Below are 144,179 nucleotides of genomic sequence, written 5' to 3' on the forward strand. Positions count from 1 at the left end.
TCGGTTGACAGACCGCTGTGTTGGGGCCTGAGCACCGACAAGTGTGGAAGAGGAATTTTGCTCTCTTTTTGAAAATGTATGTTTTTTATTTTGTTCGCTATGAGAATGGCGTTTGGCGCGGGCACAACAACAGTGGGCCCAGGGCGCGAAACAAACATTTTGTCCCCAGCACCCGGAACTGAACGGGGTGGTGGGGGGAACTAGACGAGGCAGCTTTGGGGGTGGTCCGGCCGCAGCGGGACTTTGCCCCCTCCTCTTCCTTCCTGTTAAATTTTTGAACCAATGATGGTGCGGCAGAGCTGCATGAGCCTATGGCAAAGCAGCGTGCCGAAGCCCGCCAAAATGGGCGAGGCGACTGTCGAAAATGTAGGGCGGTGCTTGATTCTGTCCATCGGGAATGGATTGGATCATTGTACGGTTGTGGTTTGCTATTGCTGTGATGTCATGTGAGTGACAGGTTGTCCCGCCCTCATGTCAGTAAACACGTCATCAGAGGAGAAGAGAAGAGAAGAGAAGAGAAGAGAAGAGAAGTTGCTGCAAGAGGGAAGGGAAGTTATTTTGATTAAAGATGATGAGGGCACATGAATTAAAATAATAATGATGTGCATGGATAAATAGGCCTACTACTGCAATATTCCATAAAAAACAAGAATTGTCCATTTTGATTTGGTTACATGATTCCCCTCTGCAAACTTGTAAATACATGGTGGTTCGTGAAAGAAAACATTTGTAATTTTGTTTGGCATAATTTTAACAAAGAGATAAATACCTGGAGAAAATCTGCAGTTCTTTATTGGTGTATTAAAAAGAGTCTTAACATTAAAATATACAAACTCATTTACACACTCATACATTTTAATAATAAAATAAAAAGACATGAAATATAAAAAAATAATTTAAGTAAATGTTTTAATGGGTTCTGACATCTGTGTTATGTTATGTTTTATTTATTATGCATTGGGTGGTCCTGTTACTCTTATACATAAAATGTGATAGGATGGTCAGATGAGAAACAAGATCACAGGACATTCTGTGTCCTTGTGTCCTTCAAGGTAGCAAGACAGGTCTTCAGAACACCGTTCTCCATTCTATTTCGCGTTCTTCACTTAGAATAGAGAAACAGCAGTTTACAGTTCCAGTGTCAGAATGACATTTAAAAGAGTAATAAAAAAAGATGCTTAGTAGAGAAACAGAAATCGTACTTGAGACTTACTGTAACATTTACACGACTACGATGATCAAAAAGACAGTCAACACCGCAGAGATGACAAAAGCCACTGCCAGAGCCACAGTTAAATCTACAAGACAGAATTATTGCAAAGGCCTATAATAAACCACCTTATACTGCCAACTAATTATGTCATACAGTATTTAGCACATTTAAATAAGAAATACACAATATCTCAAAACTTACCCCCTCGTTCATAGCAGACAGAGCTTGATAAATTGGCCACAAGTGGTTTGTTTAATGACGAGTGGTTTACCCAGCAGGAGTAGATTGTGTCATTGAAGGTTTGTGGCGGCAGTATAAGGTATGATTTCTGATTAAAGAATCCATTGAATGATTTGTTTGAGTATGAACTGTTGAGGACGTCTCCATCTCTGATCCACAGCTGTTCAAGAGAATCATGGTAAAATCCCACAGAGCACAGAATCATGGGAGGTCCATCAGGCCTCTTCACACAGGATAGAGACAAGACGGGATGTACTGCAAATAATGGAAGGATTGATACATTACAATAGTATTACATCTTTCAGACCTATCAATCAATCTATCTATTAATCTGTCTGTCTACCTATCTATTTTTTTTTTTTTTTTCTCTTTTGATTACAAATAATTATTATTCACCAATAACTTGAACTCTTTCTACTCCCAGTTCCTCTTCAGGTGGTTTTGCAATCCTCTTCACAGTACAGGTGTATGTGCCGGTATCCTGAATTTGCAAATTTAATAGCTCGAATGATATTTCCATAGTCTTATTAATCCATATGAATCTGATGTGATCATTACAGCTAGTTTTTTCCCATGAACGCATGTGCATGTAACACAGTGTACCATTTATTGTTTGAAGATTCACTGTCATGATTTCTGTATCATTTGCTCGTCTGTAGTTGTAGCGAATTTTGGCAGACTGTCCATGATTGACAAATAAAGTTGTAGTGTGATTTACTGCCGCATTGCCAAAAGCTGAAAAAAAGACAAACCATGCCAATCTATAAATTGCACATTTAGTTATAGGATATTTATTGTCATAATTTATCATATATTTAGCATATTTAACATTCTTATTAAAGAAAGCTGAACACAGAAGCATCCACCCACAACAGTTCAAAAATAAACACTGAAAAAGAAAGTCACATGGTCGGAACAATGTGAGGGTGAGTAAACGGTGACAGAATTTACATTGTGAACTACCTTTTGAAGCATTTTTTGCATACAGTGATATGAATAACTGTTGTTTTAATACAACAACTAAAGCTGAAAATTAATTAAAAATTCTTCCAAGTCGCATCACATACATACACATATAAAATAGTTTTCCTCAAAGATTCACACACTCACCATTCCAGAAAGCGTTGCATGTGGCTGCTGTCTCTCTGTTTTGCTGAAGTGTCTCATGCTGTAAAAGTGGGCAAAGGTGGTGATTTCCTCTTTAAGTAATGCAGAAGTTAGCAGCAGCCAGCAGTCAACAGCAGCACATCATCTGAATCCTGTCATATTCTATATAGTGTGTGCATTACACATTTTACAAAGGAAATTACAGTTTTTCCTCAAATGCTTTTTCTCAATTCTCAGATTTTTTTTCTCTCAAATCTCTGATTTCTGAACAATTAGTTTCTTGTTCACATCAGATTTGAGTTTCTTATTGATTTAAGCAAATCGCATGTGTTTTGACATGTGTGCGAAAGAGTAAGTACAATTGTCTAGAATTTGCACAATAACTAAATGCACATGGCTTGTTGAAAAACTGATGAGTTGATTCTCAGTGAAATTGTAAATTCTTCACAACTTCTAAACATTCTTTCATCGTGTGAGCCATCACATGCAAAATGATCCATTCAGTTATCAAAATCTGTCAGTCATGCATGTATATTCCATAAATACCTGTGACATGGAATGTTTGTAATGTCTGTTGAATTGGAAAATGGCCTTCCAGTAATGAAATAGGAATCACAATCTTACTAATCAAGTTTAGAATCATATATGGAGTTTGGCCATAATCACTACCACACTCTTAAAAAAATCTGTAAAAAATATAGCACAATGTTGGCTACTGTATTAATTTGACAGAATTTTCCGTATTTTTTTTTTTTTTTTACAGGTGTTTTACCTGTATTTTGAATTTTGATCTTCATTGTGTTGTGTTTTAGGGTTAACGGAAATGTCTGTAAAATTACTGGATAATGTCCTGGAAATTTTCTGCCAGTACATCATCCGTTTTTTTACTGATTTTTTTTTTTTTTTTTTTTACAGAGCATTTTTGAACATGGAGGAACATATCACAACCCTAAACTGCAGCAGCTACAGCAGTACTGTACAAATAAATGTACTTTATAAATACAAATGTTCATTTTCTTTTGTGTACAACAGTATTGACTAGGTTGTACTCACACTAGGCGCTCTGAACCGTGCCCGAGCGCGTTTGACCCTCAAAGCCCGGTTCGTTTGACAAGTGTGAGTGCGGTTCGTTTAGCCGGCCCTGGCCCGCTTGGAACAGGTGGGCCAGAGCGTGGTTCGGTTGGGCTCGAGCGCGGTTCGCATGCAGTGTGAGCGCTAACCGTGCCAGAGCACGGAACAGTTACTACTTTTGTGTGCGCTACTGTCATCATTACGACGGCAAACATCTTTATTACTACTCTGATATACTTATCAATTCATGTAATTAATTTGAGTGTATTTGGGTTTATAACGGGTCTGATTCTCAGTTTATTAATGAACAGGAATTGTAGTTTGCGAGTAAAGCTGCAAATTCCTCCATTAACGTCAGCCGCTGTAATAATCCTCTGATACGTGCAAGTGAAAATCAATGCGCGGCATAAATGATAAATATATCAGGCAGTATCTGTGCATTTCTTCCATTCAAAAAGTTGCATCGTATATGACGTAAGCGTGCTTCGGCCTGGAACGTTAAGTGCAGTGTGAGTGCAGGCCACCGGGGGAGTGGGGGGACAATCGCGCTCGGGCTCGGTTCAAGGCAACCGTGGCTAGTGTGAGTACCTTGTGTACTCACACTAGGCCCTCTGAACCATGCCCGAGCGCGTTTGACCCCCAAAGCCCGGGTCCTTTGACAAGTGTGATCGCTCCGTTCCGTGCCCGGGCGCGGTTCGTTTAGCAGTCCCCGGCCCTGCTTGCAAGAGGTGCAATCGCACTCGGGCTCCGTTCAAGGCAACTGTGCCTAGTGTGAGTACACACTAATTTTCCTAAATCTATACATAGCTACTATGCATTCAGCTAGACAACACTGACATTCTCGTATAGAAAGCATTCAGTGTCAACAAAAAAAAGCAGAAAAAATATTATATATATATACAGGTGCTGGTCATATAATTAGAATATCATCAAAAAGTTGATTTATTTCACTAATTCCATTCAAAAAGTGAAACTTGTATATTATATTCATTCATTACACACAGACTGATATATTTCAAATGTTTATTTCTTTTAATTTTGATGATTATAACTGACAACTAAGGAAAATCCCAAATTCAGAAAATTAGAATATTGTGAAAAGGTTCAATATTGAAGACACCTGGTGCCACACTCTAATCAGCTAATTAACTCAAAACACCTGCAAAGGCCTTTAAATGGTCTCTCAGTCTAGTTCTGTAGGCTACACAATCATGGGGAAGACTGCTGACTTGACAGTTGTCCAAAAGACGACCATTGACACCTTGCACAAGGAGGGCAAGACACAAAAGGTCATTGCAAAAGAGGCTGGCTGTTCACAGAGCTCTGCGTCCAAGCACATTAATAGAGAGGCGAAGGGAAGGAAAAGATGTGGTAGAAAAAAGTGTACAAGCAATAGGAATAACCGCACCCTGGAGAGGATTGTGAAACAAAACCCATTCAAAAATGTGGGGGAGATTCACAAAGAGTGGACTGCAGCTGGAGTCAGTGCTTCAAGAACCACTACGCACAGACGTATGCAAGACATAGGTTTCAGCTGTCGCATTCCTTGTGTCAAGCCACTCTTGAACAACAGACAGCGTCAGAAGCGTCTCGCCTGGGCTAAAGACAAAAAGGACTGGACTGCTGCTGAGTGGTCCAAAGTTATGTTCTCTGATGAAAGTAAATTTTGCATTTCCTTTGGAAATCAAGGTCCCAGAGTCTGGAGGAAGAGAGGAGAGGCACACAATCCACATTGCTTGAGGTCCAGTGTAAAGTTTCCACGGTCAGTGATGGTTTGGGGTGCCATGTCATCTGCTGGTGTTGGTCCACTGTGTTTTCTGAGGTCCAAGGTCAACGTAGCCGTATACCAGGAAGTGTTAGAGCACTTCATGCTTCCTGCTGCTGACCAACTTTATGGAGATGCAGATTTCATTTTCCAACAGGACTTGGCACCTGCACACAGTGCCAAAGCTACCAGTACCTGGTTTAAGGACCATGGTATCCCTGTTCTTAATTGGCCAGCAAACTCACCTGACCTTAACCCCATAGAAAATCTATGGGGTATTGTGAAGAGGAAGATGCGATATGCCAGACCCAACAATGCAGAAGAGCTGAAGGCCACTATCAGAGCAACCTGGGCTCTAATAACACCTGAGCAGTGCCACAGACTGATCGACTCCATGCCACACCGCATTGCTGCAGTAATTCAGGCAAAAGGAGCCCCAACTAAGTAATGAGTGCTGTACATGCTCATACTTTTCATGTTCATACTTTTCAGTTGGCCAAGATTTCTAAAAATACTTTCTTTGTATTGGTCATTAGTAATATTCTAATTTTCTGAGATACTGAATTTGGGATTTTCCTTAGTTGTCAGTTATAATCATCAAAATTAAAAGAAATAAACATTTGAAACATATCAGTCTGTGTGTAATGAATGAATATAATATACAAGTTTCACTTTTTGAATGGAATTAGTGAAATAAATCAACTTTTTGATGATATTCTAATTATATGACCAGCACCTGTATATATATATATATATATATATATATATATATATATATTTGTATATAACAATTATTTCCATGGTGAAAAAAACCTAAACATTTTGAGCAGTGTGGCTCACACAATGACAAAAAACACTTTTTATTTTGGTAGCATTGGCCAATGTACTGACACAAAAACTACATTTTGACGCATGAATTAAATGTTTTGGGTGAGTTACTACATTTTGCAGACAAGCAATAGAGTTCTGATGTTCCAGTAAGCAGTTGTGAAATTTGCACTTACAGTTTAGAGAATGTTTCGGAAATGTGCCAAAGCGATCAAGAAAAACTATATAAAATCTCTAATGACTATACTATGCAAAAATGAGAGAGTTACTGTAAATAGAGAGGTATATTGGGATAGTTCACCCAAAAATGAAAATTGAAAAAATAATTTACTCACCCTCAAGTTGTTCCAAACTATAAATTTCTTTGTTCTGCTGAATACAAAGGAAGATATTTTGAAGAAAGTTTGTAACCAGGCCGCTTTGGGGCACCATTAACTTCCATATTAGGAAAAAAAATACTATTGAAAGGCGATGGTGCTCCAGAACTGTTCAGTTTCCCACATTCTTCAAAATATATTCCTTTGTGTTCAACAGAACAAAGAAATTTATACAGGTTTGGAACAACTTGAGGGTGAGTAAATGATGACAGAATTTTTATTTTTGGGTGAACTATCCCTTTAAGTTGGCTTGATCTGGTTGGTTGGTTTTTAATTAGTAAAGTTAGGATGCTGTAAGAGTGAGTGTTGCATCTTTGTTCAGTTCAATAGGTTGGCTGGTAACACTTTACAATAAGGTTCATTAGTTAAACATTAGTTAATGTATTAACTAACATGAACTAACCATGAGCAATACATTTGTTACTGTATTTACTAATCTTCGTTAACGTTAAAGAAAATAGTTGTTCATTGTTTGTTCATGTTAGTTCACAGTGCATTAACTAATGTTAACAAACATTGAAATTAACATTATTAAAGATTTATAAATGCTGTATAAGTGCAGTTTATTATTAGTTCATGTTAACTAATGTAGTTAACTAATGTTAACTAATGAACCTTATTTTAAAGTGTTACCAGTTGGCTTGAAAAAAAGATTAGACTTAATTAAATTGCCATTCTATGTACTATTTCTAAGCCATTGAGACTCATTTAAACTCATGAACTCATTTAATCTATCTATCTATCTATCTATCTATCTATTATTTCAAAATTACTTCAAAACTAAAACTATTTCAAACAAAAACCTTCAAACTTCCTTCAAGCTTTTAAAACTACTTTAAACTTTCGGGTGAGGCTTTTTCAAGCCAACTTAAAGTGTTTCTTAACAAACCTTTTTATCTAGTTTTATATATTCTTTTATTTTAACTAGTATTTTCAACCTAGATTGTACCATTCAGAATAGTATCATATTTAATGTTTAATATTAATGTTTTAATGTCTTATTCATGTGCTTGCCACTTCATAAGTACTTGTCAACCACAAACACTCATGGCCATGACTCCCTGTGCTAAAAGAAGCATACATTTTAACTAAATAAACCCCTACCGTTTACTCAGAACTGAAGACACCTTTGCTCAAACTATGACCTTTATTAAGTGATAATTCTTCATTGCAACCCAAAGTTCATCAGAGCATATGAGATGGTGTGTGAGATAATTAATAAGTGTAAGATTATTTTCTGCAAAGTTTGGTTTGACAGTAGAGAGGCTACAAAAAAAAAAAAGGCCGTTTATGGTGTTTTATTTATTCACAAGAAATGAAATACTACAAAATTTAGTCCAAACACCATACCAAAACCAAAAGTGACAAAAAGTGCAAAGTGAGATTGTAATAATGCCCTAGCATTTTATCTAATAAAAACAGATATGAAGTCCTGTTCATAATCATATAATTTAATTTATGACACATAATAGTTTAGTAGGCTACTCCCATACAGTGCTTAAACAGAATGAGAACTTCAAAAAAAAAAAAAAAAAAAAAAACTGATAAAAGTAGGCTAACTACTTACAGTTTTCAAGTCAGTAAGTGGCCATTTTCTTCACATTCAAGGTGCACCATCAAATGTCTTGGAAAAACTACGTAAACACACGTACTGCGTTCGTAACAACTGTTCCCGTCTGGCGTTAAACAAAGCTAATGTAAGCAGCAACAGCAGTTAGTTCTCATAAATACACTCTTCTGTCTGAGGTTTAGCAATGGACTGTGTGTTTTGGCGGGACATGGCGAAACTGAAGTTCTCATATACTTTATTGCTGAACACTACAGATCCGTTTTCGTCTCGCTTTCTACCTGCAAAATCAAACAGACACCCAGTTAGACAGAGAAAAACACACACATACAAATACAATCAACATACACGTATATGTCCTTTCCACAGATAAACAGTCAGGTAAATTTACATATTTAGACCTAAATTATGGTTTGTGGTTTTAAATTAGTGGTTTGTGCAATATAAACTGTTAGGGTCATTATGGTAAAAGTGGATCTACTAAAATTAGTGTCTAAACTGTAAATTAAAAAAAAAAAAAAAAAAATTAAACTTAAAAACAAAAATGTTTAAATACTCTTTTTTTGTGACGATAATGGGGGCTAATGTTTATTTACCGCAGTTGCTTGTCGCCATCTAGTGGAGCTCTCTAAAAATATGTTTACAATATACGGGTCAGGTCAGGACGAATTTAAAGTTTTTAGTGATCCGTGAGAACTATTAATACATCAGTAGACGAATACAACAACCACAGAACATCCTTAGTTACTTTCCTACGTAGGCCTAACTACTACAGATATTGTTTGTTTTGGTCTTGGTCTTACTCATTTACTCAAAATAAGATCTACAACCAGCTAATTTGTTGTTTCTAGCTGAATGGTTAGGGTTTTGTTAGCTGGTCAGGCTGGGAAACCAGCTAGACTAGATTAAACCAGCTAGGACCAGGATTTTACCTTCTATTTTAGCTGTTTTTAGTCCACCATATGCTACAAACAGATATGTTTATTCACTGTTTTTAATTTCAGATGTTGTTCTGAAAATATAAAAATCCTGTCCTTAAGATTTTAACGTCATAGTGACAGAAAGCAGAAATAGTCATTAGGAAGGATACAGATGTTTAGAGATAGAGAGGTGTTTGTACAGAGGGAGGGAGATTTTTTCCCGTCATTATTTCCGTCAGATTCTTGCATTCTTTTTGTAACTGCTGAACTATTTCTTAACTTGCATTATTTTGTAACATATGAATAAAGTAAGATTCTTCATGCAATGTCCTATTTTTATTGAAGTCGCAGTTACTATAATTCGCCGCTCCCCCATGGGAGTAAATGGTTTCTATACATCAAAGTAATCTGAGTCGTATTAGTTGTTAAAGAGATAAACATAATCATATACTCACATTTGCAAAGAACAACAATGATGATGATGCAGAGGATGAGGCCTGCAGCAGCACTGCATATGATGATCAACTGCTTAATGCCAATAGCTGTCATAGTCACAAAGAGGGTATGATCAGATCACACACATCAGACAGATGAAAGTTTAACAAAGACAACAAGAAACAGCAAGAATCTCTCCTCATGTAACCAGTCAGGTTGCTAGAGACCATCACTTGCTATTTGCGATAAAGCAAAAAAAAAAAAAAAAAAACGTGTATAGGCCTATGTACTGGAATTAATGTGTATTAGCATTTTTAAGTAATATAATAAACAAAATTCCTTGATAGAAATGCTTAATAACATCAAACACATCTGTAAATCACTAAGTATTTGGAGGCAGTGGTATTTTAGTAATTTAGTACAATTGAGATACTATGTTTGTTTGTTTTTTAGTCTGGTTAAAGTCAAATCCCGTTATTTAAACAAATGGCTCTATATCTAACATTTAAACAGGTATTTGTGGTTTCAGCATTATTTAGCAGTTAACAATAAGGCTGGTGGGAATTTGCTTACTTGACTCATTTAGTACATTAAACATTGTACTCTATTTTGTCCTGGTTAAAGTGATAGGTAGTTTAAATGACTCACTTTTGTCAGAAGTATGCTGTGAGGGGAGTTGTATACTTTTTTGGGTTTGGCTATTTGAGTAGTTAGCATGGCAGGTGATTGTTTCTCCATCACTCCAGTCAGGTTTACACAGATGCAGCTCACTCTTCATGTCATAAGATGTGGATGGATGAAGTAAACTTTGACCCTCTCGGCTCCAGGTGAAGTTCACCAGCTCAGGGTTCAGACTCTCCAGAGAGCAGAGCAGATGAATACAGGTGTCATTACTGCTGTTCAGGAGCTGCAGGGACAGACCTGGATGTAATACAGTGGAGGGAGATGAGCAACACCAACATGAACTCAAGTATTCATAGCGTGATTTGGTTGACATTACTATATTACCATTGTATATAGGGATATCTAGGTGATGGTCTACAACAAGCAGACATTTCAAATAAACAAATACATAAATCATTTATGAAAGGCACAATCACCTTCAACTTGGAGTATCACATTTGAGATGTTGTCCAATGTCGGTGGTAGAATTAATCTTGTTGTTTTACAGCTGTAATTACCAGAGTCACTGGGCTGAACATTTTCTATACTTAGTGTAAAAGACGTTCTGTTGAATGTAAAATGAGGAATGCAATCACTGGAGGAAGATCCAGTAATTTTATTAAAATTCCATTCACAGATAGTTTTGTTAGTTGCACTATTTTTTGTCCACTTTCCAGTAACTTGTACACTGTCATCAGGTGGAGAGTGGCAGGGCAGATGGACAGTCGCTCCTTCAACTGCTCTGATAGACCCCGCATCTGTGGATTGACACAAATTTCAGTGTAACCAACAACAGCATGTTCCCTTCAAATATACAGTACATATTATCAAAATTATTGTGAAAGATTTCACAGAAAGTCTACCACATATAAGATGCATTGACAATAAACTTTACAATAAAGTTTCATTTGTTAACATTAGTTAACTACATTTGTTAACATGAACTAACAATGAACAATACTTTTACAGAATTTGTTAATCTTAATGTTAATTTCTACATTTAATTTCTACTACATTTAAAAAAAAATCATTAGTTAAAGCATGTGAACTAACATGAACAAACAATGAAACTACTGTACTGTACTGAACAACTAACAGTAATAAGAGTTAATAAATACTGTAAAAATATGTTGCTCATAGTTACTTCATGTTATCTTATGTTAAGAAATGAGACCTTATTATGAAGTGTTACCACATTTATTAAGCCCATCACTGGCATTGTTGTCTTGTGTAACTAACAGCAGGATGGTCCCTTAAAATATGCAGTACATGTGTCATTTATTTGAAAAGATATCACAAAAAAAAAAAAAAAACTGCATCTAAGATGAATTCATTTAGTCTATCACTGAGATCTTTGATTTTAGTAGGTTAATATTTCTTAGACATTATAAGTCACAACTGAGACATTAGGCTATATTATTACTGCTTCTTTGCTTTAAGTAAAAGGCCAAAATAAACAGAACTAAAGTCTCTTACCTGTATGTGGGAGATAAATTATAGTCAAAAATAAAAGACAGTTTGTAACTTGTTTTAAAAACATGTCGATGCGCTCAGCGTGTGAGACACTTCTGCACTCGTACATACACATTCTGAGTGATGAACTTCCTGTCCATGAGCCCACCCACAATCTAGATCACAAGTCCAAAAAGAAAAAAAAAAAGAAAAAAAAGGGGGTCCTTTGGTCATGCACTCAGAGGTTAACTTTAACACAGATTGTACTTAAAACAGATATTACTATCACATCATTGTTTTACACCATTCTGAAATGACTGTGTTTATAAACTTCATCTGTTTCTGTAAATAGAGCTTCTGTTATCTTGAATGAAATCTTTCTGACTCATTGTCTTTGTTGTTGTGTATTCAATGGCATGGAGAAAATAAAGAGGTAACATTTTAAAAATGCATTTTACTTTCTGTTGTCTGATTTGCTCATTCTTTTTTCAGTGCTTCTGCTTTCCACATAAAAACCTACACAAGATGCCACAGAGTACTGGAAAGGGACACCACAACATTTCACAACATGCTCTGACTACTCAGTGTTCACCTCCTACTAGTACAGACAGATGTGACATGCACTTAATGTTTTGAGGGGGCACCAGTGACAGACTTGGCGCAACCTCTTGTGATTGTGGGTCGATTCATAGTCTAGTGGTGTAATTTTAGTTTAGTATATGCAAGGGAACAAGGGTTATTTATGATAAACCAAGCAAAGTCCAACTGAACTTGACAGCCCTTAAAAATGACACCCCCAAACACTTAACCGCAAAATCTGTTGTACAAATAATTTTATCCCTTAACACTCTTTGATCACCAAAGTGACATATTTAAAAAAAAAAATTCCTGTGAAAAAAAATGTCTTCATGCTTTAAAATAGCCTGAATGTAACTTTACACCCTTGCTTCATTTAATATACACGGATCTATGAATATGCGAATTAGCCCCACCTCCACTCACTCGCATGAGATCAGAGATCCACTTGGTCCACTTTCTGAGGTAAACGTTGCACAATGGTATGGAATTTACAACGTCGGACACATGACGGTAATATGATTAACCTTTTGCTTGACTACATTAGCAAGCAGCTGCTAATAATGTGTTGCTAATGTTACAAACCATGTTTCTAGTTCACCATCTGAGTCAGACAGCTACCTTCTAAAAATCAGTATCCTTAGAAACGCTTTGAACAACTCAGAACGTCAGTGAAGAAAGGCATATAGTTCATCAACATATACAAACCTGATTCCAAAAAAGTTGAGACACTGTACAAATTGTGAATAAAAAAGGAATGCAATAATTTACAAATCTCATAAACTTATATTTTATTCACAATAGAAAATAGATAACATATCAAATGTTGAAAGTGAGACATTTTGAAATGTCATGCCAAATATTGGCTCATTTTGAATTTCATGAGAGCTACACATTCCAAAAATGTTGGGACAGGTAGCAATAAGAGGCCGGAAAAGTTAAATGTACATATAAGGAACAGCTGGAGGACCAATTTGCAACTTATTAGGTCAATTGGCAACATGATTGGGTATAAAAAGAGCCTCTCAGAGTGGCAGTGTCTCTCAGAAGTCAAAATGGGCAGAGGATCACCAATTCCCCCAATGCTGTGGCGAAAAATAGTGGAGCAATATCAGAAATGAGTTTCTCAGAGAAAAATTGCAAAGAGTTTGAAGTTATCATCATCTACAGTGCATAATATCATCCAAAGATTCAGAGAATCTGGAACAATCTCTGTGCGTAAGGGTCAAGGCCGGAAAACCATACTGGATGCCCGTGATCTTCGGGCCCTTAGACGGCACTGCATCACATACAGGAATGCTACTGTAATGGAAATCACAACATGGGCTCAGGAATACTTCCAGAAAACATTGTCGGTGAACACAATCCACCGTGCCATTCGCCGTTGCCGGCTAAAACTCTATAGGTCAAAAAAGAAGCCATATCTAAACATGATCCAGAAGCGCAGGCGTTTTCTCTGGGCCAAGGCTCATTTAAAATGGACTGTGGCAAAGTGGAAAACTGTTCTGTGGTCAGACGAATCAAAATTTGAAGTTCTTTTTGGAAAACTGGGACGCCATGTCATCCGGACTAAAGAGGACAAGGACAACCCAAGTTGTTATCAGCGCTCAGTTCAGAAGCCTGCATCTCTGATGGTATGGGGTTGCATGAGTGCGTGTGGCATGGGCAGCTTACACATCTGGAAAGGCACCATCAATGCTGAAAGGTATATCCAAGTTCTAGAACAACATATTCTCCCATCCAGACGTCGTCTCTTTCAGGGAAGACCTTGCGTTTTCCAACATGACAAGGCCAGACCACATACTGCATCAATTACAACATCATGGCTGCGTAGAAGAAGGATCCGGGTACTGAAATGGCCAGCCTGCAGTCCAGATCTTTCACCCCTAGAAAACATTTGGCGCATCATAAAGAGGAAGATGCTACAAAGAACACCTAAGACAGTTGAGCAACTAGAAGCCTGTATTAGACAATAATGGGACAACATTCCTATTCCTAAACTTGAGCAACTTGTCTCCTCAGTCCCCAGACGTTTGCAGATTGTTATAAAAAGAAGAGGGGATGCCACACAGTGGTAAACATGGCCTTGTCCCAACTTTTTTGAGATGTGTTGATGCCATGAAATTTAAAATCAACTTATTTTTCCCTTAAAATGATACATTTTACACATCATTGCATTTCTTTTTTATTCACAATTTGTACAGTGTCCCAACTTTTTTGGAATCGGGTTTGTATATCATACACCCGCTATATTGTTAAATCTACCCGATTTTTCATATCAACCGAAAAATATACCAGGATATATTCTCTTGAGACTCCTGTGCTTTAGAGCAGTCATAGTAATGATATGCTAAAGCCCAGCGGCACGCTGACGTGATTGGTTACAAGGTAGTTTGTGACGTTACAAACACCAGTGATTTTAAACCGTGGTTTTGAAGCTGTCTTTAGATCACTGCGGATTTAAACAGAGAATACTCAGCAATGGTGTTGACTTATGAATTTGCACATGGTTTGTCTTAAAGCATATTAAAAACACCACATAGACACACAAACAACATTAAAAACTTGATTTTCACCACAGTGGGTTTTTAAAGATTACATTTATTGTTGTTTTTCATTTTTGGAATGTACATTAAAAAATGACTTCTCAGAATCTGAGGGGTTTGAATGAGAACAATACGTCTGATGGTCTCCTTATGAGGATGAATTATGAACCTCTCAAAAGGATCCTAAAATAATATCATTTACTCACCCTCATATTGTTCCAAATATGTATGAGATTCTCTCCTCTGCGGAACACACAAGAAGATATTTTGAGCGCTGATGGTAACAAAACTGTTTTGGTGACCACTGACCATAATAATTTCTATATAAATATTTTGTTTCATGTTCCACAGAAGAAAGAACATCATAATGTTTTGCAACGACATCAGGGTCATTGCTTCTTTCATGTTCCACGGAAGAAATGGATTAATAAGGAATGACATGAGGGTGAGTAAATAAAGTAAGAATTTTCATTTTAAGTGCACTATCCCTTTAAGTGAGGCAGGACATCCCTCATGGACACCATATTTAGAGCATCAAGTCATATGACACTTCCAGCATTCATATTATATTTATAACATTTGGTTTTATACATTCAGTGGACAAGAAAATTCTTTGCATATTAGATATTTATTTAAAAGTGATTACATAAAACACAACAGAAGTTGGCCTATAATTTCTATTTGATTTTAACAGCACAGTCAAGGAAAATCAACTTGCATTAATTCTCTGGAAAACACAAAGCAGCCATTTTTAAGAAAGCATAGTTTATAAGAAAAGTATAACTGGTAAACTATCATGTAACTTATTGTTTAATGTGTCTCCACGGCAGCAGGTCAGAGTCTTGTCTGCAGGATGAAACATATTGTCTCTTAATTTAGCTTGTTTTTGTCAAAGTGGTTGCAGTGGTTTCACATTCAAAGCAAAATAAATTAATGCTGGATTAGAGATTCTAAAGGAATCACAATTTTTTTTTCTTTTTTGCTAGATGGAAAAAATATAATTTAAACATGCAGAACAATATCTAGATGAAGACGATGCAGATGAAGATGCTGAAAATGGCCACAAAAACAGCTGGAAAGTTCTGTATGGATTCTGGAAAAGACAGAACTCTGGTTAGCCTGATGGATTGGTTGATATATATTTTTTATATTTAAAAAAATTATTTAACTTAATTTCCTTTTGAGAGATAATGGCAGTGGAACAGCTTTGCTAAAAAGTGATAGATACTTTAAATGACACACCTTTGTCAGAAGTATGCTGTGAGGGGAGTTGTATACTTGTTTGGGTTTGGCTATTTGAGTAGTTAGCATGGCAGGTGATTGTGTCTCCATCACTCCAGTCAGGTTTACACAGATGCAGCTCACTCTTCATGTCATAAGATGTGGATGGATGAAGTGACCTTTGACCCTCTTGACTCCAGGTGAAGTCCACCAGCTCAGGGTTCAGACTCTCCAGAGAGCAGAGCAGATGAATACAGGTGTCATTACTGCTGTTCAGGAGCTGCAGGGACAGACCTGGATGTGCTGTAGGGGAAGAAGAAGAGCAACATGGCAAGCATGTTTTGGTTAACATTGATACATTACCATTGTGTATTAGTGACATCGATATCAAGGTGATTCTCTACAGCAAGTCATTTTAAAGTAACTCGTACAGGTTATCAGGTGGAGAGTGGCAGGGCAGATGGACAGTCGCTCCTTCAACTGCTCTGATAGACCCCGCATCTGTGGATTGACACAAATTTCAGTGTAACCAACAGCAGACCAACATTTGCCTTCCAATATACAGTACATATATCACATTTATTGTTAAAGATACGTATCACAGAAAAATCTACCACATTTATTAGGTCTATCACTGGGATCTTTGTTATTTGTCAGTTGATACTTGTTAAGAGGTATAAGTCACAAATGAGACATTATATAAAACTTCTTTGATTTAAATAAAAGGGCAAAGTAAACAGAACTGAAGTCCTGTATGCAGGAGGTAAATTAAAGTCAAAAATAAAAGACAGTTTCAAGCCCGTTTTAAAAACATGTTGATACGCTCAGCATGTGAGACACTTCTGCACTCGTACACACTATGAGTGATGAACTTCCTGTCAATGAGCCCACTCACAATCTAGATCACCATTAAAGATTAAAAAAACACACACACACACACACACACGCACGTACACGCACAATCTTCCACTGGTCAAACACAAAGACATTCACTTTGACACAAATTGTGCTTATTTACAGTAACTGTAGATTATTATCACTGTTATCTGTTTATGCTGCTCAATACTGTTTGTAGACTTGATTTATTTCTGTGAATAGAACTTTATCTTTTGTCTTGAATGAAATCTTGCGAACATTTATTGCTGTGTATTGGCCTGGCTAAGAGGAAATGGTAGTAAACTAGTTTAATTAGAAAAAGATAACTGTTCTGCTTTCCATGTTAAGGCAAAATATCACTGCATCCTGGAAGGAAAGACCACAAAATTTCAGTATCTGCCCTAAATATACAATCTTCACATTATTTTTCTTTACAGTATCTTCATGAATCAGACTCACACTCATTAAGGGCAAGCTAGCTATTATTTTATTTAAAAAGTTTGGTTTTATACAACTGGGTGACAGGAGAATTATCTGTATATTACAGATGTATATTATATTATGTTTGTTCAGAGATACTTTGATGACATAATCAGAGATAGTCTATATACTGTATATGTGTTTGTGTAATATACATACATACATATATATATATATAATTACAGAAACAGAATTATACAATAAGTTTCTCATGTTGATGGTCCACTGCAGCAGGTCACACTCTTATCTGCGGGATGAGACATGAATACAGTTCTTAAACAGTCAAAGCTAAATGATCTTGTAATGTTTCATGAAATGGTTCACCAATAAAAAGGAATTTCCCATACATATGTTCAATAAAGTCATTTGTCGGCTCTGTCTTTTTTATTTAATAACATAACACACAACGTTTTTTTTTTTTTTTTTTGGAATGGAAATGAATATTTAGTTATTTTTAAAGTGTCAAATTTTGCATATATTGAATGTGCAAAATGCACAGTATGTCTTACATTTGGAAAAGCAGAAGAACATCCAGATGAAGACGATGCAGATGATGAAGGTGCTGAAAAGGACCACACAAATCAGAGATTTCTGGCTGGATTCTGGAAGATGGAAGATTTTATATAGATTTTTATGGATAATTTATTTACTTTACACACTGTTTTGCATTTCAAATATTTAATTTCATTCAATTTAAAAATGTATTTACTTTTGAGAATTTAAAAGATAAGGGAGATTATGTACACCAACCAAAACAAAAAAAAGAAAATGTTCATGACACACAGACATCATGATCACATTACCCACAGTGCCCTTTATGCATTTCATTTTCATTTTAAATGACTCACTTTTGTCAGAAGTATGCTGTGAGGGGAGTTGTATACTTGTTTGGGTTTGGCTATTTGAGTAGTTAGCATGGCAGGTGATTGTCTCTCCATCACTCCAGTCAGGTTTACACAGATGCAGCTCACTCTTCATGTCATAAGATGTGGATGGATGAAGTGACCTTTGATCCTTTCCACTCCAGGTGAAGTCCACCAGCTCAGGGTTCAGACTCTCCAGAGAGCAAAGCAGATGAATACAGGTGTCATTACTGCTGCTCAGGAGCTGCAGGGACAGACCTGGATGTAATGCAGTGGAGGAAGAAGAGCAACACCAACATGAACTCAAGTATTCATAGCGTGACTTAGCTAACAATGATACATTACCATTGTGTATTAGTGACATCTAGATCAAGGTGATTCTCTACAGCAAGACATTTTAAACAAATCATTTATGAAAGGCAAAATCACCTTCAACATGGAGTGTCACATATGAGATGTTGTCCAATGTCGGTGGTGGCATTAATCTTGTTGTTTTACAGCTGTAATTACCAGAGTCACTGGGCTGAACATTTTCTATACTTAGTGTAAAAGACGTTCTGTTGAATGTAAAATGAGGAATGCAATCACCGGAGGAAGATCCAGTAATTTTATTAAAATTCCATTCACAGATAGTTTTGTTAGTTGCACTATTTTTTGTCCACTTTCCAGTAATTTGTTCACTGTTATCAGGTGGTGAGAGGCAGGGCAGATGGACAGTCGTTCCTTCAACTGCTCTGATAGACTCCGCATCTGTGGATTGACACAAATTTCAGTGTAACCAACAACAGAATTGTCCCTTCAAATATACAGTAAATAAATCACATTCACATATTGTGAAAGATACGCATCACAGCACAGAAAAATCTACATTTTAATAGGTCCATCATCTGTGTTATTAGTCAGTTACACAGTATAAGTCACAAATGAGACATTATATCAAACTTCTTTGATTTAAATAAAAGGGCAAAGTAAACAGAACTAAAGTCTCTTACCTGTATGTGGGAGATAAATTAAAGTCAAAAATAAAAGACATTTTGTAGCCTGTTTTAAAAACATGTCGATGCTCTCAGGTTGTGTGACACTTCTGCACTCGTACACACAATTTCTGAGTGATGAACTTCCTGTCCATGAGCCCACCCACAATCTAGATCACCATTAAAGAATACACACACACACACACACACACACACACACACACACGCACACACACACACACACACACACAATCTTACATTGGTCAAACACTATTCAATACTGTTTGTAGACTTGATCTATTTCTGTGAATAGAACTTTATCTTTTGTCTTGAATTAAATATTTCCATCATTTTTGCAAAGAGCAATTGAGAATAAAATAGTTTAAATAGAAAAGATAACTTTTTTTTCTGGTGTTCTGCTTTCTGTGTTAAGATGACATAGCATGGCACCCAGGAAGGAAAGACCACAAAATTTCACAATCTGCCCTAAATCTTCACACTTACTTATTTACGGTATCTTCATGAATCAACTTCACACTTCTTAAGGGCAAGCCAGCTATTATTTTATTAAAAAAGTTAGGTTTTATACAATTGGGTGACAGGAGAATCATTTATATATTACATCATTGTTCATTGATACTTTAATTATATAATCAGAGAAGTAGACCTATATTTGCAGTTTATGATACATCAATTGTATGCAATGTATGCACTAAATTAAGGATAGTGGAAAAACTTGAAGGATCTCAACAAATGCGTGTACAATATATATATCTATATCTATATCTATATATATATATATATATATATATATTACAGTAACACAATGATTTAATAAGTTTCTCATGTTGATGGTTCACTGCAGCAGGTCACACTCTTATCTGCGGGATGAGACATGAATGTTTTACGTACATAAAATAGCCACAGATCTTATACAGTCAAAGCTAAAGAACTTGCAATGTTTCATGAGATGTTTCACCAAGAAAGATTAATTTCCCATACATATGTTCAATAAAGCTTTTGTTTAATAAAATCACACTTTTTTTAGTGGAAATTAATATTTAGTTATTTTTTTTTAAATGTCAGATTTTGCATATATTGAATGTGCGAAATGCACAGTATGTCTTATATTTTGAAAAAGCAGAAGAACATCCAGATGAAGACGATGCAGATGATGAAGGTGCCGAAAAGGACCACACAAAACTCTGGAGATTTCTGGCTGGATTCTGGAAGATGGATCTCAGGTTGGCCTGACAGATTGGTTGATATTTTAGTTATATTTTTTATTTTTATGTTTTTTTTTTTTTTTTGCATTTCAAATGTTTAATTTCATTCAATTTAAAAATGTATTTACTTTTGAGAGTTTAAAAGATAAGGGAGATTATGTACACCACCCACAAAAACAGAAAATGTTCATGACACACAGACATCATGATCACAAATACCCACAGTGCCCTTTATGCATTTTATTTTCTAACCAGTGCAGCTGTGTGGACAGTAATTTTCTTATTTCCTATTTTAAAATCACTTACCTTCATCGCTGAAGTCAAGTGTAATGTTCCAGCTGAGGGGTGTTTGGGCGCTTGAGTAGCTGGCGTGGCAGGTGATTGTGTCTCCATCACTCCAGTCAGGTTTACACAGATGCAGCTCACTGTTCATGTCATAAGATGTGGATGGATGAGGTGACCTTTGACCTTCTCGGCTCCAGGTGAAGTCCACCAGCTCAGGGTTCAGACTCTCCAGAGAGCAGAGCAGATGAATACAGGTGTCATTACTGCTGTTCAGGAGCTGCAGGGACAGACCTGGATGTGCTGTAGGGGAGATGGAAATTGTTTATTACAGACATCTATTAGGTAAGATGGTCTACAACAAGTAAATAAATAAATCATTTAATCACCTGTAACTTGGAGTATCACATTTGAGATGACGTCCAATGTTGGTGGTGGAATTAATCTTGTTGTTTTACAGCTGTAATTACCAGAGTCACTAAACTGAACATTTTTTATACTTAGCGACTTTCTGTTGAATGTAAAATGAGGAATGCATCCTCCAGCAGAAGATTCAGTAATTTTATTAATATTCCATTTACAAATACTTTTGCTAGTTGCACAATTTTTTGTCCACTCTACAGAAAACAGTTCACTGTCATCAGGTGGAGAGTGGCAGGGCAGATGGACAGTCGCTCCTTCAGCTGCTCTGATAGTCTCCGCATCTGTGGATTGACACAAATTGAGACGTAATGTCTTCAAATGTACAGTAAATAAATCACATTCTGTTATTAGTCAGTTAACACTTGTTACACAACTGAGACATTAAATGAAACTTCTTTGATTTACATAAAAGGGCAAAGTAAACAGAGCTATAGTCTCTTACCTGTATGTCGGAGAAAAATTAAAATAAAAAATAAAAAACAGTTTGTAACCCATTTTAAAAACATATGAATAGAACACATTTTTGAGCTGTGCTTAGCGTGACACTTCTGCACTCGTACAGAATCTGAGTGGTGAACTTCCTGTCCATGCGCCCACCCCCCATCTAGATCATCATAAAAGATAAAATGAAAAACCTTTCTTTGACCAGACACTTAGAGATTTACTTTGATATAAATTGTGCTTATTTAAGTGTAGGTTATCATTACCATTATCTGTTTATTATACACAATTCTAAAATGACTGTGTTTGTAGACTCAATCTATTTCTGCGAATATAATGTTAATTTTTTATCTTGAATGATATCTTTCCAACATTTATTGCTGTGTATTTGCTTGGCAAAGAGCAAATGAGAGTGGTCAGGTTGTACAGCGATCACGTGGTGCAAGTCAGAGCTCTCAGAAAATTCCCAGTTTACAAGTTGTAATTACGAGCTCTGCGAGGACTAAATCTTGAGTTGGAATCTTGTAATTACGGTACTTATGACATGCCGTGAATGTACCTATATAGAGCACTGAGTCATATGACACCTTTAGCTTTTATTTTATTAAAAAAGTTTGGTTTTATACATTTGGTTGATGAGAATTATTTGCATATATATTTGTTTAGTGATATTAATTACATAAAAACAGAGAAGTAGACCCATTGTCATGCTGTATCGTAGAAACACTTGCTAGAAGCAGGATTCGGATACACAGAAATTTTATTTCAATCCAAAAACAGAAGACTAGGGAAAATAACACAACTACACAGCTTAAACAAGACAAATACTGACCCGGAGCAAACTGAAACTTTGGGCTTATATACGTACATGGAAAACAAGGGAGCAAATTAACAAGACACACCTGAACAGAATACTCAAATCAATCAGAAACCATGGCGACAAACAAGCAGGGGACAGTGACAGAACTAATTAACAACCTAGAAGATTAACAAAAAAATCTCAGACATGAATAGCACAGAAAAAGTGATCAAAAACAAACTCTAAACATGAACCTATAAACTCAAAATGTGACACCCATATTTTAAATTAATGATACATTATACTACATGTGAGTTATGTATTCAATACATGCCTTCAATAATGAATAATCTAAAGGATTATAACAAAAGTATATAGATATATTTAAAATATATATATATATATTACAGTAACAGAATGACTCCATAACGGCTCCATAATGGCTCTCATGTTGAGGGTCCATGGCAGCATGTCACACTCTCACTCTCTGCCTATCTGTAAAAAAAATGTTTCATTTTAATAAGATCAGCTCATCTTCAATTTAAAGGAATGCTGGTCTAGAGATTCTAACCCGAATCACCCACTCTCTGTTTGCTGGATGGAAAAGCATTCATATACAATTATTTTACATGTTTTATATACAATTTATATATACAATTATTTTTTTTAAAGTGTCATACTTCAGAGCAAATATTAGTGGAGGTCTTACATTTTAACACCCAGAACAATATCCAGATGAAGCCGATGGCGATGATCAACATGCTGAAAAAAGTCACAAAAACTACTGAAAAGTCCTGGCTAGACTCTGAAAAAGACAAATCTCAGGTTAGCCTGATGAATTGGTTGATTTATATTTGTCTATTTCTTAAACATTCAGATTTTATTATTCTAAATAATTTAATTTACTTTTGTGAGTTTAAAAGTAATGTGACGTTAGACGCACCAAACACAAAAATGGAAATGATCGCCCCACACAAACAAGCATTACCCACTCCCTTAATGGAGTCTAATCAATGCAGCCATATGGACTGTGACTTTCTTATTCTTTTATTTTAAAATCACTCACCCTCATCGCTGAAGTCAAGTGTAATGTTCCAGCTGAGGGGTGTTTGGGCGCTTGAGTAGCTGGCGTGGCAGGTGATTGTGTCTCCATCACTCCAGTCAGGTTTACACAGATGCAGCTCACTCTTCATGTCATAAGATGTGGATGGATGAAGTAAACTTTGACCCTCTCGGCTCCAGGTGAAGTCCACCAGCTCAGGGTTCAGACTCTTCAGAGAGCAAAGCAGATGAATACAGGTGTCATTACTGCTGTTCAGGAGCTGCAGGGACAGACCTGGATGTAATACAGTGGAGGGAGACGAGCAACACCAACATGAACTCAAGTATTCATAACGTGACTTGGTTGACATTACTATATTACCATTGTATATAGGTGATGGTCTACAACAAGCAGACATTTCAAATAAACAAATACATAAATCATTTATGAAAGGCACAATCACCTTCAACTTGGAGTATCACATTTGAGATGTTGTCCAATGTCGGTGGTGGAATTAATCTTGCTGTTTTACAGCTGTAATTACCAGAGTCACTGGGCTGAACATTTTCTATACTTAGTGTAAAAGACGTTCTGTTGAATGTAAAGTGAGGAATGCAATCACCGGAGGAAGATCCAGTAATTTTATTAAAATTCCATTCACAGATAGTTTTGTTAGTTGCACTATTTTTTGTCCACTTTCCAGTAACTTGTTCACTGTTATCAGGTGGAGAGTGGCAGGGCAGATGGACAGTCGCTCCTTCAACTGCTCTGAAAACCAAAACACCTGTAAAGTGAAATTAAAAGGTAATTCAGCTCAACTGTAATTTAATAAACAAAGTAAAGAATAAACATCAAAAGCGCTTCAATAGAAATCTGCATTCTACAGCAAACAGACATACTGGTACACATTCTGGAGTTAGGATAACAAATTTTAAATCTCTAAGATAAGGTCATGACAGTTTTTTTTTTTTTAAATTAAACAAATTATACATTGAACTGTATATGCTCAAAACACCAATATACACCAAAATGTATTCAACCATCATATTTGACGAATTAAATGGAAACTTGCACACTATTGGTTCTTCAGAAGCTTATTGGTTCAATAATCCAACAATGAAGTAAAAGTGAAGCTAAAAGTTTAATCTAATAGAATCAGAATGTAAAACTTTTTTAGGTTCTAACCAGAACTTTTGTTTTCAAAAGTTTGGTCACATTAAAGCAACCTAAATTTCCTTTCATAAAGAATTACTAAAAATATTAGTTGCTTACCCTCACGTCCACACATCGTGAAGCTGAAGACAGTAAGAATCAGGTAGTAAAGAGCCAGTAAAGAGACCATTGTATCACTGCATGCAGTGTCTGATTTACTCTGCTGGTTCCTTCACGTCTAACATGTTCATTCATAATGAATGAAGGCGTTACCTGTTTATTATGGTTTGCACTACCAGTAAGTGCTCTAGCCTAAATAAGTGAACCACAGAACCTCTGTTCTGCTCAAAACTTCTGCTTTTTTTGTGTTGTAGGTATTTTCACTTTAGGGCTGTTATAAAAAAAAAAAAAGAGAAAGAAAAAAAGAGAATTGTTTATAATCACAAAGATTATTTTTTATTGATAACGGCAATAATACATATTATTTGTATTATAATTATTATTTACAGCCCACAATTTTAATATAATATTAAAGTATAATAATGTAATTCATATATTTAATAATACAATTGTTTAATAAAAATATTTACATATAAAATATGCATTTTATAACCAAATTTAAGTTAATTTTATTGCCAAGTTTATCAAAAATTAAATTAAAATTAATAGTAATAATAATATTGTACATTTTTATTTACAACCTCCAAATTAAAATACAACCAAGAAAGTATAATAATTTAATTCATATTTTTAATAAAGGGGACCTATTATGCAAAATTCACTTTTGCATGGTGTTTGGACATAAATGTGTGTTGGCAGTGTGTGTACACAACCACTCATTTTTTTTTAATCCCCATAAATCATAAACAGTGTCTCAGAACAAGCCGCTTCCAGATCCCTTGCAGTGTGACGTCACATTAGCCACAGGCCCCGCCCACGAATGTTGACAGACACTGCCGTTTTAACATAGAACCGCCCTGAGCGAGTTCACAGCCAGTTGTACAGTCCGTTATTGCTGCACTGACGAGAACGTCTCCCAAGCGTTTTAGGTGTTCTGTAGCTGGATGGATTAATCCACATAGCTCTCTCCATTTACCCCTGAAATCTGAGCCGCTGAGGACGAGTTGGATTAATTTTGTTTTCAAAGAAAATGCTCCCCCAATTCTACCAAAATTCGTTTATGTCTGCGTGAATTATTTCACACCGGACTGCTTTGTGAACGAATGTCAATACAAAGGGACAATACAAAACAGAGGTTGTGCTAAAAATGTGCTACTCAAGGATATAGAAGTACAAACTGTTCGTGATCCAGCTTACAGTCTTCAGAGTGATACTGGATACGGCAGTAATGAAGGTGAGAGCACTTTATTACAGTTCATCGGTGTTGATTTACGGATATAAAGTTTACCAGTTTATTAAACACCACCCTAAAAAGGCATAAGGTCTTTATGTATTTGTTTACTGTTAGTTGTAACGAGGGTTTCTGTGTACTTCGCTACGTATGTTGATGATAATACAAGGGAAAGAGAGAGTTTAGGGATAATATTGTGATACTGTGAAAACAGACGCTTCATCTTTTGTGTGAAGTACAATAAACATTAAACTCATCTGTAAAGTTTTGGACATCATTCGGACGGTACAACAGGCTTGTAGTAATATAGTGGATAAAAACAAGAAGACAATATAAGTTATAACCGTAATTAAACTAAACTATACCTGTTCTATCTCCATGCAGCATACATTCGCAATTTCTGACATTATAGTGCGTCCTGACTGAATCCTGTCACCGGAGAATCAGCTCGTGTAGCTCCGCCCTCTTAGGCCGAGCACAGCAGCTCATTTGCATTTAAAGGGCACACACTGTAACAGCACGTTTTTGCTCAACCCCAAAAAGTGTAAATTTTAACATGTTATAAAAAATTATCTGTGGGGTATTTTGAGCTAAAACTTAACATACACACTCTGGGGACAACAGAGACTTATTTTACATCTTATAAAATGGGGCATAATAGGTCCCCTTTAAATAATAATAATAATAATAATTTTAATGAATAAAATATCACTTAAAAACAACAGAATTTTGGTTAAAATAATTCTTTTTGTTAAAAATTAAATCAAATGTTTTAGATAAGTAAAAAATAAATAAATAAATAAAATTAATACTCATATTGGAGAACTAATCAAAAATCTATCGTCCAAACCTATCCAAATCCTGTCCAAATCAGTGACTTTCATGAAGTGAAAGCAAGACAGCAAACAGACAAGTTTCATATGTATGTTACTTTAATAGGTGTTTAAAGAATAACATTTGCGTCAGCAGACAGTGTTATGACATAAGACTCAGTGAGAAGGGCAATGGCAAAGGGGTCCCTCTCTCTACGCAGGGGGTCAGTAAGGCAAGGCTGCATCAACAACTGGGCTGTAACAATCAGATCCATACATTGCATCATACAGTACTAGTGACAATAATCAGATCAAGCACACAAGTATAAACTCCTTAGAGGAATAAAGAACAGGATCTCGGGTAAGCGTTTAAAAAGACGGCGCCACAACTGCATCTAAAGCCATGAACGTACATTCTTGTACAGAGCAGAGAAAATCCTCATCATTGACGGGGTGCATATTCAAGGTTATTAAGACTCGAAAACGAGTTGAGAAGGTGAAACGTGGAAGGTTTGGCAACTGATATCCGTGATCGCTGATATTGCACGTTTCAGGGCTAAATGCGTAAGAGTGAAGGTTATTTGATGTCAGATATGACGGTGGCAGTCGCACTGCACACTACGGAGGTCAGGGTGTGTGTCTTGAGGATGACTGGAAGTTTTTACAAATTATTCAGGTACTGTTAGGAAGCAGCCTAGAATTCCTCCATATAAAGCCACCGCATACAGAAAGACTGGATTGGAATTAGAAAAATACAGGTACAAAATCCATTACATTCAAGAGACAATCTAGCACAAAAGGGTAATATTATAATCTTTATAGCTAATATAGGAATTTCTGTTTCATAGAGGCATTTTGCTAAGAGGCATCTTCTAAATAGAAAAAAGTGGGGTGAAATTCATGATGGGGGCATCATGGGATGGGATCAGATTCTAAAGATGCATCATGCGGGGACGTTCAAATAAGCCGTGTTATCATTCAACGCATAATAATTCTCGCTAGCAATGACAAATATTAAAATACACATATTCTCCCTCTGGATATGCAAGAGAAGTTATGATTAAGAATGACAATCATGAGGGGACACTGGCGAGATGGGGAGATCAATCTTTATGGAGGTAGTTCACACAAAAATGTAATTCTGGCACCATTTTCTCACCCTCATATCATTCCAAATATACAAAAAGAGACGTTCACACTGCATTTTTCTGTACAATGAATAAATGGTGACCCAAAATGACAAAAAAGCACCATAAAAGCACCAGTAATGACTTATAATGAATTTTCTCCACACAAAACTATAATATGGCTTCAGAAGACTTGAAATAGTCATATGAACCACTTTTATGGTGTTTTTATGACATTTTTACATTCGCTTCAATTAATAAAGAGTGCAGCCTGAACATTCTGCTAAACATCATCTTTTGTGTTCCTCACAAAATACTGAAACATGATGACAGAATTGTAATTTTTGGGTGAACAATCCCTTTAAAAACATGATGCTGTTTTGGTATGGGTTTAAGGTGCAAATATTGTCTTTCTAAAATAGGCATTAAAAAGGTGCCAACATTTTGCACACCACTCTCACTGCAGGTTAATTCAGAGGAAAAATTATCAGAAAAGATTAGAAGAATTAGTTGTGCTGATAAAATACATTTGAAACCTGAAGACGGATCCACTGGCTAAGCCCAGCGGAATAAAGCCTGGCTCTCTGCATCATGAAATTTCCCTTACAGACTATTTTCGCTTTTCTTTGGCAAATGTCTGAGAGAACGACGCGCGTACAACACGTCTCCTGATCGCCGGGAAGAACTTAAATTGCGTCCTAGGCGCATTTCGCGCGAGGGAAGACGTATTACAGTAACTTCCTGTGAACAACAAACATGGAACTCGGGTGAATTGCGTAAATTATGATATATCGACCTTTGAGGAAACAGATCATTTTCCAATCGGCCTTACGGTGCGGTCACATTAGTGACATTTCAGCTAAATTTTGTGTGTGAAATAGGTCCATTGTCTATTGTCAATAGAAAAGAGATGCATGACGCACAGCTCACACAGAAGCCACTTTCAAACCAAGCAGCTTTCTGTTGGTCAGCACGGTGAATTCACTTGACCAGCTTGAACATGAGCGAAATTTGCATGCAGAACTTTTTCGCCCTCACACGAAACTCCTGAAAGCACGGATTCCAATTGTAATGACTGAATTTCGCACACAAAAATTTTGCAGAGCAACGGTAAATGTAACCGGACCTTTAGTCAGGGTGGATGCATTCGCATAAAATTAAACAAAGCATTCATTGTGACTAAGGTATGGAAGCTTGTTTCTGCCACTGAATAAAAAATAAAGAAGCTAAATTCGACTTTTTATCTCACAATTCTGACTCTTTTTCTCAGAAATGCGTGTTATAAAGTCAGAATTGCGAGATATAAACTTGCAATTCTGGCATTTTTTCGAAGAATTGTTAGTTTATATCTCACAATTCTGACGTAACATGCAATTGTGACTTTATATCATGCAATTGTGACTTTTTCTCGCAATTGCGAGATAGAAAGTCGGAATTGTGAGACAAACTCGCAATTATGAGAAAAAGTCTTTTTTCCTCAGAATTGGACTTTATATTGGACTCGGAATTGTGAGTTTATAACTCAAAATTCTGTGAAAAGAAGTCAGAATTGCAAGATATTAACTCGGAATTGCAAGACAAAAGTCAGAATTGTGAGATAAAAAGTCGCAATTACCTTTTTTATTTTTTATTCAGTGGCAGAAACAAGCTTGGTCCGGTTGGCTAAGGTCCGAAGAGGGGATAATTCACGATCAGATTACTGATTGATACAATTCAAATTGTCCATAATGACAATCAACTGATTCAAAACAGCTGAGCAGGAGGTTTAACATCTTATAATTCTTGATTTATAATATTTTTACCCTACTATACACTTTTAAAGTTTTATAAGTGGGGCCGTACAGGTGATTTATAAAATTAGCTTAATAAAATCACACTTATAAAAGTGATTAGGTCCTGATTGTTCAGGTAAACATCATCAATGTCTCACGGCTGCCTCAGGCACAATTACAGCCTACAAGCTTTCTATTACTTAAAATACACTGAGGTTTAAACCCTTGGCTTGGAGTAAATGCCTCTATTGTATAAATAACAGGAAAGGGGGACATTCAGACACAGATCTCGCGCCCCACCACGCACGCCAGACGTAGGCCATATGCGGCAATGCAGTTGCCTCGCACGTGCACGTCAGTAAGCAGGAACTAAATGTCTAGAGGCGCTGCATTCTTTATCAGTGCTTGTTGGCTTAACAGGTAAGCATAGGTATATATACACAGATATTTGTATATGAGCTTTTGACAACAGTCTCGATCCAGTAGAGCACACCTCAGGAAAGGCTGAGGTTTCTAAACGAAATGTTACGAACAAAGCGAGAAAAAACAGCGCCCTACAGAAGGTGTTCTAGGGAGAACAAATTAAATACAGTATTTCGAAGGAGTACAAAAAAACCTTATTAGTTATAAGTTCATAAATTCACAGACAATATCATTTATAGAAGAAAAATTGGTGACTTTAAAAAGCAAAACAAACAAAAGAACATCAATCGTCTTATTAAAAAGGAAAAAGCTTGACTGTAACAGTGAAAGAGTGTGCGGTTTTTAAACCTGTGATCTGGCTTATAGCATTCCTTCATTTATCTAATCTAAGGCTCCCTGCGACTTCAGGAGGGTTTCAGGAAGAAGAGTCTGAGGTTCGAACCAGCCCAAGAACACAGGGAACTGATGTGCACTGCAAAAATCATCTGGTTTTCCAGTAAAATATCTAAACATCCTGAAAACAAGATTAATTTACTTGAGAAGCAAAACCGTTTAAGATAATTGAATGAATCTGTTTTTGAATGAACCTGTGAAGTAGAGGAATCATGCACACAGAGTTTCATGCACTCAAATTGTAATGAATGATAATAAGGCGGGTTTTGAACATTTAAACTCTGTGGTTTTTAAACGTTTCAGTTCATAACTTGCTCATAACTAAAAATGAAACCCGCATGTCACATTTACTGGCATAATGACCTACAGAAAGAATGAATGTATTTAGTGAACTCATTCAAAATGTTTGATTTACTCAAATCTAAATCAACACCACTAATCTTGAATTAATCTTATTTTTCTTACTTTTCCAGTATACATCTAACAAATTTTTTTTTTTTAAAGAATACAATCAAGTCTTATCTTACACAATTTTGCTTCTCAGATAAATTGATCTTGTTTTAAGAATTTTTCAGACATTTTTACAAGACAAAAAAACTAACAAGAACATGATTTTTTCCAATGTGTCGCTGATACAAAGCACATAATCTGGCTTGAAGACCAGAAGATGACCCTGGAGGGGTCTGACTCACAAGTGCCTGAAACACAGGATGTGCACGTTTCAGAAGAACATGCTATGCTGACTCTCACAATTCAAGGTGTATGTGTGTGTGTGAGAGAGAGAGAAAGAAAAACACCTTTCTCTTCTAAATCAATCCCTGTTTTCTTTTCCTCTCCAACTCTCTCCCACCATGTGCTTGGAGGAATGGACAGAATCAGCAAAACTTCGAGTTGGAATGGCGTCTACAGCCTCAGGTGCAAGAAGAAAACGAGGGCTGAGTATCTCAGTGATGATACAAAAGCTAATCTGAGACTAAAACGAAAACAAAGCAAAAACACAAACAAAATCCGCTGTTATAACGAAAGCCAACGACAACTACAAGCATTGTCTACGGTAGCTAGAAATTAGTGCAGTGTCTATTATTAAACTATATTAGAGAGGAGTAGCACTCTTTTGGATTAGCCAGCAAGATGCTACACACTGCAGTAAGGTCAAGTATTGACATAAAATGCATTTTTTCGTTCAAGTATCGTCATACTGCTCTGATAATGAACTCATCGATAGCTGTGCATGTCAGAGAAGAGCGCAGAGCTAAAAGTGACGGGGCGTCACAATATAAAAAGGTTCGACTGTCTTTCCATCGGGTGATTCAGTCAGAAACACTTGTAGGCAGGGTCTAAAATTAACTTTTGCAACAACTGCCAACAGTTAATGAAAATTGCTGGCCAAAAATATTGATTACTTATAACAAACTTTATTTTACATTATAAAAAAATGTGTGTGGGGGGATGGTACATATATAAATATATATGTACTGTTATTTTTAAGAAAATACACAACCTTTCAAAAGTTTGGGGCCAGGAGGATTTTTTTCTATTCAGCAAAGTTGCATTAAATTGATCAAAAAGATTTCCATCTCAAATAAATGCTGTTAAAAAAAAAAATTGAGTAAAAAAAAAAAAAAAACGGTTTCCACAAAAATATTAAGCAGCACAACTGTTTTAACATTGATAGTAATAAGAAATGTTTCTTGTGCACCAAATCAGCATATTAAAATGATTTCTGAAGGATCATGTGACACTAAAGACTGGCTGCTGAAAATTCAGCTTTGTATCACAGGAATAAATTACATTTTAAAATACATTAAAATAGAAAATAGTTATTGTAATAATATTTCACAATATTACTGTTTTTACTTTTACTTTATTTTTGATCAAATAAATGCAGACTTGCATAGCATTAGATACTCCTTTCATAACCGAACGCACACTTTTGAACGGTAGCGTATTTTCATTCGTGTGTATATATATATATATATATATATATATAATATATATTTGGTGCTACGCAAATGCTAATTTTAAGCCCTGCTCATTGGTATGCCTGCGACCGCAGCGCATCGTGCACAAACATCCGGCTTTCCCTCCGACACGTAGCGCTGCTGTTTGTAAGAAGATAAACAGGTGGTTTTATCTCTGGTTAACTGTCATCTACGGAGGCACCAGACACATTGAGGGTCATTGCTTGAAAGAAAGAGGCATCTAGGCATTGACTGTGCATTATGAAGGTGAAGGTGGTGCTTCTGTGCAGAGAAAAAAATCTGAACAGGGTTGTGAGGTATGAGGCTGAGGTGGAGCAGTCTGAAAACACTCATTCTCTCTCTCTTCATAAGATTTAGAGCAGGAAAGAGGGCAGGAAGCCACAAAACGTTCCTCTGACCAAGAGAAGGTGTACGCTGCTGTGTGAAAAAGACGTTTGTGCAATGAAGCTAACCAGGAACAAAAACCTAAAAGATAGAGAAAGACAAAGAGGGAGCACTTGCTTCAAATGCACTTTTTGTAGGCAAAACTTGACCTTAAATAGTAGCCATTTCTTGCAGATTGTAAAGTCTGATAACTGGTCCGGAGCCACCAGAGGAAACAGGCTTAGGGACCAGAATTGGCTCCCCCAGGGCCCTGAGGGGGGTGAGAGGGAGGGAGGGTGGTGTTGGGTGTAAGGTGAAGGCTTCTGGGATAAAATATCTTCATCCATCTCAGAGCTTCCCTCATCCCTTTCCAGTCTCTCTCGCTCTCGTTTGCTCTAAACCCTCGGCATCAGGGGCTGAGAGTCAAGAATAAGGCCCCAGCATGTCCGTACATAAGCCCAGTCCGGACTAAACCCGGCCCGGGCTAGGCTGAGGCCTCACTGGTCCGCGCAGGAAATCAGCACAGGAGCCATGTCCTTCACTTGACCTTCAGTGGGGATGCTCACAGCACGCTGGGCTCTGGAACAAACACGCAGGCTTTATTATCAACAAACACACACCATTACGCCCATGAGTTTGCAAGGTTTCCCATTTACCTGTGCACATTCTCCATGGCTGCAACCTCAGCGAGAGCAGCTAAGCTGAAGAAGGCCGGGAGGCTTCCGGATGTATCCGGCACGTCCTCTTCCGCTGATCTGGGGTCATTGTAGGAGACCCCCCTATTGCATAATGTCTCTTGAATGAATGGCTTTTCATCCTGATTCTTGGTCTGATCCTTAGATTTGTCTTCTGCTGCAACAGAGAAATATAATTTTATACTTTTAGACAAATATGTTACCCCTCCCCCCCAATCATCTTTTATTGGCAGGACAGCATAAACTAACAATCCAAGTATGTTTCAAGTATTGCACACTCACATGATATGAAGAATCCAGTCATATACAGTAAATAGCCTAAAAAAAGCTATTTTATTCTACATGAGGAAGTTGCACAATGTTAAGATGATGTGGCTAGCTTACTGTGGATCATTTGATCTTCTTTAACCTTCTATTGGTGGACACTTTCGGTTGCAGTTTACATTGGTGACAAATATTGTATATCTTCAAATAGTGCAAGTCTACAGTGGTTTTAGTGGCCAACTTTTTGTTATTGCAAAATGCTTCATCAGTGTCATAAATTTGAAGAAATGAAAATATAACGACAAAGCAGAACTGTTCATCTCCGCACAATGCACAGCAGTGTTTCATTTCTGAATCCGTGTTTTGAACGAACCGAGAAAAGCCAATGATTCAGCTGACCATTCGTAAAAGACTTGTTGGACTCACTACACAGTCCGATCAGTGTATGGCACCAAAGTACAGCCAGAGTGATTCAAAAGCAAACAGAGCCGTCTGCTCTCTAATCGCTCTCTTGATGCTTCAATGTCATACACCGACCGGTCTGTGTAGCACCGCTTCAAGTCCAATACGTCTGAAGAGAACCATATACTTCATTCCTGAATGAATCAGCCGTTTGAATGAATGAAAGAACGACTTAATCAGTAAGACATTTACTGCCACCTACTGGCAGTTTTAGTTTTTTATTTAGAGTCTACTTTTATTTAAAAAATAATTTCATATTTCCATATTAATTAAAAAAATAAAATAAAAGTATAGTTCACCCAAAAATGAAAATTCAGTCATCATTTACTCAAACTCATGGTCCAAAAGTTCATGTGTAATAAATTCTGTTGAATAAAATAAAGTATTACTTTCTGAAGCTACTTTTTGTAATGTCTATTTCAGGGGTAGGCAAGTAAGTTTGGCATCGGACCAAAAGATAGATGGCAGGCCAGAACATAGTCAAAGGATAATTTAAGAAATTAATTGATGAAAAATGCAAATAGAATTGCCTGTGACATACTGTTACAGTGTCTTTTGTAACTGGTAGTGAGCTGTTACTCTGTGTTAAATCCTGTAGTAGGACAGTCGTTAACAAAAAGCCACATTTGTGTGGCGGTGTCCGGGTTTTACACTGGATAAATTAATAAAGCAGAGTAGTGACACGTAACCTGGCAAGTATCTTCATTCACTTGCAACACAGACCGCCTTGCTAAAAGACACATATGTGGGAGATGCAGAATGGATAAAAATAACTCAAAAAATAAAAGAGGACTTGAATAAACCCATTAATGGCATGTTTGAGTCATGCTCTTGACGAACTATGTTTTGTTTCATCTTTCCATATTGTGAATAATAAATGTGTATCATTTTAATTTGCTTGTTACACAATGGAGACTAACTTATTGTAATTATTATTTGACCTACTTTTACACTCAGAATTATTCCTTGTCATCCTCACATACTAAACTGCATTTTTTTTTTTTTTTTTTGCGTGCTGGAGGTGTGCAGAGAAGCTGGTGAGAGAAAATGGCACTATCAAAGAGTCTAAAAAGGAAAGTTGACAGCGAAAATAGGGCATACAAAGAAGAATGGAAAGACAACTAGGTATGCGTTCATCCCACCTAGTTTTGTGAATGCAAAGCCGGTGTGTCTTATCTGCAACTGCAAGTTTTCGCTGTTTGCAAATAATATAACACCGTATCTACACCGGACGCGAGCAGCATGATGCATCAAAAGATAATAGAACCCATTATAATCAGTGATATTGTCTAGACTAGATGTGGCGCAAAAAAAAGTCGCGTCTGGTGTAGACAAGGTGATAATATTAGACGGCACCACGAGACGAAGATCTATTTCAGAACCAGCCGCTATCAAAATAATCTGGCTGTGGGCGCGGGCCAGATATTATTGCTGGCGGGCCAGTTTTGGCCCGCGGGCCGCCGGTTGCCGACCACTGGTCTATTTGATGCTTTACACAATAATGACTTCAAATTATCTTTTGGGGGTAATTTTTCAGCCAAAATTGATGTGCGATTAAATTGCGGTTAATTCGATTAATAAATCGCCACATCATGTAATTAATTAGATTAAAATTTTTCATCGCTTGACAGCCCTAATATATACACATACACACACACCAACATCAACAATAAAAGTGACTAAGACATTTGTTCCAAAAGATTTCTAGTTCAAATAAATGCTGTTCTTTTGATCTTTCTATTCAAAGAATCCTGAAAAATGCAGCACAATATTACAATAATAATAATCATAATAAGAAGAAATGCTTCTTGAGCACCAAATCAGTATATTAAAATGATTAAGGATCATGTGACACTGATGACTGGAGTAATGGATGCTGAAAAATCAGATTTGCCATCACAGGAATAATTTACATTTTAAAATATATTAAATACATGTTATTTTATAATAATATTTTACAATATAACAATATTACTGTATTTTTGATCAAATAAATGCAGCCTCAATGAGCAAAAAAAAAAAACACACCTTTCTGACAAACTTTTGAACAGTAGTATACATAAAGAAACCCAACCAAAACCAAAATGGGTGCAGAGTGTTTCTTAAAGGAGTTATCTGTTTAGAAATCATAAATAAGACAGTAACAGGAAACTGTGTGTTTAGCTCACCCTCTGCAGGTGACACACGGCCATCGGCTGTGCGCACCAAGTGTGTGATTTTACTCTTCCTGGCCTTCCTTTTCTGACTGCCCACAGGCGTGTCCAGAACCTTCTGGGGTTCAGGAGAGGGAGACACACACGGACTACCCGACTTCACCACTGGACTTGATTCTGTACCCATGGGGTCAGGTGTGGCGATGTCTAGAAGAACACATGAAATATGTCAAGACTGAGACCTGGAATTCCTAATGTAGACATCCAGACAATAATTGGTGCTTTAGGATACTATATTGCATTTAGCTTGTGCCAATTGTACTACACCACAACAGGCTGCATCAAAGTATTTACATAACTGGTTCACATGTGCCCCTTTAAGATAACCAGAGTATACAGTGACCTAGATATAACAGCGTTCCCTGCTATGCGGCAGGAAATACTGAGACACACTGGGCAAAACCACGGATAAACAACAACCAACACCACGCAGGCACAGTTTCCAACACTCGTGCACACACTCTTGCTGTCTGAACAGAGAATGAAGCTGATATCAGAACAGTTTCTAATGGCTGTGGGGGTGTCACCTTTGTCTGCGGCACTGGATTTCTCCTTCCTGTGTTTGTACTTGTTCACTATCTTGTGGAATAAGGTCTTTTTCTGAGATGAAGATGAACCTAATTTCAAAAGCAACAAAACAGGAAAAAAAAGAAAAAAAAAAAATACAACACAGCATGCTATGTTAGGTGGAAGTCATGTCATTCTGAACATGAGATGGCTACTTCCTAATAAAGTAAGCAAATGAGGAAATGAGTGTGGGGGCCAGGAGGATGTGATGTCAGTTTCCATACATGCAATGCACTTACCCTTGCAGGTTTTGGGTGGTTCAGGAGGGCAGGATGAACTGTTTTTTTTCTTCTTGATGACCGCCACACTCTTTTTGTCAAATGTCAGGGGGCTGTACTGCGGTAAGCTGTTGAACTTTTTCTCGAACTCCTCCTCAAGCTTTCCTAGTCTGCGAGTTTTATAGACAGTAAAACATTAGCAATCTGTGCGCAATGTCTGCTCACCTGGATTCAAAATCTTCTAGACTAACCGACTTTAATGTTGCAAAATCAAACACAATGGAATGTTCTTAAAAACGTTTACTCTGATAAACTATGATGACACACCATGAATACTATGATTATGGGATGGCAAATATGAGTATGGCACACACGTGAAATGTACAAAATTCCTTTGACTATCTAATCAATTACCCAGCTATAGTAATGCACAGAAAATAACCTAATTAATGACGACCAATTAAACAAAAAAACAAAACAAAAAAACAATAGCAAAACCAAAAGTTAGCCACATCATCAAATATACTAATTAAACCAATATCAATGACATAATCAATCTATAAGCCAGTGGTTCTCAAAGTGTGGGGCACGCACCTTAAGGGGAGAGATCAGCAAAAAAGGAACACAGCCGTCGCAACAGTGTTCAAGTGCATGAATAGCCGTTGGCCCTAGCTGCCACTGAACTTTTATAATTTAGAAATTATTTGGTATGTGGGGGGAGGGGGGAGATTTTTTAAAGGTTTAAGGGGGGCGTGACCAAAAAGGTTTGAGAACCACTGCTAAAGCAATGGTGAATAAGGCTGCAACTAATCAATGAAATTACTATAAAAATTTTTTATTTGTTATTATTTTGTGTCAGATTTACTAATAGCTTGTGCCAGCAAAAACACTTTTTTGGCATTAAAAAAACTACTGCCAGGATTTACTAAAGACATGCAGTGAGAATGGCATGGACACAGTTACTTTTGTGGCTGACCTTATTGCATTTGAATTTGTAAGTGTTTCCCTTTCAGACGCACAATTTATGGGAGGAGAGTATTTAAATCAATCAAGCAACGGGATTCACTAAGGGGGCTTTCACACTGGCAGTTTAGTTCGAAACGGGGTGCGGTTCGCATGAAAAGTACCGAACCTGAGACTACCTGAAGGAGGAGTTCGGAGTTCGGTTGCACTCGAACTGTGCCGCGGTTCGCGTGAATATGAAAGCAACAGGGACTTGGGTGCACACTTGTTCAGGAAGTAAAGTAACCTGCGCATGCGTTTTCGCCGATTGTAATGTATTTCCTTAAATTAAGGGTGGGACGGTTCGCTGTTAAAAAAAACAAACAAACAAAAAAAAAAAAACGAACTGTTCGGTTCTCCACCCACGGTTCGGCATGCGCTTGCACCGCGGTTCATCCCAAATCTGACGACGCATCTATAATATGGTTTGTTGAAAACAATGTGCAAAACAGACAGACAGATTCGGCTAATGTATGTTTCAGTCGATGGATATGCATTCTAGTTTCCCAATACGTTACCACAGCGATGATCAAAAGAACAAAACAGTCACTCATTGTAAACAAATGTTTAATGACGTGCCGAAACCTCAATGACCAGTCATTTACGCCGCCATCATCCGGGTGTTGATAGCGCGCGAGCCCAAGTGAGACATTAACATCTCACGTTGCTATCTGTGTTTAAACTAAACTCATTTAAACCTTGCCAATTTAAACATTCATCTGTACGACGCGAAAGAGAACTCGCGCGTGCTGTGAGGAGATTTGTGTGTGACTCATCCGAAGCGCGTACATGGAGAGCCGCGTCACAGCGCGCAAATACTTTCAAGTCTTGCACCTAAATGGATAAATTCACACAAAAATTATGTCAACATGCCCATGAGTTGGGAAGTAGGTTATGTCTTAGGAGAAACATAGTAGGTTATGTAGGTTATGAGAAAAACGAGACAGACAAGGCATGTGTATCAGTATCAGTGTACTGGATCTTTGAATTATGTCTTAAAGAGAAAGCACTCTTGACTGAATAGCTTTTGTAACTTCAATAATGTCTCAACTTTATTTAACTATTTAAAGAAGTTTATATGCAGTGTTATTTTATATTTGATTATTTTATTCAATTTCTGTACCTGAAAGCTGTTAGATACCTGAAAAACCTGTAAAGCATTGTTTATTTTATTTGTATCTTAGCTCTCATGTATTTATTTGTGCTGTTTCTTGTAGTTAGATTATTTGTTTTTATTTACTTTATCTTTATTTGACAATTGTCCTATTTTTTACTGAACATAGCACATACCAAACGAAACCGTGACACTAAAACCGTGATACAAACCGAACCGTGAGAAATCTGAACCGTCTCACCCCTAACTTAAATAAAACACATGTAAGAGATGATAGTGTTGATGATTTACCTTGGATTCGAGCAGGAGTGAGCCTGCAGTGTATTCGCGCTTTGCAAGTGCTATCAGAGTGGCAGGCTGCTTTTAAAAACAATTTATTGACCCACGTTTTGTTTTCTGTCATGCGCCTTGCACGTCTGTGATGACGTAAGACGAACACAAACGCACCAGGGTTCGGACCGTTTTAAAACGAGCCCAGTGTGAAAGCCCCCTAAGGTTTGCGGTAGTCAATTTACTGGTATTTGCGCCATTATTTAACGGCAAAAAAAGCATGTCAACCCATTTGTGATTAATCTGGAAAAAAATTCCATTATAAAAATAGCTGTTAGTTGCAGCCCCATTCAAAAAACTCCTCTGCAGGAGAATAATCACTGTTTCCCTGCAGATTCAGTGATGTGATGGAGAAATTACAGCTCACCCCGGGGTGGTTTCCTCCTTAGACTTGGACTTCTTGAGCTTTTTTGGGTTGCTGGTAGCAGCTTGAGCAAATCCCCAGCTTTCATCATTCCAGCCGCCCTCATGATCGGACACACTGCCTCGAATGGAACCTCTTTTCCCTAGAAAACAGATCAGCAGCCCAAACAGCACATTTTTCATTCACTGTATCAAATGTTTTTAGTTTAAATATGAATCATGAGATAATGAGATAATGGTCAACTGAATCAAGTATTATTTTAGTTTTATGTTTGTTGCTTTATAGATTGTAATTTTTATTTTTATTTGAGCATCTTGACCTGTACAGCACTTTGGTCAACCTTGGGTTGTTTTTAAATGTGCTTTATAAATAAATAATGAAAATTAAATTAAATAAAGTGAAAATTCTAAATGATATTCAGTTTGAGTTAAAGAAATGTCATTGAAATTGTACTTCAAACTTACAGTGGGTGTAACATTGGAAAGCACTTCCTTAGAAAACGCTAGAAAGCACAATTTAAAGACTTTTTGTAGTGTTGTCATTTCTGCAGAATAACACATGGGCAATAAATGAGGAAGTATGTTTTTTCCAAGATACTATTTGTTCCACATTATCAGCTGGAACTACTGGGAAATGAGTTTCAAATCCAGTCTCACACAAAAATCAACTAACAGGAAAGGAACCTGTGGGAGGTGTGTGTGCGTTACCTCTGTCTACATTTGCTCTCAGTGATGTGAGCATCCCTTCGGACACTAGAGTCTTATAAAGTGCTCCTTTACAGCTTCGCTCAGACTTCCTGGACCCACAGTTCTCTGGCTTAACCTCCAGGTCTTTATCTTCCTGTCTGGTTTGAGGTGGTTTGGTGTCTGTGTCTTTCTCCTCCAGTTCTGTTGGCTGCAGAGGAGAGCAGTGTGGTTCCATGTCCTCCACGCCACTAGGGGGCTCCACTTTCAGGTCTGGTTCACTCTCACACTCAGCTTTAGGGGTCAAAGGAGCTTCCTCAGATTTCATCTCTACATCCTGTGGCTTATTATTAGCTTCTTCGTCCCCTTCTTCCTCTTCTTCCGTGGCGTCGTCTTTTAACTTGAGCTGTTTTTTCGGTTTAGACTTCTTCTTCTTCACAGCTGGAGATTGGTCCGCAGTGGGGCTGCTTTCACTCTCTGAGGGACAAGCTTTCTTCCTGGGCGTCTCTTCTGAGCCCCAAGCACCTTTTGCGACTGCTTCAATGGTGAACATCACGCTGTCCAGGTCTGACTCGGATGACTGGCGCTTCTTCGCCTTTTTGGGCGATGCAGGATTTTCATCAGATTCTTTATTTTCTTTCTTCTTTTTCTTCTTCTTCAGCATCTTACAAGGGCTGATGTCAGATGGGCTGGTGTCGGTAGGGGAGGATGAGGTGGAGCCAGAGGTAGAGGATGACGATGTGGTAAGAGGAAGTTCGGGAGCGTCCCCCTGCTCTTCATGGTCTGGGATGGCTGTGCTAATTGAGCTGTGCTGAGCACAGAGAGAGGAGGAACCGCCAGAGGGCTGGGAGGATCGAGCTTCCATTTTCTCAGCCTCAGAGGCCAAACACATCTATATAAACACACAAGGACATCAGGTTATGGAGCTTCGCAATAAAAATTACCTCTGGCACAGATATTCATGTCTTACTGGCTATTAGATATCATGCAACATATCAGCTGCCTGAAGGCCATTCTCAACCCATTTTATTTCAATAATGTGACATGCTGTTAAGTGAAACAGGATATTAAATTGGGAAAAAATGTAGGGCCTTTAATTTTATCCATTAGTAAATTATGAATGATGTGGTTTCTACAAATTCAATTTCTATTCAGTATCTTTGTATTGTTTTAAGTAAAAATATCTAAACATACTTAAAAATAAAAGATAAATTAATTGCATAAGATATAAAACTTATTTTCAGCAAATACATTTAATTTTTTTTGTTACTTGCTGAAATATTATAGTTTGTATTTGCCTTATAATAATAATAATAATAATAATAATAATAATAAATATAAAATAATGTTAATCATGGTTCTAAAAGATATTAAACTCTTTTTCATCAAATACGTTTTAATTAATATCTTGTGCAAAATTTGTTGTGTAAGATTTTCACCAAAAACTTCTTAAATACAAGTGTTCAATTGGTAGATTGTTAAAAAATCTTGCTTTAAAATAAAAAATACATTTAAAATGTAAGTAAATAAAAAAAATTATATAATATATTTTATATTACAATATAAATAATTAAATAATATGAAAGGACATATTTCTATTTAAAAATAAACATTACATTATATTTATTTATATTATATACAGTAGAAGTATAAATGTTAATAAATAATTTTTTTTTTTTTTTCAAAAGCCAAGTTGTTTCAAGTGTTTTTAGGAAATGTGTACTGATGAATCATTCACAGTAGTAACTTGTATTAAGAAAGTAAATAGGTCATTTTTACCTTTATGTTGACTTAAAAATATAAACAGCCACCAGGTGGCAGCATACGCATCAAAACTGTCCTAGGATTTATTACATAACATTGCCTGCCATTGTCCATGCCAACCGGTCAACACCAGCCACTGCCTCACTGAGCTTTAATTCTGCACTATAACATCAAATACTGTATGTAGCATAAGATTCATCCCCGTCTTGTATCTTTGTGTAACCTGGGGCAGTGATTGTGCCATGTGATTGTGGGTTGGTGATGTACCTCAGCGAGCTGGAATAGAGCTGACTGGCCGCACTGCCTCCCCTCAGACGCTGACTGAGACCTACTGGAGGAGATCTGCTACAAAGACAGAGCAAACACGCATATTAAGACCAATAACAAGCACATTATTCACCCACAGAGTGGAATACACATAGAAATATGAAGCTTGTTTAGGGAAAAATATAGACTGCTCATTTATTAAGGAGGATTCTGGGTAAAATCACAATGCGGTAATGGCATTTAAGTAAAATACATTTTAAATTGAATTTAAGTAAAAGACATTTTAAAACATTTTTTACATGTTCTAAAGAAAATGCGAGTGGTACTCGCATATGCAAAACTCGCTGCCATTGTGGCACAGTGTTAAGGGTGGTTGCCAGGGTGTTGCTAGGTGGTCAAAAGATCCCGATCTCTGATACTCTGGGTCCTATATGACTTGAGAAACTTATTCTATGTATGGGATTTTTTTTAAATTTCAAAAAATTAATTAAAATTAATATTCACTGCCTAATAGCTGTGTTATTTTTACTATGTATATACTATTATAGCTTTATAAATTTTTTGAATTAGCTTTTATTTTCATTTTATTTTCATATTTTTATTTTTTGTTTGGAGTTTAATTTTAAAGTTTTATTAATTTTGTTGCTTTATTTTTTTATTTGTGATATTTTAATAATACTTTAATATTTTTAACATTTCTATATAGCCTTTATTTTTTATTTTATCTTTATTTTTAGCAATTCAACTTATATCAGTTAATTGCCAAGTCAAAGTATTTTATTATATTATTATTATATTGTATTGTATTTTAGTATTTTTTTTAATCCAAAATGTATTATATTTTATTTTATTTTAGCTTTACTTTAATTACTAGTTTTTGTTTTATTTAACAGTAACAACACCACCTAATACAACCATCCTCATGTGTCACAAGCTGTCACGTTTTGTGCCACCGTTTAAGTGCAAACTTCTCAAATTCTTCAAACCAAACAAAATCAGCTGAGTGTCCTTCTAGTTAATGATGATGATAAGAAGTGCTGAAAACAAAAACAACAACTGGAAACGCAAGCGTATCAAAATGGCCGCCTGGATGGAGGAAGTTGGTGTTTTAACAGGTAATACACCAGCAAAAGCAGAAGTGAGACATTTTATTTGGTACTGTATGAGTTACTGAGGGTTCTTGCTGTGGTCATTGACTGCAGAATATTTGTTTAATAACTGAAAGTTGTGGGGTAAAAAGGCAGAAGGTTTTATCTTAGATTTCTGGTATTAGTATAATAAAGTATTTGATAACAAAACTAAATTATTTACAAATATTTTACATATGATTTATAAGTATTTACACAGAGTTTGAAGAAAAAGTTTATTCTTGTTTAGATAATTTTTCACATACCCCAATTAAATGTTCTGTATAAATTCAGCTAATGAATGACATTATTTTTTACAAGTGCTGTCAATCAATTAAAAAAAATAACTAATTAATTGCACATTTTTCTGTAATTAATCCAGATTAATCACACCTAACATTAAAGTTTTTAATGTTTTTATATTGTAATAAAATCAATATATTATAAATACTCAATACTATATGAATATCCAGAAATTGAATCAAGTTATCAAACACTTCACAGTCTTCACTGTTTTACTAGGCTATATATATATATAAATTAAATATAGATTAATTTTTATTAAAGCTACAAAAGTAATTCAATCAAGAGCAGTGAGTGATTTTCTCTTTTTCTTTTGTTCTTTGATTAACATTAATGACGGACTGTAGCAGGTTTATTAGGCTGCTGTCACTTTAAGACCTGCCGCACATGACGCAGATCTGACACACGTCCTATTTTCTCACATCTCTTAATGTTCATTTAAGACTTTAACTCATTTAAGACTGTGCTTACGAGGATACCTGACACAATGGGCATTTTGGCATAATTTTGTACGTTTATGTCTGTGAAAGCATGAAAGAAAGCGACATTCTGTGCGCATGAGTCGTGTGTGTGTCACGCAGACGGGATTCACAGACAGCGTGACTGTACCGCACTGAATTCTCGTTTGTGTCTTGTCGTGCTTGAATGCTTTAAAAAGCATTTGCAAGAATATGAGCAAGATCATATAAGCTATCTAAAAGAATGAGGGAAAAAAAACGGATGCTGCATTAATTGCTTTAAATATTTTTAATGCGTCATTTTTAAACTTAAAAAAATAATTCACATGCTTTAACATGTTAATTTTGACAGCCCTATTTTTACTACTGTTGCCAAATAAATTGCAGTCAATATGAACACCCCAAAATGCATTTAAAGGGGACCTATAATGCCCCTTTTACAAAACCTGGCCCGGTTTCCAAAAGACAGCGGAGCTTTAACAGCTTGCGCTTTGGTTGCTCAACAACAACAAAGCTGGAGAATCTCATGTAACCAAAATGACGATTGTCAGATTATTACATTGTTCAAACTGGAGTCAGACACTGATGGAAAGAAGTAGTTACAACTTTTAGAATGCATCTGGACATTTCTGAATGCTTAGTGGATACATTTATGTAGTTGCTGTTAAAGGGTTAGTTCACCCAAAAATGAAAATCCTGTCATTTATTACTGACCCTCATGTCGTTCCACACCCGTAAGACCTTCGTTGATCTTCGGAACACAAATTAAGATATTTTTGTTTAAATTCGATGGCTCCGTGAGGCCTACATAGGGAGCAATGACATTTCCTCTCTCAAGATCCATAAAGGTACTAAAAACATACTTAAATCAGTTCATGTGAGTACAGTGGTTCAATATTAATATTATAAAGCGATGAAAATATTTTTGGTGCGCCAAAAAAACAAAACAAAATAATGACTTATTTAGTGATGGCCGATTTCAAAACACTGCTTCAGGAAGATTCGGAGCGTAATGAATCAGCGTGTCGAATCATGATTCGGATCGTGTGTCAAACCGCCAAACTGCTGAAATCACGTGACTTTGGCGCTCCGAACTGCGGATTCGACACACTGATTCATTATGCTCCGAAACTTCCTGAAGCAGTGTTTTGAAAACGGCCATCACTAAATAATTCGTTATTTTGGGTTTTTTTGGCGCACCAAAAATACTCTTGTCGCTTTATAATATTAATGAACCACTGTACTCACATGAACTGATTTAAATATGTTTTTAGTACCTTTATGGATCGTGAGAGAGGAAATGTCATTGCTCCCTATGTAGGCCTCACGGAGCCATCGGATTTTAACAAAAATATCTCAATTTGCGTTCCGAAGATTAACGAAGGTCTTACGGGTCTGGAACGGCATGAGCGTGAGTAATAAATGACAGAATTTTCATTTTTGGGTGAACTAACCCTTTAAGTTGATTTAACTCATCGACTAGCATGTGCCGTCATGTTAATCTTTTGTGCAAATCCAGTGTTGAATTGTGAAGCAGTCCGGTGTAAAACAACACTCTACTACAACAACTCTTCCTCTTCTCTAAAGCAGCCCAACATGAGAATCGCCCCCTTTGTTGTGTGTTCTTGGGGGCAGGGTTTATGTAAATTTTAGGGTTTGTGATGTCACCAACCCAGGAAGAAGCTCGTTATAGTCCCTACCAGCAGTTTGTTGTAGTCCTGAAAAAGCGATTTCTTTAAAAGAAAATCTCACTTTGCATTGAACTTTGAGCGTTGTAACTTTGCAGATGTTGTTTATGCTCAAACAGCAACATTACACACTAACTAAAGTTAAAAAAGTGAAATAATAGAATAAGATTGATGGAGCAGGCTTGGCTCCAGCTCTAAATTGTAAGGTAGGCCATTGGACATTCACAGTGGATGTACAGCGGGGGGATTGCAAGGGTGGAAAATGGAGTTTTTAGGAGAGTTTATTACAACTGTACCTCAGCCAGCTGAAACAGGGGTGATTTAACACAACTTTTGGGCAGGTCTGGTGAGCTTGGCTGGGATGGTCCAGAGGCCTAAGAAGGACATTAAAGCAAACCGAATGAGTGCTCAGATATCATTTTAAATGAAAAAGATATCCAAACCTCCACATTAATATAGCACCTATTACACTTAAAGTGTCCAAAACAATGTTTGACTGTCCCTCACCTCTACATGTGTGAGAGAGCTTGTGTCCTCAGCGTTCTTACTTCCTCCAGCAGGCTGCGCTGGACTGGAAGAAATCTGAGGAGAAAAAGTAAAAGAGTGTCAACAAAATGCATTCAGATCATTAAGCAATTCATTTAGACCCACACAGCCAACCATCCATATCCAAGACGTCTCACTGCTAAGGAGGTTTTTAAGGGTGTGTTGTTAAGAACTGACAAGTCTTCAGGTGGTCTCACCTCAGCCAGCTGGAAAAGGGCTGATTTCCCAGTGTGCTTAGCAACATCTGTGCATCCTGTCTGGGAAGAGCTGGAGGAAATCTAAAATGAAAGCATGAAAAAAGAAGAAGAAGAAGAAAAAAGAAATCAGTAAAGCAGAACAAAGCCATAAAACGAAACAATCTTAAATCAACATCCTGTTTGAAATGACCACTGACATTTACAACTCAACACCTCCCTCTGTTGACAGCTTGATGGAAAAGCCACAGGTAGATTCAATAAAATAAAAAATACCCATCAATTACATTGTCTAAACAGGAAGTGACAACGTGACAGCTTGAGGTGTCTACACTGGAAACTTGCTGCATGTCACCTCAGTACCTAGTGCTGTAGACATCAGCACAGTAAAACAGGTGAATAATTATACATACTTTGTATTCAATGAAATCCACAGATATGTGGTATATTAAAAATAAGTATTTTAAATAAAAAATGATTATAATTATACTGTTTTTCAATTACATGTATTACATTTTTTCATAATGCTACATATGGTTACATAATGTAGAAATTTAGAAACCAAAAATTTAATTTAAATACTGTATTGAATGAATAAAAGTCATAGAAATTAATTCACATTTGATGTTTATAAATAAAATATATTTTTGTTAAAAAGTGGCTGGAGTACACTAACATTTAAAAGTTCGGGGTTGGAAAGATTTTTTTCTCTTATGCTCACCAAGGCTGTAGAAATACGGTAAAAACAGTAATGTGAAATATTACAATTCAAAATAACAGTTTTTAATTGTAACATATTTCTAATATGTAATTAACATATGTAATTTTTTAATGTAATTTATTCCTGAATTTTTAGCAATCATTACCCCAGAAAGAAACAAAACAAAAAAAACAGCATTTATTTGAAATGGAAATCTTTTGTAATACTATAAATGTTTTTACTTTCAACAAACAAAGCATATATCTCTATATATTTTACAGACCACAAACATTTTAAGGTTAGTGTTGATGTACAGTGAAAGAAAACAGACACAGATCACAGGCTGCCCATAAACACAAAGGACTGCCCCGCATTGGGCACTAGAAATATCACACTGTTTTTTATGTAACAGACAAAAAATATTTTAATATATACTGAATTTAAATTATTAGAAATCAATTCCCACTAGGGTTGGTTATCATTTGAATTTTAGCAATTTCCATTCCAATTCCGATTCTGCTTATCGATTCCGATTGTTAACAATTCCCAGTTTCGATTTCAATATGGTAAAAAAAAAAAAAAAAGTCAAAATTTTAGATATCAAACATACTTATTCTGTCATTTTGCAAAAAACATTCTTTTGCAGCTGAATACCATGAACAAAAATTAGCAGCCTAAAGAACAAATAACTAATATAAATTTCAAACGTTATTAAAGACAAGTATACAGTCAGTAATACAATAAGAACAAATAAGCAAATTAGCAAATAAAAATACAACTAAAAGTTCAGAAATTGAAATCAAATGTAAAATGACACTGCGTATTTTTTTTTTTTTTAATAAAATATAGATTAATCCTTATTAAAGATACAAAAGTTATTCAGTGTTACAAAAGATCATTGAACGATTTTCTTTGTCTTTTGTTGTTTGATTAACATTAATGACACAGACGGCAGCAGGTTTATTAGGCTGCTGTCACTTTAAGACCTAATGCATGGATCCAATATACTGTTACACATGCGTTTTCTTTCTCAACTGTTTACGTTCACTTAAGACATAACCGACTGTGTTTACGGGGCTATTTTGACATAATTTTGTGTGTATTTGTCCGCTCAAGTGCAAGAAGATGCAAAAGAGGAATCAATTCAGTGTTTGTGCACTATATGAGAGGCAGCTTTCTGTGCGCGTGCTCTGGATGTACCCAGCCCAGAAAACAGTGCATGCCGAATTGAGTTCTCTTCCGTGTATTCTTGCGCTTGAATGGTTTAAAACCACATTTTAAAAAAATCACACACAACAATCGAGAAACGGAATGTAAATTTAATTTTATGACAAGCATCCTATTTCTGACCTTGAGTATCCGATTCCAGAATTGGAATCGATTTTCAATTCCCAACCCTAAGACACACACATGGTATTACTTTATTATTTTAGGCAAACTGTGAAAATAAAGTCGCTGGTGTAACTATGCAGCCAAAAAAAATGAGACGTCCGTCAACACAAAGCAATGTCGACATTTTGTTACTCTTAATTTAGCAGTGACTTTTCATTTGCAGTGCACTAATGCCAGGCACAGTCGCTTTGGATCAACCTGTGTGTGTGAGATTGTGTTTGACAACAGAGAGACTTAGAAGACAATTCCTGTTCAAACATTACAGACAGTCAACAGGTAGAGGATTCAGCCCTGTCCCTTGAAGAGGACTAAACATATGATGTATTTGTCTGCAAAACATGGAGGTGCTGCCTTTTGTTTTGTATTAACCTCCCGTGGCCCTGTTCAGTGACAAATGCACTGCGCCGAAGGCAATTAGGATCACTTAGTGGCAGCAAAATGGAATTTACAGAGGATTAACTGGGGTGAGAGTCTGAGGAACCCACAGGAACACACACAAACAGCTCACATCCCTGAATCACACACACACATTTGCCTGATGTCTCAGACTTCATAAATTGTATAGCTTTATGAGGCGTTTATGCACCTACTAATGGTACACAAACCCAGTTTGGGGCCCAAAACAGTCATCCCAGTCTGTTTAGTCACAGGCCGCTGCGGCTGCTGTATCCGTGGAGATGGGCTTGTCACAGTCTATTTACGTGAGCACTGATCATGTGCTCATTATATCAGAGGTCTGCCGTGAGTACAGAATGATGCAGATTTGTCTCAATCACATCAAGATATGAGGACATGGATCTAGACTAATAACTGTTATTCTCATCTAGAGCCCTCTTTGTGCTCCTGGTTTTAAAACCTCATTTAACTCGACAGTGGTTACACTGTGCTCCTACTACTAATCTGCATATTAACATGTGCAATTACACTGTAATCTTTTCTAAATGTTATTATTGTGGAGTATTTGTGTTTTCGGTTGCTGTTCTGATCTTCATATAAACTACAGGAAAATTGATATTAATAATGGATGCACTGATATTAAAAATCTGGCCAATATCTTCAAAACAATAATTGTTTTCATATCATGGCTGATAATAAAATCTACACTAAAAACTTAAATCAACCACTTTAAAAATGGATATTATACATAGAGCATTTCTTAACAAATACATTTAGGGATTTGTTAAAGATTACATTTAACAGTGTTTTTGAAGGGTTAGTTCACCCAAAAATGAAAAGTGGCCCATGATTTACTCACACTCAAGCCATCCTAGGTGTATACGTCTATCTTCTTTCAGACAATCACAATTACAGATATATTTAAAAATATCCTGGCTCTTCCAAGCTTTATAATGGTAGTGAAAGGGGCTGGATTTTAAAGCCCCAAAAAATGCATCCATCCATCATAAAAAAAATAATCCATACAGCTCCAGGGGGTAATAAAATCCTTCTGAAGCAAAGCGATAGGTTTTTGTAAGAAAAATATCCATATTTAAAACTTTATTAACTATAATAACTAGCTTCTGGCAGATGGCCGTACGCATCGATTTGCGGTGGAAGAGTAACCGCTGACCCGATGCATGACGTAATGACGAACGCGGGAGCGCAGAGGATAGAGCAAAACAAAACACCGGTCACGAATTAGAAGTGTAAAACGAGACATTTTAAAGAGAAATGTCAGAGGATTTTGACATAAGAAAAGAGTAGCCTGAGTTTGTTTCCCAGCCTTATTTGTTTGAACCGTGAGAGGCGTCTGAGCTTACGCTACTCCAAGTGGTTCCCAAGCTTTTTAGAGTGGAGTACCCCCTGAGGCATTCACCATCCTTCTGCGTAGCCCCGGCCCTCTCTTCCACTTAGACTGCACCTTTTCCATTAAGGTACAATCTTTGCCCCCTAAATTGACTTTCCAGTGCATTTTTTAATCTTTATAAATACCTTTACAACATTAATGATGTTTTAAATAAATAAAAAATGTTCAATAGAGAAATATGCAACGATGATAACGTGAAAAGTGATTCTTTTATATACTAAAACCGCCAGTAGGTGGAGGTAAGTCACTGTCTTCATGCGCGAGTCATCGTGTCATTCATTCAGTAACGAAACAAGTGGCTGAATTTATGAATGAATCATTGAATCAATAACTTTCACGAACGATTCGTTCAAAGCCGCAGATTCGTTTACGAAACAGAACTGTGTGTTGTGGTTCTGCTGTGGCTTTCGTTGGAACTATTATTTCGTTGCAAAATAGAGCAAATACTAAAAATACTGTGAAGAATATCACTTTTTGTTTGTTAAACTGTTGTAAAATGTCACATTTGCAATCGTGTGGATATTTGGAATTGCATTCTTGCTCGTATAATATTTTCAACAAGAACTCACAAAAGGTATGTTTTGTATCATGAGTTTAAATCTTAAATTGATCTCTATGCACTTTCTGTGCCAGACTATTTTTGTTCTTCATGCTAGTAAGTGCTAAATCTACAGGTACACTGTTGAGAACGGCAGTAATAGCGCAATTTGCTAAGGCAGCAGACTATGCACGCAACCTAAAGGGCACCCATATGCACGCTGCTTATGTGGAAATGGATGCAGTCAGTTTTGAGATGTGGTATTTTGATTGGATGTCATGTATTTACGGCATTGTGCTTGTTAGAAATACATGCTCGGTTTTAATGATATTTTAAGGTGGGGAAGAATTAAAAGAATGGCAAAATTTGGCATTTTGTTCGCGTACCCCCTCAGTGACCTCACGTACCCCCAGGGGTATGCGTACCCCAGTTTGAGAACCACTGCACTACTCCTGCATCCTGCATCATACATCGCTTCAGGGGTTAATTTTGTGGCGCAAGTTGGTTTGCGAAGTATGCGTATGGTCATCTGACGGAAGCTAGTTTTTTTTAGCTTATTAAAGTTTTAAATATGGATATTTTTCTTACAAAAACCCACAGCTTCATTTCAGAAGGCCTTAACTTTTAGTAAGAGTTAGATGACGACAAAGGTATTCTAAATATAAAAATAGCATGCATGAGCATGCACAATTAAATATTCATAATCATCCAATAATGGTATGGTAATAAGCATCTCTAATTTTAATCAAAATATGGCATTACGTCATGCAGTCCTTAAGTTTGCATTCACAGAACAGTTTTGAGTGTTTTGATTTGAACAAAGGTGGTACTTGGGCTGAAAGGTTATTTTCATATGTATTAAAATGATGTTACTGTACCTCTCTGGCGGTCAGTGCATGCTCCCCAGCTAACAGCAGCATGCTTAGGCCCCCCATCTTATTGGGATCTATAAACACAGCGGAGGGAAAAGATGTTAAGAAATGCTCGACAATACAGTTAAACAACCAGTGATCCAGTGTCATGGAATGCATGGAAGGAATATGTACACCACTGTTAAAAAGTTTGGGGTTGTATAAGATTTTTTTTGTAAGAAATTAACACTTTTATTCAGCAAAGATGCATTAAACTGATCAAAAAAAAAATGTTACAAAAGATTTCTATTTCAAATAAATGCTGTTCTTTTGAACTTTTTATTCATCAAAGAATCCTGAAATATTTTATCAGTTTCCACAAAAATATTAAGTAGCTCAGCTGTTTTAAACATTGATAATAATAAGAAATGTTTCTTAAGCACCATATTAGAATGATTTCTGCAGGATCATGTGACACTGAAGACTGGAGTAATGATGCTGAAAATTCAGCTTTGCCATCACATACTTTTTAAAATACATTCAAATATAAAATTGTTACTTTAAATTGTAATAATAAAGAATACTTTCAAAAACAGCAGTGTATGTATGTACACAATCAGGTGCTTGTTTTGTTCCTACCTGCCATGGCGAAGTTGAGCTGAGGTGTGCTGTCAGTTTTGGCCTGTTTTTTGGCAACTGAAGGATCCTTACTAGGGTTGGAGGGAAGAGACCAGACCTTCTTGCGGGCGTTACTCACAGAGTGGGAGGGACTTTTTACCGGCTTATTGGTAGCAGGACACCATTTGTAACCAGGGTTAGCTTTCATGAACGCATCCTTGTACTGTGTCAGACAAAACATACCATCAAATAATAATTTAAACATGTTAAGATTCACATCAGCCTTTGACATTTTTCTCATCCTTTCCAACAACTGATAAGCCTATTTATTTGTTTTATATGTTTTTTTCCTGCTGTCTTTTCAAGCAGCTAAAGTCAATTTTATGTTAGATAAGAGTTTAACACTTTCAATTGTTATCACTACAAAAAAAACAAGGGACTTATAGTGTGTGGTCTGCCTCCTTTTTACCTCCTTAGCCATGTCTGTGTATTTCTGTTTTTCTTTGGGGTCCAGTACGGCCCACCAGTCTGCCAGGATCTTAGTGGCCCCCCGGTTGTCTTGTCGCGGATGCTCCTGTCGGACCAGCGAGCGGTGGCGTTTGCAGAACAGCAGAAAGGCGTTCATGGGCCGGCGAGCCCGCTGCTCAGAGGAGTATTCTTCACTGTCATCTTCCATCCCGCCACACTCTCCCTCCTGAGCTCTGCTCTCTGCACATAACACTGGCTCCTGGGGTGAAAAGTGGGGGAAAAAATTGGAAAGAGTCATACAGGGACCTGGTTAATTTCAACAGCAACAGTGGACAAAGCTACACTAAGATAAAATCAAGGTCTATTCACACATTTTTGCTGCAATATTTCACCACAGTAAGATATTAAAATGAAACAATCCATATGGATCGCTTCACATTAACCAAAGGATTCCCAAACTTTTTTGTCAGTCGTGTTTTTATTTTAAAATCATTTTAATTTTACATTTTAATGATTTGCTTAATTATTAGCTTTTCATAAACTCACAAACCCACTGCAGTTCTCTCCTGCATTTGAACTGCAAGAAAACTACCCAAGGTAGTTTGATTTTTGTACTTTCTCCGTAAAATAATTAATAATTGATATATAAGCTTTGGCACATGATTCTATACCTGTACTGATGCATTTCTGAAACTGAAAGAGACTGGGTGGAAATGGCACATCTATTTTTAATAACCTTAGTTTAGCCCAGCTAAAGTTAATCTAATGAATCATGATTTGCTACATGCTATTGCTATTTGATATTGATTATTCTCTTTCTAAAAAATATTTTATTGGGCAAATTTCTGTCTATATATCTCTCAATATACATTCAAAGGTTTAGGATCAGTAAGATAAATACTTTTATTCTTCAAAGAAGCATTAAATTGATAGTAAAGACATTAGTAATGTTACATTTTGCAACTAAAGATTTTTAATTTGAAATAAATGCTGTTCTTTTAAACTTTCTATTCATCAAAGAATCCTGAAAAAAAGTGTCATAGTTTCCACAAAAATATTAAGCAGCACAACTGTTTTCAACACTGATAATAATCAGAAATGTTTCTTGAGCACCAAATCAGCATATTAGAATGATTTCTGAAGGATCATGTGACACTGAAAATTCAACTTTGCATCACATGGATAAATTTAATTTTAAAACATATTCAAATAGAAAACTTATTTTAAATTGTAGTAATATTTTGCAATATTACAGTTTTTACTGTATTTTTGATCAAATAAAATGCTGTCTTGGTGAGCATAAGATAAGTCTTTCAAAAACAGAAAAGAAACTTACCAGTCCCAACCATTTGAACGGTAATGTAAAATAACTTTAAACGTTTAAATTGCAGATTTTGTCAATGTTTAGAAGTACACCAGCATACAGATGACCTCAAAACACATGAGCCAAAAGCCACAAAACTCTCATTTTACAGACTTCTGGTCTTTAAAGAGCAACTGCCGTGATGAACAAAACCCTAATGGCAGAGTTAATGCGTTGTAGTTTGAGTAATCATTCACCTTCTCCAGCTCTTCTTCATCTTCCTCCTCCTCTTCCTCAGAGAAGTCTGGGGCTTTCTTGGCCAGCAGTGGGTGCCACTGCAGACACTTGCGTTTGGGCCGCTTTCCGCTGACCTCTCCCTCCACCGGAGGTTCTTTCCCTCCACCTCCACCCTTCATACTGCTGCTGACCCTGATGAGGGCAAAGGTCAGAGGTCAAAAACGGCCCTTAATGCTCTTCAACATCATTTAATACACTATAGGACAGGAAGAGGCCATGACACACTGATAATTACATTGCCTGGTAGTTAATTTAAAGGTGAAATGTGTAATTGGTTACAACAAGGAAAAAAATATTGAGGAGACAGAAAGGCAGCCATAGTCTGTAAATATAATTTGATGGCCATCATAAGATTATAAAAAAGCCAAGACTATAATAATGTATTTTTAATATGGCCATAAATCAAGTGGGGTGAATCTAAGCATTATTAGTTGTGGATAAGGAGACTTAAAACACTGTTGATTCAGCGCAGATTCAATGTACAGTGTGTTCCTGTGTGCTTTGTTAGTTCAAGAAAAAAACAGGCATGCTGTCGAGTGCAGTGCGGCGCAGTGTTCGCTGATGGAGAGCGGACACAGGGTTCCCTGTCTATCTCAGCACTGTTCTTCTGCATCTGCAGCACCGGTGCAGCTCTACTGTACATGTGACCTTCACATACACTAACTCTCTCCTCTCCAATAGGACCAAAGCACACATATCGCACACGTTCGCCGCATGCACGCAAACAGGAAGGGGAACACACACACACACACACCCAGTCACATCACCATGAAACTTTACATACCAGCTCACTTCTAGCTAGACTGTTTCCTAACTCATGTGCCTCAATTATCATGTGTTACATTAACTGCACACAGGATCCAGAATGGATCTGAAATTGGGAGTACAATGTTTCTAGACACTGCATTAGCAGCAGAAATCTTCTGGAAGGTTGTCCATAGCTTGTGTCTGCTGCCCTCTTGCTGTTAATTCAGTTACAGGACTGAACAAATGCTGATGCTAGACGAGGTCTTGCACGTTCATTCAACAATGTTAATGTGAGAACTCAAAAAATAGCAGGTTATTAGTGGATGTAAATGTCATTTAGCCCAGATGTTTTCATGCTTTTTCATGCCAAGGACAAGAAGTATTTTAAAGGCAGCTATATATTTCCATGTAAAAAGACCCATTTATGCTGTTTGTGGAAAAATAGTATCACTGATCCTAACTATATGTTAGAATATATGTTGGTAAATTAAATCCAAAAATTGGATTCTGTATTGTACTAAAAACAATGTGATTAATCTGAAAAACTCCACAGAAAGATCTCTCCCAAATAATGCTGCAAACTATACAGGGAACCCTCTCATTTGGCACAATATAATATTAGAGGTTACAATTAACAACAGAGGTGTTATATTCAGCTGCTATTTATTTGCAGATATAATAATTACACTCAAATAAAAACTGAAATGTTTGTATAAAACTTGCACATAATGTAGTTTTCGTAAACACTTGTCTGTCATCATGGCAAATTCAAACATATCATTAACAGTAAATAAGCTCCTCTCTAGTGTTTTTTTATTTATTTATTTTTTTTTATAGCCAACTAATGAACTGTGAACATAGGAAAACATTCCTGACGTTATGTGACATTGTTCACAAGCTGTTTTATTGACGTCTTTCTGCGAAACACAGATCAAGTGATTACATGAGACATGATACATTCCAGTAAGTTGTACTGTATCTTTCAACATGATGTTCATGCATGTTTTTCGAGATACAACTTGTATTAATGTGGAAGAAAAGACTCATGCTGCCGCTTGAACTGAGGTGCAACAGCGACCTGTCACGTCACATTTAAACGGTCAAAATGCCATTTATTATTTGAAATTTAAGATAAAATGGACAGAACTTGAAAACTGACACTTTATTTCTTATCAGAAGTAACAAAGAACAAAGCTCTTTGTGATTATTGGATGGGAGGCGCTACAAATAATGTTAGATTTAAAACAATAAATAAAACGCAGACCTGGCAACCCTGGCTTGAACTACAGGTGATTCATAGGGGCAAATAGAGCCTGCTTTAATGTCGCTATTTTTTAACTGTTAATGCGTTATTGTCGTGTTAACTAAATTCAACACAAGAGAGATTTTCTTCAAAAACAGTATGAGGAAAGATACGTTCGACGCGTGCGCACAATCTAGTGGATTTTTTTTCCCCAAGCACTCAAGTCACTCGCACATGTGCTGTTGTATGCGGACCGTCTGTGCGTTCTCAAAAATAGGGCTGGGTGTGCGGACGTCCGCGGACCCTCCTGATGACGAAAATTATGTCATGCGGACGGCCGAAGTGTACTTTGGGCTTAAAGCATTTATAAATCTCAGTTAATGTCAGGGACGTAAATCACGGGGGGCTCGGAGGGATCGGGACCCCCCCATCTGAGTGCTGTCCCCCCCAAAAAATATAATTAAAAACCAATTTAAGTATTGTAAATAAATGATATATACTTAAAATAATTGTGTAAGTAGTAAAACAATACAAACACAATTGGGCGTTTTAAGTTTAGAAACATTTTGAGTCACCCCTCCCTTGCCCAACAGTGGTTTGGTCCACCGTGCACGTCACCTTCACGCACACAAGACCGGTCGCGGGAGAGAACAGTTCTTCAGACAGTAGTTGAGGAACTCCAGTAAGTAGGGTGTCAAGGCTATTTTATTCAAAAACATCAGATGAAGTGATTATTTTCTCTTTAATACAGAAGATGCTGAGTAACTAGTCTTAACAAAAAAAATGATGATAACTGATGTATTTTTTCCGTGAGTCCGCTATGTTAGCGATTATAATGTTACCTAGCTTGTTTGGTAGGTTGTTAACGATAGCTTGTTGGATACTAAGTCACCCACACCAACTACAACTAACATTGTGATAAGAATATGTGTGAACTGTAATAAGGCTAATAGATTTACTGTTGTGTGTTGGGTTTTGCTCAATATGTATTCATCGTATTTTGGTGACTTGGCTGTAAACAACTTCAAAAATATTGCAATAAATAAATGGTTGTGAAGAAGAATATTTTGGTCAATTTAGTCAGTTTTTTCATTGAACCAAAGAGAAACATTGAGCATAATGGCACAGTCTCTATGCTACAATAATAATAGTAGTAAGGTTTTCTTCTGTGTAACGTTACATACATCCTTATAAGTAAAATTTTGGCTTTATTATTTGTGTACCCTTCAAAAATTGCTCTTGAGAAATTAAAGAGCAGTTTTTGGTTAATGTTAATTTCAACATGTATTAACTAATGTTAATAAAAATTAAATACTGTAACAAATGCATTGCTCATTGAGTCATTGTTAGTTAATGGTTTAACTAATGTTAACTAATGGGACCTTATTTTAAAAAATGTTACCAAAATATTTCACAAAACTATGCAGATTTGTCACTTTGTTGCTATGACTATAACTATGACTGTCACCAGAGTAAAATAACTGCAATTAATCTAATGATTTGTTATGCAGAAAGCAAAACGAAATGAAACGAAAGAAAATAGAAAAATCTGTAAACGTTAGCATATTTAATTGTTTGCTAATAAATTTAGAGTAAATGAATAGTTGACTTAATCATGTACATTTTTTCCACTTCAAAACCATCATTTGCGCAATTTCAAATCCATTTTTTCCTGTGGGCACACAAAAGGAAACATTTTGAGGATGTTAATGTTGTACTTTTCCATACAACGAAAGCATACAGTACTAAGTCGTTCATATGACATTCATCTCTTTTTATGGTCCACAGAAAAGCTTTTGCGGGTTTGGAACAACATGAAGGTGAGTAAATGATGACAGAAGTTTAATTTATGGGAATGCCAATTCTTTTCCTAAAAGGAAAAATTAAGCACTGTAAAGCTTCATAAATCAGATAAAAATTGTACATCGGCCATTTGAATGACACCAATCAAGTCTTGCAGGACAGCAGTTCTCCCGTTATGACCGGTTACTATATGCACTAATGGGTGTTCAGCCTGAGTGGCAATAGCCCCTATTACTGAGTGACGGCTTGATAAAGTGCAATAAAATAGACATAACAGGAGCTTAAAGGCCCACTGAAGAGTGTTGGAACACGCAGCATTATTCAATGTGCTGATGTAATTTCAACTGAAACAGGAAGACAGGGTGATATATCGAACAGCCCCGCCCCTTTTTTTAAATAGCCAATAGCGTTTAGTTTATGTTACAGCTCGGCCAGAGCCAATAGACTCTGTAAAACCTCAGTTTCCTTGTAATCTCTAACCGTTTCTCCTCATAATGTCCTTTATATCGCTTATATACAGCATTCTGTGCAGAATTCAAATAGGTCCGATACCTTTTGTGGTCTGTGCCGACTCATGCATATGATCCGCTCTGTGCTCTTGTGTCTCTGGGGCAGAGCAGACTGTGCTGCTCGCGATAATGTGAAACTAACGCGAAAACGGACTTCATTCACGTCAATGGAAAGCATATTTACACTGTCTGAATAGTTCCCTATTCTCTATATAGTGCACTATGTGCCATTCACCATGTAGAAACTAGTAAATGTGTGAATAAATGACCGATTTCAGCCGAGGCTTCAGCGTCTGTAAGAGTGTAGGAGGAGGTGGGACTTCAGATTCTAGAGAGCATTTGATTGGACCGAAGATTTGACGAGAAACTGAAGTGTGATGTGATGTCATGAAAATCCATGATCCATTTTAGCGGAAATGAGAGACTGTAAGTTTTGAATGCTTCTATCTCCTAAATGAGAATTTTGTCATTGTTTTGGAACACACCAGCTTATTCATAACCTTAAGGCTAACATATTCATACTAAAAGCTAAAAAACTTAAATTGTGATTTCAGGGGGACTTTAAATTATCAAATGAGAATAAAAAGCATGTTGAAAAAAAAAAAAAAAAAAATGAATTCACATGGGACGACTGTCATCACAAACATCTTCTAAAATATATGGATAATACTGTGATTCATGGTTATGTGAATGTAAATATACATTAAAATTAATATTAAAAGAATGTTCTAGTAGCAAGCTGTTGATTAGAGTAAACCAATTCTATGATTAACTGTGTTTCTGCCTCTATGGTGTAAATAACATTACTGTCAAAAGAAATATGAGTGAAAAGTGAATGCTTTGTTTACAGTTCAGGCAACATGATGAAATAAAATTGGAAATCTTGAAAGAGACATTACAATATAAGTTTTTACCCTTCCTGCTAGGGCTGCACGATATATCGTTTTAGCATCGAAATCGCTATGTACACATCCGTGATAGTCACATCGCAGGATGTGCGATATCTAGTATAGGGTTTGTTAATCCATATGGACCAGACACCACGGTTCACATGATTCTCTTATTAATTGCAAAGTTTAACCATCATTCAATGAAAGTTTATCATTTGAACATGTTTTAGTTCCTGTCAGTTTAAACATTCAAGAAATTTTAAAGCATTTGAGCGCACAAAGACGCGAAAGAGAACTCAATTCTGAACTTGCTGCTGTTTTCTGTGCGCATACACAGAGCCTGCAGATGCACGTAAACACAGAATGCCGTTCTCTTCCACATCTATTTGTGCCTGAAAGGACACATATATGACAAAAAATTGTCAAAATGCACGTAAAAGATCGACTATCCTCATAAACACAATTGATTATGGCTTAGGTGATTGAAACAATTGAGAAAGAAAACCGGATGTGTAACAGTATTTTAGAGCTGCGCCGCGCATTCAGTCTTAAAGTTACAGATGCCCCTGCTGCTTTCTGTGTCGTTAATGTTAATCAATCAACAAAAGACAAAAAGAAAAATCACTTAACACAGATTAATTATGTTTAATTTATACAGTGAGAATATGCAGTGTTATTTTACATTTGTTTATTCAATTTCTGTAACAGAATACTGTTAGACTTACCTGAAAAATATAAAGCACTATTTATTTCATTTGTATCTTTGTTCTATTATATCTGTGCTTGTAATTTGTTCATTATTTTCTATGTGTACCCACTCACCTAAAAAAACACCCCAATCATCCTATTTTTTTTATATCGCAATATATTGCAGAAAAACAAAATATCACAATGTCAGTTTTTTCCAATATCGTGCAGCCCTACTTCCCGCATGTGTTTTATGTTTGCATGGATTCTCTGACATTCCTGTCTTATATGCTCTCATGTACTTGCCATGCAAGGACTTCTTACAAAAACTAATTTTATCTAAATTTCTCAAATTTGAATGAAACAAGAGTTTGATTCATTTTGAACCTTCACTGAATCAAGAAAGGGATACAGGACTTGCAACAACAGGTTTGCAGTTAAAAAAGTTATTCTTCCAAGAAACCTGTATATATTTAAAGCTATCGATTCTATTCTATATCTTTTAGCCATCAAAGATTAAACAAATGGGTATATTTATCTGATTGTATCCCTGGTGCATGACATTAATCATAACTTTAATATGAATGTAGTCTAAACTGCTCTATTTGAACAGCAAACATAACGCTTAATAGGGTAGATACTGACAAACAGGTACGTGTTGTATCACCTTGATACCTTAAAGGATTAGTTCACGTCTGAATTAAAATTTCCTGTTAATTTACTCACCCCCATGTCATCCAAGGTGTTCATGTCTTTCTTTCTTGGGTTGAAAAGAAATTTAAAGGTTTTTGAGGAAAACATTCCAGGATTTTTCTCCATATAGTGGCCTTCAGTGGGATTCACCGGGTTGAAGGTCCAAATTGCAGTTTCAGTGCAGCTTCAAAGGGCTCTACACGATCCCAGCCGAGGAATAGGGGCCTTATCTAGTGAAACGATTGGTCATTTTCTAAAAAAATAAATAAAAATGTGTATACTTTTTAACCACAATTGCTCGTCTTGCACTAGCTCTGCTATCCGCCACACATGACGTAATCACATTTAAAAAGTCACGTGTGACAGCTGAAAGTACAGATCCAGTGTCTACAAAGTGAACGTACAAAGACTAAGCCAAACTCCCTTTTCAAAAAAAGGTAAAACAACAATGTCGGATGATTTTAAAGTTGGAGGAGAAAATGTTCGCCCTACTGCAGTACTTCCACCTACTTCACACGTCACCTTTCAAACATGATTACGTCATGGATCGCAGAGCAGTGCAAGACAAGCATTTGTGGTTAAAAAGTATATCCATTTTTTTTTATTTTTTTTTTAGAAAATGACCGATCGTTTCGCTAGACAAGACCCTTATTCCTCAGCTGGGATCGTATAGAGCCCTTTGAAGCTGCACTGAAACTGCAATTTGGAACTTCCACCCGTTGTACCCCACTGAAGTCCACTATATGGAGAAAAATCCTGGAATGTTTTCCTCAAAAACCTTAATTTCTTTTCGACTGAAGAAAGAAAGACATAAACATCTTGGATGACATGGTGGTAAGTAAATTATCAGGAAAGTGAAGTGAACTAATCCTTTAATACCTTAACGAAGTTGTGGCACCTTGATACCTTAATGTTGTCTAAAAGACTGTAATGTAAAATCATTTTAACTTCTAAAGATATACCTTGACGATCAATAAAAAGGTCAAAATGTAAAGATTTTCAGACAGGATAGTGGGACTTTTAAACTGCAGAGGTGTGGCAAAGTTCCTGATCTGTCAAAATGCAGTTATATAGACCAAAAATGTGGCTTTAAGTCTCAAGTATATTCAAGGATGCTTTACATAAAACAATATTCTAATATTTTGGGGCTCGTACCATAATGGTAGTTGAACAAACTCAGGGTTTAAGGATTAGTTTCAGGTTGACAAAACCAAACCAATCCAATCATGCTTTGTTGGTACCATGACGCTGATCATCAACTTTCTCTGTCAACTCAGGCTTTGATCCTGAGTTTATGAATAACTATGGAGCATGTGCACATGAAAGTGTGACATCAGTAGCGAACAGCCAATCACATTCACTTCTCTCTTCCACAGAATATTACGAGATTGAAAAATATTAAGAATTTAAACGAATTTACATAGCAAGAAGAAAAGAGATGTCTATGAAAGAGGACAATTAAAAGAAAACATCTTGCTATATCAGTGTTGTGAAGTTTATCCAGTTGATGATATATTCACATGTACTCATTTTTAAAGTTAAGTGATTCTAAAGCTTATTTATATTACATACTATCTTTATATATTTATATACATTTAAACTAAGTACTTAATAATTTACCAACTAAAATTGTACATGTGTAATGGATTAAGGGTATAATATTATTACCTAAATAATATCTAAATCATACAAAATTATTTTAAAAAATGACCATGATACTTACCAGCAGAAATAATGAAATCAAACTTTAATGATGCACTTTTGATGAATAGAATGCAAAGCTACAGTTTGATGATACTGTGTAAGTGGAAAGGTTAAAAAAACAACAGCAGTTTTGGTATTCATATGTAAATATCAACAGTGAACTTGGATTTGCATTATCAAACTATTAACTAGAAGAAAACAAAACCTTGAATAGCACAATCATACAAACTTCAATTGCTCTTTAACCCTCCTTGTGTCGTGTCCTAAGAAACTGCGTTCACCTGTTATCCTTAGGTTAAATTTGACCAACATCGAAAACCATTAAAAATTCATTAATTCTTAATTAGGGTTCAACGGATCTGAAGAAACATTAATTAAAGGAAATCGCTTTTGCTGGTCTTAAAGTACATGATGATGAATATTGTTATATACTTGTTAAATCTTAGAAAATTGATGAGTATCACAATTTGATCAATAACTTTTCCTTAAATTCATTCACTTTTGGCATTTCATAATATCTCACATTTGAAAACAATTTCTGTATTACCTTTTAAAATAAAAAAAATGAATGACTTGCTATGGATTTTATAATATGCCGTTATATGATTATCAAAAGTACAATTTGTTATTAATGCAGTCAATCAGGAAAGTAGACCATGTTTGAACAGACTGGCTCTTTGCATGATAAAAGGTTGAAGAATGAATATGTGTTTTATCTCGGATTGAGCACAACCCAATAAGCAGGTGATTATGTACAGACACGAGCTTAAAATCTGTGATGTAATGAGTGTTTGATCCGTGATGTTAAGGCATCAGATCCCAATTAGACTGAGAATTTAAGAGATATAACAACTGATGAAAGGGAAAAACACATGGCATGAAGTGAAGGTGTACTTACAGAGCCACAGAATATGGAAATACGGTATTTGAAAGATGAGGATGGATCTGTCAGTCAGGCTGTATCATGCGATGAAGATGACCTACAAAGTAAAACAAAAAAAAAACACACTGTGCCCTCAGTACAGGAATAAAACGTTGAAAGCAAAGCCAAATGCACCAAATAACGCTGTCCCAAGTCCGACCTCATCGGTCAACGACATTTTAACTGTGTTGCGGATTTGATTAGTTAGAGGCATACGTGCACCGCTTCAGCTTCAAACTACGGTGGCATCTTTGGTGTTATTGATGGAAGTATAAAGTTATGACACTGCTCACAGTATACATTGAATTAATTAAATCCACTTCAATTATGGCAAGCTGCAGTAACATTTACTCCCTAACTAGTATATATTTACTAATACTTATTTTTTTTTTTTTTATGTTACTAATACAAAAGTGTCATTCACAATGACAGTGATTTTCAGCAAGTGAACAGGCATTGATTTTCAGATTACTACTAAATAGTCCAATAGTGACTAGTATCTCTTTCAATTTAATCTTTTATATTATTAATTTGATACTAGTACTCATTCATTAGACATTTGTTCTTATTCCAACAGTGACTAGTCTCTATAATTTAGTCACTTGTACGTATTCAACAGATGCTAGTACTATCCAGTAGTGACAAGCAAATGTAAGTAATAAACAACATAATGAATCATTCAAACTCGAATAAGTACAATTACTGAAAAATATACTAGTCGGAAATGAATATCTGATATCTGAACCACAGATTTCCATAAAATTCTATTCAATTGCAACTGAAAAGACACTAGACACTAGTACTTATTGGAATTAGCGAGGCAGCAATGTATCGGCCAATAATCGGTATCAGCCAATATGGATGAATTGAATTACCCGTAGTTGAAGACAGGGTTGCCAGGTCCATGGTTTTTCTCTACACCAAACATTTTTTGTAGCTCGCCTTCCACCCAATAATCGCAAAGAGCTTTCAAATTCTGTCCATTTTATCAGAAAATTCAAACAATAAATAGCATTTTGACACTCATAATGTGACATGACAGATCGTTGTGGCATCTTAGTTCAAGCGGCAGCATGAGACTTTTTTCCCACTTTAATATAGCTCGAAAAAGCATGCACGAACATCAAAAGGTATGTTGAAAGGTACAGTACAACTTACCGACTTAAATGTATCATGTCTCATGTAATCGCTCAATCAGTGTTTAAACTGCGGAAAGACTTAGCTTGTGAATATGCCACTTAACGTTGCATTTACCTCAGGAAAGTTATCCAATATTCACGGTTTGTTCAAAACACTAGAGAGTGTAACTTATTTACTGTTAATTATACAAGTATGTTTGAATAAATCTGTCATGAAGACAGACAAGTGTTTGTGAAAACTCACTTTTTGTTCTTAAGAAAATCTAACTATCAGTATTGGTAGACATCATTTTGAATAATCAGCTATCGGTATCAATTGAGAAATTTACTATCGGTGCATCTCTAATTGGAATTAGTACTAGTATCTAATGAATAAACCACGTTAATACTAGCAACTTTGTTGTTGCATTTCATGAGTCGCTGCACTTGTTGGTTGCTAGTAGCCGTTCTTAGTTCAGGTTGACCTAGTCTCGCGTAGCCAGACCTTCAGACTGACGGCAGAAGGTCTGGACTCTATCGCAGCTTTCATTGGCCAAGGACCACCCAAGAAAACGTTTGACTGACATGTAACACAACCAATCACAGTTCGTTTTGTTCCGCATCATGTTTAAAGGCGTAAAAATGTAAAGTCGATGTCCCTACAATAACAGACTGGCATACATCTAATAAATTATTCATTCAAGAACTTTGTGTAAGTTTACTGCAACAATGGAGCCGCGAAGTTGACATACTTTCGAAAATCCAGCATTTAGTTGATCCTGGTAAGCACTCATTTTCACAGTTGTAAACACGACAGCGTTCTTCTTCCACAAGGGAGTTTGGCGTCACAGCATTTGTTTCCAGGCGGACCATTAAAGAACGCGACACACACGTCTCCTCGACATCCTGTAGAATTCAACCAACCAGATGACGACTTTGAAAATCCTGAAGTGTTTCCAGTTAAGTGTGCCATATGCATCAGACGTTCAGCAAAAGGTCCATGGGCGGGCTGTCTGAGGCTGAGACTACGGTTGACCTAACATGATAATGAAAGTCACTACCGCTAAAATGTTCAATGTCATTTTGTGCATCAACATGTGCAAGTGTGGCCATCTATCTGTGCCAAGACCACAAACGCAAGGCTATTTGGATCCACACACAATTAATTGTCATGCATTGTTTACATTACATTTTACATAGTCACTGCATGAAGTCAAATTACATTTACATTAAGTTAAAGTCGGCATGAAATGAAAATTCACCCTATTTTTTGAATGCATGTCACTGATCTTATAGTGAACAATTTATCGGATGCATACGTTTCATTTTCAAAAAGTCTGACCTCGTAATGTTTAATCAAAACACCATAACTGGATTTTCTGGTGAAAATGACAGACTTCTCTCTGGTGACATATGCCAGACTGCTCCAATCATTTAGCCCGCTTAAACTCTTGCAAGCTCACGTTGATCTGCCTCCACTTTTAAGTTTAACATTCACATCTCAAAATCCAATCAACAACTGATGGATTGAACCAAGTTCCCATCTAACATTTTATCTTTTTCAATGATTCGTTACACTTGGAAATCCTTAACTCCCTTTCATTGCTAAGCATCCTCACAAATAGTTGTGAATGGTCATTCATACTTAGAGCAATTAAATTGCTGGACATTACTGACTTGCTGCAGCCTACTGCTGATGTCGCGTCGCTGCACGTTTGCTTTTCAACTTTTTGCATTGCCAACAGTCATAATCACTCATGTCGAATGAACAACTTCCTGCTGCTTTTCCACTGCATATAACTGTCAGTGTGAACACCTTTATCGCCATATGCATTTACATCTAATGAACAGTTACTAGTGAATGTAAACAATAGGGCTTTTCACAATGTGCTTAACCCCGGGTTTTCGTCATTCTAAACCTTGCTTTTAACCCGGAGTAATGGTACGTTTCACACTTGTAATTTAGAAGCAGGATTAGCACCGCTTTTTACCCAGGGACAGGGTTATAAAACTCTGCTCTGAGCAGGGTTAGCATGGCTTTTGCAGTGTTAACCCCATTATGGTGCCAAACTTGCTCAGTGTGAAACAATGCGCTGTTAGAATGTTATGGCTAGATGCTTAGCATAAGACAACCAAATGCGTGCCTCATATTCACGTGCTTTGGAAAGTCACGGAAACACTGTATGATACAGTATAGCGTTTGAAGGGAAAAATGTCAAATGGTGACAGAAAATGCGACAATTGGAGTGAAGAATAGAACACTTCATTCTTACCTTTATAGTCCAAAAAGTCCATTCAGGATAACTTTAATAATACAGGGCAATATACAACATGAGGATACGGAATGCTAGAGCATTTATGTAAACATTTTGCATACAGCATTCATCCAAAGAGTGACAGTGACACCAAAAATGTGGAATTAAGGATGTTAACCTGTTAAGCTAAGGGTTTAAGAATGTACAGTGTGGAACCCCGGGTAAATTATGAACAATATGAAACATGAATTAAGATAACCCAGGATTTCGTTTACCCTGGGGTTTAGACTGACCCAGGGTTAACTATTTCAAGTGTGAAAAGCCCCAATAAGACCTAGTAACGTTTCAAAAGATACAAGTTGTAACAAACCAATGTTTAAAAGGCTTGCCATACTACGGCTCGTTCACGTAGGTCTTATTAAAGCAAATCCGACACAGTTTTGTCGAGTGGATGGACGATATATACAGTATTGCAGCGTTTCGTTTTCAGGTACAGCCGGAGAGCGGTGCTCTCTGTGTGTGTCTCCTTGCACAACTATCGAACACCGAATCAAGAACTCCACAAAGCACCATGTCGACGATATCCTCTGATTATTTAAGCCATCGTGCTCATTTCATAACTCATTTGACCCCTTATTTGAACTGTGCTCGGTTTGCATCTCGGTGCAAAATGTCGATCTGGGCTCTGACAAGACAGACAGCCGAGAGTCCATCTTGCTTTGGGGAAGATGAAGTATAAATCTCACTCCTGTCAAACTCCGCCAGGGCATTTTCAGAGAGAGATACCCCTCCACAAGCTTTCATTACTTAAACTAGGGGTTTTCAGGGCAGACTTTTCAGATGAGACGGTTTTGTGCTCGGGTTTCTCGCTCCGTTCAGTCAGATAGAATAAAAGTAGCTGGCTAGCCTGCTAGCCCCTGTGATGCGAGATTGCTCTAGCTCGCCTGAACGTGTCATTAGCAGACCCATATGCAATAATCGCACAGTCGGTCGTACATGTTAAAATCGTCGTGAATTTCACAGAAACCCTGATGTTCGGTGAGAGCAGGTGTCAAACACGCCTAACACCAAAGTTGTTTATGCCGAAGCACAACAAACTGGCACGTATTTCGCACTGTCTAAGCGAGAGCTCCCGATCAATCGGAACTCGGGGCTTTTCGCAAACAAAATATGTCCAAGTTTTCAGTCATCGCGGCATATGTGAAAGCAAACTTACCCCTGAAATCCAGTCGAAACGCCAGGGCCTTCTCATTCCAGCCTCAAACTTATTGACACATCAGAACAGTTATGCACTGGCCGTCCGTACAGTAGCCCCACAGACACTTATATTATTTTTACCGGATGCTTGGAATGGAGCGACACCTCAGCGTGAAGTCGACAAAACTACATCACAATCGCGCCGATCACTCCGAAAACGAGTAACGGTGGGGACCGAATGCCACTTGGTATCGGTACTTTCGTTTCAGGCGAACAATTTTCTCAGTTTGTTTTCTCTCGCAGCCCTCCTCCCCCTCCGTGCGTTCAAGTGTTCCCACTGACTGCTCTGTTATGAAGCCCGTGTGCACAGTGTGTGGATGTTCACAGCGCTGGACTCACTGGCCTACCGTGTCACATCATCATCATCATTTAGTCAGTCGGTGTCCTGTTAGAAAATACAGTCTAATTTGATACCTGTGTTTTATATCTGGGTTCTAGCTGGTTGACCAAATATCAGCTTTACTACCTTATGAGGAGCTGGTAGGTGGTTTGCTGCTGGTCCAAAATAGTTTTCAAGCTTTGACTAGCTGGTCAAAGCTTACAAACTATCTTGACCAGCCAAAAACAAACTAACATACCAAAACACATCTAGTTAGTTTGTGAACAGTGTGTAGCTGTTCTGAACTAGCTGGACTATATCATCATCATAATTAGCTGGTTGACCAGTCTCAAGGTTCCATAAAGCAGCTTGACCACCTCACATGACTAGTCAGTAACGTTAGCTGGTTTGTTGCTGGTCTCCCAGCTTTTTTAGTATCTTAGACCAGCTACCAACCAGCTACCACGCTCCAAAACACATCTAGTTTGTTTGTGTAGTGTGTGGCTGTTCTGGACTTACTTGAATAATATCATCATTATAATAATTACTTGGTTGACCAGTTACCATGTTCTGAAAACTAGCTTCACCGCCTCATATGACCAGCTGGTAGCTGGTTTGTTGCTGGTCTACTAGCTTAATGACCATCTTAGACCAGCTAGAAATGAGCAACCATGTTGCAAAAACATGGCTGACCAGCCTAAGCTGGTATTAATGACTTATAACTTGTTTGTTGATGGTCTAAGATGGACCACCATCTAGAAACCAGTACCATGCTTCAAACACATTCTAGTTCATTTGTGCACTTGACTACCTATATCATATCATATTTTTTGGCCAGTAATGGTTGACAAAAACCAGCTTGACCAGCAGGTAGCGGTTTATTTATTTTTGCTGGTTCAAGCGCTTAATGACAATCTTCAAACACATTCTAGTTCATTTGTGCACTTGGCTACCCATATCATATATCATTTTTATTTTATTTTTTTTGGCCGAGAAGTGTTGATCAGTCACTGTGTTCCAAAAACCAGCTTGACCAGCAGGTAGCTGTTTATTTAATTTTGCTGGTTCAAGCACTTAATGACAATCTTAGACCAGCTATAATGTTGCAAAAACCTACTTGGAAAAACCATAAGCTGGCATGACCTACTGATCACTGGTTTGTTGCTGGTCTAAGATGGTCCACCGGTTTAATGACCCTCTTAGACCAGTTATAATGTTTCAAAAACATGCTTGACCACCTTAAGCTGGTATGACTGGTATGATAGCTGGTTTGTTGCTGGTGGACCATTTTAGACCAGCTTGTTACAAAACACACTTATCATTTTAAACTGGATTTCCCAGCAGGTTTTAGAGTCAAACCATTCTGCCTAAACTTCCGTGCTGCATTTAAGTTGACTCGCTGCACCTACTTCTAGAGGATGACACGACCATACTGGGAATGCTTTTCTGATTCAGATCCACTATCTCTAGAGCTTCCTGGATGTTGTATATTAGTGTCAGATCGGCGTTGCGCTGGTAAAATAAAGTCTAATAGTGTCTGTGCGTCGCCACTTACCTGCAACAGGCCACCAAAGTGACTTAACAGCTCCGTTGTCCACCTCTCGCACCCCTTCGATGGTGTCTTTCTCTGTTCACTTTTTTTTTTTTTTTTTTTTTTGCAACATACAGTCTACTGTACATGCACTGAGTGAAAATATAGTTTTCATGTAAGGACAGTTATGATTGGCCGCACGCTTGAGTGACAGCCCGAGACAGCCACTCAGAGTGCACGAAACATTTCGGCACGGTTCCGAGATAGAGAGATTAAAACCACATCTTCATAATGTCCTAGACATTCACATAACCCACAAAACACACAACAGTTACAGAAGAAGTGTGCACTATCATTCATTAGATCAACAGGAGGTGTGAATTTATCGATATAGAGACGCCATCGAGAAAAGAGAGCGAGTGACATACGCTTCAGAGCAATCCCAACACACACGAAACAGTCCCCGAGTGCAAACACACATTAGTGAACAACACTGATGTGTTTGCCCCGTATTTACTCATTGCATACGACTATTGAAAGCTCATTGTGGTTAAAAGACGATAAGCCATGCGTGTGTTCCTTCGTGTCACAGCCTCGTTCTCTCACATACTGGTCCACCGTTTTCCTGTCTCGTTGCCCTCTTTATTAGAGTTTTTCATGAGATGGCTCTACGTGCTAACACGAGAGTGGACATCGCATTAGCACCTTTACATATCACTTTGGTCACATACGAGCTGTAACAAAACAAGCTATTTATGTTCATGACTATTTATGACGTTGATATTGATGAATGATGAGGAGGAGGAAGAGGAAGAGGGGGGTCAACAGAATCGTACCTGAGCGACGCGATTTTTTTTTTTTTTATAACTGTTAAGTTCATACTTTTCTGTCAGTCTTTCGTGAAATACGAAATTCGACTCTATCTCTCCTGAAAACCAAAACAAAACAAAAACAAAAAACAGCATAGGCTATACCAGCCTAAACTGGTTTGCTGGTCTTAGCTTTTCTCCTTGGCTGGTGAAGTTAGTCAGCTTGCTGGCTTTAAATGGGGTTTGAGCACTTTCATACTGGTCTAGCTGGTGTAAATCAGCTTAACCACCTGAGCACCAACTTGGTCAGGCTACCATCTTAGACCAGCAAATCACCTTAGTAACCTTTTTTGTCAGTATATACATGTGTGCACTCCTGCACAATGTCTTTTGTAGATTACCTTTTGTACCTTTAAATTTCCTATAAGATGCATCACTGTTATTTGACAAATTTATTATGTTATTTAGGCTCTTTTAAACTACTGTTTTCATATTATTGCCATTTTCTCTGATGGACTATGACAAGCTATAATGTAATGCTTAGGTGTAGGAGGGTGAGTGATGAATGTGATGATTAATTGACTACTTAAATTTAATGTACCTGAATCACTCTAGTAGTTTGTCACTTATGTGTTTATCATATTTTTATGAGTTATGAAACACAACCACATGAATGTGAAATGTGATATTCCATAAGCAACCATATGCTTATTAATTACCGCTTTTCTTAATGAAAGTGGACTGACTGTAACAAAACTACCACTCAAGCCAAAGGAATCAGCCTCAGTGAGTTAATCTAATGGGCCAATCATTAACCTCCTGGTCAGATAAGTTTGATGAGACATTCTGTTCCCACAAAAGTGAAATCAAATCAGTTGTATTTTGATGTTTAGTGTTAATCACATTAAAACAGTATGTGTTAAAAGTCATTTTGTAAAACTGAGCCGTTGAGAGACTGAAAGAGAGAGAGTGAGTTGAAGAAAATCACATTAATGACTGATCAGATTATTGCTTTCAATAGAAGTGGCTCAGAAATAAATCAAGTTGTTTGCTTTGGTGGTCTTTATTAACCCTTCAGAAGCCCTTTCACAGCCCTGAGAGTGATAATAAGGGCTTGAGTAATTAAAAATGTAATATTATTATTATCATTATTGAATTACTACTGCATCGCTATTGCAAAATGAATTTGTGTATTTCTTTCGTTTAGTCTTGGAAAACCTGGAAATTGTGTGTATTGAATATATACATGTAAAACAGTAAAACATACCCTTGCCTAAATATTACTCATGTAGAGTAAAACTTGTTTTACAAATCAAACTGAATCAGCTATATGAGTTGGTTCTTTCCAATGAATCAGTCAAAGCTCAAAAATCTGAATGATTCATTAATCACTCTGAATCAAAATGTTTTTAAAAATCCTAATGGAAAGGTCATGGAAAACTCGCTTGTCAAAAAGAGTGCAAGTAGCAAGACAGGCTTTCTGTAACATGTATGTTGCATTAATTTTTCATCTATGGGGCCATAAATCATTCATTTTAAACATCATATAAAGCTGCAAGCCTTTGATTGTGTAGTTCAACAGACAAACCTTCTGCACTTTCTCTACAAAATAAACTATATTATAAATAAATAATATAATATATAGAGATCATTAACAGCAATAAACATCATAGAACAAAAATAGCTACTGCCCTTATCTATTGGGGTGGTTCCATCAAATACCTACAATTGAAGTTCATGGCAGGGATCCACACAATCTGTTCACTTTCTGAAACAATAATTTCACGTAGGAATTAATTTTATAAAACCACACCTAAGTTGCTGTTTCTGTATAAAGACAAATCTTCCCGCTGGAAATTGCATAGAGCAGCAAAATGTACTGTAATCACTGAGGCTGGCAGGTGTGATGCCCCTATACATTCAGTTTCTAACATCTCACGTTTTACTCTTTTATCGAGGATTTATAGTATACACTACAGCAATACATATTAAGGATTATTATAGGGGGGATCAAATGTAACCATTTAAAGGCTTTGTTCACCCAAAAATGACAATTCTGCCATTAATTACTCACCCTCATGTTGTTCCAAACCTGTAAGGCTTTTGTTCATCTTTGGAACACAAATGAAGATCTTTTTGATGAAATCTGAGAGCTTTCTGTCCCTCCATAGACATACGTGACAACCACTTTGACACTTCAAAAAGTTCATAAAGAGATCGTAAAACTAATCCATATGAATTGAGGGTTTTAGTCCAAATTTTTAGTTCAAATTTTCTGAAGATACTCGATCGCTTTATATGATGAACATATTTAATTTAGGCTTTTATTCACATATAAACATTGATCAGCGAACATAAAAAAAAGCTCAACCGAACCTGCTACACGTGCGAGAACAAACCTCTTCCTGAAGATCAAACGTGATGCGTAACACACGAGAATGAACCTCATTGGTTCTTGCACACGTCAATCAAACATGCTTGAGCTTCCGTTTACCACAACTGATGTGTGCGTTGATGAATGTTTATATGTGAATAACAGCTTAAATTCAAACTGTTCATCATAAAGTGATCGTGTCTCTTCAGAAAATTTGGACTAAACTGCTCAATTCTTATGGATTCGTTTTTCGATCTCTTTATGAGCTTTTTGAAGCATCAAAGTGGTAGTTGCGTAGCTGTCTATGGAGGGACAGAAAGCTCTCAGATTTCAGCAAAAAGATCTTCATTTGCGTTCTGAAGATGAATGAAAGTCTTACGGGTTTGGAACGACTTGAGGGTGAGTAATTAATGACAGAGTTTTCATTTTTGGGTGAACTATCCCTTTAAAAACTTGCAATTGAAAAACCCACTAATCTGTAGATTATATCAAGTGTGAGGCCAATTTCTTTAAATCAAGTTCTTAATACATATTACATTGATTGTCTGGTGAGCAAATAGTGCTCGATTTGACTTTCCTCAAATTACAACAGTACATTGATTATGAACAATAAAAGTGCATAATAATAATAATAATTCTCATTATGTATTGATCCTGCCATGTCTATCTATTAATTAATTGAATTATTATTCATAATAATACAAAATTAAGTGAAAAAAATTATACAATAAAATAATAATAAAAATAATAATAATGATTCTTATTGTCTATTGATCCTGCAGTGTCTCTCTATTAGGCCTAATTTAATTCCCAGTTTAGGTTAATAAAGGTCAATAAATAGGCCTGTATTTAAAGTTATAAAGTGAGTTGTCAGATTTCAGTTGTCAGATCTCAGACTTTATATTCATACACAAGACAGTATGCTGTGATTTAATAGAAAAAATAGTACCGTCCTACTTTAAAGTAAATTGTCCGGCACAGCACAGGTGGACATCATTGGAGGTTAAATTGACATTTATGTTTATCGTCTTATTAATTTGTATTATTGTTTATTTTAATAATCATATTTTTATTTGCATATCTATTTTGTACTGATAACTTAATAAAAAACCCTTTGATTGTTTCTTGAGAGTTTCAGTTTACCCTAACTTTTCTCTTGACAGGCCTTTTTTTTTTGAATGCTCACACTGTGGCACCGTTCCTCAAGCAGGTTTTAAGGATTCCTTCTTGTGATATTTGACCCAGATAAGGAAATTCAGATAATCCGGTGAATTCTGGAACATCTGTAGATCAATGGCAAAAGGCACAAGAGTTGTCCTGCCCTTTGGCCTCAGAAGATAAGGAGAAGAGAATCCATTCATCTCACGGTAAGGCATGCCTGATGGCCTCAGTATATTTACTTGCTGATGTCTGGTCTCATTACCGAGTCTGATGTATTGTGTACGTTGATATTTGCCACTGGTGTCGTTTCCGCGGTACATTAGCACTCTCTAGTGAGGGTTAAAATAACAGCTTCTGTTTGTTCCGCGGCACCTGCTGCCCTCTGCCGGTCACCTGCTACAGAACAGCATCCTTACAGGTATGTGAAATGATCAAGTGTGTTTTTAAATATGAATTTAATTGTCATAAGCGAAATTGAGATATCATAAGCCAAAAATAATGAAGATAATAAATCATGATAAGAAATGTAAAAAAAAAAATGATAAAGAAAATAATTTATCTAGATTCAGAACAGAAGGTCATATGAGAAAAAGATACATCAAATGAAGGAGTATAAGAACATTTGGTTCATTTAAGAAGCATCAGTGTTACAGGATTCGATTGGAGCTATAGTCAGTCCATGCTTGATTGTGATTGGCTGGCTGGGGATTTCTAGGTTAGTGCTGTAGGGTAGAGCTGTCTCACTGTTGAGAGAGAGACAGGCAGAAAATAGTCAGCATCAGTCCAGTGGAGCTTGAGATGTGCAGTTTGCTTTATTAAACTTCTAGAACTCTTTTTATGCCTCTTATAAGATGCTAGAATGAAAGATTAAGGCGTTTTGGATGATTTTGGAGGAATTATTTTTTTTCGTACTATGAGCTCTGTGGGGCCTCCCTACCATGCGTCCCTCTCATTTAGACTAATCTCTCTCTGGATGGGTCAAGCAGCGGATGGAAAGACACACAGGGGGTTGCGCTGCTTATTAGCATAAAAAGAGGGATTACACGATAATTGTCCCAGCTGTGAAGGCCGTCTAATTTAGCGCTTGGGATGGGAGCTCTGGTCCTCCAGTGTGCGATTGGGTTTATGATGCCATAGTTCTAGTTAATGACTGTAGTGGGTCTTGTATAGATAAACACCATTGCTTACAGCAGGGGGCAGCTGGCATTTATGGCAGGGGAGAAGAGAGGGGAAAGCTAGTGGGCAGAGAGATTTGAAATGGAGATTCTCTGTGTGTGCGTCTCTCTTTCTGCTCCCCTGGCGTCCCGTTTATCTGACACTAACGAGCTTCAGAGCCATTGAAGTAGACACAGTCCCTCTTTACTTACTGGTAGGCCTCCGTCCCTCCAACTAGTGTGAAGATCTGTCAGTTATGAAGCAAGAACATGGTCAGGTATTAGCATGTTGTTGCTTTTCAGTGTTGCCTACAGAAATAATACATAAATATTTCAGCAATAACATGAAATAATGTTTGCAAAATGTTTGCCTGTACACTGCTAGTTTTTTTTTTTTTTTTTTTTTTTTACATTTTGCATACTCTTCCAAAATGAATGAATTAAAGCTATAAAATTCAACAGTTAAATTCAACAGTTAGTTCTAGAATTTAATTGGTTTGAGAGGCATTTTGTCATAGGTAGTGAAAAGTGACTGTGTCAAACTATTGGTTCAGAAACCATAAATGAACCATTCATTCATTCATTCAGGATCAAGACATTTAGCCTACATTTTATGCAGCTGGCAGATGCATTTATACAAAGAAACTTACATTGCATTCAAGGTACACATTTTATATTGAAAGCAAAACAACAGATTGTCTTCATGAGTGAAGGTCTGTTCACACCAAGACAAATACAGAGTGCAACAGCAAATGTGTATTTCAGACCAAATTAACATTTTTTTTTTTTACAGAGAGGGGTTCTAATGTCTTTTCCATCGCACTGCGTCGAAAACTAATCCGCCAATTAGATTCAGTCTTTTGGTCATATTACCAGAGGTGCTGCTTTTACATGAAGCCACGATGCTCACAAACAGACTATTTTGTTAAGCAGACTATTTTGTTGTCGTCAAAGTGTGAATTTGCATGTTCATTCAGCCTGTCTGCCATTTTTTTAATACATTTGTATTAAATCACATGTGACAAATCACATGTGAAAATTCGACCAAATTTTCATGCCGGACATTTGGGTGTGAACATGCCGTGAGTCATTGAATCATTTACTCAAACGATTTGTTAAAAAAAACAGATAAACAAACAAACAAACATAAAGGCATACCGTAGGTACTACATTAGGTAGGTACTACACTAGTAAAGTGTCCATCGAACGCGTGCTTCAGAATCTCACTGGAAGTAGTAGGTCATCGCCTACTTTTTTGTCAATACTAATCGGACATACTTCTCGGCTCACATACTGTTTTTCACCTGCCATATAGTACGGAACTACGCATTTTCAGATGCAGCGTGATTCATCCAGGAATTAAATCATTGAATCAATTAATTTAAATGATTTGTTTAAAACACTGATTCATAGAGTAATGAAACACCACGTGTGTTACTTGAAAGACACTCTCGAACTTTTGTTTATGGCACTAATGTGTTTAAACTTGCTGTTACTACTGTTTATATGAATAAAAGTGAAAAGGGAAAGTGACATGTGGCCCATACTTGGAATTTGTGCTCTGCATTTCACCCACACACACTGGGGAGCTATTGGGGGTTAGGTGCCTTGCTCAAGGGCACCTTAGTTGTGAGGTAATGAGAGTGGAAGAAAGTGCGCTCTTCTCGTTCATTCATTCCCCCACCTACAATTACTGCTGGTACTGAGACTTGAATCTGTGACCTTCGGGTTACAAATCAGATTCTCTAACCATTCGGCCACAACTGCCCTAACAAGATATTATAATTCAAATATAGCTGCAAGCCGCAATTAAGCTGCAAGCATCAGGCCAACTGTAACAATAAGCAATTATAGACATATTAAGGTAATTTTAGGCAAAATGGCTGAAAAATCATATAAACAGTCACTAATAATATGATTTAATGGTTTATGACTTTTTACCAATAGGTGGCGCTGTGACCAAATTGATGTGCTGTGGTCAGTAAGGTGACAATGACAGATACAAAGTTTGGTGTCAATATGACAAAACATTGCAGACATACAGCCTCATTGCAGACAAACACCCTCAGAGTCATTTTGTTATCATATCAACATGCGGTATGCGCAAATGGTTTCGTCTATCGACACGAAATCCAGCATTGCCAGCATGGTCTAAAAAAATGATTCAATTTTGGTGAAAATCTGAGCAATGTCTAGGAGGAGTTAGAAAAAGTAGCTTTTTAAAGAAAATCAAAATGGACAAAATGAATCAAAAGTTATTAGCATTTTTGGAAATGTCATTATAACTTTTGTCCACAAGGTGGCATGGTGTCGAAGACACATACTGAGTTTCGTAATGATACGTCAATGTGTTCATAAATTTTAGCTTTTTACGGCAAAATTCTAAATGGCTGTCTCCCAAAATGGCAGATATGGGAACATTGGGTATCATTTGTGATTTTTAGACAAACCGTTCAGAAGTCATAAGCAAAAAGAGCAATTTTTCATTTCTCCTGACCACATGGTGGCACTGGGCCAAAACAGTGCATTTACCCTCATGTCATGGTTGTCATAATAACACACACCAACACTGCGTCCGAAATCGAATACTTCTCTACTATAGTATGCGAAAAACAGTATGCGAACAGACTAGTATGTTTGAATTCATAGTATTCGAAAAACAGAAGGCGAAAAGTACCCAGATGACTTACTACTTTCGGTGAGATTCTGAAGTATGCATACAATGGACACTTTGCTATCCCATGAGGCCACGGGAGAGGATTTGTGAATGGAGTTGAAGGGAAGTAACTGACGCTGGTAGGTCATGAAAAAAGTAACATGGCGGATGTAGTACGTCCGGACGCATTCGTACTATATACAACATACTTTTTCAACGGTCGTGAAGTAAATTTAAATTCAAATTTAGTACCTACTCAGACATTACGCGATTTCGGATGCAGCTCAAGTTTGTTCAGAAAATGCTAAAGTGTTGCGGAGATATAAGCTGTGTCCGAAATCACGTACTGTCTGAGTAGGTACTACATTTGAATTTAAGTGTATTTTTACTATTGAAAAAGTATGTTGTATATAGTACGAATGTGTGTAGTATGAATGAAATCTGGACATACTACATTCGCCATGTTGTAACTGTCACATGACCTACCAGTCAGTCACGTCCCTTCAACTCCATTCACAAATCCTCTCCCGTGGCCTCATGGGATAGTAAAGTGTCCATCGTATGCGCACTTCAGAATCTTGCCGTAAGTAGTAAGTCATCCTGGTACTTTTCGCCTACTGTTTTTCGAATACTATGAATTCGGACATACTACTCTGTTCGCATACTGATTTTTGCGTACTATATAGTAGAGTATTCGATTTCGGATGCAGCGATAGCCTCAAATTCATTTTGGTGTGCTCTTCTTCAAATTCTTTCGCGCGTAATTCAAGAACGGTTTGACGATCAACTTGAATTCCTTTTTTTTCCGGCATGGTCTGACTCTGAAGATGATCTTGGTTCAATTTTCGTGAAAATCTGAGCAATGGCCTAGGAGGAGTTCAAAAAAGTAGGTTTTTCAGAAAATTCAAAATGGCGGAAAAATATTCAAAATGAGGTCATGCAATCGAATCGTCTTGAGCCAATGGATCAGAGTAAAAAACTTTTTTTTTTTTGTTTCTGGCCCTTACAGTTCAAAAGTTATTAACATAAATGTGAGTGCAACTTTGGACATTCTAGTAAAGAGGGGTTTGCAGTAAAGTTTTTTGTCCAGCAGGTGGCAGTATACTCTATCTTTTACCCTATGCTTGAGGCATTTAAGGAGACGACCAATGTATATGTAAAAGCTGAAATGCTAACTGTAGAGTTTACGCATACATTCAAATGATATAAAACACATTTTCACGTTATATGAACCAGCTCAGACCGTATCTGAACAAAAATAACTCTTGGCTTGAATCTTTAAACAATCCCATTCTAGAACTCACACTCTGTTGCATATGTGGTACATCAGTAACAGATCCTGGTGGCATCAAGGACAGAAGATCAACCCTGTGACATTTAGATCAGATGGACTGACATGACCAGATTTCTCAAATCTCTCTATCTCTCTCTCTGCTTTCCTATAGAGACGGATCGTCTGGCAGACAGTGTGCGGCAGGGAGAGCCTCAGGCCTGATGGAAATGGGGAGATAATGTGTTTAGCATCAGATCTCCTGCAAAGGAAGCACTGCATCACAGCGATTTGATTAGGCCTTTTCCAAACAATCTCATTGATCAGAGTCATTATCTTTACTCAGGTTTATGTTAACCAACAGGAAGCCATTATGTTGGGTCAACAAAATACGTTGAAGAGGACTCAGCACAGTATCATATCCCATTTCTAATGATGATGAATAGTAAGAGAGTAAATGAAAGACGCTGAGGGGGACGACAATTGTGTTGACCTAATGTATGTGTGTGTTCATTGATCAAAAGGTCCTGCTGTACTTAAAGGAACACACTAAGATAATAGATCCTGCTTTAACTCAAAACTGGTGTTTACATGCACAGTCATGTGAGTATGCAGGCATAATACTGCCTTTTTAGCACAGTTATACTTTTGACCAGTAGTGTATGTGATACTTTAACTCATTGAAAGGCTCCTTGAGCAATCCAGACATTCTGATCTTGAGCTGATTTGATTTTGACGTGACAAGAAATAAAGTGCCTCTAGCTGCCCATTTGAGTGATTTGTTTAACGTGACATCTCTTAGTGTTACATTACATCTCATTTTCGCATCCTGATGAAGTCATTGACTATGCAAAACACTAGCGTTGCGTCAAGATATGAGACATTTTTGGATACTATGCCAGGAAGTGGCTTTGCTGAAAACGCCAGTTTTGTTGAGTTGTTTGAGGTAACGTTAAAAGACAGAAATGCAAAACTGGGCACATCTTACTGCTGAATAAATGCTTTTGGCATTTGGCCTCCACTGGCAAACTGATCTCTTTCCTTTCCTCTCACATCAGAGATATGGCATGCTAGTCAGCATAATTTGATTTAGGCTGGGAGCCATTTCCTGTGGAAGTGGACACTGAAAGAGAGAGAGTCTGCACCCAAGTCTTAGTTGACAGAATTGAGCCTGACATTGTCATAGAGCCTCTTCTAGCGCTTGTAAAATGCTTCTCAGGTGTTTTGCCACCCATGCAGAAGTCTACAGCACGTTTAAGCAGCTGAAACATGGTGTAAAATCAATAGAATCGTGCAGTCGCAGTATAGTTTATGACCTTATATATACTATATGTATATATTATACATATATACGAGCTGAGGTGACATGACGGCAGCAGACAAATGGCTAGTCAAGTGGCCGCGCCCTTAATTATGCAGAACTTCAAGGCTTAATGTAATTTAAATGGGTGAGTTATAATAACCTAGATTTAAAAAGAACAAAAACGCCGAACAGAGGAGAGCCTGCTGGTAAAAGAGAGAACGCGACAGAGCTCATAATAAACATGAATCAACATTTGCTTGGCTTCAGGAGTTGAAATGTTGTTAAAGCAACGTGGAGATGGCGTTTTTATCACTCAACAGGTGAGTAAGGTGTTTTATTGAACAGAAATTGCCATATGTAGCCCTCTAACAGAATTCATTGTAAAGCATTCTCTATTGTATACAGGGTCATTTCATTATGGTTGTAGCACTGTGCTGGAATTTATTTTCAAGGAAGTGCCGTATCTATTAACAGATAACGTCTTCAGCTAGTCAGCTAGAGATCCTTTCCTTCTAAAATACTTATATCTCTTAAGCCTAGTGATTGTTTTATGAGCAGTAGGATAATCTCTATCTCTTTTTTTGTTATGAGAAAGAACCATATTCATCCGCCCAGTCACGCAGAGCCAAAGTACAACCAAAACAATGCATGCAGTTTTGAATTTTCAGTCTTTTTTCACACATGCCATGTCTTTTTAGAGTTAAATATGCACACTGAATATGTATTTTAAGGTACATAATGTACAGTCCAAATGTTTTAGATTACATTTAATATCTGGCATTCAAATTTAGAAATAAAAAGGATTAGAAACATTTAAAACAAACATCACAAAAAATAAATATCGTTATTACAAAAGTAATATTAATAAAATAAATTCAAAGTAAAATACATTTTAAAATTATTTTTTATTAATTTCACTCAAATTCTTTATTTTTTTCTTTAGTGTTCTCAGGCTTTTGGTTCCCACTGTACTGTATATAAACCAACAATAGTCTTGTATGACTGGCAGTGAAAAGAAAGGAAATCTGTTATTGTAGACCGGTGTGAAAAGTCCAAGTCTGTGGTCAATGGATCTGTGAAGTTCCGGGTTTAAAAGAGGGTCTGCGTGTGTTTGAGTCACTTGCTCATTGCGGTCAACTTTGATGGCTGACAGGAGTTGTGTGAGCTACACAGGAAATGCACCAAAGAGGATCCTTTGTTGTGCTATACACCAATAGGGCAGGCTGAGTCATGCTGAAGCGCTAAGAAGTCCCCCAGGACACGCACACTCAGACGTTAGTGATGGTTTTGTGTGTCCAATGTCAGGCTGTAATCTGTGTGGGAATTAACCCAGCTGCATGGACAATGCAGATGGAGTTGGCAGATGGGGGGGAAAAGCCCACCTTACATTCTCTCAAACAGTTTCTCACACCTTACAACTGGACCTCACGATTTTAAACAATGACCAATACTATTTTTATACATTATCTCAATAAATCAATTTTACTTCCAGAAAATGTTGTGCTTAGTTTCGTGAGACCTTTACAGTTAACACAGGTCTTTCCTTGTGAGGCTTACATATTAGGCCTACTCTATTAATTGATTTTTGTGTATATGGGATATGTGTGTCCCGTGCTGGCAAAACAAGTAAAAAATGTCAATTTTGGTTGAAAATGAGGTTTTCACATTAAGGCCTTGTCTAGTTAAAGGGTTAGTTCACCCAAAAATGAAAATTCTGTCATTTATTACTCACGCTCATGCTGTTCCACACCCGTAAGACCTTCGTTATTCTTTGGAACGCAAATTGAGATATTTTTGTTTAAATCCGATGGCTCCGTGAGGCCTACATAGGGAGCAATGACATTTCCTCTCTCAAGATCCATAAAGGTACTAAAAACATATTTAAATCAGTTCATGTGAGTATAGTGGTTCAATATTAATATTATAAAGCGACGAGAATATTTTTGGTGCGCCAAAAAAACAACAACAACCAAATAACGAATTATTTAGTGATGGCCGATTTCAAAACACTGCTTCAGGAAGCTTCGGAGCATAATGAATCAGCGTGTCGAATCCGCAAATCGGAGCGCCAACGTCACATGATTTCAGCAGTTTGGCGGTTTGAGACGCGATCCGAATCATGATTCGACATGCTGATTCATAACGCTCCGAATCTTCCTGAAGCAGTGTTTTGAAATCGGCCATGACTAAATAAGTCGTTATTTTGTTTTGTTTTTTTGGCGCACCAAAAATATTCTCATCGCTTTATAATATTAATATTGAACCACTGTACTCACATGAACTGATTTAAATATGTTTTTAGTACCTTTATGGATCTTGAGAGAGGAAATGTCATTGCTCCCTATGTAGGCCTCACGGAGCCATCGGATTTAAACAAAAATATCTTAATTTGTGTTCCGAAGATCAACGAAGGTCTTACGGGTGTAAAACGGCATGAGGGTGAGTAATAAATGACAGAATTTCCATTTTTGGGTGAACTAACCCTTTAAGTGAATGTTTGATTAACTGTTGTGGAAAAACATTCGATGTGTAACATTATATTAGATCCATTTACAGTAGGTCTTATATTAGGCTATCTGTTTCATTATTGTTAATCAAACAATTGTGGAATCATGGGAAAAAAGTTGAATATTTTTCCTATAGAAATGGGTTTTGACATGGTTTGTGCCAAATTTGGTGCAGGGATTTTAAGGAATTGTTGCTAAGTGATTTTGTTTTGGAACCTTCAGAAAACTTTTTACTTGATTTTTCTCAAAACTGACTTTGCTAACTCTATCTACTTCAAACAGATGTAGCTCAGTCATTTTTTGTCAGATTCCAACAAATATCATACATCATTTTGAAGGTTTTTTTAATAGAGAATGTGAGAATAACAATAACTAATTTTTGAAAAAGCACGGGTCACATATATTTAAATGAACAAAAAGTAAAAATGACTCATGGTTTACTGAGAAAGTCAGTTAACGGCTGTGAAAGACTCACTGATTGTGTTTGATTTGACCTACTTGCGAACAGGCAGCCTGTAAAATGTAAGTCATGCACCTCAATGAAGATATAGAAGAAAACTTAAGTCGCTTACACCCAGCATAGCCCTTTGAAGTGCAGCAGAGGGGGCAGCCCAGCCCCTTGGTCTCCTGCCCAGCTGGGGAGAGTTAGTGTGTCCTGGGACGTTCAGATGCACAGTGACACATGGGGGTGTTTGAGGCTGAAAGGGGCCCCGACCGAAGCTAAAACCACTACGCATTTGATCTAATAAGCATGTCTGTTTCCTATCAAGACATTTTGTGCAGTGATTGACAGAAGTAGGCCTATTGATAAAAATTTACATGGAAGAGAGTAAATACATGTCAAAAACAAGTGTAACTGTCAGTATAAGACTATACAAGTTGCCTTCATAATGCTAGGATGCTCTAGGTGGCTGCTAGGGCATTGTTTTATGTTTGCTTTGTATTTTTAGCATGTTGCCTAGTGGATGTTGTAGGTTGCTGCTAGGTGGTTACTTGGCCCAAGTCAAAAGATCTCATTCCCAAGTCTTTTTATCTTTCTGGTCCCTAGATACTTCATGTCTCTCTTATTTTTGTCTTTTAATTGTCCATCAAGAGATATTGATCACTTAGAAAACCATTTCTCCTCAATGTAGCACAAAGGTATGAGCAATAGCAAAAAGTGTTAATGTTGCACTAATTATGATTGCCTATAGATGGCACTGTTGTAAAAGTGTAAAAATACTTCAAATTACATATTTACACATATGAACATCTAATGGCACATTGAAATCACACTACAAAAGTGTGCTAAGCATACCTTTCACAATATTCCCGATGTGCTGTTTTCTTTAAGACGTTGTGCAGCGCTCCATTGGTATGGTCCTCATTTCTAGCAGCAAGAAGTGTGAGAAAAGAAGAAGAAAGAGACAGAAATGAAAGGCAGAAGGGGCCAGAGTGAAACTGTCCTTTGTGATCAGATATCAGAGGGCTCTGTTATTAGCCCTCCTCTCTTCAAGCCCGCAGGCTGCTTTCATCTTTACTGAGTGTCAGTAGTAAAAGCTGGAGGTCATCTGGAGCGCTATACCTGCGTTTGTGCGTGTGCTTCTGTGCTTTCAGCTTTACCGAGGTCAGCTCACAGCCATGTCAACACTGCCATTTAACAAAAGACCACTGACAGGAGATCAGACACTCATCCCAGAAAAGATCATTTACATGGTCCGGCGTGACATTTACACTGATGAAAAACACAGGGTGCTTCGAGTCACTTTTGATTACATGATACCCAGATGGTCTTTTAGGACTCTTGTTTAGTGAACTTAGACGCTCTGTAATAATAAATCCAAACGGGATGTTCTCGCAGGTAGCCTGAGCAAACATCATCTTTCACTTGGCTCTTTTCTTTGCTGTAAGTCTCACTGCTGTTTTTCGGTACTTGTGCATGACAGAATCTGAACTGAAGGCCACTGTCAAGTATGTACTCAATGGTGGAGACTTTCTGCCAGTCAGCGGAAAAGTTTGATTAAAACATGTCACCTTGCAGAAAATCTGCAGAAAGTCACTTTGAATCACTCGGTGTCCTACAGTTCTGCCGGGGACTTATAAATGTCATAAGGTCACTGAGTGGTCTTAAAGTGTGAGTTGTGTTAGCTTATGAGATGAGTTTACTGTGTTAGTAAGTGGAAGTGTTAGTTCTCTTATGGTTGGTTGCATACTGAGTCAGCACAGTATACCCGTGCAAGAAGATCCAGATTTGTTAGGAAGATTGAGTTAGCTTTACTTTGCATTGCGCTGTTAAAACCCTACGTATTAAACTTTGGCATGTAACTTGTTTGTGCTGTGGACATGAATGATGATATTGTTGAGGGGAGTTACTTTAAAGTGATAATGCAGTATTAAAGGTATAGTTCACCCAGAAATGAAAATCCTGTCATTAATTACTCACCCTCATGTAGTTTCAAACCCGTAAGACTTTCGTTAATCTTTGGAACACAAATGAAGATCTTTTTGATGAAATCTGAGAGCTTTCTGTCCCTCCATAGACAGCTATGCAACTGACACTTTGAGTGGTTTAGTCCAAATTTTCTGAAGAGACTCGATCGCTTTGATGAACAGATTTAATTTAGGCTTTTAATCACATATAAACCAAACCTGCTTCACACGCAAGAACAAACCTCAAGCGTGCTGCATAACACACGAGAATGAACCTCATTGGTTCTCACACGCGTCAAGCAAACATGATTGAGCTTTCGTTTACCACAACTGGTGTGTGCGTTGATGAATGTTTATATGTGAATAAAAGCCTACATTAGATTTGTTCATCAAATCTCTTCAGAAAATGTGGACCAAACCTGCTCAATACATATGGATTAGTTTTACAATCTCTATGAACTTCTTGAAGTGTTAAAAATGTGAGTTAACTCAACTTGAAGATAACCTTTGTTTCAACTAAAAAAAAAGTTAAAAATTAAACTTAAAGTAATGCATTGTCTTGACTATTTGTGAGTTGAAGCAAAGGTTATCTTCAAGATGAGTTAACTAATGTTATTGTTTAGAGGCGAATTCACACCGCACAGAAAAAATGCCAACAAAAACCAACAAACAAGTTGGCAGTTGGATTTAGAATTTTATGAAAAATAAATGTCATGTTTACACTGCCCCAGCAGACACCAACAAACACTGATTGAACATGGTCAGTCAGGTGAAAACTAAACTGTGTTTTGTACTACAGAGTTATTTCAGTCAGATCTTACTTGGCGCAGCAAGGTCATAGAGAATTGCTGATATTCTGAATGAACCTTGGAGTTGCTAATGATCTCATTAATGTAAAGTGTCTTCTCTCACAGGCCATAATTCTACTGCTTCATTTCCTTGTCACTTCTACTTCCAGTTGAGAAGTATAGAGCATCACATGTGCAAAAGAGAAGCGGGTTACATTGTTTGTGAAGCGCTGTGGCAAGTGTTCACACCCCATCAGGTTAAAGGGAAGCTCAGTAGATCCAGTAAACGACAGTCTGTGGTTTAGAGCTTTCGATTTTACAACACATTGTTGGAGCGAAATGGCATTTCATTTGCCAAGTGGGAATCACTTGCATATGGTATTGGAATACTCCTCTGTTAGGAAGCACCTTTGAACAAAATGCTTGTAAAACATTAAAGGATTGTGTAGGACATTCTTGAAAGGTCTGGATTTAACTTGCACAGTTTAGGCCATAATTGTGTTGCATTACTCCTGTGTAAATATTTCTTTCTTTTGTGTCATGGATTATTAGGCTTGTGTAAGGACAGACTGTTTAACAAAAACAGGGGCCATCTATCTATCTATCTATCTATCTATCTATCTATCTATCTATCTATCTAAAGTTCAACGCGGTCATTAAGTTCACAGAATTCAGGCTACGTAACATTTGACATTTGATTTGTAATCATCTGTCTGCTTCAATTTTCATTGCTCTGTCCCTCAAGTTGAACAAAAGTGACATTATCTCCAAGCTTGACTTTCATTTGAATCAAAGAAGTCATTTCCGTGGCCAGAAGCTATGGGTATTTTACAGAGGAACAACATCACACACATGAATCAAAGCTAATGAATGTGTAGGTTTTGTTTTGAGAGTCCCTTGGGTACTTTACAGTCAAGAGTTTGTCATCGCCCAGAATTCCAAAAAACTCTCTGCACTCCACATTTAATCCAAACAAAGCCCACATACTCTCAGCATGCCAAGATTGCTTTCGGCTGGAAAGGTGCTTATTCTCTCTAGTTATTCACGTTCTACATTAATCACCTCGTCCCACTAGACTGTCACTGCTGTTGCCAAGAGACTCTGGGAATTGTTGTTCAGTTTGTGCAAAAGGTTGTGTACCTTTTGGGTTCAATGTGTAGACTAGAGGGAGTTCTTTCTGTGGATACAGTAGCTGTTGAGAACGGAAGAATGAGTGGTTTTGGTAGCGCTTGGATATTGAAGAGTAAATCAACATGTGTGGATCAGGGACGGATTATGATGTTGGCATGCCCTGGGCACGGATGGGGCCCATCACAGGACGTGTTCTTGCTTTCAAAACAGACGGACTGCAACAGAACTGAACAGAAGGTGTATTTATAGCTGCATTAAATTTCATGCTGTTGCAAATGTAACACTCAAGATATTTGTCCAGTGCGATGTGCTGTGACGGGCAAAGATGTCCATTTAGCTACACTACCGTTCAAAAGTGTGGGGTTGGTACATTTTTTTCAAAAGTTTTTGAAAGATGTCTCTTTTGCTCACGAAGGCAAGGCAAAAATACAGTAAAAACAGAAATATTGTAAAAATATAACTACAATTTAATATAACTGTTGTCTATTTTAATATATTTTAAAGTGTAATTTATTCCTGTGATGGTAAAACTGAATTTTCAGCATCATTACTCCAGTCTTTGGTGTCACATGATCTTAGAAATCATCAGAATTTACTGATTTGCTGCTTAATAAACATTTCTTATTATTTTCAATGTTGAAAACAGTTGTGCTGCTTAGTATTTTTGTGGAAACCGTGATATATTGCTTTTCAGGATTCTTTGATGAATAGAAAGTTCAAAAGAACCGCATTTATTTGAAATAGAAATCTTTTGTAACGATGTAAAAGTCTTTACTGTCATTTTTGATCAATTTAATGCATCCTTGCTGAATAAAAGTATATTTTTTTTTCAAAACAAACAAAGAAAAAAGTACAGTAGAGTATATAGACCAATATATATCACAGAATAAAAATATCACAGACTGACTTAAGAATATGAGAAGCTAGCATGTTGATGCAATATTATATTATACCCAATATTATATTATACCCATGATTATACCCATTATCATAAATACAAATGCACAGATATTAAAAAAATATTGTCTGTTTGATACAATAAGCCAGTAATTATTTTCATGTTATGGTTGATATCCGAAAAATGTCTTTTTGATATTTACTACAAAATTACATTTAACAGGGTTATTAAATTATTATTGTTTTTAAAGATTAACTTTAAAGGGTTAGTTCACCCAAAAATGAAAATTCTGTCATTAATTGCATTAATTTTTGTGCACCAAAAAAACAAAATAACTACTTTTCAACAATATCTAGTGATGAGCGATTTCAAAACACTGCTTCGAATCTTTTGTTTTGAATCAGTGATTCGGAGCGTCAGAGTCACGTGATTTCAGCAGTTTATCCGAATCGCTGAATCGAAACAGAAGATTTTAAGTGAGATTTTAAGCGTTAAAGGATGGCAAAAATAAACAAATGTAAAAATAGGGGAAATGAGCACATCAACCAATACTGACAAATAAAATGTTAAAATCTCTATTTTGTCTGGCCAATATTGTCGTGCATCGCTAATAACTAAGAAATCCAATGTCAAAGCATTCAACATTGTTATTAGCATAAAACAACATGTATTTTTTTTAATGCTGCATGCCTGGTAAATATGAATGTACTAACGCTCATCAGGGCCCCCTGCTGGTCTGGTGCCCTGTACAAGTGCCCGGCAGGTCTGTGGGTTAATCCATCTGTGATTTTGATCTGTGTAGGTGGATACAGAATATTTGAGATCTGACAGGCATGGAGAAGGAGCTGTCCTCAGATGGAGCAGTCATCCTACACTTATCCTCTGCCGTTCCCACAAACGTGGAAGTGTGGCAGACGAGATAACATGGCTAATGCGCACACATGTGCCCCACATCATTCTGGTGTAATCCAGTACGGTAATCACTCTTTAAATATACTTGAATAAACTATAATTTCCTCAATGACAGGCTGGATAGAACGCTTGGCCTCCACAACAGCCTTATTATCTTTGACAGTTTCAATCTATATTATTAATATTCCATCTCCGGCAGCTAGCTGTGGGTTTGCTGAATTTCCCATGCTGAGGTTTGAACTTTATCCTTGATGTTCAAACAGTCTTCTGTAACTCTGTAGCTGACAAGAATCTTTCAGGCGCTGCAGGCGTTATGTGCAGCATGAAGGCTAAAAGCTAAAGCCAGCATGGCTGTGAACGGTATTGCTGTGGTTATGAAGAGGAGTAGAAAATTACATGGGGTTACTATGTAATTTGAACACAAGGAGACATTTGTCCATTCTCTTTCCTGTGGGTTGAACGTCACTGCTTTGTACACACCTGTGGCTCTGTGGGGAGGCCTGTTGAGTGGGCTCTGTTTTGGAAGAAGTAGGTCCAATATGCTTGTCGTTCAACCTAGCCTGTGCATTTACCTCAGCTTGACCAAAAGAATGTCAACTGAAGTGCCTATTTATATAACTAGAACAATCAAACCCTGTCACATCATGGTACAACACACACTGCCTCAGTTTGCATGCTTCCGTTTCAGCCGTTCGCATTGTGCTGTGTGTGAATGAACATCTACTGGCAAATTCAACTATTTAACAGAGAAATAAAGATTTCAAGGTCCACATCCTTCTTCCTTTTTCTTTGAAAAGCCACAGAGAAAGAGCGGTTTGTGCAAATACTCCATGCCTTCAAGCTCTCCCCTCCTTCACAGATTTAGTTAAAGTATCTCTTTGTATAAAGGGAGATGTGGTTATTTCAATGGGTTTCATCAGTTGTTTGAGGGAATTGTTAGTATGTTCAAATAATTTGGGTTCACTCAACCAAATTTAGTCATCTGATGTTAAAATTTGAGCCCCTCTTGGCTTGCTGATTTTTGCTAAAGAAAAAAAGGCAGTTCCCATGATTTCTGCCATTGAGTTTTCCAATTGATAATTTGACTTTGCTTTAAGTTTGCGTGTTCCTGATGTTATTAAATAAAATATATATTCACAAAACACGATTCCTGCTCGTGAGTGAAAAGAATGGACCAGTGTTGTTATTGTTAACAAATCGTTTTCGTTATTTGATATAAAGTTGAAATAAAATGATATATAAATATATGGAAAAATGTTTGTAATTTAAACAAAAGTTTATTTTGAAGACTAGAGGTTATTATTTTGAAGTCAAAAATAATGCATTCATCCATAAAAAAAAGTAATCCATACGACTCCAGGGGGTTAATGAAGGCCTTCTGAAGTGAAGCGATGCATTTTTGTAAGAAAAATATCCATATTTAAAACTTTCTAAATTCAAATAACTAGCTTGCGCAAGTCGCAAGTCAACTTGTGGCGGAACACAACGTAATGACGAACGTGGAGACGCAGAGGATAGAGCAAAACAAATCACTGGTCACGAATTATAAGTCTATAATCTATCTAGATTTTGATATCAGAGAAGAGGAGATTTAGTTTGTTGCCCAGCCCTATTTGTTTGAACCGCGAGAGGCGTCTAAGCTTACGATACTCCTACATCCTGCGTCATACATCTCGTCAGAGGATTACTCATTTGGTGCAAGTCAACTTGCGCAGTATGTGTACGGTCATCCACCGGAAGCTAGTTATTTGAATAACTAGCCGCCCCCCCCCATTCACAACCATTATAAACCTTGGAGGACTAAGGATATTTTTTAAATATATCTCCGATTGTGTTCGTCTGAATGAAGATAATCAAATTCACCTAGCATGGACTTGAGGGTGAGTAAATCATGGGATAATTTAAATTTTTGGGTGAACTATGCTTATTAATATTCAGGAGCTTAGACTCAGTGGCATCACGACTTTCCTATCTTTGGCTTCTATAGTCTAAAAGTCATTCCAGCACTACTGGTTTAAATTTACATCTACATTAATTCATTTAGCAGGCGTTTTTATTTAAAGACAACTTACAAATGATGATCCAATGATATACTGACCCTCCAGTCTGGCAGTTTAAAAGGTTTGTAAATAGTTTGAATAACTTCAACCACATCATTTCTTCTGCACACAGCTTTTCTGAATCAAGCCACCATCTTGAGGCTGAGTTGGGGGTTTTGTGCTGATGCTAGTCTGATTTTAATCTTTTAAAATCCTGTTCTTTTTTTGGCCATTGCCCCCTTTGATTCTGTGATTTATATTGTCTAAATGAAGAAATGCTTCCCATCAGGCGCTCCCTATGTGGCCATATATTGTGTCACACATATAGGCATGTCGACAGTTGTGGTGAATCTGATTAGACTCTGTCATGGTGGTCTGGGTAAGATGGTAAAATGTCACACGTCTACACTTAATTTTAACAAAAAGCAGCACTAAAGGAACCTTTCTGTTATATACGGCTGTGCGTGTTGAGACAACACAGTGACTGAAACAAAACACAATGCACCTTTATCTGTCCGTCACAGGCAGCACAAATCGAGTCTGCACACGCAGTGACCTCAAACTCATATATTGTTCATAGTATACACATTTAGATCTGTAAACCTAAAAATAATATGTAATTTGTTATTTACTGAGTTAAAATATCTCTCAAAATGTGTTTTTGTATTAGTAGTGTTAGTATTTTAGTATTATTTGTATACCATTATATTATTTATTTATATGTGCTTTTGTCATTTTAAAAGTTTTTATATTTCTATTTAGGTGTAATTTATTTTTATTTAAGTTTTTGTTTTAGTCATTTTAATTCTTCAACTTTTATTATTTGAGTTAGTTGCCAGGGCAACATCTAATATTTATATTTTATTTCAGCTTTATTTCAATTAACAGTTTTTAATTTTAGTTTTAGTTTTATAGCAATAACAACACTGCTAGTTAGAGCAAGCATTAGGCCTACTGCTATTGTTCATACTTGGCTTTAGAGGTTGTTTAGAAATAATCTTTCTTACACAAAAACACATAAAAACTGATATTTTGTCAATTATGAATAGTAATTGCCTATTTTACCCAATATTTGTTTGTGCTATGTGCTATTTTATGCTCATTAGAGTATTGTGTTGTTAGCTTAGCAACATGCTAACATCAAACTCTATTGGATTTAATTGAAATCAAGTCATAGCCACATCTACTTTCTTAAAAAAGTACAAAACAATACTTTTTACTACCATACATGCAACTTCATTTATACTTTATGTAGTTTGAACTTTGTCTCTTAACAAGGCTTTTAACTAGTGTCAATTTCTTGAACACATTCCAGATTTATCACAGAGTCCAATCTGGAATTGGTAAAGTAAAGTGGAGTTGTGTCCCGTGGAGTGCAGACTGCGAGGGTGTCACATTTCACAACAGAGGATCCAGAGCTCTGTGTTTGGGAATGGAGTGCTGCTTCCTTTTAAGGACGATGGAGCAACAGCAGGCCCTCCTCCTCCTCGCAGATGCCATTTCCTGAGTGTTCGCATTCTTCTGGCTCTCTGCGTCTCTGTGATTTCAGGAGAAGAGTGGGATAAATATTACGCGGGTGATGTAAGAGCTTGCGGCCCACGCATCCTAACAACGTCATTGCCACTTCCTGTCATGGTCAAAGGCTCAGCTTGGATACTTCAGGAGAAAAATATCTGGAGGTCAGATTGCAGAGAAGAAGTTTTGGTTAGTGTGTCACCATGTCTGATACTGTCATTTTTTTTAAAAATAAAGATTTTACAGGCTAAAGCCATAGAAGAACATTTCAAGGTGATTTTTAAATGAAATTGCAAAAATAATGATTGCCATTAGCCCCATCCCAAACTCAATCAATGTTGCTACTGTATGCTGGGTTGTTCAAACAATAGCTATAATGTTTACACTTAAGTTAGTTTTTTTAAAAAAATTTAAAAAATGTCTTCTTTTATGGTCATTTTCTTCTTTCAGGTCAACTACTGTCATGACGAAGCAACGTTTTGATGAGAAGCAGGTTTGTTAAAGCCAAACCCTGTGTCTGAATATGCATACTTCCCTATAGGCGAAAAACAGCATATGTGAAAATAGTATGCCCGAAATCAAACTATTCATAAAACAGTAGGTGAAGTGCGCACCCAATTGACACTTTATTATCCCATGAGGCCATAGGAGAGGAGATGTGAATAGGTGTGTTCGACTTGGGTGCTGTGCAGACAGATCGGTGTATGACGTCAAAGTACCGCGAAAGTAATTAGTGAGCAGAGGGCTCCGATACTTTGATGTCATACACCGATCGGTCTGCGCATGGCCGCTCAAAGCAAACACACCTAATGGCAGTGAATGCAATTTTGGATGCACCTAATATGTTTATAGCAACTTATCTGAAAAATAACACAGGCATTTGAATGTAACTCTATCTCCCCCTTGCGTATGGAGGCTGGATTGTTAATTAGTATTTTAAAGGGGACCTATTATGCCCCTTTTAGAAGATATAATATGTGTCTGGTGTCCCCAGAATTTGTCTATGAAGTTTCAGCTCAAAATACCCCACAGATCATTTTTATAGCTTGTCAAATTTGCCCCTATTTGTGTGTGAGCAAAAACACGCCGTTTTAGTGTGTGTCCCGGCCGCTTTCCAGAAGAGGGCGGAGCTTTAACAGCTTGCGCTTCGGTTGCTCAACAACAACAAAGCTGGAGAATATCACGCAGCAAAAATGACAATTGTCAGTAACGTGTTCAGCCTTACATTGTTCAAACCGGAGTCGGACACTGATGGAGAGACTCAGGAAGAAGTTACAACTTATAGAATGTGCTGACATGTTAATCTTTTGTGCAAATCCAGCGTTAAATTGACCCTTGTTTGTGAAGCAGTCCGCTTAAAACGACGGCATGGCAACAACACTCTACTACAATAACTCTTCCTCTTCTCTAAAGCAGCCCAACAGGGCCTCCCCCCCTTTGTTGTGTGTTCTAGGGGGCAGGGTGTATGTAAATTTTAGGGTTAGTGATGCTACTAACCTGGAAAGAAGCTCACTGTAGTCCCTACAAGCCATTTGTTGTAGTCCTTAAACAGAGAATTCTTTAAAAGAAAATATCTACCTTTGCAATGAACTTTGAGCGTTGTAACTTTGCAGATGTTGTTTATGCTCTAACAGCAACATTACACACTAACTAAAGTTAAAAAAGTGAAATCATAATCAACTACCCCTTTAAATCTGACTGTTTTTGGTTCTTTTTTTAGTCTGAATTTCAGTTTAGTCCTCACACAAAGTTTTCTTTTGGATGTAGAAGGTACAAGACGTATGGACCATTTTAATTATATTTTTATGGAGTTTTGTGTCCCTTTTGAAACTTAAAAGTCTCATTCATCCCTTATTTATTATAATTGGATTGAGACAAGCGACCAGGCCAATTCTTGAAAATTCTCCTTTTATGTTCCACAGATGAAAAAAAGTCATATGGGTTTGGAATGACAAGAAAGTGGGTAAATGACTTCAGGTAAACTGTTTCTTTAAAAATGAATCAGGGCTTGAAAATGTAGACAGGACATGATGATGAAGATGACTATATGACGACGGCAATGATGGTGCAATTATGTGACCTCATTGGGAGGCCACAGAGCAAGTCTGTGTGTACATGTGCATATCTGTTTATGTGTGTGTGTGGGTGAATAAGTTTGGTACAAAGTAGCCCAAAGACCAGCTGCAGCACAGATTAGAGGTTGTGTGGTTTTCTGGTTGACTGGATTGTTTCTCATCTTTAGCTGTTTCCTCTCTGACAGAACTCCTATGTCTTATCTAAACGCCACAGCCTTTCATGAATCTTTATATAGCTCTGTTGCCATGGGCATCGCTGTGGATACACAGCCTGACACCAACCAAGAAGAACGACAGAAAGATATTACAGAGAAATGACACAGTTCAGACCAAACTACTGAAAGGTTAGATGAATATTGATGCTTATTTTATGTTTTAAATATTAAATCTGTGTGTCTAACATTGATAGAAAAAAAGTTAATTTTAGCAAAGCTATTGGTTGCGGCCTCAGGAAACTCTATTGTCAGAGAAAAATAGTGGGTAACAATCTCCTGTCCTGGCAGGGCTTGGACTGTCTGGGCCGGATATTTGTGTTTGTGTGCCGAAGTCTTTGTTTACTATGCCATTACCAGAACAAATTGGTAAACTTTATGTCCAAATAATCAGAAGGGAGTTTTTGAAGACAGTTTCCAGACTGTTCAAATCAAGACACGACTGCCCTGCTGGAAAAATCCAGATTTAGTGTTTTAGAACATGGTAGCTGGCCCAAGCTGGTCTGACATAGTTTTGATTTCAAATACCAGCTGGTAGGGACCTGGCTGGGCTGGTAGACCAGAAAGAAGCCAGCTAACAAGTTCCAAAAACCAGCTGGACCTTAATCTGGTATGTTTTTGCAGCAGAAGCCTTGACCAAATGGCCAGGGCCAGCTGATAGTTACTCTAGTCAATCATCAAAACCAGTCTGAATTGGCTTGGGCCCACTAGAAATGAGCTACATTGGAAGTTAAAGGAATAGTTCACCCAAAAATGAAAATTCTGCCATTAATTACTCACCCTCATGTCGTTCCAAACTATTAAGACTTTCCTTCATCTTCAGAGCACAAATGAAGATCTTTTTGATGAAATCTGAGAGCTTTCTAATCCCTCCATAGTCATACGTGACTACCACTTTGACGCTTCAAAAAGTTCATAAAGAGATCGTAAAACTAATCCATATGAAGTGAGAGGTTTAGTCAAAATTTTCTGAAGTAACTTGATCGCTTTATATGATGAACAGATTTAATTTAGGCTTTTATTTACATATAAACATTGATCAGCAAACACAAGCAGAAGCTCAACCGAACCTGCTTGATGCGTGAGAACAAACCTCTTCCTGAAGATCAAACGTGCTGTGTAACACACGAGAATGAACCTCATTGGTTCTCGCACATGTCAAGCAAACATGACTGAGCTTCCGTTTACCACAACTGATGTGAGTTGAAGAATGTTTATATGAGATTAAAAGTCTAAATTCAGTCTGTTCATCATATAAAGCAATCAAGTCTCTTCAGAAAATTTGGACTAAACTGCTCAATTCTTATGGATTAGTTTTACGATCTCTTTATGAACTTCTTGAAGTGTCAAAGTGTCAGTTGTGTAGCTGTCTATGGAGGGATTAGAAAGCTCTCAGATTTCATCAAAAAGATCTTCATTTGTGCTCTGAAGATGAAGGAAAGTCTTAATAGTTTGGAACGACATGAGGGTGAGTAATTAATGGCAGAATTTTCATTTTTGGGTGAACTATTCCTTTAACTTCCAATGTAGCTCATTTCTAGTGGGCCCAAGCCAATTCAGACTGGTTTTGATGATTGACTAGAGTAACTATCAGCTGGCCCTGGCCATTTGGTCAAGGCTTCTGCTGCAAAAACATACCAGATTAAGGTCCAGCTGGTTTTTGGAACTTGTTAGCTGGCTCTCAGATTTCATCAAAAAGGTCTTCATTTGTGTTCCAAAGATGAACGAAAGTCTGGAACGACATGAGGGTGAGTAATTAATGACAGAATTTTCATTTTTGGATGAACTAACCCTTTAAGTAGGCACAGATAAGTCGAGCACAGGCATAATAATCTCTTTACTATCAGGCGGCTCTGAAGTGAATTGCCTCTCGGTCAATCCTGTGGGCACAATAAGGCCTTTTACATTTCCTGAACTGAACACACACTGGCACGCATGATAACCCCCTAACTGAATTAACTCCATGCTATACAACTTCCTGTACAGAAAGCTGCTGAATCCGAACTTCAGAAGTCTTATACAGCAACAGAGTTTCATAATTTTACATCTCAGCAAATTTCCAAGGAATTCTTTTGCAACGCTCAATGACATCACTGCACCCTGTTGCCAAAAACAATATTGTTATCGAAACAATGAGACATACCAATCCTGATAATCTTGACATTTCAGTGTGAACCTCCACATCTCTGTTGTGAAGCCTGTTGTATAATACAGTCTGTCACTGTCACGTTTCACACAATTAACAGGCCACAGACATCCTGAAAGACAACTAGCTCTGAAATACAGAAGTGTGCTTACTCATAACAGGGAAATAATGACTCATTAAAAACAACTCGGAAACATGCTGATGATATTTTTCATCACTTCATTCAGTGTATTGTGCCAAAGCCATGCTGCCATATGTTGCAATGTATGTTATTCTTTTGGTTGAGACGGATACAATTTGCGAAGTGATACGGTATTGATCGTTACTTTTTGTTTGTATGTTTTTATTAATGGTTTAACTAACTTTTGGGGGTTATTGACTGACCAGAAACACTCACTCTGGGCTCTTTTGCCTCCTTCCCTCTAAACTATTATCACATACTTGACCTCCACAGGTCAGAAAAAGGGAAATCGAAAGCAGGGTCACATTTTAACAGAGAAGCAAGATATTATGCTGACCGTCTGTTACTTTTGAGGGGAAATCAGTTATGCTGACCTTTCAAGCATAACTTAACAATCGTTTTATATCCTGTAATGTCATACTGAGAAGATGGTGAGTTTTTAATATTTATTGAATATATATGACTTCATTGTCATATACACACACACACACACACACACTTACTGACACATATATTCACACCATATATGTATTTCCATATATATCATTTGTTTATTAAACATCTAAAACATGTTTAGATTCATTCTGAAATATTTGAGGCATAAAGAATGAGTCATAATGTGCATTAGGTAGTAGACAGAACCATCATCAGCCCCTGTAATGATATGATTGTTCATCTTGTGCAACTCCATTGCTCCTTTTTCTCTATCTGCCTTACTTTCTTTGCTGAAAGATATGCCCGGGAGACATTGGATCACATTTCCTGTGTGTGTGGTGTATGTGTGTGTGTAGTGTCATGGAAGTGGAACTGAGAGCGTTGTGCTTTAATAAGCACTGCGCTGTATCGTGTGACCTCCTGGTCATGGCCCCAGGGACCCCGTTCTCATTACAAACATCATCCATGGTGCTTTGCTGCAGATGGGGGCAAGTTTAAAATTTCAAATTTGTCATCAGACGGTAAGTACAATCCAGGATGATATGAAATTTTCTTTCATTCATTGAAACTAACTGTTTTTTTTGTTTGTTTTTTTTGATTCTCTGAAAAAAAAAAGCAGAAGGAATATATACTAACCACATAAAAAGCTAAATTTAATCCAAACATGTCTAAGCATTTTCTGGATACATCAGTTCCCGCACCTTGGTTCTCAGTTAGATGAGTCATGTCTTACATTTCTGATTTCCGCTACTGATTGACAGGTTGCACCATTAACAGATTGTGTTAAATCACCTCTATTTAAACCATTCTATTCTGTTGTGTGTGCATATTCTGTAGTGTCTTCAGGTGCAACTTTGTTTCATTGTTTTTGCTATACTTCCTGTTTCCTTGTTGAGTGCTTATACCATGTTTTTGTAGTGGTTTGACCTCACAGTTTCACATTTTGACACGTGTTCTGTGGAGAATCACTCATACTTGTAACTGTATTAGGTTTCACAGTGAGTTTTCTGTATAGCCAGAATAGGAAATCCATATGTAGCTAGTCTCGAAGGATGAGTGGAATGCTAATCTAAAAGATTGCTGTCTTTGCTGGAAAGTTCTTGTATTGTATTCAGTTTTGCAAACATAAACAATATAACTGTAAATATGATTACATTGTGATTCAATGCTATTAAAGGGTTAGTTCACCCAAAAATGAAAATAATGTCTTTTATTACTCACGCTCATGCCGTTCCACACCCGTAAAACCTTCGTTAATCTTCGGAACACAAATTAAGATATTATGTGTTGAAATCCAATGGCTCAGTGAGGCCTCCATAGCCAGCAATGACACTTCCTCTCTCAAGATCCATTAATGTACTAAAAATATATTTAAATCAGAGGTTCGGAGCGCCAAAGTCATGTGATTTCAGCAGTTTGGCGGTTTGACACGCGATCCAAATCATGATTCGATACGCTGATTCATAACACTCCGAAGCTTCCTGAAGCAGTATTTTGAAATCGGCCATCACTATATAAGTCGTTATTTTGTTTTTTTGGCGCACCAAAAATATTCTCGTCGCTTTATAATATTAATATAGAGCCACTATACTCGCATGAAGTGATTTAAATATGTTTTTAGTACATTAATGGATCCTGAGAGAGGAAAAGTCATTGCTGGCTATGGAGGCCTCACTGAGCCATTGGATTTCAACAAAAATATCTTAATTTTTGTTCCGAAGATTAACAAACAGAGATGAAAGGGCCCTCACACCCGGGCTCACCGCCACCCGGTGGCCTTAGGAAAACAGTGAAAAGTGGGTAACATGCATGTAAGCAAGTAAATACAGGAGAAATATGGTAAAGTCATTTTGACGTACCACACTTCCTGCTGCCAACAGGTGGTGCTTTGACTGTTAATGAATATTGCCATGTAGATGTCTTCAGGCCAGGACTATTATCAAACGTGAAGTTTGGAGCAGATCAAACATTGTATGCCTGAGTTACAACAACTTCCTGTTTTGTGGCGTTAATTGCATATTTTAGCACTTAGCCAAGTGTTGCATGATTTAGCGTGTTTCTAGTATGTTTGGTACTTCATAGCATATTTAAATGTGTTTCTGTGAGTGAATTACAGTGTAAAGCATGCCATTTCCTGTTGCCAGCAGGTGGTGCTATGACTAACTAAATATTGTCATGTAGATGTCTTTAGGCCAGGACTCTTATCAAACATGTAAAGTTTGGGGCAGATCGGACATAGTATGCCTGAGTTACAACAGCTTCCTCTTTCATGGCGAAACATCGAACTTTGTCAGGCCGCCATGGACACGCTCTTCATCGAAAAGTCAAGATCTTCGCAATTTAACGTCGCAAAGGCCTTTAGATTAGACTGACCAAATATGATGTTGATCTGATTAAAGCTCTAGGAGGAGTTTGTTAAATACAATGTCTGGGAATGGCAAAAACTGCAAAACTTTTGCAGACAAAATTCAAAAGATCCTGTTGGGTTTTCAGATTTTGCACCCAGGGACTTTTTTGTAGGTATTGGGCTGTTACATACAGAGCCCCACACATGACATGCAAGAAAAAAAAATTAAATCGAATTTACTAATTCGTTCTCTCGATTTACTAAATCGTGTGCACGATTTACTATTTTGTTCCCGAACGTTTTAGTAAATTGAGGGAACGAATTAGTAAATCGTGCGCACGATTTAGTAAATTGAGGGAACAAATTAGTAAATTGTGCGCACGATTTAGCCTACTATTTTTTTCCTGCATGTCATGTCCGGGGCTCCGTAGTTAGACGTGTCTACCGAATTTCATTCCTGTACGTGAAACGTAGTGTGAAGGGCGCTTAATTGAAATTTTGTAGATGGCGCTATCGAGCCGTTTTGCCACACCTAATTCTGAAACCCATATCAGATGTAAATTTTCACCACTTCTGATGCATGTGCAGTTTCATGAGTTTTCGAGCATGTTTAGGCCCTCAAAAATGTGATTCATTTTAGAGAAGAAGAATAATTGACTGAGCAATTACAATAGGACAATAGGGTCCTCACACCATCGGTGCTCAGGCCCTAACAAGATGGAATGAAGCTGAATGAGAGGAAGACAGAATATGTAGAAGAGGAAGATCAAGACATTTCTTATTAAAGGAGCAAAACAAAATGTTCCGCCAATGGCCCACGTGGTTTTAGGGCACCTAAACAACTGGACTTGTGTGGAAAGCCATTTTAACATTTATTCTTTTAAACTAATTTGTATGTTTACATTTGTAGTAACTTGCTTATTTTTATTCTTTTATTCATTATATGCTAGTACACTGTAAAAATGATTTTTCAAAGTTGTAAATGAAAGTTGTAAAAGAAAATGCTATTTTTTTCTACTTCAGAATTTCATATTTAATTCAATGTTACTCGCTGTTTGTAATTGTTTGTTAAATTTACTAGCAACTTCTGAGTGAAAGTTGTTTCTATTTTTAGTGCACTTACGTCACCAATACAACAATTCTGTTACTAACACGTTTTTGCAATTGAATTTAATGGGGATCTGAGGATCAAATATCAACTATTCACTACTGACTAGTATTCCAGTTATTGCTGGTACATATTCTAGTTTAATTGTCATACTAGTGTCTATTTCAGCTTTAGTAGTATGTATTTAGGCAATTAGATAGTACCAATATGAGTAATTACTAGAATTTCTATTCCAATTGTTACTAGTAACATTACGAGTAATAAAGGAGTCGTTAAAATTAAAAGATACTAGTCACTATTGGATTAGGTAGGCTACTAGTAATAAAAAAAAAAAACACAAAGATTTAAGTTACCTATTCTAGACGTTATAAATGCCAACACGGCTTGCCATAACACTTGTTTCCATCGGAGAAAGTGAAGATGACTGAATATACAATTTGCAAAATAGGAACGACCTACAACACGCTTTGCACGATTTCATTGCCTCTTCATTTACGGAAATATTAAGTATGCACTTAAAGTCTCAACTCCAATTGGCGATTGGAGAACTCCGTCACCTTTGAGAACGTTCGCGCCTTCTGATTGGCCACTTGAGAGCGATTTCTTCATCAGCTCCGCCCATTCAGCTCCTCCCTTTTGCTTTCGCTGCTTCTTGTTCCAGTACTGATTTTTTAACCGAGCAGTGTCACGACCATATCAGACAGCGAGAAAAGCGGGATTGTACTGCGTTTAAGCGGTTTCTGTTTGAGGATACGGACGAGCCGCTTCTAGATTTTGAACATCTGGGCAGAGATGTAACAGTTTCCTGGGATTGGCGTTGTGTTTTTGTTGCTTTTGTTGTAATTTGTTGTGGGGACCTCCCTAAAGCTTCAACTCAGGAATTCTGACATTCCCTGTATTGGCAGCTACACTGTTTTCCTTTTGCCGCAGTAAGTCTGGAGTTTTTAGATTATACAAAAGAGCAATTTACAGTGAATTTAACATCCCTGCTCTAGCTAATTAGTTGTCATAGTCTTTGGAGATCAAGTTGTGTTTCTTACTACAACGCATTTTGCTACATGCTCTTTAAAAAGTGCAACACAGTAGCTAATCTTGTATTTCTGCAGGGTGGATTTTAAACTGTTTCATCCCAAATTATTCCCAGCTAAATGGGCACAGCTCACCGAAACAAACTGCACGCTTAAAAAAGTTAACTTTTATAATGTGATTAAATAATTTACTTATTTCAAATAGAGTTCTGTTTACATGTGCGGTGATCATGATTTGTGTGAGACAGACAAATCTCGTTCATAATTTACCAACAGTTAGTTGTATTTGTATATAGTACGTTATACAATATACAAAGTATTGTTGACAAATGTATATCAGTGGTATTAAATGATTACAAAGTGCAAGCGTCTTACTTTCTCTTGACTAGTCTTTTGTACTAATCGCTGGTCTGATAGGCTATGAAAGATCTAAAGTAAAGGTTTTCAGTCCTGGTACAGTTCTTTTATACTGTCACACATCTACCCACATGTGTTTTGTTGCCTTCAACATTTCTGTATATTACAGTGTGCAGAAAATGGCAACTGCTCTCAGTGGACGCCCACCTAACAATAGGAAAGGCCGTATTTTAGGCATTATTGATGCCATCCAGGACGCTGTTGGACCCCCCAAACAGGCGGCTGCGGACCGCCGGACCGTAGAGAAGACATGGAAACTCATGGACAAAGTAGTAAGTGTCTTGACTGTGTTTACAGTCTTCCTGCCGATGACGCAACAGTGCTTCCTCTGCTCTCGCGCTGAGAGACTTTTCCATGAAGTCGCTTGTTTGGAAGCATTTGTTTGATACATTGTAGCAAAATGTTTACCGAGTGGCGGCAAGCGCGAGAAGTGTGTTCGTAGCTGAAATACACATCTATCCATCCATCTATCTATCTATCTATGAACATATTCATTTTTTTTTGTATTTATAGCTACTTTATATGCAGTACTTTGTGATGTTATATAATTTATACAAGCATTACCTTATTTCCCATCCATCTTTCATTACTAATGAGATGTATCAGAAATAGAGTTCTGTATACAATGTGACGATCATGATTTGTGTTACGAAGTGCAGGAATCTTCATTTCTCTTGACTAATCTGATACCTGAAGGTTTTCAGTCCTGGTACCACTTACCTTTTGAAATTTTCTTTATTCAAACTGAATTGTTTAGTAAAAAATGCTGTGTGTGTAGTCATTTTTCTAAGCCGACTGTGTGTGTGTGTTTTTTTTTTTTTTTTTTTTTTTTTAAGGTGAGGTTATGTCAGAACCCCAGACTACAGCTGAAGAACAGTCCTCCGTACATCCTGGATATTTTACCTGACACTTATCAGCACCTGAGGCTGATTCTGTGCAAATACGAGGAGAACCAGAGACTTACTCAGTTAAGCGAGAATGACTATTTCAAAGTGTACATCGACAGCCTGATGAAGAAGTCCAAAAGAGCAATCCGCCTCTTTAAGGAAGCCAAGGAGAGAATGTATGAAGAACAGTCACAGGACAGGTAGGATGCTTTTTACTTCGCTTGTGGTCTGGTCACACGTAATCTGGTCAGTGTTTTGTATATAAGGATTGTTTTTGTCCATTGTGAAGTGAAATGAAAGGGATTGAGCAGAGATTTCACTTTTGTTCTGTGTGCATTGTGTATCGAGATGTCTGTTTTAACGTCAGCAGATGGTTTTTAAGGTCATCTTCAAGCGTTATCACGGTTGTCAGTCTCATAACTCGTATGGTCTTTCTCTTTGACACTGATCTGTTGCCCTTTGAACGTCCTGCCGGATGGACATAGACATAGGAGAGGTCAGGTCACATGACTGGTCTGTTCATTGAGTTTCCTCTGGTGTTTCATGTCAACTTGAGTCAAGGCTAATTATCGTGGAAATCCAGCTCTGATCAAGAGCAGCAGCCCTAATGAAAGAGACTGACCCCCTCTGGATCTAAACCCTTGGTGGGCCGAGCAGACTCTGCGCAGGGCGAGAACAAAGTGAGAGAGATTATTAACAGAGCAAGTGTGTCTCGGGCATAAGCTGACACATGCAGAATACTCTCCCCGGGGGCCATTAGAGCTCTGGGTCAGCCTGTGCGTTTCAGACATGAAACACGGGCCTTGACTAAAGAGGAAAATCTTAGCATTCTGTTTTACTGACAGCCAAGCGTAACATTCCCAGCATCTGGTTCAGAGCGTAGCCTCACATCAATTAAACTGCATTTAGGCCACTGACTATTTGGGTAAATACTGCACAGTTTGAAAACGTATCATAAGGCGTTTGATAATGCCAGCAAATAATAGTGTTTCAGCTGTTGGTTTATATCCCAGTGCTTTTGATTGGCAACTCTGGCTTGGGTTTTGGCAGAAGAGTTTAATTTTAGTAATGCTTTCGATCCCAGTCTCACCAGATTCTGCAGGGGTGAGATGATTGAAATGAAATTTTTAGGGTTGATGGAGAGGTAAAGCAGCGTTTTTTAGCCTGCGGACGCCAACTGACAGGCTGTCCTGACACGTTGTTGTATCCAGAAGCTGTGACACTCACTCCGGACAGGAGCAGGGATATCGGCTGTCAGCCCCTCCACGTCTGCTGTGTCACTCTGTCTTAAATCTCAAGGGACAGATCCTCTACTCTGCCTTCCAGCATTTGGCTCCCTGTCCCACACAAAGGGGGGATAGTAATGTGTCCTTTTTGGAGATTGCAGAGAGGAAGGAAAAGAAATTGAGATGAGTGCAGGGCTCAACAATGAGAATGGTTTTATGGCGCAGTGCTAGTTGATGGATGTGTCAGTAGTCCTATCAGGCCAGTTCTGCGTTGTCACTGTATCTTGTGCTTGATGATCATGTATATGTGTTTTTGTGGCTTGCAAACTGAAACATTTGGTTTTCTGTGAACATAAAAAATTCTGTTAATTTAAATATGTCGCCACAGGAACGTTTTGTAGCTGACTCACATAGATGAGGTTTTGTCGCTAGAATCGGTCTTGAAAATTTTAGTTATAACGGAATATTTATTTTTATATTAATATTGTTTTGCACTAAATATAAATGTATATGTATATAATATTTATTTAAATGTAAATACACACACACACACACACACACACACACACACATATATATACACATATATACACATATACATATATACACATATACACATATACATACATACATATAAAATTTACTAGTATACATCTAAATGATATAATATATACTGACTTTGTTTAATGTTGTTATTATTGCTATCACAGTCAGTTATTGTAACGTGATATATATATATATAATTTTTGGGTATAATATGCCACAGTTTACTTTATTTTGCTATCCTCACTTACATAAATGAAATATAGTGTCCTGCACCCACTAGTAAAAATATCTGAATAATTTTTGGTTTGACATATATATATATATATATATATATATATATAATTTACTGATATACTTACTAATATACTTGTAAATTATATATATGATAATATATAGTGACTTTGTTTAATGTTGTTATTATTAATGCAATGCAATATAGAATTTAGTGCAAAACAATATATTAAAATACAGTCAGTTATTGTAACATGATATATATGATGATATGATGTAGAGTTTTTTTTTATTGAATATAAATATATAAATAAATAATTAAATATAAATATAAATATAAATATAAATGTGTGTGTTTCAGGTATACCCTATGTTATCGGGACAAAATGTCACCACAACGATGGCAATATCTGAAATCCTTGTCCTTGTGGGGACATTTTTTTGGGGAAAATGAGGAAAATGGCTTATAAATCATACTAAGTGATTTTTCTTTTTTTTTTTTTTCTTTTTTTTTCTTTTTTAAATGAAAAAATGCATAAAGTTTTGATGAGTAGGTTTAGGGGTAGGGTTACTGTTTGGGGACAGAATATACAGTTTGTGTATATATATATATATATATATATATATATATAAAAAAATGTTTTTGGAAAGTCTCCATAATCATGGAAACCCAACATATTGTGTGTGTGTGTGTGTGTGTGTGTGTGTGTGTGTGTGTGTGTGTGTGTGTGTGTGTTTTATCATGTTAATTAATTTATCTTTGTAGTAGGACCAGTGAAAATGTTGGCAGGGCAAGTGAAAGTCTCACTTAGGCCAGCAGAAACATTCCTTATTATTAAGCCCCCCTGAATGAGATGTGCAGAAAGGATAGAAGAGACAGTAAGAGAGGAGGGAACAGGAGAAAGAGGCATGTGGAAAAGCGAGTTCATTCATAGTGCAGTGGGGCTGCGGGGAGACATCAGTACAGAGAGCTGGTCCCCGGCCTGCAGCCAGGCATCTTCGTGGAGGCCCCGCATGTGCTACAGTAATTATACTGGAGCTCCTGAGACCAACAATGGGACTCTCTTTTTCTGTCTTTCTCCCCCAGCACCCTCCTGCCATAAATATCATCTCTGCCATGCAACGTTAGACAGTCTGTGAAAGACTGAATGGTCCCTAAACAACTTAAAATGCCTGTTTGTGATTTTTACACCAGTTTTAGAAGTCTACAAATGCACTAAAAACTTTTTTTAACTTCTTACACACTTTTAAAAACTTTTTTTTAGTTTTAAAGCATTTGATGTCTTTTAATTCCTACCAAAATAATGTCTGTTTTGTTTATATGCCTTGCTTTTTTTAAAGCTATCTTTTTTTTTTTTTTTTTTTAATCTCATTGTTGACCACGTCTGTGTTACTATTTTTTTGTGTTTACATTGTTGCGACAGCTGTGGGCAAGCAACAGCAACAGCAACAGCAACAAAAAAAAAAAAAAAAAAAATAACAGCCATAAAGCCACTGATGGAACAATGGGAAAAAGGAACCAGGTCTTTCTTTGTTTCATTAACTGCACAATTTTCTAGCTATTATAAAATATAGGCAGGGTGACGAAACAGACACCCTTCTTCAGATTGTGTGCTGTACTCTAGCAATGTCAACCCTGCTTGATAATTATCAGAAGATTGCTGAGGTTCTGAGTTTCTCCTCTTACTGGAAAGATCTAAATGCATTACTATCTATTAGTATTGACATTAAGAGGGCGGACAAAACGGTGGTCTGGAACAGAGATGAATGGGCCGGATGTATTGAATCTAGAGGACATTGGCAAGCTTCACTGTATGTGGGGCTGAGGTGGCAGTCTTAAACCTTGCAGTGTTGGATCTCTCATGCTTTTATCTCCTCAGTGTCTTTTCGGTGACAGAGATGGATGGCATTGTGGAGAGAAGCGTAGAGCCATGCAGTAGACGTGGAACTTCGCTGAATCCTCAGACTTGCCTCATTGACGTGCTTGCTTTTCAGCCATTGTGCATCATGAGAAGATCGGCAGATGTTTTAATGTTCCTGTGGCTTTGAGGTGTGAGAGACTGCTGTCAACAGAGATAGAGACTTCAGATGTAGCGTTCTCAAACTTGCAAAAGAAAATATCTGAGGTTTGGCCTTTAAGCAGGCCACAGAGAGTGGGGACCGTCCAGGGAGCTGTTTTGCATTTGCACTGACTGTGAAATCGCATTGTGTGTTTTAGGGCTTGGTTTAAAAAGTATAGATTTCTCAATTTTAATCGATTTTCATTTTGATGAACCGATATCGATTCTTAAATCCCAAGAATCGATCTTTTAGTCTATGAAACATTCTCAGCTTTAAAATTCTGTAAACTATATTATGAAGTTCAAACAGCAAATACCATTTTGAACACTCTGACACATTTATATGTGAGCTCTCAACCAGTGATGCACTGGAGCAACGCAAGGACCACCTCCCTCATTTCCATGTTGCACACAGAAAAGTATAAATAAATAAATGTATAAATAAATATGTAAAATAGAGACGGTGCTTAAATTTCTTAAACCACCACCCATTGTAAGGTTTGTGCCACAGCTGCCCTAAACTATTTTTTTACCAAAATCATTTTTTATGTTTCTGTAATGGTTAATCCACACAAGTATGTGTAAGCTCTTTAGTCACAGTAGTGTTTCTAATGCTAAAATATAATTGTTGGGATTTATTGGATTCAAAGATAGATCGCACAAATGTTTTTGGGAACAACTAGAAACTATTTGGAAGTCAATAACAACAGAGACTGTGGAAAAGTACATAAAAACAATGCCAGCAAGCTGTTATCAAGGCCAAAGGAGGCCATACAAAATATTAAAAAAAAAAAAAAAAAAAAAAAAAATATATATATATATATATATATATATATATATATATATATAATTATTATTTTTTTTTTTTTGGTCATTATGTGTGAATAAAGACTATTTAGTTGTTTCAGTTTGTTGTTTACCTAATAAATGACAATAAAACTTCGTTTTAAAGGTGCCATAGAATGATAAACTGTATTTACCTTGGCATAGTTGAATATTAAGAGTTCTATACATGGAAATGACATGCTGTGAGCCTCAAACACCATTGTTTCCTCCTTTATATGTAAATCTCGTGCGTGAAAAACACCACGGGAAAAAGGGCGAATCCCAACATAACACCGACTGTTACGTAACAGTCGGGATCATTATTATTTACACCCCCAAAATTTGCATATACCAGCCCATGTTCAAGGCAAGGCAGTATTAACGTCTTGGAGCTGCACAGGCAAATCATCAGAAGTTCAGCAGGTATTGTAAAGCAAGCAAGCACGGGCAATAGTGAAAATGGCAGATGGATCGATAATGACGGTTCATGATCCATGGTATATTTAGTGATATTTGTAAATTGTCTTTCTAAATGTTTCGTTAGTATGTTGCTAATGTACTGTTAAATGTGGTTAAAGTTACCAATTGTTTTTTACTGTATTCACGGAGACCAGAGCTATGTCGTTATTTTCATTTTTAACCCAAAAATGCTTGCAGTCTGTATAATTCATAAACGCATCTTCATTCTTATTGAGTTTCTCCAACAGTGTGTAGCTTTAGCCCCGTTAGCCATGCAGCACGCTATCAAACTCATTCAGAATCTAATTTTAGCAAACATCCACAAAATACATGCCATACTTTCGTGATCTGATATGCTGCTTCACTAACAGTTTGTAAAGATCCATTTTAAGAGTTATATTTGCTGTGTTAACTTCTGTATTATTTATGCAATGTTTAATGGCGTTGCGAGCTTGGGGGCGGGGAGCACAAGCGTTTAAAGGTGTATACACACCAAATGAGCGCATTTTTCCTCCCACCCCAAAATAGGCAGTTAAAACATGGTATAATAAAAAATCTATGGGGTATTTTGAGCTGAAACTTCAGACACATTCTGGGGACACCTTAGACTTATATTACATCTCGTGAAATGGCCATTCTATGGCACCTTTAAACAAGTTTTTGACAGATTCTTAAAATATTTGTGTTTATAAAACTAACCCTCAACTTTAGACAAAAGGTGGTGTTATAGAGACCTTCCTGCACACCCATTTCTAAGGTTTTGCACAGTCTTCTGGCTGGCAACTCTGATTTGTGTTTTGAGTTTCATGAAATTTGAAGCATGCCAAGTGCCTTAAAACTCCCCATAAAGAATATTAAAGTTTAATGTGTTGCCATGACAACAGTGTTCAAGATATCAAGAATCCTTTCACAGGTCTGCATCTGCAGTGTCTTGACATTATTCTGATTGATTATGATCTGATTGATTAAGACTGATTATGATCTCTTTATTATGACAGGTGGTCTAATAAATTTAAGCAATGTACATGTCTGAATAAATCTAAAAATAAATGAATGCATAAATAAAAGTTAAAAAGAATGAAAAATACATTTAATAAATAATGAATGAAGAAAAAAAGTCGTAGAAAAATAAATTCAGGATTAAATTTAATAAAACATGAGTTATGTTTTCTGAAGTTATTTATTACTTGATTTATTTTCCTATTATTACATTTAATTATTTATCTATATATTTTATTTATTTATTTAGTTCTAATTTCTGCAGGTTTAGGCCTTGATAGTACTGTACCTGATACAAATCAATCAATATCGAATCGAAATGTAATCGAATTGTGAAATTTGTGTCAGTAGTACCCAGCCCTAGCATATTTACCCTCATCCTTAATTGTGTGCTACTCTTCCTCTTCCAGCCCCATCATGTCAAAAAACGAAACAGCACAGAGAGTTTTTTTAAGCTCTGAGAGCTCTTCGAGAGAGCTAATTCCCTTCTGAGAAAGGTAATATACTGCACTAGCTCATGAGTGGCAGTCATCTGTTTAAATCTCCTTACTCAACTTGTTCGGTTTAAAACCGCTTAACAGCTATGGAACATTCGGTGAGGTTTTTGTTTTCCGCAAATGTGCAAAAAGTGATCTTTCTTCCCAGCTTACACCTCTCTCTCGCACCTGTAAACTTGTGTAGGCGTTAGCACCATTATGAGCTGTTTGGAATGTTTTTATTTCCTTAAAGCACAGGATGTTTACCGCCCAACCATCCTTAATTCGTGTCTGACCACAACCACTCTAGCTACTGTGTTCTCCATGCAGATGTTCCAGAATGCTCGCCATGGACAAACACAATGATCTGGTTGTTGAAACTGCCTTCTTTTAGAGCCCATTACCATCTGCTGTGAGTAAACAGAAATGGATCAACATGTTTCACTACAGGAGGCAGCAGGAACGTCACGGGATGATACTTGGACTGAACGCTATACTGAAATAGACTGAACGTTATTGCTAATGCAGCAGCAGATTTGACAGAAAAGGTCACTGATGTAGCTTTATTTCAAGACGTCGTCTGATGAAAAGCTGAAGTGAAAGTGCAGACCTTGATGGAAACGGAGCTGTGGATTTGAAACTGCTAGTTAGGGGAACTTAGAGATGGCCTGTCTTGCTTCCTTTGACCTTGAGTAAGCACACTGCAAAGAGCATCTCTTAAAATGTTAACTCGGTTATTTTTACTACGCAAGCTGGAGTTAATGTTCAGTGTTTTCTTCCCGAGGAGGAACTAATTATAGATTAGCTTGATTGGTAGATGAGGACAATTGCCCATTCTCCAATAGATTCTGCTCCAAAAGACATTTCAGCATGCAGCAGATTATTTCTTTCATTCAAATGATAATAATAATTGCATTATGTTTCAGGCGCTCGCTGTGAGTTGTATTTTGGTTTTATGGAGTTGTTGGTCATTGTAAAACAGACAGTTCCATTCCTGGAAGCTGATTGGACAATACTATTTTGTTGTTTACCAATTTGAATGAATTTGATTAATGAAGAAACGTTTTAATTATGGATGCACAATATTTTGGCACTATATTGGTTGATATTACTTTTTTTATTTTTTTATTTACACTAACATTGAAAAGTTTGGGCTCAGTAAGATTTTTTTTTTTTTTTTTTATGTTTTTGAAAGAGGAAATGCTCACCAAGGCTGCATTTAATTGATCACAGTAAAACAGTAAAAATAAAGTAAAAACAGTAATATTATGAAACTATTACAATTAAAAATTCAGAATTTTTTTCCTGTAATGGCAAAGCTGATCTTTCAGCAGTTGCTACTCCAGTCTTCATTGTCACATGGTCCTTCAGAAAACAGATTTGGTGCTCAAGAAACATTTGTAAATATAAAAAATGTAAATATTTTGTATATTTGGGAATATCTTTATGTTCAGTTTTGATTATTTTACTGTGTCCTTGCTAAACAAAAAAAAGTATTAATTTCTTTAAAAACAAATCTTACTGACCCAGACTTTTGAATAGTAGTGTATCATTATTCCATATTTCATTTTTCATGCTCATTTACCCTGTTTTTATATGTAGATTACCTTTACTGTTATCTAACGCTCACTTAATCTTTAAAATGACTAAAATTGTAATAACATTGTTAAATTTATTCTCAAAATGAATATGTATTGTTCGTACTGTATATTTCAATGTTGTGATGGCTAAATTCACTTGTAGCATTTAAAATTATTGATTTAAAAAAAAAAAAAAAAAAAAATGTTTTATTTGTAATATATTTAGACAAAAACATATAGAATTTTAATACTGGCCATTTATTGGTTATCGACCGTAACGTAAAAAAAATTCCCAGAATTTTAATATCTGTGCCCCCTAGTTTTAACAGCACAGCTTCATACCTTACTGCTTAAATAAACAAGTAATCACTGACTGCAGTGATGTCCAATACCTGCCAGACCTGGGCACATGGTACATGATGGACTGCAGCAGGGCATGTCACCCCTTGACTGGAGTTAATTGGAGTTATTTACAGAGTAAGTTAATGCCCTCCCACAGAGAATGAAAGGAAAATATATCTTCCCCTCATGTCAGAGTCTGCAGACCAAATGGGCCCCTCGCCCCTCTACATCCCCCAATCTCAGTCTTCTCCAGCTGCATCCATCACACACAGGCACAATGAAGTTCAAACAGCCAAATAACAGTGGAACAGAGCCAGATGTTCTACTCAATTAGGGGTCTCCCCGCTCTCCGGTCACTCTTTCATGTTTTCCCGCTCTTTTTCCTTCATCATCCCATTGTTTAACATGTTTGTCCTGCATCAGAGGGTCAATTAAGTCCTCCTGTGGTGTTATTGTGATCATGTTTGTGTTTATTTCTCTTAAACTGCCTTGTCAAATGTAGGCCCGGTGCTTTGATTAATGAGCGGAGGTCTGCATTTGGGTAAAAGCGCAATTAGCAGTCCTCAGTTTACCACCAATCAGATGGCAAGCCACATATCTGAACTCCCCCACCCCACCACGCCTCGGTTACTGCGCCGTCTGCTCTGCAGTGTGATGATGAGGTTCATCTGGTGCCCGGCTAATGATGGAAAAAGCTTCATTAATGAGGAAGTCACGGACCGATTCCGAGCCTCAGATCTAGGAGATACCACTGTATGCTGCTTTGAATTGGCCTTAATTGGCAAAAACTTTACTTCCGAGAAGTGCTGAATAAATTCTGTCTCTGTTCTCTACATTTTAACTGGATGGGAATTCTCAAGATCCCAAGACTTGTCCGGATCTTAAAGGAAGAAAGACGCTGGTATATATGACCTCTAAAGGAAGGGCAGACACACAAATACACACTCTCTTACAAGGCCAGACACCCTGTGCAACCCAATCTTTATGCTGCATATCAGCAGCATTGAGAGCAGATTTCTGTTATGATATTTGCTCACTCGGATTCTGATGCACTGCACAATTTATTCCTCTCTTCAGTCATCTGGTGGAAAACTCAAGGAGGAAGTGCCCCACAACATCCTGTTCTTCTGTTTCCCTTCCACAATTATCCAACACAAACACATTTAGATCAGAATGCATATGATACGCAAGTACGCAAATGCAAGCAATGTTGTTGCATTTCAAGATGTTAGAATTCAATTCATAATTCAAGCGTCAAAACTATTAATATTTTTTCAATTTATTTAGAAAAAAACTATAATATCGGCCATTTTATGGTTACTGGCCATTTCTGTTCTCTGTTAGTTTTAAATTATGATTACCTTTGCCGTCATCAACACTCACTTAAAGGGTTAGTTCACCCAAAAATGAAAATTCTGTCATTAATTACTCACCCTCATGTCGTTCCACAAACTTAAGATCTTCGTTCATCTGTGGAACACAAATTAAGATATTTTTGATGACCTCCGAGAGGTTTCTGATTCCCAAGAGAAAGCGATGTAATTAATTACCACATTCAATGTCCAGAAAAGTAGTAAAGACATCGTTAAGAGTCCACGTGATTACAGTGGTTCAACCTCAATGTTATGAAGCGTCGAGAATACTTTTTGTGCGCAAAATCAATGAGTCGGCATTCTGACGTAGAACCTGGAAGCACTGCACTGTCTATACAACGTAGGAAACGGACAGAGAAGAGAAGAAATTGTTGAATGAAGTCGTTATTTTTGTTTTGTTTTTGCCCACAAAGAGTATTCTCCGTCGCTTCATAACATTAAGGTTCAATCACTTTAGTCACATGGACTATTTTAACGATGTCTTTATTACTTTTCCAGACCTTGAATGTGGTAAATATGTTGCTTTCTCTTGGGGATCAGAAACCTTTCAGATTTCATCAAAAATATCTTAATTTGTGTTCCGAAGATGAACGAAGGTCTTACTGGTGTGGAACAACATGTGGGTGAGTAATTGACAGAAATTTCAATTTCATTTAACCCTTTAAAGTTAGTTGTTTTTTCTTTTAAAAAACAATTTAATAACATTGTTAAATGTTAATATGTGATGCCTGAATTTCCTTGTAGCATTTACAACTATTATTATTATTTTTTTTATTTATTTATTTTTTTAAGAGTTTTATTTTTAATTTATTTAGAAAAAAGTAAAGAATTTGAATGTCAGCCATTTATCATTATCAGTTTATCTGTATCTGTCATAATGTAATATCATTGCATCCCTAAATGTCATATTTGAAATTAGTCATTCTCTTTATTAACAGGGTTAACTGAGGTTACCACCACGTAAAGTGTGCACGTTAAAACATAAATGTGCAGTTGCAATGCGCTGTCTGTGTATTTCTGGCCTCATTATAATGCAATTAGCTGATTTCAGATATAGCGTCTCCCTGAACTTAAAACACACGTCACCCTTTTGTCTACGTTAATGTCCCCTTGTACCCCAGCCCCCAAAAATAATAAAAAAATAACAAAATTAAAGGTTCAACCTTTGCTGATCTCATCTGGAAAAGCTTACAGACGGGACGCCTCTTCAAATGAACATCTAATGAATTATCAGCTTTTGTGGTTTCATTTGTATCTCTGCTGGTGGTTTTAAATGTCAGAACATCTGCTCGCCTCTTCTCACTCTCTAATATCTCCATTGTTTTCTCCATCTTTACCTCTCCGTCTTTAAGTTATGTCTCAGGTGTCACGGGTGCTGTCGTGCTCGTGAACTGAGTGGGAGAGTGTCACACTTTCCACAGCAGTGAAAATGTGTTTCTCTGAAACCAGAGACCCATTTGTGACAGCTTCTTGTCTACTAAATGACTGCAAGTGCGTGTTAGCACAGTTTTTTTTTTTTTCTGTAGCGGATGGTGCGGGCAGCAGGTGGAACTTCAGGATGAATTCAAATCAACCCAACAGCAAATCAATACTAGTCTCGACAGCTGTGTCTCGTGTGGTTAGGTGTCTTGTAGAGCAAGAGAGGAGCGGAAGATGAGAGAACAGGCCTTTTGTTTCCATGTTTGCTCTACATCTAGTAATGTCCCGTTTGAGCTCTGGGTTAGGTCCATCACGGCAGATGTGTGCTTTCAAGAACAGAAACCTGCCTTGTTTCCCGCAAAGTGCTTGGGGATTCGGGCATGTGTGTCCAGTCTGGAGAGGGAATGAGTATTTGTCTAGTGAGGTTTCACGGGTGTCCATTTGGGACTGTGTTGTGTCTTTGTGTCTATGTGGTGCTGGTCTTCTGGGAGTCTGGCTGACGTGCTTGATTTATTGTGATGTGTTTGACTCCTCCTCTTTTTCCTCCTCATGTACTCTGACACACACACACACACACACACACACACACACACACACACACACACACACACACACACACACACACACACACACACACACACACACACACACACACACACACACACGGCAGCAGGCCATCTGAGCCCAGTCACCATCCACTGCTGTTGTGAATGAAATCTCTGGAGGCAAACTGTGAACAAACAGCTCAGAGCCAGAGTACTTAAACATGCTAAATACATATGGAATATATCCTTATACCAACAACATGTTTTCCTCAAAGAAATCCTTGAGTTTTTGAAAGAAATCAATAGCAAGACATAATGTTAAGTGACATAATGTTACAAAAGATTTCTATTTCAAATAAGTGCTGTCTTTTAAACTTTCTGTTCATTAAAGAATCCTGATAAATTTTATTGTTATTGGCCATTTATCTGTTATCTGTTAGTTTTACTCTTCGATTGCCTTTGCCATCACCTATAACACTCTCTTAAAGTTAATATTTAAAAACATAAATAATTTTTTATCTCCTTTTCCTTGAGCTTTTGATATATAAGAGGTCATCGTACTATAAGAATATCCTGTAAGTTTCAGAACTGAAAATTTCCTTGTTAGTCCAATAAAAGCTTTTATTGACACCAGGCCCAGCGAACGACTGATCCTGGAATGTGCCTATCTATGACATAGATAGGTGAAACCCTGCCTCCACACAAGAAATCAACGCCTGCTTCATCATTGCAACGTTAGCCCTGCCCACTGGCGTGTTAGTGAGATGAGGAGAGAATAGCGATACAGGACTACAAATAACATTACCTTTCAAAGGATCCTAATGCTAGGAATATGGTTATTTATTTTCAACAAAATGAGTGTCTCAGTTGAGCTTTATTTATTTGTATTCAGTACATTTCACTGTGGATTCTTTGGTAAATCAACTGCATTTCGGCACAGGCTTTGCAAACAGACTTTTATGATATGGACTCGACAGTAATGCAACAACATGTAAGTAACTGTGTTTATTCTAATGCTTGATCTGATATGGAATGATTCATATACAGTCAGATGTTCTTTGTCTATGTGCCAGTAAATCAAACCAGTGACTAAACAGCGAACTTCACGTTGTTTCTCTTACTAGGATGAAAATAATCTGTTATTTAAACGGTGATTAAATTATATATAGAAAGCGATCAAAGAACGCTCCCTTTACAATCCCTGGAGCTGTCAATCAAACAGCGTGTGCTGAATCTGTCAATCAAACAGTACATGTTTATTAGTGACTGAGTTCTGTACTCGCGCCAAAACTCCTGTTTTATTCAACGAATCTCTTAGTTACATCACGTTTGCACTGTTAGTTGTGATGACAGCATTCGTTAGTGTGCAGAAATTGAGTTGCAATGCCGAGATCACTGCTTTCAAGAGCTCAACAACATGTCTGTGATCGGCTACTGTGCACTGCAACCTTTCATGCCACGATCTAAACAAAATGCCATAGATGTAAGTGTAATGCTATAATCCACACTTTTCACGATTAGTTAACCTTGAGAGCTGTAATAGTAAAAACGTACTAAAAGTTTTTGAGAGAGTAATACTTAGCTATTTCGTATTGCAAAGATGTTAGCCAATCACAGCAGTGGGTGTTTACACTGAAGTCTCACAGCAGACACGCCCCTTAAAACAGAGTGTTCAAATAAGAGGGCTAAAATCAGGGTAGGAAAAATGCCTTTTATTTCTAAATTATGACAATTTTTTAAGTAAAAAGCATACTAACATTATAAGTGCACCTTAGGAAACATTATAAAACAATGAAACAATGCAGTTCATGACCCCTTTAAAATTATTATTTTTTTGTTTTGTTTTGTTTTTAGTATTTTTTTATTTATTTATTGAAAATGGTATTAAAAAACAATGTATCACGGTTTCCACAAAAATATGAAGTGTTTTCAACATTGATAATAATAATAATAAGAATACCACATTCAATGTCCAGAAATTTGAATAATTTCTAAATAATCATGTGACACCGAAGACTGGAGTAATGATGCTGAAAATTCAGCTTTACCATCAAAGGAATAAATTACATTTTAAAATGTTCAAATAGAAAACAGTTACTTTAAATTGTAATAATATTTCACAATATTACTTTTCTAAACAAAAAAAAAAAAAGCAGCCTTGGGACGCATGAGACTTCTTCCAAAAACATAAAAAAATGTCTCCCTGTATATGACCTTTGATATCTGTCACCATACATCCAGTTGATGTCAATGAAACTCTGTATGTGCAACGAAAAAACCACAGGCTTGTATTTTTAAAGCAGCCACAGAAGAACACCTGCCAGAGATCTGAATAGCTTTTGTCTTTTCCCGCCGTAAATGTGGTGACCTCATCAGAGAGACCACATAAACGTTTCAGTCAGGCTGTGCATTGTGCTGTTAAGGTGCATGGATGGAAACTCTGAGTTGACGACGGCTTCTTCTTTTTCTTTCTCTGATCAGAATCCTCCGGTATACTTAACACAGCTTAACGTGGCCTGAAACTGCCCACAGCACTGTGACTGACTCGCTACCTCAGTGTGAAAGCCTGTTTAAACTGTCAGACTGGATTAGTCCCTCTGGGATTGGTTGCTTCCTGTCTGTCACTCAAACCAAGAGATGTGTCAATCATTGCTGGGTGTGAGAGACAATTCTGAAGTGTGCGGCCTTGTCAGTTATCAATCCATTGCTCTTAAACATGATTTCATGATGTCCAGTTAAATCCTTTGCAATTCAGAATTCTGTAAACCAGTAAGCATCCACCTAGCAAACGTGCATATATATTTTCTTTAGAAGTTTTATTTATTAACTGTTTTTTTTAGTGATATGTCTTAAGTGACATGTCTTAAGATAACAACAGAAAGGCTACCTCATTAGTTCATTAACAACATTTAAGCATCTCTTTTTTAATTAGATTAATGAAACTCTTGGATATCTCTGACTTTTCTTTATTTAAAACATCACGGCTAAGTGCTTGGACATGCCCGTTCTGTGAGTGTGTGTGTGTGTGTGTGTGTGTGTGTGTGTTTTCTCTAAAGGTTCAGACCTGCACTTACACTGATAAGTCAGGATATATCCTCCTACAACCTTCCTCAACTGAAACCAGTATTGATTTGCTCCGTCCCGGAAGCAGCATCCTCTTTGAGCCCATGAACAGATTTGTGAAACGAGAGATGTGGAGAAAGAAACTCATCACTCTTTCATATGCACAGGTTCTCTAAGTTCTAAGAACCAGACCAGACCTAACAACCTGCACCACCCAACCGTGTCTATATTGCATTCTTATCCTATTTGAGGCAGGTTTTCACTAGTTAAAACAAACTTTTGGCATTATTTTATGTTATTTTGTTATTTTTATTTTTATTTTAATATTTATATTTATTTATTTTTTTATTTATTTAAATTTATTTTAGATCTTTTTAAATTTTTTATTTTATATATTTTGTTTATTTTATAACTTCTTGCATTTTATTTTATGTCACAATGCAGCAAAATCCTGATTTGGTACAGTTATGGCAGGTTACATCGTGGGAGGAACATTCTCATTCTAAGAGTATTTGATAAGACAAAAATCTATGCAGTGCAGGATGAGTCATTAATATTTTTGTTCTGTTTTTCCAGAAAAGAGAGACCGAAAATATATATCTGCTAAAGGTTTATTTTGTAGAAGTTTAAGAGTATGTAAAAGCTAACACGGCACGCATGGACTTTTGATTTCATGCATTCTTGAATTATATATTGTGCTGCTCAAACATAAAAATCAGTTTAAGAATGGGTTAAAATTAGATATGTACCAAGAAACATGGAGACTTTTCGATAAGCTCCATCTGGTGTGGAGTGTATGATGTCTCATGCTTCTCAGAGCAGTTGATATCTACGCACAAGAGCATGGGAAATCTGTCCAGCTGTTGCGATAAGTTTCTGCTTCTCATGGCCGATCTGACAGCCGTACCCGCTGTAGCTTCCTAAAGTAATCACCACTCAATCTGCTCCACTCTTAGTGTTGCACCAGGAAACAGGATGTTGCCGGGCCATAGATATTGTTCTCTTTGTTTACCACATTTGTTTGGACTCTACAATATAAATCTACCCACTAGTCAAAGGTTGAGAATGAGAACTGAGGATCAGTGAACTAGTTAATAAATGGTTGTGAAGCTGAAAAATGTGAATTGATTATTTCACAACTTACCTCAGCACCAATCAGTTTCCTGCCAGTAAGTGTGGTCAATATCTAGATTGTGTGTGTGTGTGCGCACGCGCGTGTGTGTGCGCGTGCGTGCGCGCGCGTGTGTGTCAGTCTTATCACTATAGGCTACTCAAACAGGAAGTGACCGTGAAGCAGTGTCCTTCACGTGGCTATGATGTCATTTTGCTTCCTGATGGTGGTTAGCTTGACTTTGTTGTTAGGTTTTTAGCTAGGTTTCAGAAAGCTGATCATCATATACCTAATCTCAGATCTCTTTTTCCTGTTTGTCACTGAACTAACTGTAACTTGTTCTGCTGATTCAGAAATGGCATTTCAAGTCACTTGCAAAAAAAAAAAAACACTGTCAGTTTGGGTAGATATTTGATGAGACCGCCAAAGCTCAGAGCCAGTGGTGAATTGAAGAAATGTTTCTGTTTTGTTGAAGAGATACAGCTTTTATAATACCCCAATATTACAGGAACTGAAACAATGTGGCTTTGTGGTGTTCTGGAAGTGATGGTCGAAATACCTTCTTCAGGATATTCTCATAATACCCACATGGGACAGCGAAGCAATGTGTTATCGCAAAAGTCTGTATCGTCACATATGGTTTTAAGGTCATACTTGTAGTTTCATTACAATGTAGACCAGATGCTTGTTCCAACACACATTAGATTAAGACAACAAGACAAGGTTATGAAATAACAACCTGACATTGTTTGACTGCTGGGATACTAAAAGCAGCATAAACAGTAATTTAATGGAATATTCCGGGTTATTTACAACTTAATGTTTATGGACCCCATCTGTAGCATGCTTTCGATTAGCACAGGGAATCTTTGGCTTGATATACCAGGAAGGGACCTGATGCAGTGTTCTGGGTTTTTACAAACTGAGGTAATTGACAGCATGCTACAGACGCAGATGGTCTAAAGTTGTAAATAATCTGGAATATTCTTTATTAGGAAATTTTGCAAACCATCTGCCTCTCAAAGAGTGTTTGAAAACATAGACGGTACACACAGAGGTACGAGAGTAGCCTTTGGCAGCAGTAGAAGGTTTAATGTATTTCTTGGCTTTGGGGACTATAATGCAGATTAAAGCTATAAATTTGCAAGTATACATTATTAAAAATGGAAGAATTGGTTTTCTGAGAAGAGCGCAGATGCTTTTGCCACAAAGAGCCCACAAACTAGAGCTTGCAAACTTGCAGATGAACCCTTTTGTTGCAAGTTTGCTAATTTAAATATTTAAATTGCGATTTAAATATGCCACCAAGGCTATGCTATCTAACTGGCTAGTATAGAAGAGGTTTGTCGAAATTGTGAGAATGATTTAGGAATGGATGATTCAATTAAAAAAAAAATTGTTTTCCGACAATTCTGAAAAAAAGATTGAGATAAACCATTACTGTGACACATTCTGTTTTGCAATGATGCTCATTTTGTCTTTTGTATAATACCAGCATTAAATGGGTCATGAATTGAGAAATTAACTTTTCCTTGAGCTTTTGATATATAATAGGTCATCAGACTATAAGAACAAACTTACTTGTTAGTCCAATAAAAGCTTTTATTGACACCAGGCCCAGCGAACGACTAATTCTGGAATGTGCCTATCATAGATAGGTGAAACGCCACCTCTGCAGAAGAAATCAACACCTACTTCATCATTGCAATGTTAGCCCCGTCCACTGGCGTGTTAGTGAGATGACTTGGAGACTCAAGAGAGAAGAGCAATACAGGACTAAAAATAACATTACCTTTCAAAGGATCCTAATGCTAGGAATATGGTTATTTATTTTCAACAATGTGAATGTCTCAGTTGAGCTTTATTTATTTGTATTCGGTACATTTCACTGTGGATTTTTTGGTAAATCAATTGCGTTTCGGGGCAGGCTTTGCAAACAGACTTTTACGATGCGGACTCGACAGTAATGCAACAACATGTTAGTAACTGTGTTCATTCTAATGCCTGATCTGATATGGAATGATTCATATACAGTTGATTCATGATTCAATGATTCATATATCAGATGCTCTTTGTCTATGTGTCGGTAAATCAAACTAGTGACTAAACAAGCAACTTCACGTTGTTTCTCTTAGTAGGATGAAAATAATCTGTTATTTAAACGGTGATTAAATTATAGAAAGCAATCAAAGAATGCTCCCTTCACAATCAGTGGAGCTGTCAATCAAACAGCACGCGCTGGAGCTGTCAATCAAACAGCGCAAGTTTATCAGTGACTGAGTTCTGGACTCGCACCAAAACTCCTGTTTTATTCAACAAATCTCCTAGTTACATCGTGTTTGCACTGTTAGTTATGATGACAGCATTCGTTAGTGTGCAGAAATTGAGTTGCAATGATGAGATCACTGCTTTCAAGAGCTCAACAACATGTCTGTGATCGGCTACATCACTGCAACCTTCCATGAGAGAGAGTAATACTTAGCTATTTCATAGTTCATATTTTCATGTGTGTGTGTGTGTGTGTGTGTGTGTGTGTATATGTATGTATGTATGTATGTATATATGTGTGTATATATATATATATATATATAATATTATTCCATTTATCATATATTATTCCATTTTACGTTTATTTGACATTAATAAATTAAATACTAATTTGTTATAATTTTGATTTGTTCATTTAAATCAATGAGTAATCATGTTACATAATTATGATCTTAATACTGACCAGAATAATTGTGATTTATGATTTTTTTTTTTTTTTTTTTTACCATGATCAAGCAGTCCTAGAATGATTTGTGATACATCAGAATGTGTGTAGGAATGGGTTACAATGGTTACCTACTCATCCAGCAAGTTGATTAAGATTGACTTATCTAGATTTGTCCTTTTAAATTTTTTCCTTTTTTTTAACTGGGGATGAATTTATTAGCATGCTGTTGTGTTGTGCGGTGCTAGTTTTTTTTTTAACCATCCTGTTGTGAGCAAGTTAAAAAGACTTTTTAGTTTTTGTTTTGTTTTTTTTAATGAAACCTACAATCACATTTGAATCAATTTGGAAAAGATGTGGTTTAGCACATCTCTATTGAATATGATAAGCAAATCACCATATTCCATAGTTTTCCAGCAAAATGATTTTATGTCTGTTAATGTACAGCTATTATTGCAAATTACAAATATTAATCAACTTTTTTGACCAGGCCAACAGGACAAATCCTTTTTGTAGAGCGCCGCTGTGTATTGTGTATATAGTGTTGGTTGTTTGTTCAGAATTATTGCTGCTCTAGCACAGAAAGTTCCTTCAGGAATTAATAAAGTACATCTTTTATCAATATTATTAACTTACACCATGTGTAGAGGAAATGGGCCTCGAAAGAGAATGAGAAATAAAAGCGCGGGGTTGAGTGATCGTGTTGGGGGCTTGAGCTAGAGAGAAAAAGGGGTGTTTTACTCACGTCTGTGAGTAAGTCATGGAGCGAGTGACACAGGAGGAAGGTATGACGGAGTCTCCCTTCAGCATGAGAGTTTTACTCAAAGCTGAGCCATTCCCACACTATGATCAAACTCGGGGATCACCCAGAATGCAGTTGCATTGACACGTTCTCTCCTGCATACTCACAGAGCCGTGCTTTCAGTGTGACAAATTCAGGGAGTCCCCCCTTCTTCATCCAGGCTCTGATACGTAATGCCCTTAAGTTTCTTTCTGAGTTTCCTCCCAGATGTTACACACAGAAAGAATTTATAGTGCTTGTGTATGTTAAGCTATTCCTTGTTATGGTTTACACACCACAACTTCCAGGTGTATCATTGCGCAGTAAGGGAAAATGCTCCCATTAGAATGATACCATTTCCCTTTTGATCTACTTTTTCCTAGTTTTTTTTGTTGGAAATTGGGGATGAGTGTAAGTACTAGAACTAGAAATTGACAGCAATAATTGATCATGAAAACACATTTATTTTTTGCGTTTTTTGTATGCCGTTTTTTTTTTTTGTTTGTTTGTTTTGCTGTTTTTTGCATAGCTTTTTTTTGTTTTTATTACATTTTATCTTTTTATTTTAAATTGTTTTGCAATTTTTATTATTTTCTATTTTATTTTATTTTTTAACTTAAAAAAAATTTCATTTGTGTGCATTTGTGATGGAGAGACCTTGAATTTGTCTTCCATCATTGTTTTTACTGTGTTCTTACTGATTTTATACTATTTACTTGGGGTTTGCTGCTTTATATTTCCTGTTTTAGCTGAGTGGGCGTGGCCTTAAAGAAAGCGCGAACTGTAAGAAAGCACTCATTTTAGCTGTTTTTGGAAATGCTTGTGCAAATGTATGTGTTGGTTTTATCCGTTGGTTTTATGTGTTGGTTTCACTTATTGTATTTATTGATTTGTTTTAACTCTTGTTCTTAATCATCTCGTTTATCTATTTAGCAATTTTATCTATTTAGGCAAAAGGTACTTTAAAAAAAAAATGGTACGCTCCATTACTCATTTGGCACAAGTTGACTTGCGTAGTATGCGTACGGTCGTCCGCCGGAAGCTAGTTATTTGAATTTATAAAGTTTTAAATATGGATATTTTTCTTACAAAAACACATCGCTTCGCTTCAAAAGGCCTTTATTAACCCACTGGAGCCGTATGGATTACTTTTAATATGGATGGTTGCATATTATTTTTGCTTCAAAATGTGGCCCTCCATTCACAATCATTATAAAGCTTGGAGGAGCAAGGATATTTTTTCCGATTGTGTTCATCTGAAAGAAGACATATATACATATACACCTAGGATGGCTTGAGGGTCAGTAAATCGTGGGATAATTTTCATTTTTTTGGTGAATTGTCCCTTTAATAGTTGATGAGGGGAGTTTGTACTGTTTTTGTACATAGCAGTTATAGTTTTTAGACTGTTTTATTGATAACCTGTTTTATTTTCTCTTGACCATATTTATTTGCACATTTTTGCACATCTGCTGTTAATAAACATCTTTTTGGATGTCAGCATCGCCCCATTTTTTTCTTCTTTGTGTGATTCTCCTGGTGACTGTCTCTATCACAGCATTTAAAAAAATGCAACAGCTAACAATATCTATATTGCGGCGTACGTAGAACAGTTTGACAGAATCCAACTCCCTGTACTTGAATCCTCCGTTTAATTATCTGTTGAGTACCTGAGAAAGATTACCAAAATATCCATCCATCCTGCAAATATGACCGCAAATGGCCTGAGAGCTCGGTGTGGCCCAGAAACAACCCAATCTGAGCCTGAAGTCTGGGGCCCATCTGCTAGGATGTGGTGAGACGGACATGAGTGGGGTTGAGCCATCTAGTAATTATAAGTCTATGGCTCAGGCCATGCCAGAGTGAGGTGCAGCATGTGGGTGGAGAGGAGGAGGAGGACAATGTCTTTCTTTAGAAATGCTGACTGTAAAGACTCAATGACACGCGCTTAGTCACCTCGTGGGCGCGGATGCCGTTTTATTCATCCGTTTATTCCTTGCGTTAATGAAGAAAGCTTTTTAACCACACAAACCATGCCTGCTGTTGATTAAAGGGTCAGAAATGCGAACGCTAGAGGAAATGGAAGTGTAACCTTGATGCAGGAAGTGAACTGGAGCTGACAGAGTGTGTGAATATTATTTCCAGTGAATTTCCTGCAGCACATCCTGTGTCTGTGGGAGGACAAAACCTCTCGTTCTTTGTCGTTCTTGTTCTGTTAGCAACAGGTTATCACACCATTGATTTTCATTTTTGTTTTTTTGGAGACTCATAAACTCATCAGAAGAAGCCAGAAGTTTGTCCACAAGAGTTTAGAAAGTATTCTAGAAGGCAGAACTAGCATCTGGGCTCCAGAGGAGATGAGATGCGTGGGTTTGTTTGCTGACTTTTGTGCGAGATTGTTTGCTTGTGTCTGTGTGGTATGCATGTGTTTGTATGTGCGAGCGTGCGTGGAGGCGCCAGGCTGGGGCTCCGGCAAAGAGTGACATTTATTAGTTATCTAGAATGATTGATGGTGGGATTCGGTCGAGGAGCTTGCATGTTTGTCCTAGGCCTCTCTGCCCTGTATGGCGATTGGCTTCCGCTCCGTGTCAATGCAGCTCGGCGAGGTGTAGTAATAACTGCAGTTATCGGTTGAGTTTGGGGCTGAGTTTGTGACTCACTGATCAGTGTAGGCTGACACCCACACTCACCAAACTGTGCTCCGAGATCTTGGCGTGACTCTAGTCTCAATGGTTCAGGTCCAGCTAGAATGAGATTCAAATCGCAAAGTTAGAAAATTTAACTTGATATTCAAATGCAATATTTCTCATCAAATTCCATATTCAGCAGTTAACTATAACATTACATAATTTCGAAAGAAGTTGAGTAGTACAAATGATAATCGGATCCTTGTTGAGTGATGTGTGCAATTTATATCGATCGATGAAAAGACTTCATGTCTCGTATGTCCCCCTCAAAGGGAACATATTATGCCCCTTTTTACAAGATGTAATAGAAGTCTCAGGTGTCCCGAGAATGTATCTCTGAAGTTTACCCCACAGATCATTTATGATACCATGTTGTTAATCCCCATTTTTGAGTGGAAGGAAAAACTGTTTTCATGCATGTATCTTTAAATGCAAATGAGCTGCTGCTTCTCACCCTGCTTCCCAGAAGAGTGCGGAGCCTGTACAGCTTGGGCCTCGGATACTCTTCAAATTTCAAAGTATGAAGAAAAAAATATATATATATTAGGGGTGACCCTGAATAGTCGACGATTCGAAGCTTCGATAGGAGGAGCCTGATTCAACTACCAATCTCACAGTTGAATCTTCGCAGAGGTGTTATGAGAGGAGATATGGGGGTGTTCAATATCTGATTTTACATAGACCTACCGGTTTTCTCCCAATAAGTTAATATGCAGCCTATTATGATAATGCTATAAATAAAAAATGTGAAAAGAAAGAATCTGTTAATAAATATTTTTAATGTGCGTGAATAAATCCAACCACCCCTGTGACAGAGTTAAGTTTCACTTTCCATGATCCGTGACCGACAGAGGAGCATCTTGGCGGCAGGGATTAAATCTTTAACAATGCCTGGGATAAGAAAATCTAAAGTGTAGAACTGGATGCACCTTGAAATGGTAAAACATGATCCAAAAAAGTGCGGCGAGCTGACTGATGTTAGCTGACTAGCGCACTATTTGAAAAGACTCAAATAGATACAGGCAGATTGGATTTTTTTTTTTGATCAGGTAGGGGAAAAGTGATTTCAAAACATTTTAGCCGGTTCTAATTTGATGCTGTGAATGTTTAGCTAAAAAGACTGCCACTCCAGTTTAGCGTTTCTAAAAATATATATTGTCTCTGCAGTTAAAAGGACAAAGTTGAAAAAACTTTTATTATTTTAATAATTTAATAATTTAAATTTATTTATTGATCACTCTGGGTTATCTAATTTAACTATTTGTGGCTTGTGTTTTGAATAGGTCTGTATGTTCCCCTGCACTTTAGGCATTTTGCACTTGTGACTTGATTATGACTATTTCATTTTTTTAATATTTTTTTTATTTATTAGAACGGTATATTCTGTTCTAATTCAATTCTGTAAATTAATTTTTGATTTTTTTTTTTCAGTGTATCGATGTTGCGCTAAAGTTCGCACAAGCAATTTTGCTGATTTAATTTGATTTGCCGACATGTGAAATGCATATCTATCTGCAGTGTGGCCTTAAATGTCTGCAGTTATTTATATAGGCCTATATATTTTATAATCCAAAATGTTTTTATTCATTTTCTATGTTTGTGTGGTGTTCTGTAGTGGCTGTGAATGTTTATCCACATTGCCTTTCATTTCAGTTTAAAAAAGATAAAAAGTCTTTGTCAGTTTCGTCTAGCTATCACTTGACAGGCAGTTTGGTCGCTTTATTAGAAAGTTGTTTCTTCACTGTGTGTGAGAGAAAATAAAAAGTTGTCTTAAGGCCCGGTTATAGGCCTTACTTCATTTTCCACATCCCACTCCATCTCGTGCACAGCTGAGCGCGCAAGCCTTTCAAAGTAGCCTATACTCCTTTTGCCTTGAGCGCGGAAAGAGTTTGTGCGCACTATCTAGTGGACCCCGCGCACACATATATATGATTCGACTATAGGCAATCTGATTCAAATCTGATTAGACTATGTAAATCCATAGTCGGGGACACCCCTAATATATACATTGCAAATGGTGTTTTAGGTTGGTGGTGAAATGGCACATTTAGTACTGATGTGATGATATGAAATTAAAAATGTCAAATAAGGTTGTTGACCCCAGCTCTAAGCAAAAAATATTTCCTCTGAGTAAATAAAACAAGATGTTTTCACACCTTGTGTCTAAGGACGTTTATGCACAACCCACACACAATTTAATTCAGTCACATGACCTTTCATGACTTTCCCCCATACACACACAGCACAATAAGAACGTAGTGGTACTAGTAGTCCTGTAGTGGCAAAATCTGACATGCAGGCACAGTGCTGTTTTGTTTGAGTTTGAGCGCAGCACAAGACAAACAGTCTAAGCTGTTCTACACACCATAATCTTCTGCTGTCATCACACGGGCCATGCGGGACGTGTAGCTCAGTGTGTGTATACAGTGTGCTGTGTTAAATTCCTTTTCCTGTTTTTGCATGAACTCTTGACTATGTTTTGTGTACGTGTTAATGTATTTGTCTTATCAGTTCTTAGTACTTCAAGTGCAGTGTGAAAGAGCTCATTTGAATTTAGCTGTATCCTCTTACTCTCTGAAATAAGTGTCTTTACCACAAACTCTCATGACTACCATGCGCTGATCTACATTTTACTCATCTTGAGTTTCCATTCCAAAACTGTTTTTTGATAATTAATATTTGTGTTTACCGATACAAAAGAAAATACACATGCACACACACATGCCCACCAAGGCTGCATTTATTTAAATCAAAAATACAGTAAAAACAGTAATATTAGGAAATATTATTAAAAAATTTTTTTTATTTGAATATATTTTAAAATGTAATTCCTGTGATGCTTCAGTGTCACATGATCCTTCTAAAATGCTGATTAGAATGGTGCTCAGGTCACATTTCTTCTTTTTATTATTATTATTATTATCAATGCTGAAAACAGTTGTTCAAACATTTTTTGAAATGGTAATACTTTTTCAGGATTCTTTGATGAATAAAAAGTTCCATTTATTAAATTGAAATCTTTTGTAACATTATAAATATCTTTATTCTCACTTTTGATCACTTTAATGCATCCTTGATGAATAAAAGTATTAATTTCTCTGTTTTTTTTTTGTTTGTTTTTTGTTTTTTTTATATAAATCTTGCCACAAATGTTTGTATGGTATAGTTTCCACAAGCTGCAAAAAATGGTTTTAACGTTGATAATAATAATGTTTCTTGAGCAACAAATCAAAAAATAAATGTCTTTTACAGATGTAAGAGTAGATAAAACATACTCATGTAAACATCTAACCACCATCTGACAGACCGAGAGAAAGAGAGAATTATCTTTGAACCAATCAGAGGTTATAGAATCCCTCTAAAATCTATCAATATATTAGCACAGAGAGAACTGACAGTGAGGAGCCAATCAGAGACCTCCCTTTGTGATGGCTGCCCGATGCACGTATGCATGCACACATACACATGCACACACATACACCCTTCAAGCTGATGCCAGCAGAGAGTGAAGTTTGTTAGATAAACTAATCAATGAAAAACCCTGTTCTGCTGCTAATTGGCATCAAATTTGCTTTGCACAGTCCATCGCTATATATAATAAATGTTTTTGGACAAATATTAATTTGGTATGTTAAGTAAATAGCATGCTAAGTTGATTATGGTTTGTTAGATAATATTCTGCTTAAAGTGGATTTGAATCAATGTGTCAATGTGGTGGGAATGTTGAAATCGATTTCTGTGCTCTGTGCTGCACTTCTTTCCCTTTCACACTCACTCTCTTTTTTCCTCTTGTGCTTCCATGCTTTCTCTCTTTAATGAATCAGTGTGTCATTATAAATACAAAGGGTCAAAAACAGTGGTACTTTGACACCAAAATGATAAAAAAAAACAAAAAAACGATACAAGCCTTTCTGCTTGTTTTGAAGGAATATTTACAAAGCAATTCAGAAACACTTGAAGGCTACATTGTTTTTTTTTTTAGTACAATAGATATAATTTTATAACTAAATATAGTGAGCAATATATATGTGTGTGTCTGTGTGATAATTTATAATATTATAAATACATAAATATTTGATATTTTGATATTAAGTGTACATTGTAGCAGTCAGGGCAGTGTGCCTATCCCAGGGCAGGCCGTTGAAATGAAGTGCACGTGGGCTGCTTGCCCAGCTCCCAACAAATGTATAATTTGTAACACTGAAGGCTGAAAGCGAGGGAGTAGATGGGGGAACAAAACAAAGAGATGGGGGGTGTGCAGGATGTGGTATGAGTATATCAAGAAGGTTTGATTGGTGGGGTTAGGGGGATTTCTGCAGGGGACAAGCCCCGTCTGCGCACACTGCCCCCTTTTTCATTTCCTCAGGCACATGTGTCCTCCCTTTCCCCTGGGACAGACTTTAACCAGGCAGTGGTCTGATGAGACAGAAGTGTCCCCAGTCTTTGTTTTGATTGGCATGAGGCAGTGTTCTCCAGACATTTGCACACACATAGAGTCCCACCAGCTTAGCCCTCTGAAACGGAGACAGAAAAGCCTGGAATTAATATTCTTATATCCCCAACTTCAAAGAGAATTTTGTCTCTTAGATTCCATCTTTGAGTCTGTGTTTATTTGCAGGTTGAAGATGAGAGCAAGAGAGAGAGAGAGAGAGAGTCTTCTGCATATAGAGAGGGCTAATGGTTGACAGTTTTATTGCTTTTTTTCATTTTGCAGTTTTTTTTTTTTTTTTTTCAGTTTTTTTTTTTCATATGCACTAATAGCATTTTTAGAAGAAGTAAACGGAACCTCTTTGGTATGTTTAGGCAAGTCAGAATTTGTAACTTGCATTGTGAAACGCTATATATAATATTAAATATCACATAACAGTAACTTAAAGTAGCTACCGTGAAAGTGCAACCTCATTGCAGTATTATTTTGGGACTTTTATTTCTTCTTCTATTAGGAGCTCAGGTTTCACAACAACCGTTTGTTGTATTTTAAGTTGATGAAGCTTATGTGTTGTTGATACATGTTTCCATTATTAAATGTTGTGCATTTTTTTTTTTTTAACTTTATTAGTTTTTCAAAAAATATGACAGTTTGATACGTTTTTATTATTTTGAGCTTTATCGTTACCTAAAATGTTATTTTCATCAACAATTTAAAAGTAAAATTAAAAATATAAGACTACAGAAAACTGTAGAATTCAACACTGACTGACTGTGGATTCTTCATTCCTGTGTTCGGGAGTTCCCTAAGGCTTCGTACTCGGCCCATCTAAACTCTTCACTTGCCCATCTAAACTCTTCACTCACAGGCATTGAACTTGACCTTTTAATTACACACATCACGCCCAGAATTCCTGCACGGTTGATCAGGCTGATGTGTACCGCTCTCCTTTAGTCTCTTTTCTCGTAATCGAACTGATTGTCATGTAATTCGAGCTTGCACTTTGCATCTCAGCTGCTGTGAGCGGCAGGGAACGCCTGCTGTCTCTGAGGACTCATTATAGAAGGATAATGAGATTGAAATTGCTCTTTTATAGAAATTGTTTTGCCCCACAATTTTGTGTTTATAAGATTGTGGGTAATATCCTGCGTGCAGGCACCATTATCTCTGCCATGTAGTCTTTTTTTCAAAGACCATTTGTGGCGGTGTACGTGGAATTAGTGATTTTAGCATAAAGAGAGGGAGGATTTGCTAATGAGCGCATGAAATATTCCGGCCACATGAATTTGTGTTTGGCAGCATTTGCATGTTAATGATTTAGCCCTGAGCAGAGACACACATTACCATTTAATTATTTGAATATTTTTCATTAGATTGCATAAGCCGTGAATATGTTTACATTGGACTTCTTTAATAAAACATGCATCGCCTCATATGAAATGAATAAAGCTCTGTTGCCTTTTGTAAAAGCTCTGTGTATTTCAACTCACAAAGCTCTTACTGTATCAGAGAAACTACAGCGCTTCAGATAGGATATACTCAGGCGGTAGAAACGGAGATAAAATGATGAGAATAAAACTTTAAGATGAGATTAAGTGCGTCTCATAACTTCTAACGGATCGTCTCTGTCTTAAGCCCTCAGCGGGTCTTAGAAGTTTCTTCTTGTCTGTTCTTTTCTGACAGCATTTGCCTTTTTTGCGAGTCGTGGTGGTTTCTTTTTAAGGTTGAGAGACGGTTGTTTACTGTGTTTTCTTCACACCACAGCCAGACTGTAAAAACTCATCTCGACCCCAAATTTTAGCTTTTTCTACCGGGTTTCTACATGGTTATAGAAGTGAAAATGGAGCAAGAGATAAGGGCGAAAGATATATATGAGGTATTTGTCAGTAAGTGCTCCTCAAAAGACCACCGCTGTGTGAAAACTGCATTCTGCTCGTCATCCACACTATCAGTTTCATTAAAGCTGAAAAAGCCCCCTGTTGTTGATGTGAGTGCATAGAGGTGGTCAAAACACTTTTATAGGCAGGGATGAATAAATGTCCATGTTTTGATTACACAAACAAAAAAAATAATTTTGACAATTTCCCAAAGAAAATGTGAATGATGTCAATGCTGTTCAGTAGGGCTGTGTATTGGCAAGAATCTAGCGATACGATATGTATTGCGATACAAGGGTTATGATAAGATACTTTAAGCAAGGCAATATAATTTTTAGGAAGATGATCTAATTTTAGAAAAACTGTCATAAAGAACACACCACCAAATGCATAAAACCTGAGAAAAAAAGTTTATTTTATTTAATCAGAACAGTAGGATCTACATTTGTGTTTCAGTCTCTGTAGCATCCAAAATCATAGTACCATTTTTTTTTTTTTTTTTTTTTTTTTTTTTTAAGGAAAAATATTAAAGTGCTTGGGAGGATTCTTTGGCTAAACAAATGTTATAATATAAACAGTTAAATACAGACTGTATTGTTAGGTCCTGCTTTAAATGTTTACAGTATATCAGTTTTTCATTTCTCAAGTAGTTAACAACAGAAAGTGCTGATTCCACTCCATGACTGTAACATTCAACATCATAACACCATTTAGTTCAAGTGAAATCGAAGATCAAACGAGACAGGAGTGCGGAATTGCAAAGCTTGTGCAGACCTATCCACATCGCTATGATCAGATGCTTTCTTAACTGCTGTTTTCTCACCATTGTCATTTTTATTGTGTTTTTGTTTTTAAGAGGAGAGCGCACAGCACATATTTACATATTCATCTAAATGGATCACCATTTGCTTGGGCGTTCTGGGTGGTTGCTATGCAGTTACAAGAAAGTTTAGAGTGGTTGCCACTGGGTTGCTAGAGTTGTTCTGATTGGTTGGTTACTCTGATATTTCCTAGATAGGGCTCTACTTCTCACTTTCTCTCTATTTTTTTTCTTTCCCTGCTTTATTGTCTACCAAGCAAAAATTGTAAATCTGCCAAGTGGAAATTGTAGAACAATTGCTTAGAAAATAGACTTGCTGCGTTAGTCTGTGTTGACTCCCATAGGAATTGATTGAAAATGCTCGCTCTGCTCTGTACCTTTATGAATGCCTGTGTGGCCGTGCATATTTTACTTTCACTTTTGAATTAGTGATTTAAAAGCGAGGTGCAAAAAAGGGGAACCCCTCCCCCCCACCTCCCCCGGTGATACCAGTATTACCGGTGTTGTCACACATCAATTAACCTGTGGGAAAATTTCCTCACCGTCACAACACTGTTATAAAAATAATAACACACCTTTCCTCAAAACAACAACAACAACAACAAAAAAAACACATTTTGAGGCATCATTCATGTCTGTAGCACAAACTTTTAGTTAAGTGTTGCAGTTCTTGTTTTTTTCTTCTATCCCTTTTGTCTTCTTAATGCCCAAACCGATCATTAAAAAAGTTGAACAATACAGTTACTGGAATCCCATCAGTTTTCCATGAATGTGTTCAAAGCAGTGGAGTTGGAGTGGATTACTGTGTATATGTGTGTGTGCGGGAGTGAGAGTGAGAAAAGCGTGAGGGGGTTGTGGCAGCATTGATTTAGTCATAAAACAGGCAATGTCTCACCCCCCCATATGCTAGTCTCTCCTTCCTGTATCCTCCACCCCATCCCTCATTACAGACACTAGAAGACCACTTCAAGGTTCAGCTGTTTAGAGGAAGAACAGACAGCCGTATTTGGCTAATGGATGACTTGTTTGTCAGTTCCTCTGCAAAATGATTGTCGACGGTTTTAATAATTCATAGTGATTTGTGTATGGGTGTTGCCAGTAATGTGTTTGCATGTGTGTAAGTGTGTGGCAGATTGGCCTGCAGCAGGAGGTCCTGATAGATATCTTATATGTTCTCCAGCTCTGAGGGGTCCTGCCGCTATAACCATACTCTGTCTCACGCTTGGGATGGTCCTGCTGTGGAGCAGTCTGCCAGGTGTTTTATTGATGATCATGTCACTGGCCTGGTGAGCCTCGCTTTTGCAAGGAACTTTCAGATAAAAGCAGAACAGAGAGGAAGAAAATGGGTGAATTTAACACTAATTACCATTCATCTCTCTTCAGCTAAAACGCACCATTTTTGGCGCTCCGCATTTGAAATTGCTCTGTTGTAAGTAAACGAGCGACATACAGTAGAAACAGGAAATGACTGACAATAAGATCGCCAGATTCAAAATGACACCACCTGTAGAAGTCAGCAGAAAGGTACTCTATAATTAGCCATGTAGCATTTTATTGTATGCTACATGGCTACTTATATAGTATATAGAGCTACTTATATAGATTTTTTTTTTTTTGTTATATTGTATTGTGCACACAGCTTGAAGTTTGAGTAAACTAAGGCAATAATTTAATATGCTATCCTTTTTTCTCTCTCTTCTGTATTGGAAATCCAATTCGATTGGAAAGTCCGATTCAATTGGGTGAAGCAGTTTTTGTTTTGTTTTGTTTGTTTACAGATTCAAAATTCAGCATAGAGCATTTAAGATTCAGCATTCTACCATACTTCATAAACTAGATATTACAAAAAAAAATATGGCAGAAATAGTAAGAGTAATATGCTAAGTAATTAATCAGTAATAAGTAGTAATAAGTAATTCATAATTTTATTGTATTGTTTTTGTACTTTTCTTATTGCAAAAAGAAGTACACAAGTAAAACTTAAATGAATGCTGTTAACCACTACGCCATGGCTCCAAAAAGAAATAAGTGCAAGTGCTCCTTTTTTAATGCAGTGAAGTTGAAAAGCTCTTCCGCATATTGATTACATTTCATCTACTGCATTCTGTGCCCTGACAGACAGCTGACGTAATGACCGTGTTTATGGAGGTGGGTGTGTGCTGCTCAATGTAGGTCAACAAAAAGTGAAAGACAATAGCAAGCAGTGCTGAATCCTACAGGTGTCAGGAAGCCTAAGAGAATGTCACACCGGCCGTTAGACATAACAGGTGCTTCCATGTGCCTATGAACCACACACGCCTTGTATGGTATCAACTGCACCTTTGCTTGAGGTGTTTGCAGAGTTGTGTGTTTTGCAGATTGAGGTTGAGCTATAGTTCTCTAGTTTGTACATAGTGGGCATGACTCGCAGATTCGCCCTGCTCTTCATGTAGGGATCTTTATTTTATATATTAACATTACCATTCAAAATTTTGATGTTAGTAAGATTTTTTTTTAAAGAAATTAAAGGGTTAGTTCACCCAAAAATGAAAAAAAAAAAAAAAAAAAATTCATTAATTACTCACCCTCATGTCGTTCTACACCCGTAAGACCTTCGTTCATCTTCGGAACTCAAATTAAGATATTTTTGATGAAATTTGATGGCTCAGTGAGGCCTCTATTGCCAGCAATGTCACCGAACCTTTCAAGATCCAGAAAGGTACTCAAAACATATTTAAAACAGTCCATGTGACTACAGTGGTTCTACCTTAATATTATAAAGCGACGAGAATACTTTTTGTGTGCCAAAAAAGCAAAATAACGACTTTTCAACAATATCTAGTAATGGGCGATTTCAAAACACTGCTTTGAAGCTTTAAGAATCTTTTGTTTTGAATCAGTTGTTTGGAACAGTTGTGTTTTTTTGTTTTTTTGGCACACAAAAAAGTATTCTCGTTGCTTTATAATATAAGGTAGAACCACTGTAGTCACATGAACTGTTTTAAATATGTTTTGAGTACCTTTCTGGATCTTGAAAAGTTCGGTGACATTGCTGGCTATGTAGGCCTCACTGAGCCATCGGATTTCATCAAAAATATCTTAATTTGTGTTCCGAAGATGAACGAAGGTCTTACGGGTGTAGAACGACATGAGGGTGAGTAATAAATGACATAATTTTCATTTTTGGGTGAACTAACCCTTTAATACTTTTATTTAGCAAAGATGCATTAAATTGATCCAAAGTGCCTGTAAAGACATTTATGGTGTTACAGAAGTTTTTTTCTTTGAATTGTTCTTTCTAGTAATCAAAGAATCCTGAAAAACATATTATGTTTCCACAAAAACATTAAGCAGTACAGCTGTTTTCAACATTGAAAATAATAAGAAATGAGCACCAAATCAGCATATTAGAATGATTTCTAAAGGATCATGTGACACTGAAGACTGGAGTAAATTAAATATTTTATTAAGTATTTTAGTAAATAATATTTTATAATATTACTTTATTTTTTATAAGGGTGTTTTCTCCTTTTTCTTTCTTTCTTTTTTTTTTTTTAATTCAATAACACATGTAAACGCCTTCTGAAAGTGACTCAGTCTCTCGAGTTTCCAGAGAGCATGATGGGTGCTTGACTCGGCTGGTTGGAGGTCTCTCTCTCTCTCTCTCTCTCTCTCTCTCTCTCTCTCTCTCTCTCTCTCTCTCTCTCTGTTGCTTTCTCTTTTCCATAATGGTCAGGCTGTTAATCAAATCAATGCCTGGTCTCTGCTTGGCCATCACATGTGCAAGTGATAGTTCAGTACTGAAACTACCTTTATGGCCCTGCACTTGACACTCCCTGATGAGGACCTTTAAACCCAACTGCAATGAAATACTTTACGCAATCACACTTCATTAACACTAACAACACTGGCATGTTTTTTTCACTTTTTTTTTTTTTTTTTTTTACGAGGTGACAATGATTGTGTTTTGATGTGGCTTTTTAGTCAAAGATGTTGAAGAAAAATATTTTTTGGGTTATTTTTCTTGTATTCCAGTGGAATAAGAGCATAATAACAGGAGTTGAGACACATGGTTCATTTTGCAAACTGCCAGTAATGTGTGAGTATTGACTGACTTTCCTCACAGAGGTCAATTACTGCTAGGCTATGGTGACCTTTTAACATGGCATTGGAGTACGAGTTCTGAGCTGGTTAGATTAGATGTGACTCTTAAAGACCTGCAAAAACACTTCACGCTTCACATTATGTAACATGAAGCAGCCAAAATGCAGCAAATGGAAACTTGCAACCCTCATCGGACCAGTCAACAGCTTCCACGTGGCACCATCATAAACTGAAACACTATGTGTGTGTGAGTGCGTGTTTCAGTGTGTGTATGGGGGGTGGTTATTAGAGGTTTTGACTGAAAATCCAGACAGATTGCTTGAACGTAATTGAAGGCTGAAAATATAGGCTCTCCAGAGTCATTTCACAGTTTTTCCTCTTCTCTCCAGATGAGCTTGGATGATCCCCAACACTGGTACTCTACCATTATCTGCAATTACCATAAAATCATCTATGTTCAAATACAGCACTGTCATCCTCTGTCTTCCAATAATATATGATGTTTTATGGGGTTTCATTCAGAAAGGCAGGAGTCATCCGGTCCGCAGAACACACACAGGAAGCACTGAGGGTTTGGAGAGTTCACAGAGATGATGGTAGGAAGTCTGACTCTCTGGTTTGGCCACTTAGGCAGCAGTGTCTTGAAACAGCAGGAATAGTAGTAGAGCAGCATGCCTTATGCAGTAACTAAGCTGAATGCATTTTTATGTTGTGTGTGGTTGTTTTTTTTTGTTTTGTTTCCTGTCACTGCTGCTATAATTCTTACTTTAAGTTCAACAGGTTCACTCTGTCTCACATGATTTGAGCAAGGCTGAAATGATTAGGCTTTCTGCTACCAGTCACATGGCACTTATGAGAGACGAGAGTCACCATTTCTATTTCTTTCCTTTCAACAGACTCAAATGTGCAGTCCATTTTATTAGTGGCTAAAGCGAGCATTACTATTATTATTCAGTATTATTCAGTAATTCTGCACTACGGACATAACTGATACCTCATATCATGTGGCTTGTTGAGGGATAATGTATGTTATTACTTTTCTAAGCAATCAGAGTTATTATTTTCACCTGGCAGAGGATAAAACCCATAGATTTGCATTGAAGGTGGGTGCCGAATCATGTCTAGATACCAAATTATCATAGACTTGATAGACTCTTTTGAATTGGACCCATTAGAAAACACCCTAGAAAACATACAGAACACAAAGATCTATCAACCTCCTAGCAACCATCTAGAACACCTTAGCAACCACCCAGAACACTCAAGACCTGGAAACCACACAGAACAACCATCAACTATCCAGGCCACCTAGAAACCACCCAGAACACCCAAGACCTGGAAACCACACAGAACATCTATCAACCCACTGGCCAGAACATGCTAGCAACCACCTAGCAACCATCTAGAACACCCTAGCTACCATCATGAACACCCTAGGCCTGGCAACCACCCAGAACACACCATCTAGAACACCCTGGCAGCTACTTAGCAATGCACTGACAACCATTCCTATCACCCTATACCTTCTTGGTGGTGTCTAGTTGCATCTGACACTAGAACTAAGGATAAATCACAAATATAAAGAGAAACAGCCTCAAAAAATATCCTATTCTTTCAGTCATTTCCAACATATATTTTGCCCTTGTAGTTGTTTTGTAAATGAATTGCAAAGTAGTTTTGCATATCCCAGATTAAGCTCTAGCCATAGCCTGCTGAGCTGTGGTGTTGCGTGAGGTAGTGATGTGTGGTATGGAGTACTGGCTGTGTTCAAGCACACCCCCGCTTCTCTTGATAAGAGGTGAGGCACATAAAAAACCCTCATCCACCCCAGCAGCGCAGAGGGAATTAGCATACGTTAGCTGCCTGTGGGCCAAGATTATTGTTCTGTCTTAAATTCAATTTCTTCTACCTCAGGACAAGCCTCTGTACTAGGATTAGCTCTCTGTGCATCCATCACTCAGTGTCCTCAAAGGTGTGTGCCGTCTTCTCCCTGGCTTTGTGGTTTGCGTGTGGCATGTTATCAGTCTCTACCGCATGGATTGGGTTTAAATGATTCACGGACATGGCTGGGAACTGGTGTGTGTCAGAGGTGTTGAAGCTTAAATGATCGCTGTGAACTCAACAGTCAGCACATGGGCATCTCTAGGATTCATCCGTGTAATGGTGTCACTCTCTGAGTGTTAAATATTGTTGAAATATTATGATGTAGTTCCTGTGTGAACCTGTCTCCAATTTCCTGTGATAGTTATGAAGACAGCAGGTGTGACCATGTTTGATGTGGAATGGATGTTGTTTGCTGGTAATGGATATGTTGGATGTTAGAAATAAAGATATGTGTAAACGTTCTACAGACATTTGAGCAGATGAGTTTCACCCTGCAAATAAAGAATCTGTTGAGTCTGATCAAGTGACTCTTATGAGCCAGTTCATTGTGAATCAACATCTGACTCTTTTTCTTAACTATTGGTGAAACATAACTGTGTATCATTACTAACTTGCTCTTTATTTCTTTATTTGACAATGTTAGAAAAATACATTTGTAACAGTAAATAAATAAGCCAATAAATATTATTATATTATATTATATTATATTATATTATATTATATTTATTATATTATATTATATTATATTATATTATATTATATTATTGTTGTAAACTGCACATTGCCATATAAACAAGTCAGCAATGATACTCAGTTTTGTTTTACTAACTTGCAGTTCAGAAATATATTCTGATATTATGATTTTCATATGTGCTCACAATACCGTTCAAAGGTTTGGGGTCATAAGATTTTGGTAACACAATTTTTTTTTTTATGTGTCTTTATTACACACGTTACATGCATTTACTATAGTAATAACCATAAATTAGGCATAATTACATGCAACTAACCCTAAACCAAACCCTAATCCTAAAGTACGTACATGTACTTAATTAATATTACTTGGTACTTATATGTATAATTACACAGTAATAGGGATACATTAAAATAAAGTGTAACCAAGATTTTTAAAAGAAGTCTTTGTATGCATGTATTTGATTAAAAAAAACAGTAAAAACTTTAAAATGACGGTTTTATATTTTAATATATTTTTTATCGTTTTTTTTTTTTATATATATATTTTCATGTTTTTCAGGATACTTTGATGAACAGAAAGTTCAAAAGAGCAGCATTTATTTGAAATGAAACAATTTTGTAACATTATAAAGGTATTTACTGTTACTTTTGATAAATTTAGTATGCCCTTGCCGAAGAAAAGTATGAATTTCTTTCAAAAGAAAACAAGAAAAAAAATCTTACTAACCCCAAACATTTGAATGGTAGTGTGTGCATATTTTTATTATTAAAAAAGCTAGCCTAGAGTCATCCCAGTCAGTCTGTGTCAGTTGAGCTTGCCTTTCTCCAGACTGACATTGAATATATCCCTCTGCAGTTTCAGTATTACTGCATTAAATGGGGTGATAAAATGAGCGGTGACTCACCATATTGAAAACTTGACAACTTGGAGGTATTAACTGAACTGAAGTTTATGGAGAGAAATGTTCTCCGGTGGGTTCATCAGAGACTTATAAAGAAATAAAAGGATTCCCTTGGCTAAGTTAGGCTGAAAAGAGTTTTATTGCTATATCTAAAGCAAATACCACTGAGAACTAAGGAAGTCTTCACACTGGTTAATCATTAACAGTTTTAACCCATTTAAATGCATGCTTGATTATGACCAGAGCTTTATAACAACTCTGAATAATCAAGATTCTGATGTAAAATACACCTCCAGATTTGACCCCCGGTTCTCATCTGCCAATTTCTCCCCTCTTGCTGGTTCTGCATGGCTGCTAACATGCTAATTGCTTTGTCACAGTTATGTTTTGACAGGAAGCTACGCTAATGTAGCACACTAATTAATGGGTCTCTAAATACAGCCAGATTTAGACAAGAAATGCAAATGTGAAATAGGGTCTGATGCAGATGAAATTGTTTGTACCGAGCGAGACGGTTGGGGCGAATTTCGACAATGCTCCTGGGAGCTCCAGGTGCCCAACTGCAGCTTTACAAAATACCACTGTGAATCCTGAAAGTTTGTGTGTGTTTGTTGTGCCTCAGAGGGGCTAGTTATCTACCGCTTGCAGCCCGGTTCCTCTCGACCTCCCTCGGGCTAAGTGGCCCCGCGTAATTGAGTGCCACCTGAAAGGTTGTTCTGAAAGGTGGGTTATCTGCCCACTCTAATCCCACAGGAGGACGGCACAGGGGGAGGAAGGGGACAAGCCTCTGAGGGCTGGAGTCCCTTTCTGCAAGCCACAAGGCAGTATGGGAAAAGCCAATTAGGGACACAACTTTGAAAATATTAATGACTTGTGGTACCTAGAGATGGTGTAACTCATTATATTTGTTTGCATGTCTACTGTTCCATAAATTACCCAATAGACACACATAAGTAAAAGTAAAGATGCTCAAGGTTAACATAACACTTGGGAAAAGTACTAGTACAATTTTTTAAAGCAAAGGATATTGCATGTACTTGTGCATTTGAAGTATGAAAGAGTGGCATAATTAATGGAATTAAATAATTTGAGCCTCCTTGTGAACACTTTTAAATGATTCCAAAAAAAGATTCAATTAGTTTGAGAGTCAGCAATTATTATCTGCATCCCACTTATACAATCAGTGATATATATTATGAACTATATGATCTATAATCTCACAAGCATTGCAACTGACATAATGAAAAAAACAACAGCACTTTCAACATCAATGGTGCAAAATAAAACTCAGGATTGAAAATAATCATTAATTCAATTTATTATGTTTATTGCATTATATTCATGCATATACAAATGTATAAGAAGTTATGAATAATTAATTTGAATAAATTGAAAGAAAATGTATGGGATTTTTAACTTTATATATTTTAAAAGTGAAATATTTATTATTATTATTATTATTATTATCCATTTTGTAATAATAGTAATAATAGTGATTATTATTATTATTATTATTAAGAAAAAGAAGAATAGAATAGGATATAATAGAATATTTCCAAACAGAAAATAAAGGAAATATGTACACAAAATGTAGAAAACAAAAAAACAATCAAAACAAAATGGCTTCTTTAAGCAAAAATCAGTATTTAGTGTGATCACCTGGACTTCTTTCAGTTTCTCAAAGAAGAAAATCGAAGAAACTTCTTGTCAGATTTTGAAAGTTTTCTTGGCCTTCCAGTCCTTTTCCGTTCCATTTAGGTTTAAGCCATTTTTTTCTTCCAGATTTGCTTTTGTTTTGTTTTTTATTACCACATACAAATTTCTTGTATTTTATGGTTATATTCTGATAAAGAGACTGAGAAATAATTATTTATGGTCATTTTACCATTGCTAAAACAACATTTAATGGTGGCCTAAGACTAAGTGGAGTATTTCAGAAATCTGTTTTGTGACTATACACCATTGCAGACAGTCAGTCATCCTCATCTTGCAGTGGTCAGCTGCAACAGGAGCAGATCGTCTCTGTTCTGTTGGCCGGAGCCCAGTGAGTGTTTGTTTTTTGGTTTGGCCACGACATGCCCTTCAGACTGTGTGCATCAGATTGCACTGTATCCTCGTGCTGTTTGAAGGGAGACGTGTGCGGCACATTAACTTCCAGACAAGCTCAAGGACAAGAAACTGGCTCAATAGAGAATGCTGAGAGTTCACTTTTCTCTTTGTGTGTGTGTGTGTACACTTGCACTGCTTGACTGCTAAATTTCCTGTGTTTAATATACTTTGTTTGTCTCGTTCTCTTGCAGACGAAACCTTACCAAGCTCTCGCTGATCTTCAGTCACATGTTGGCCGAGATCAAAGCCATCTTTCCAGGTGGACAGTTCCAAGGAGACACATTCCGCATTACCAAGGCAGACGCCGCCGATTTTTGGAGAAGGTCTTTTGGCGAAAAGTAAGTTTGAGTAGTTTTCTTCTTGTTTCCAGATGTATCTGCCAAATCAGATGTGATCTTTCCAGTCTTTCATTAGAGCTCCAATTAATTAAAACTCTTTGTCGTGGAGAAATGCCTTTTCTCTCCTCCATTTAGCAGCGAGTAAGTGGGGTGAACTGTCTGGTCATGTG

General features: G+C 37.0%; 3 protein-coding genes and 3 long non-coding RNA genes across 18 annotated transcripts in view; 2 read left to right on the plus strand and 4 right to left on the minus strand.

Annotated features, from left to right (window-relative positions):
• Nucleotides 1-774: 774 nt before the first annotated feature.
• Nucleotides 775-11,823, minus strand: LOC127520752 (uncharacterized). 5 transcript variants are annotated; one of them, XR_007932189.1, is made up of 10 exons: nt 11,663-11,823; nt 10,624-10,944; nt 10,172-10,444; nt 9,544-9,630; nt 8,169-8,449; nt 2,564-2,621; nt 1,850-2,188; nt 1,415-1,708; nt 1,214-1,298; nt 775-1,100 (listed from the first exon to the last, which is right to left on the minus strand). XR_007932189.1 is itself a non-coding variant. In XM_051909315.1 (5 exons), the coding sequence occupies exons 1-5, from the start codon at nt 11,772-11,774 to the stop codon at nt 8,316-8,318; spliced, it is 927 nt and encodes a 308-aa protein (XP_051765275.1). In that variant the 5' UTR covers nt 11,775-11,823; the 3' UTR covers nt 7,885-8,315. The 5 variants fall into 5 exon arrangements, 1 of the variants encoding a protein (XP_051765275.1); XR_007932187.1 differs by having other exon boundaries at nt 775-1,105; XR_007932188.1 differs by having other exon boundaries at nt 775-1,105; nt 1,203-1,298.
• Nucleotides 11,824-14,881: 3,058 nt separating this feature from the next.
• On the minus strand, nt 14,882-26,786 carry LOC127520763 (uncharacterized). 2 transcript variants are annotated; one of them, XR_007932198.1, is made up of 5 exons: nt 23,851-26,786; nt 23,412-23,681; nt 23,055-23,150; nt 21,072-22,840; nt 20,860-20,985 (listed from the first exon to the last, which is right to left on the minus strand). It is a non-coding gene; the product is annotated as an uncharacterized LOC127520763 (long non-coding RNA). The 2 variants fall into 2 exon arrangements; XR_007932199.1 differs by lacking the exons at nt 20,860-20,985; nt 21,072-22,840; nt 23,055-23,150; nt 23,412-23,681 and adding exons at nt 14,882-15,853; nt 16,003-16,275 and having other exon boundaries at nt 23,851-26,771.
• Nucleotides 17,322-19,327, minus strand: LOC127520757 (uncharacterized). The gene is made up of 5 exons (XR_007932191.1): nt 19,193-19,327; nt 18,630-18,950; nt 18,186-18,458; nt 17,847-17,939; nt 17,322-17,584 (listed from the first exon to the last, which is right to left on the minus strand). It is a non-coding gene; the product is annotated as an uncharacterized LOC127520757 (long non-coding RNA).
• Nucleotides 26,787-26,804: 18 nt separating the features above from the next.
• LOC127520734 (HMG box transcription factor BBX) lies at nt 26,805-70,965 on the minus strand. 7 transcript variants are annotated; one of them, XM_051909239.1, is made up of 17 exons: nt 70,698-70,965; nt 64,170-64,251; nt 54,956-55,127; nt 53,397-53,654; nt 52,949-53,150; nt 52,337-52,404; nt 47,025-47,105; nt 46,789-46,863; nt 46,578-46,655; nt 42,706-42,783; nt 40,699-41,566; nt 39,995-40,133; nt 37,203-37,351; nt 36,924-37,013; nt 36,352-36,543; nt 33,419-33,614; nt 26,805-33,341 (listed from the first exon to the last, which is right to left on the minus strand). In XM_051909239.1, the coding sequence occupies exons 3-17, from the start codon at nt 55,112-55,114 to the stop codon at nt 33,260-33,262; spliced, it is 2,715 nt and encodes a 904-aa protein (XP_051765199.1). In that variant the 5' UTR covers nt 55,115-55,127; nt 64,170-64,251; nt 70,698-70,965; the 3' UTR covers nt 26,805-33,259. The 7 variants fall into 7 exon arrangements, with proteins under 7 accessions (XP_051765199.1, XP_051765202.1, XP_051765204.1 ...); XM_051909242.1 differs by lacking the exon at nt 70,698-70,965 and adding an exon at nt 68,783-69,130 and having other exon boundaries at nt 42,706-42,780; XM_051909244.1 differs by lacking the exon at nt 70,698-70,965 and adding an exon at nt 68,783-69,129 and having other exon boundaries at nt 33,419-33,611; nt 42,706-42,780.
• On the plus strand, nt 37,162-40,405 carry LOC127520760 (uncharacterized). Its single transcript, XR_007932196.1, has 2 exons — nt 37,162-37,304; nt 39,962-40,405. It is a non-coding gene; the product is annotated as an uncharacterized LOC127520760 (long non-coding RNA).
• A 31,797-nt stretch (nt 70,966-102,762) lies between the features above and the next one.
• The window catches only part of cblb (Cbl proto-oncogene B, E3 ubiquitin protein ligase), a 75,803-nt gene continuing 34,386 nt past the window's right edge, over nt 102,763-144,179 (plus strand). For both annotated transcript variants that reach the window (XM_051909235.1, XM_051909236.1), the window contains exons 1-4: nt 102,763-103,032; nt 103,658-103,820; nt 104,385-104,635; nt 143,863-144,009. In XM_051909235.1, coding sequence (XP_051765195.1) covers nt 103,668-103,820; nt 104,385-104,635; nt 143,863-144,009 — 551 coding nt within the window. In that variant the 5' untranslated portion in view covers nt 102,763-103,032; nt 103,658-103,667. The remainder of the gene's footprint in view (nt 103,033-103,657; nt 103,821-104,384; nt 104,636-143,862; nt 144,010-144,179) is intronic.

This window comes from Ctenopharyngodon idella, chromosome 10 (genome assembly GCF_019924925.1).
Source record: "Ctenopharyngodon idella isolate HZGC_01 chromosome 10, HZGC01, whole genome shotgun sequence".
NCBI lineage: Eukaryota > Metazoa > Chordata > Actinopteri > Cypriniformes > Xenocyprididae > Ctenopharyngodon > Ctenopharyngodon idella.

Bases quoted from the DNA above. Each gene is read 5' to 3' on its own strand.
- LOC127520734 (XM_051909239.1), bottom strand. From the start codon at position 55,114: ATGAAGGGTGGAGGTGGAGGGAAAGAACCTCCGGTGGAGGGAGAGGTC. The intron at 40,134-40,698 runs GTAACGCACACA...TCTGTTTTCTAG, and splicing joins GAGAGCAAATGTAGACAGAG to GGAAAAGAGGTTCCATTCGA. The intron at 36,544-36,923 runs GTGACACCCCCA...GTGTTCTTCTAG, and splicing joins ATCCAGTGCCGCAGACAAAG to ACATCGCCACACCTGACCCC.
- LOC127520752 (XM_051909315.1), bottom strand. From the start codon at position 11,774: ATGTGTATGTACGAGTGCAGAAGTGTCTCACACGCTGAGCGCATCGAC. The intron at 10,945-11,662 runs GTAAGAGACTTT...GTCAATCCACAG, and splicing joins AATTTATCTCCCACATACAG to ATGCGGGGTCTATCAGAGCA. The intron at 8,450-9,543 runs GTGAGTATATGA...TTGATTTTGCAG, and splicing joins CATTGTTGTTCTTTGCAAAT to GTAGAAAGCGAGACGAAAAC.